Here is a 144179-nt window from a genome sequence, read left to right as displayed (position 1 = left end):
ATTCATGGAATAACTTGTCATGCTAGCATTATCAAATATTTGGCTCCAATTAGTTTGAAAGAGTGTGTCAAGTTTACCTGAATCAAATTACAATTTTGGGCTGAACTGTAACACAGGAAAATTACAAACATTTTTATAAGATCTGGAATACATGTAAGTGTGGTTCATTATGATTAGGGATTGTGGTCCATTTATTTCCAGACTCTGATCAGAAAACACTTTGTGCTCATCAGAGATCAGGGATCAGCCTTTATCATGCTGCAATTTGCAATATGTAAGTTGTTAAGACTTAAAAGAAAAATCTAGCCAGGCACCAGTTGCTCACACCTGAAATTCTAATTGCTCAGGAGGCTGAGATTTGAGGATTGTAGTTAGAAGCCAGACTGATCAGGAAAGTCCATGAGACTCTTCTCCCCAACTAACCAACAAAAAGCCAAAGTGTGGCTCTAATAGTAGAGCACCAGCCTGAAGCAAAAAAGCTAAGGGACAGCACCCAGGCCCTAAGTTCAAACCCTAATACTGTCATCCCCTTCCAAAAAGAAAAAAAAAATCAGACTACTTAACAAGCCAGCAAGTCTGTGTAGAGAAGGGGAAACTTTTTCAATTTGGGGGAGCTAGATAAAGAGTTCTTAGGAAAGGGTAGTGATTATTTTGTTCACTTCCTTGCATGATTTCCCTGAACTTTTCAGTTTCCCAAATCTTTGTAAATGTAGTATAGTAATGTAAGTATAGTTCATTCAGATCCTAACCCCTGTCCAACACTGAGCCTAAGTCAAGACCATTCTCTGCAGAACAGATCGTCTCTGACTCAAAGGTTCTTAATACTCAAGATGTGATGCTGGAGTAAATCTTAGCATGGGTTCTGGAACCCATGCCCCTACCATAATGATCCAATGGGATTCTAATAAGATGACTTGCCATAGAAGCGTGGCCCCTCACCCAGTATAAACAAAGGATCTCTGCAACAAAAAGTCCAGATCTCAGTGGATGAAGCCTCTTCTCCCCCAACTGGAATCAAAGGAATCAAAATCCACATCAATTAGCATATTAAAATCAAATGAAGGGGCTGGGAATATGGCCTAGTGGCAAGAGTGCTTGCCTCCTGCACATGAAGCTCTCGGTTTGATTCCCCAGCGCCACATATATGGAAAACGGCCAGAAGGGGCGCTGTGGCTCAGGTGGCAGAGTGCTAGCCTTGAGCAGGAAGAAGCCAGGGACAGTGCTCAGGCCCTGAGTCCAAGGCCTAGGACTGGCCAAAAAAAAAAAAAAAAAAAAAAAAAAAAAAAAATCAAATGAAAGGATTTTTGATAGAATGCAATGGAGCTAAATTTTGGAAAGGAGGCAGATGGTGCTTACTGGTCAGACAAGGGCTTTCTGTGTACATAAGAACCCAGGGTCAGTAAGAGTCTCACTAAAAAGTGAAGATGGACCATTAAAAATCTCTTTCAGGTCTGGAAATGTGGCCTTGTGGCAAGAGTTCTTGCCTTGCATACATGAAGCCGTAGGTCCGATTCCTCAGCACAACATATAGAGAGAGAAAAGCCCAGAAGTGGCACTGTGGCTCAAGTTGGCAGAGTGCTAGCCTGGAGCAAAAAGAAGCCAGGGACAGTGCTCAGGCCCTGAGTTCAAGCCCCAGGACTGACAAAAATAAAAAAAAATCTCTTTCACTTTCCATACTACAAGCATCTTAGTCATCAGGGGAACCTTGAAGCCTAGTGTCTGTCCTATTATTCAAATGAGTCTCCATGAATTGTTGGTGAGTTCTCCATTTTAGTGAGGCCATAGGGACAAGATGCAAGATTTACTTTTCTGTGTTCTCCATTAGTGAGTGAGCGTATTGGAACTGAATATCTGAATCAGGAGTCAACAGTCATATGTACTTCCAAGAAATCCCTAAGAGACTCTCACAAAGCCTGGACCATGGAGAGAAGACTCACACTTGACCTCTAGGCTCTAGAGAGTCAAAGGCCGGTGCTTAACACCCAGACTATCTGGATCTCTCTTGGAGTCCCTGTGTTTATGAAAAGATCTCAGAATAACTTGGTAGTTTCAGAAAGGGAAGAATGTGCCCACCCAGGTAGGAAAGACATACAGTAGAAATGCCACGCCACAGTATGTGTCATGAGAAGCTGTATTCCAGTGACTTTTCTGATGCGTCCCTAAGCTCACCAACAGCCAGAGGTAAAATGATCAATGTAACAATAAAAAGTAAAAACAATGAATTAGGTACTTGATATGTGCCAGACATTGTGCTAAACCATATTCATTGATATATGCAAATATCAACGAATCATCATCACAATAACTCATTAGGGTAAGTACACATTTTTATTGACTGATAAGAAACTGAAGCATAGAGAGAAGTTAAATAACTTACCCAAACCACATAACCAACCAACTACCGGAGCCAAGATTTGAACCCAGATTGTTTGGTCGCAAAACCAAAAATACTCATCATTATAGTGCACTCAGGATATGCTGCAGTCTATCAGAGACCCACACATACCCCTAGTGAAAGAAAAGGTAGGATTTAAAGAACATTTTAACATCTATCTGTACACATTGTACACAAATATATGCATCACAAAAATAGAACACTGTAGAGCACTTTCAGATGACATCTCAATTCCATTCTCAAAAAAACTGATGGGGTATCTAAGATAATGTGAGTATTCCCATTGTTCCGATAAAGTGGGGAGGTCACAAAGAAGCTAATTTATCTAAGATTGTAATACACTTGGTTGCTTAAACTGATGCAGTTTGATGCTGAAATCCACGACTCTTCCACTAAGGCAAAAATGAGCCATACTGAGTCAGCTATCATTTATTAATCACCCACCAGGGGTCAAACATGGTGTTAGACTCACTCATAAACAGTAAATAACAAGCCATTGATTACTCTTCCAGGCCACTAACTGGGCTGTCATTGCAACAGCCTCCAAGTCTTAGGAAAGGTTATATAAAAGAATAAACAAGAAGAATTCCTTTCTCTCTGCATTTCTAGGAACTCTCACTTAGACCAAACTGAAGACCATGCAAAGAAGGAAAGCAAGATTAAGTCTGAAGAGCACAACTCTCAGAGCCCCTGTAACCACGCTGAAGGGTTGATGGTGTCTTCGGTCTCTAGGTTAGCTGCATTTTTAAATGCTATCTTATTCTACTCTAGTCCACCTTGCATCTCGTTTTGCCTCTTAGAGGAAAAAAAGCAGGAAAGACAGGACTATCTTCCCCACTTGACCCTTTGGGTCTCAAGGCCCACTTCTTTGACGTCAACATTAACTGAATTTACGTATAAAATAATTCCTAAGAACTTGTCATCTGGGGCCAGGAGTGCCCCTGAACAGACTTTAGAGTACTGATGAGATAAACAACAAGCTCAAAAATAACTAGCAACCCCATTGTGAAGCAAATATGATTTTATTCATTTTCAGATGGGAAACCTAAGTACAAACCAGGCAGGGAATCTGGTTTATAGAACCAGGCATGCAAGTGCAAGCAGGGAGTGGAGTGAAGATTGCCTTTCCAAAGCCTGGCCTCAAATCCAGTGTATGAATGGTTTCTTCAAAGCTGTGACTTCATCTACAGGAAGTGGTGTGCTTTTGCAAGGGAGGACTTGGCTAGAGAAGAAGAATGACCCCATGGGTCAGAGATGGAGGATGCAGATGTTTACTGCACTAGGGTTCTCAGTCAGTCCTGAGATCCGAGTTACTTCTCACCTCTTTCTGAAGCCCAGGCTGGCTTCAAAAGCATGTGAGTCATCACACAAGAGTCCTAGGATCAGAAACATTGTGTGCCTGGTTGACGAATCTTAAGATTTGTTGCCTGGAAATCCTTAGTAATTTTTGTCTTTGAACGTGTGGAGATGGGTGGTATGGAATGCATGCACCCATTTCCTTGTGGACTCATGGTGTAGAACTGTAAGTCTATGATGGGGGACACTAGGGCAGTGCCACGAGGTCATGCTTTGAGTTGGAACTAGATAATTTGGATACACAAAGAAGGCGATGGGTCACTAACAATCGAGGAACCCTAGCACATCACTTCTTATTTATGGCCACCTGTAGGTGGGCAGAAAATGATGGCATAGAAATCATTGTCACTGCATGATATAAAGAAGATGGGGAAAAACAACTCAAATTAATTAAAGTTTTTTATTTAGCACAACACTAATCAGTAAATAAGAAACCCCATGACAAAGCTCTAGAGAAAGAGTATGGGAGAAAGGGGGGTGAGCTCTATTTATTTAGGCAGTACTGAGGTTTGCACTCAGGGGCCTGCATATACTAGGTAGGTACTCTACTATTTATAGCATGTCTCTAATCCTACTTTTTGTTGGCTATTTTAGAGATGGAGTCTAGTGAACTTTTTCAAACTCCTTGCCTCTGGATCTCAGCCTCCCAAATAGCTAGGATTACCAGTGTATGCCACTGGTGCCTGGCACCAGTATGGCAGAAGGGGCTCTACATTTTCATTTTTTACTGGGCTCCCATAAATTATGTAGCTGGCCCTGCTCTTCTCTGTTTCTGAGAGACAGATAGGAAGCACCAGGGCTCATTGAAGTCGATGAACAGAAAAGTTGGGCTTCGTTCTTCTCACAAACAAGTAGCACTCTGCTTGAAGTAAAGCTCTCCAACGTTGTGTGAAAGGGCAACTGACACTCCTGAATGAATATGAGGAAACCCAAGGCAAATTCAGGTTCACCACATACACTCAGGGACATCAGATCCACCCCTAGACCGGATGTGGTATTTTCCAACTGGCATCTTGACTTGAACTTGACCTGAGGAGGAGGAAGGTTGACTCCCTTGTGTGGGCACGAAGCTCACATGTGCGTGGAGGGAATCTTCAGTGCATACATGCATTTTCCTGTGGTCTGTGCACACACATGTGCACATACACTGAAGGTATGTGCTTGCATAGATGTGACATAAGCCTGGGTATGGTGGCATCTGAGAGAAAATCTGGCCTTTGGACATCAAACACTCTAGTGAAGGGGGAGGTAACAAGGAGGGGACATTGTTCTCAAAAGACCACAGCTGAGAGGAGAGAAACACTGATGAGCCTGGGAGACTGTGGAGGACATACTGCTGTATTTCCAGGATCAGATTTTATTATTGTTATTGTTAGTAGTAGTATTACTACTACTACTGTTGTTGTTTTGGAGTCACTTCCACTTGTTGACATAACAAATGGAAATTATCTTTACCCGACTTATAGAACTGTAATACTCTGTATGCCATATTTATAATAACAAAAAAAATTTTGGTACCAGTCCTGGGGCTTGAACTCTGGTCCTGGGTGCTGTCTCTGACCTTCTTTGGTTCAAGGCTAGAGCTCTACCACTTGAGCCACAGAGCCATTTCCAGAATTTTTTGAGTAGTTTATTGGAGATAAGTCTCGTGGACTGTCTTGCATGGGCTGGCTTTGAACCACAGCCCTTGGATCTTAGCCTCTCCCAAGTAGCTACGATTGCAGGTGTGAGACACCAGCACCACCTGACAACAACAATAATATATATATATATATATATATATATATATATATATAGTATATGCAACATATAAAGAAAGGAAATGGTTTCTTTTTGAGAACAGCAACCTAAATGGACTGGAATGCCTCCTAGGCTGTGAAAAAACTGCCTCATCTCCCCCCCCCAAAAAAAAACACCTTTCAGTTGTTTAACCAGTGATTAGAGAATTTTCTTAACCAGAGCCCTGGCCGTGTAGTGGGTGTCAGGTATGTTGATCTGGTTTTGTTCCACGATGTCCATAAGGTCAGAGTCCTCTTCCCCTCTACTTTAGCTAGACAAGGCTTCACAACACCAGCATATTGGGCTGCATCTCATCTCCACATCTGTCCTCCTTGCCTGTTGGTTATGCTTGCTCTGAAGGGGGCAGCTGTGGCATGCTAATGCTATTTCCCAAGTACCAGCTCTAAATTCCCAAACTCTACTGAAAGAAATTTGCTTCTCATGGGAACTTGGGGATGGAAGCATTGCCCCTCTCCCACTAGAGGGGGCAAAAATAACCATAGACTTACTCCACAATGACATCCCCAACCATCTCTCCATCCATCCCTAGTCCATGTATCCGTAGCTTTGTAGGGTTCCCATATTTACCTTCAGCTTAACCAGGTATCTAAATGGTACCCTCACATCTCTATTTAAAGATCATAGGGATACCCTCCCTCCCTCCCACCTCAAGAGAGCTGTGTTCCACCTCCCAGAAGTGGCCACTCCTCAGAGTAGAGGTGATTCAGCTTTCCTAGAAGATCATTTTCAGGGGGAAAAAATACAGTACTACAGATGAGAGTGCTGACTGCTTTCCTATTTTAAAAAAATCTGCTCTCAAACACATGGAATCCCCACTGACGAGGTCTGGCTGACATCAGACACTGGATCTTTCCCAGTAAACATACAAATCAGGATGAAAGAGGTAGGGGCAGAAGGAAAGGGTGCTGAGTGCCTTGTCAACCTTTCCATCCCTCCGGACGATTTGAACTCTGACCCCCAAGATCAGATGGCTGATGTTCAAAAGCCCCCTCCTCCATCACTCCATCGCTCTCCTCCACGCTCCTTCCTAACAAAGAATGACTCACAGCAACACACAATGAAGCCTGGTGGATTTACGTAGATTAGAAAAGCCCTTGAAGTCCCTGTCAAAACTAATCTTCTCAGGAGAGACCACTTGTTGATAACCACCTTGCTTTTGTGCAATTCTGCAATGGCAGACTGCAGACCAGGGTGGGCAAGAAAACCTGGTCTCTGAACTCTGTCTCTGCAAACAGCACCAGGTACAATAGGATCCAGACTTCATACATCCACCACCCCCCTTCCCTCCTACACACAGACAAGACCTCTCCCAGCGAGCTGCTCCTCAGACCTGCCTACCCATCTCAGCACCGGCTCTCCAAGCAAGGGTGTCATCGAAGCAGTTTCCCAGACTGTTCCATGCTGGCCATCTGGCTAGCCTCCAGCCTTCCCTTCCTTCCCCCTGCCGCCCCCCTGCTCCCCCACCCCTTCACCCTGCAGGGGCCAGCCTCTCTTGTATTCCTGTGGCAAAGTTTCCTCCATACAAGTGGCCCTAAGAAATCATGCATAAAGATTTCCCTCTACAGGTGGTTGTGAGCTGTAGCAGTTTTTGCTCTTGCAATAGAAACAGCTATTTTTTTAAATGCCATTTTACTCACTAATAAGGTTTTTACATATAAAAATTATCTTGCTTATACCCACTAAAGACTTACGATTTTCTCTGAATACTGGGAGGAGACTAAATTCTCCATGCAAGAGATATTGCCACAAGCATCACTAGCATGCCCGCTCTTTATCTCTCTAAACTCTGCCCGCCCGTCCCCCCCAGTTAGTCCTGACTTCATGAATCCTTTTTGGACTCAATTTTCATATGCAAAATAATGTTTAGAATGAGGATACTTAATAAATGAAAATCAATACGAAATGAAGAGCCACTTGCCCACTACACACACCCCCACTTTGTCACCACATACCACAAAAACATTGGGGTAGATAACACAGCATCATCCCAGAAGATTGTCTTCCAGCTGGCAAACATAACACACACACACACACACACACACACACACACACACACACACACACACACACACACGAGCGCGCGCGCACGACCCCAGAAAAAAAAAACCTGCCTAACAAGTCTAGGCAATTTGCACAAATATCATTGTTCAATGTAAAAGATCCACAATCGCGGCCAGTCACACAGATACACTCCTCCAAACATTCACCAACTGACATCATAAACTTTGCAAAAGCCAAACACAAGACAGTGCATGATATAACCTACCTTGGCGAGCTGCTTCACTTTTTGTGCAAATGTGTTTCCCCTCCGCATGCTTTACACAGATTTCTAGGGAAATTTGGAAGAACGGGTGAGGGGGTGGGAGAGGTGAGGAGATGAGGAGATTTTAAATAAGGAAGCATTTTAAATACACCACGCAAAGAAAAGAAAAAAAAAAGCAAGCTCGGGATTTCACATTATGTGTCTGCACTCTTCCTGGAGCAAAGCAAAACAGTTCTCTGTTCACTGCCAGACTTAGAGAGAGGGGGGGGGAGTGGGAGAGGGAGAGGGAGAGGGAGAAAGAAAGAGGGTCGGGGGATGCTGAGAGGGAGAAGAAAGGGGCGGAGGAGAGAGAGGAGAGGAGAGGAGAGGGGAGAGAGAGAGAGAGAGAGAGACGGCAGCCCCCCTCCCACGCTCCCACCCCGACAAATTCAGACACCTCCTGGGTAACTGATCAGAGCAAAGAACTCATCACCCACGTTCCCAAACCCCCAGATCAGGGACTAATTCTCAATGCACACACACTGAGCTCTATTTTTAGACATACCCTAATGATATGCATTGCATTCTAAGCGTGAACGTGTATGTGTATGAGTGGGTATGTACGTGTGTGTGCCAGAGATTACATATGGTCCCTTTGACAGGTATGGGTTTTTTGTTTTGTTTTGTTTTTTTGGTACTGCACTGCGACTGATTACATGTATTTGGACTCCCTTTTTTTCTTTTCTTTCTTTTTTTTTTTTTTTAGTCAGAAAAACGTGCATCGATTTTAAAGATATTTGGGGGGGGGGAATGGTGAGGGTCTTAATGCTAACAGAACGGTGGCTTTCTTCTTTTTCTCTCTCCAGCAAAGCCAGAATATTTGCAGAGTTGGGGCTGTTTGGAAAAGCTCCAGCCCTGGCTTGGTGTAGCACGCCCAGTTCCAGCAGTGTGTGCTATTGACCTGCATTGACGTCAGTGCGTCATTAGGTCTCCCTTAGAAACACTGACTTTCAAAAATAGTATCAAATTAATTCAGTTGGAGCCTGGTGAAGAAAGGCTACTAGCTAGAATCAGCCATAAAACTCCAGAATTTTCAGCCCTAGATCTCTTGTTTTTCTAGGAGCCAAATAGGAATCAGATTGTATGGAAAATGCCATTGATGGGATTTCTTTTTCCTTAAGAAAAGGGACCAAATTAGATTGCAAAGCCCAGAACTGCTTCTTCTTCTTCTTTTTTTTTCACCTCTTTTTTTTTCTGATCTAAAAATAACTCCCTGCTTGAGCTGACTGCAGTATCTTTTGTGTTGCAGCCCTCTGTTTTTAGCAGTCTGGCCCCAGTAAAGGGTAGAACACAAGAACAGACATTGATCTATTGATATTTGCAAAGCCAGACATTAATTTTCATAAACCAGGTGTGTCGCATGGTATGTGGTGGATATTGTGGTGGAGGGGCTCTGTGAGGGAGGTTTTTGCCATTCATACCTTCCCAGTTTCATTTTCCCAATTCATTTTTTGAAGACATAATTCCCACCCCCACGTGTCTCACGTGGCCTCTGACCAGCGCATGCAACCCCCATTCATACAAACACAAAGCTCTGTGCATTCACACTTAGCAGAGATGGTACATTCACAAGCAAGGGCTGGGGAGTGTCCTCCAATGGCTGCCGGGCAGAAAAGGCATAGCAGTCCTTCAGATAGTATAATCTGAGGAGTTTAAGTATGCAGTCTGATCATTAGATTGCATCATTAAAATTTATATTTGTTAAAAAAAATAAGTTTCTATTGAGGCAGTGGCCCCATTCACCTAGTTATCAAGGCAGTTTTAAGCAGTCTATTTTCCAGCCGTATGATTTCATATACACTTATGAGTTGTACACATGAATGTAAGTGTACCTTCCTCATGGGAGCACATAGGTAAGATGCTACTTTCAGATCTGGAGTGGGGGGTGGGTCCAAGATTTTTCTAGCTCCAGACAAGGAAGTTTATACCAGTTTTGTGATTTTCATTTACCAATTTTGTGTGTGTGTGTGTGTGTGTGTGTGTGTCTGTTTGTGTTGGGATAATTTGTTGTTTTTGACAGTGTCTTGTTCTATAGCTAAGGCTGGTGCCAAATTTAGGATTTTTTTTTCAGCCCCAGATTCCTGAGAGCTGGGATTACAGCCATGTACCACCATGCTCAGCTATTACCCACAAATCTACTTCTCTGACTCACCCTCCTCCAATGGGCTGCACTTGTGCCTTTGGATGAGAAAAGGATTGGGTTCCCTCACTCACTCTTTGGTCTCTCTCTGCTAGACTGTTAATGAGGGGACTAATTAGGGCCATTGTGGACAGGGGCCATCACAGAGGCTACTTGGCTGACAAGGGGTAGGGAGGAGGGCCTGAGTGGAAGAGGGGGTGGTTCAAGATACATTGAAATCACATTATGTTTTTTTTAAATGAGTGGACCTTAATTTTTTAAATAGACCCACAAGATCAGGGTTTCAATTCATAACCACTCAGCCATCTTTTGCTTATTATTATTTACCAAAACAACGAAGCCCTTTTATTCCCTGAAATCTGGGAGAGAGATGGGAATGGTGTGAGAGGACAGAATATGCATCTGTCTCCTGTACCAGTAATGGGTCAGGGGAGTGAAAGTCACTCAATGTCATATGCAGGCCAGGAGTACGATTTTGCCTTTGCTCAGCCCCAGGGAATATCAAGGGCTAGTCTAGGGGCTGAGAGTTTATCTCATGACAGTTTGTGGTGGCCAGAAGAGCCTTCAAGTGATGACAGACTGATCACATGCTTTCCTTCGTCTTCTCTTCTTTCTCTCCTTCCTTACCTAAGGCTTCATGGAGGACCAGGCAGTTGACAATAGTTCATGATGACACAGGCCCAGCAGCAGCAGCAAAAGGGAGGCGCTATGAGAAAACCAAGTGTTCCCCCTCCAGGCCTTTCAAACCAATTTCACAGACTTTGGGAAAGACACAGAACTACGGGTGCTTCTAGCAAGCCAAGCACCTGCAAACTACTAATCCAACTTGCAAGAGTTCCCATACCCCCTCCATCACAGATGCATTCATTCACAGAAACTACAGTCATTCAGGCACCTGCACACAACCACATTCATTCATATTTTAGCCTATAAGTATAGTCACACATTTGCTCGCAAAGGCTGTGAGTATACACAGCAGGAATATACCTCCACAAGGTACATTCTAGTCCCTCTTTTCATCTGCACACATGTGTGCATGTACACACACACACACACACACTTACTCCCCTCAATCCCCGCTTCTTTCCCTCGAGGGATTTCAGCTCTGAAGCATATGAAATCCTGGCAGGAATAAATTTCTGCCATCCAGACCGTCAAATCCCTGGCCTGTTTAAAAACCCACTGACCTCTTCCATGATTAGATCATGGACAAGAAGCCTGAGTGCGGGCAGAGCTGCAGATGCCTAGATGGATGGGGGTGTGGGCAGCTTTTTTTATGGTCTGTTTTTTTTTTTTTCTTTCTCTCTCTGTTGGCAGTTCAGGGAATAAAGTCAGGGCCAAGGGAGGGGCTCACCCTGTGGCCCAAGACTGCATGATGCCCCACTTGGCCAGTTGCAATCATGTCCTTTGGGGAAAGGTGAGAGCTGTGATGAGTGAGCTGTCAGATCTTTCAGGGAGCCAAAACCTGCATTCTAGGGTGTTGAGAATTCTTGTTTGTCTGTGTTGGGGCTGAGGATGTGCTGGGTTGAGGATTCTCTATTTGTCCCTTTTGGTCTATCCTGTGTTTTCTCCACTTGTTAGGGGAGACTGGCTTTAGGAACTGTACCCACATACTCTCTAGATCACCAATTCAGTTAATGGAGAATGCTGGGAGGGGGGGGAAGGGGATCTAAAGAGGTGAGTAGAATGTGATAGGATGTTTATTTCCTTACCTCCCTAACAAGCTAGAGGCTTGTTAGCAGCTGTGCCACTCCACTGAAGTCACAGCTCCTATCACATGGCTGTCTTGAGCAGCTACTATTATGGTTCTTCCCCATCCCTGCTGTGTGTGTGTGTGTGTGTGTGTGTGTGTGTGTGTGTGTGCATCCACATCTAGACCAGTGATTCTGTCTAGAACTCTGAAGTAGAATGGAAGTCCACACATCTCATTGACACCTACTTGCTACCTAAAATCATCTCCTCTCAGAAATGCTGGATAGGTAGTGTCTGTATTCTGACAAGAACCATGGGGAACGTTTAACTACAGAAAATCAGAATAGATGGGGCTGCTGGTAGTTAAGGAGAATGCTAAAAGTAGGCCATCTGCCTAGCTGTTTACCAGATTTGTGTTTGTGGGCAAGGTCCTTCATGTCTGTAAAGCCTCCATTGCTTTCTCTGAAAAAAGAAGAATATTTACAGCACCTTGCATTCTGACTTGTTAAGGGTACTAGATAGAGCAGGTAAAACTGTGTAACACAGTGCCTGGCACAGAGATAATCCACAGAATGCGCTAGAATATAAGCATGCATTCTACTAATGGCAATCTACAGGACATCTAAAGTGTTTAAAGTTTTTGGGCCACAAGTCAACCAAAAGTTATTTATTTTAAATCATGACTTAAGATACACACACACACACACACACGAGAATATAATACTTAGTTTTAAATCTGCAACATGCTCTGGTATTTCCTTGTTCATTCTATTTCATCAAAATATATGGGTCATAATCCATTAACAAGTTTGAGATCCACAGTTGGAGAAAGAGCAAACTGATAGACCCACCAGATATCACCATGATGAAGCCTGGGTCATCTTTAGGGTATCAGAGTAGGTAAAAACTATTTCCTGATGTCTTCTAAACATTTGTCCCCTTTGATTTGTAGTTCTGTGTTCCTTGGTTTCAATTAACCTTGATCTGAAATTATTGAACAAAAATTTCCAGAGTTCATTCATGTTTTAAACTGCAAGCCTTTCTGAACTGCAGGAGGAAACCATGGCTTTAATTGGCTCTAAGTCTGCATTACCCCTTGTCTAGTGCACCCACACTACAGATGTGACACACCACAGCCACATAGGTGCCACCTTGGTTGTCAGATCCAGTGTCACAGTACTTTTGGTCATTAGGCCACTTCACAAGGCCTACATCATTCACCTCACTTCATCCCATCATGTAAGCATGGTGTCATTTCACACAGGCACAAGAAAGGTGAGGACAGTACATCAGATCTCAAGAGAAAGACCATATTCACATATTTCTTATTATGCTATTCTATTTTATTATTATAAATCTCTTGCTTTGCCTGCTTATAAACTGAATTTTATTAGAGCCACATATGTATGTACACAGAGCTCAGTACTCTTATGGGGGATGATAGGCATCTTCGACCATATCCCCATGGATAAAGGTACTACCAAAATTGATTTAATGGGGTGAAATCATCTGGGAATGATCTCTTCATGATCTGAAATTCACTCAACAAATATATGAATGGACTTATAATAAGACACAAGTAAGGAGCTGGAGAGGAAGACCCAAATGTCTAAAACATGGTACTTGTCCTCAAAGAGTTCATAGCTTACTAACAATCAAAATCCGTTCACTTATTCATAGATTTAAAAAACTGAGCACTTAGGGTGTGTTAAGAAACTTTGTTCTAAGGCTGGGAATATGGCCTAGTGGCAAGAGTGTTTGCCTCATATACATGAAGCCCTAGGTTCGATTCCTCAGCACCACATATAAAGAAAAGGACAGAGTGGCACTGGCTCAAGAGGAAGATAAGAGTGCTAGCCTTGAGCAAAAAGAAGCCAGGGACAGTGCTCAGGCCCTGAGTCCAAGCCTCATGACTGGCAAAACAACAACAACAAAACTTTGTTCTACATCCATGAGCAATGAAGTTTCTGACTTCACAAAGGTTACCTTTTCATGATAATGAGAGATCATAAACAATACCTATTAAATAAACCCATTATGTTTAGTAATGGTTCTGAAGGAAGACAAGTAAGGGAGAGGACAGTCACAAGGAGAAAGCTGTATTCTAGGTAAGTTGCCATGAGGCAGTTCTGAGTAGAGACAGGAATGAAGTGTTGGAGTCACATAAATGCTAACAGACATGGACTCAATTAAGAGGGGCCAACAAATGCAAAGACTCTGGGACAGAAATAAGTGTGCAATATTTGACAAGAGAAGAAAGCCAGGCTGACCAAAACTTAGGTAAAATGGTAGGTGTCTGAAAAGTATCTGGAGCCAGAAATCTTAGGTCTTGACCACCACATTAAGGTCTTAAACAACACCTGCACGTGATGGGAGAACATTGCAGGGTTTTGAGTAGGAGAGTGGTCTGTGTTTAAAAAAAACAACAAACAAAACACAGTGCTTTGGGGAGAGGTAACAGAAGGGGACAAGCGGGAAGCAACAGAACTGTTCAGAAGGCTGTCTGTCACACAGAAGGATGGATGAGAGATGATGAGGCTTGCAATGAACCTATTGGCTCATGGATGGAGGTGGTGAGCAGTGGCCAGATCAACAGTACCGACTTTGAAGGATGATGTCTCTACATGCCAATAACACATTGTAGAATGTGAGGTGCCAAGGAGGAGTACACAGTGTTGTGGGAACTCAAATGAAAATTACATCTGGCTGGGGGATGAGCTGGCACTTGAGCTGTGTTTCTTTCTTTTTCTTTTTTTCCCAAGGATGAGTAGGCAGAAATGGTGAGGGGGAAGAGGACATTCCTAAGAAAGGAAAAAGTATGTGAGTAAAGACACAAAAAGAGATCACAGAAGGGAGTGGGTACGGATGGCTCACTCCTGTAATACTATTTGGGAGACAGATTGGGAGGATTAGGATTCAAGACCAATCCAGGCAGGAAAGTTTGCAAGACTCTGTCAACTGAGAGTTGTCACTTGTGTGTGCCCATTATCTCACCTACAATCAGAAGCCTAACATAAGGAGGTACATTCAGGCAAGTATCATATTTAAAAAAAAACACAGCAAAAAACGGGGATGGAGGCATGGTTTGGTGGTAGAGCACCTGCCTAGCAAGTGGGGGGGTCCTGATACAAACCCAAGTGACACTGAAAGAAAAAAAAAATGAGCTCCAAAACAGAGGGCACCCTTGTGGGATGGGGTCTAGAGGTAAATCTGTGGATAGCGAGGATGCTGAAGAAGCATATTTGGAATAAATCCATCTTTGCTGTTATAGGTCAATGGAGAGGAGTCCCACTGGCTTTCTAACAAAGGTGAGAATGCAGCTTTAGAGTATTAGGCACCCAGGAACTTCCAAAGAGCCCAGAAATCTCTCCTTTAGGCCTCAGTAGATTCATTCTTCAAGCAGATCTTCTTGCCTTTGCCCCATCCTGAATCCTGTGTTCCAGACAAATCTGTCTGACCATAATCATCCCGTCGTCTTTGGTTTTGCTTTGACACAGTACTCACAGCCAAATCTTCTGTCCATGTGTCCAAACCCGCCCCATTCTTGTCTGGCCCCTTGGCCTTGGTTGTGCTCTCCCTTCTATCAAAGTCCTATTCTGTACCAGTCAGGTTAGCTCTGCATCTCACATACTGGCATGTCCCTAAATGTGTGTTTTAAGAACCTATACCCCTTTGTGTATGATGTCATTAAATTATTGCATTACAAAAAAAAAAAGAACCTATACCTTTCCCTCAAAGTTATAAATTTCTTTGGGCTAGGGACCTTACTTGGCATTTCCTTTGTCTCCTCGTGATATCTAGCCATTCTGTTGCATGGACCATTCTTCTACGTATTTGATCATCCAGAGGCAAGGGGCCTCCTAGATGGCCTAGAGTAGAAAAGGCAGTTGTCTATACCCATTGATATTCAGCCAAAGAGGACTTATCTCCCTCCCTCCCTCAATCCATCCATCCAGCTGGTCTGTCCATCCACTCCCCGGTTTCCTGACCTTTCTAGAAATGAACACTCAGATCTGTGCTATGGCAATTACTCTTGCCTAGGAAATAAAATCTGCCTTCAAACACACCAGTCCAGTGATTTCCATCAGGCAATGTACCAGGTCAGATCAGACCACCCCATCCTACTGAGCTCAGCCCTGCCCTCTCCCAGAGCCTGGCATTCGGTTGACAGGTGGCCTCCCTGGCTCCTCAGCCCAAGGCTTGGTAGCCACCTTAAGAATGGCTCTGTGGAGACATTTTATTTGCTTTAGGAGGCTTGGCTTTGGAGTCATCATTCCAGGCAGCCCCACCCTCCTCTTCCACCAGCCACTAGACAGAGCAACCAGCGGAGGCACAAGTTTCAACACAGCAGCAAGGCAATGTTGGCACCTGACACCTTGCAGAGAATGGGTCACTTAAGGACATACTGCAAAAGCCCAGAAAATGGGGTTCCTTCTATTCTGTTGCTTGGGGATGGCTCAATTTGCCTGTCCTGTCCTTGGCCTGTACATTACTGGGAAAAGCCTGGGGGTTCTGGTGGCAGAGGTGGGGGGGGGGGTTCCCCAGGAGTCAGTGAAGTCCACGACCAGGGAAGGATGACAATGCTGGATTCTGGTTCATGCAGCAAGCTCGGTGCTGGGCCCCAATTCCAGTAAGTCAGGGTGCCTGGGCTACCCAGGCCTGGAGGGCCTGGCCTCTGGGGCAGCCAGGGAAGGTTGAAGAATTGGGCTGAGGGACCCTTGTCCCCAGCCTCCTTTTCCCAAGTTCTTCTCCCTCCCAGGTTCGCCTTTAAATGAGAGTCCTAGTCTTCCCTGGGGCGAAAGTCCCCTGACACTGCCTCTTCCCACCCTGAGTGGAAGGCAGGGCAGGTGCGAGAGAGCGAAGCCAGGCCTCTTCCCACCCAGTCCATCCCCCTCCTCTAAATCTGGGCCAGCATTAGGGCACAGGTGCCCCCTAGCCTCTCCAACTGCTAGGTAAAGAAGGGAGGTGGGAGATCTCCAGGTCGGGGTTGAAGGGGGTGGGGGGAGAGTGAAGGCGCTGGTGTAGATGGACCCATCCCCTCCCCTTCTCCCCTTCCACCCACGCGTGGAACCAGGTACGCGCGCGCGCGCGCGACGACGCAGGCGGCGGTCACGCGGGCGGCACGCGGCCCGGCGCCACGGGCACGTGATGAGGTGGAGCCTGCGCCCAGGATCCCCTCTCCCGGCTGCTGACGTAGCAGCGCGGAGCCCGCTCCCCTCCCCCTCTCCACCCCACCCCCACCCCCCGGCCGCTCTCGCTCTGGCCTGGCGCCTCCGCCCCCGCGCCGCTGCGCGCGCCGCCCCCGCCCCGAGAGCTCCCGCGCGGGGGCGGACGCGGTGCTCGGGAGCCGGGGGGAGAGGGAGCAGGGAGGAGGGAAGAAGGAGGGAAGAGAAACGGGAAAGGAGTGGGCGGAGTGCTCAACGCTCCCCCCCCACCTCCCAGGCAGGCCTCCTTTGACCCTCCAAAACCTCGCCGGACCCTCCGGGTTGTTTTTCTACCCCTCCCCCCCCCCAGTGTGTGAGGTGCGGGCAGGGGAGGTGTGCGGTGGGACGTGAGGCCCCTGCCCGGTGCGGCCCCACCGTCCGCCCCCGCGCGCGCGCGCGTGCTCCCGGGCGCCGACGCTGTCCTGCCCGCTCCACCGCCTCGGCTCGGCTCGTGACTCCGCTTCGTGCCGGCAGAATTCCGCAGCGTGTGCTCGCCGGGGAGACGGGGGTGGGGAGGCCGAAGCCCGGCCGGCTGGGGTGCCAGCAACCCCCCATTACCTGACCCGCCCCCAGCCGGGGTGCCAGCTACCCTCCCCCATTACCTGGCCCGCCTCCAGCCCGGGTGCCAGCTACTCCCCCCCCCCCATTACCTGACCCGCCCACAGCAGGGGACCCTGCTCCCCGCAGGGGTGCCAACTACCCCCTTCCCCATTACCTGCCCTCACTTCCAGCCAGGGTGCCAGCTACCCCCCCCCCCCCATTACCTGTCCCCTTCTCCATCCCACCTCCATTCCAACAGCAGGCCAGCCGTGCCACTTCCCCCACCCCAGTTCTGCTGTCCGGTCTCCATAGCACTGCATGTACTACTTAACACTGGGCATATTTTTGCAAATGCCCCTTGATTCTGGACAAACCCTTTCCTTCCACCCTCCTTCTCTCCAAGCCCCATTTCTGGGTGGCCTCTTGCAGCAATGGGGTGTGGTGGGATGGGACGATGGGGCTACACAGTGGATATCCGTGGAGCCGCTCCCCGTGGACGCACCCTGGACCTGGGCAGTGGGAAAACAAACAGGAACTGGCGTCCCAAACATTCATCTAACTTCCCCTCGCCTGCGTGGTTCTGTCCATGTTCCTCTAGGTAAAAACTGTAGCTTAGGTCTGTCCATGTCATCCGGGATAAATACTGTGTTTTGATTTTGTTCAGCACCTAGAAGTGCTTGCGATCCCTGCACTGGACAGCAAGGCATGGCCCCGGGGGCACTGTCCTCTGGGTTGCTATTGTCTCACCTAGGGTCCCAGATAAGGCAGTGGCAGTGCATGGGGACACACAATGGGATGAAAAATAAGACAACCAAGAGATTCTGTCCTCAGAAATTGAACCAGAGCATTCTCCCTATTGGCCACGCCTTGCCCTATTCTGTCATCTAGCTTGGGGCTCATTTTGGTTGTTGTCCAGAGACTGGGCTCTAAGTGGCTGTGGCTGGGGGCTGAAGTTTGGCAGGGAAAGAGTCAACAGGGCCAGGATTCCGAGCTGTGCTGAGAATTCCAGGTTCCAGCACTAGAAACCATCTGAACTTGTCTTGCAAACAAGCTTAGCTACTTCCCAAGGAGAAGCCGGAGTAGATGACTCCATTTCTCTGCCTTTTGCTTCTGCTACAGCCGAATGGATATGTCATTTTTCTGGATGTCATTTTTCTCCAGTATGTACCCTCAAGGTTGGCTCTCTACTACTTGAACCACATTTCCACTTCCAGTGTTTTTCCGGTTAATTGGCAACAGGAGTCCCTTATAATTTGTCTTCTTGGAGCTGGCTTTGAAATGAGATCCTCAGGTTTCAGCCTCCTGAGTTAGCTTGGATTATAGGCCTGAGCTACCAGCTCCCTACTTCTCCAGGGTTCTTGATTCTCAGAATAGCCTTTCCATACAAGTTAATATTAACTCCTTTCTTGGGTTTTGTCACTTCGAAGGCAAAGGGCCTCAAGAAGGGTGCACTCCTTGGAGAGGAAAGAATGCCCAGAGCTTTCAGATTCTTTGGCTATTAATTCATTCAAGTTGTTCTGTGTTGGCTGTGTTCCAAGCTTTGTGCAAGGCAATAAGGGAATAGTTAAAATGGTATGGTAGGTGGTGCAGAGGAGGGGGGAGGGATTTTTTGATCTGCTGGGAAGAAAAACTGTAAATGTTTATATTGCAGTGAGGTAATGGATAGAACTGAATTGTTGCATAAGTTGTAAGGAGAACATATGGGAAGAAGCTGTGGAAATCTGCTTCAGGGAATGTATTAGTCAACTTGGACTACATTATGCAGCGGAAACAAATGAACCCAATATCAGTGACTAAAAAAATTATATTTTTGATAGTCACATTTCCTGTGGTTCAGCTTCATGCTCTCTTCCTTCTAGAACTTAGAGTGATGGTGCTGTCCTTACATGGGGCCTTTAGGATCCTTTGTCATTCATTCATGTTCTTGTATGAGATTGGCTGGTCCTCTTGGCAGAGGAGGAGAAGTGGTAGAGCCATAGAATGGCTTGACTCTGTACTCACTCCCACACCCATTTCATTGGTCAAAACAGATCATGTGACACATCCACTGCAAATGGAGCAGGAAGAATTAACCTTCCACTGGGTTAGGCAGGTAGGGAGGGCTGCACCAAAAATACAGCCTCTCATGGCTTCCCAGAGTAGGTAAAGCTGAGACACATTGAATAAGTCCAGTTAGAACTGGAGCCAGAAGCCAAGCAGGCAGACAGACAAGAAATTTCTGTAGAGAAGCCTAGTTGACCACAGTTGTGTAGGCATAAAACTGCCTGATATAGGCAGGACAAATGAGTCATTACTCATTGAACTGCCTTTCCCTCTAATTTCATATAGTGTAAGGGGAACATTATTTGTCCATCCTCATCTACCGTGTTTGCATCTCTCTTTTCTGTTTCAGTTGTCACTGGGAAGGGAGGAGGAAAGGATGCTGATTGAGTGTTGTACATCTTCCCATGGAATTGGCCTCAGGTACTCAAAAAGATTTGGCTTCCATGAATGCTGGGATATCTCTGGCAGAGAGGTGTCCTTAAAAACGACTTGAAAATTCAACAGGTTCCCATGATATTGGGTTCTTGAAGCCTTGGAGACTATCCCGTGGTGGGTCAAGATTGCCAGGTGTGAATCACCTGCACGTGGCCTCCTGGAGCAGTGTGAGGGTTCTCACGCACTCCAGCCTCTTTCACCTTGTGAGCTCAGTCAAGAAAGGCCCCACTTTACCTCTCCTCCTTCCTTTCCTGTCCTGCTTCGGGTGTGAAGAGAGAAAAGTTGGTCAAGGTGACTTGGTAGTCATCTCTCTCAAATGCTATTAGACAAAATAAAAAATGTGTTGGAGCCTAACTATGATAAAAACTTCTTATTATGGCTTGGATTTTATTTACGGTCCTAGCTCTACTTCCCCTCTCTTAATCCCCTAATAATTTTCTGTGTACCAGAGTTGCCCCAGGAAGATTTGCTAATGGGGTGGCTAGTTGGAAGGCAACCATAGTGTAATGAAAAAAATCTAGCCTAGCTAATTTAAGTTAAAAATGAATTTTAAGTTCATAAAATAAAAACATCTATAGGGTTGATTTAACCTCAGGCATAGCTTCAGGTAGGGGCTTAAGGGAGACACTTGTTTTTTCATTTTTCCCTCCTTCTGTGTGTGTGTGTGTGTGTGTGTGTGTGTGTGTGTGTATCATGTGTGCATTAAAATATTCATAATTACTTTCTCACTCAGAGTCATGTGGCTGGGATGTTTCTACTTAAGGTTTTCCAGGTTGGAAAGCTTCATTTTGGGGTGGCTGTGTTCAGATCCGGACCATTGTCTGGCATCCTCCTTGGAACAGGAGCCATATGGGGCACGTTCTTCTCCTGGTGCATTCAGGAGTGTAGGTAGGGAGGGGTGGGGGCTGGGGGGCAGAAACACACCAAACCTCTCAAGGAGTTGGCCTGGAGTGGCCATGCAATTAGTTCTGTCCATATTCTTTTGGCAAAAAAAAAAAAAGAAGAAAAGAAAATCCTGGTAAAATCCACCATCACTGGGACAGAGAACTATATGGGAAAAAGATCCAGTTATCATAGTGACACACACAATGAGATCACCAGTAGGATTAGAAAAGGATGTTCCAAATTTTCCAAGCCTTACCTTCTGGTTGCTTTACTCATAATTTTTGCGTGACCACATGCAAGAGGTTTAGACTGCCCTGCTTTACCCATAACCTGACCCCAGTTTTAGTCTTCCTCCATATTTTCCCACACCAACTGTGATTCATTTTGCCTTTCTTGGAAGCCACAGGACTGGTCCAGGTGGGACTGTGATAGTGGGCGCTGATGACAAATGAGTGCTCACTGATCTGGAACATTGTGGAAGGCATTCTTGATGCATGTAGATTGGATACCATGAGATTGCTTTGTGAGCTCCTTTCCAGTATAAGGTCTACTAATTTTGAGTATCCTACCTCAATACCTTACCATCAAATCAGAATGATTGTGTGGATACAGTGTATGCCCTGGGCACAGATCCATACAGTAAATGGTCCCTGCACATCTGCTCCTTCCTGATTCAAGGTGTGTGTGTGATAATTCTACTTTTTTTCTGTCAGTCATGGGGCTTGAACTCAGGGAGTGCCTGGGTGCTGTCCCTAAGCTGTTTTGCTCAAGGCTAGTTTGCTATCACTTTGAGCCACAACTCCATGTCTGGGTTTTAGGTGGTGAAAAGTGTCTCATAGACTCTCCTGTCTGGCCTGGCTTTGAACTGCTATCCTCAGGTCTCAGCTTCCTGAATGGTTAGGATTATGGGAGTGAGCCACCAGAACCTGGCTCTACTTGCTTTTTCTATGAGCTTTGTCTATTCTAGAAATGGCATGTAAGAGCAACCTATAGTATTTGTCCTTTCCTGTCTGGTTTGGCATCTATGTTGTAGCACATGTCAGGATTCTATCCTTTTATCAGACTGAATAATATTTTATTGAATTCACCACATTTGTTTCTACATTCATCTGTGGATGGACAACTGGGTCATCTCCAATTTTGGCTATTGTACATATTGTATATATGTTAGTGTCCTACTTCCAACTCTTCAAGGGTGTTTATGTTTCTGTTATACTGTAACTTCATTAAATAACCAACCTCCACATATTTTGTTCATAAGAAAGTATTTCATAAGGCAATAAAGAGCACTTAGCACGTCCAGTTTACAGATATAGAAACTGAGCAATGGAACCAGAAGCCAGGTGCTTGGGATCTGGTCTCCCTCACTAGGCTGTTGCGTCTCTGAGCACAAGATTCAAGTCTGTCCCTGTTGCTGATGCATCTATAACACAACTGACCAGAATGTAGTCATATGTTTTGAAAGAATGAATTTATCATGTATGTGTGTTTATGTTTGCTTAACACTATAAAAAGCCTTTACAATTATCTCCTAAACTGCAATTCTTAGAATATACTTCTGTGTCTGTAATTCTTACTCTCCCTTTTTCCTCAATCCCCTTTCTCCATGAATTAGACAAACCCTTACCCTGACCCATGGGGGGATAAACTACTATGTTGCCTGTGTTCAGTAACAGCTTCAGCGTCCATCAGACCCTAGATTCCCCATATGCTCTGTCCACAGTCTCAGAAGCATACACTTGCCCAGCTGGTTTGGTGTTTCTTCTAAGCTCAGTGAAAATTCAGGGAACACCTGGCTCCTGGCCAGTGTGAGGAGCATACCTGGGGTGTCCATAGCATGGAATATGGGAAAATTTGACTACCTGTGAGCTAGATTTTGTCAGGAAAGGTGATATAGAGTGTATGTGGTGGGGGTGGGGGAAGTGGGAAGGTATCAGGAATCTCAAATTCTCTTTTGTTTAAAAATTGAGACAAATGTAGTCCTAATGGAGTGGTAAAAACAAAAATGACTTCTTGGTAACCGGAGCATTGACTTAGTATTTGGTTTTAAAAAATGGGGGATCTGAAAGGCTTGCCCATTCTCTTCTCAGAGGTGCCCCCCTCTGCACTCTCAGAGGAGGTGAGGGGTGTGGCTTAAATCATTGTAGTCTTTTGTCCACTGCTTGGTGCCCACACCACAATGAAAGCTGTCATTCCTGGAACAAAGAATGACGATGGCATCTAGACTATCTCCTGCTTCTGGTGGAAGGGTCTGGACAAGAGAAACCACCTAGAGCACCCATTTCCCTCTACCCACCTAGTCAGGTGGGCTTGTATTTCAGCTCTACCAGGATAATAGTGCAGTTAGAGATGCTGAAACAAAGGGTTTAGTGGTGTGGGAGGTGGGGGCAAGGTGAAGGACAGCAAAAACAGAGGATTTCATCCATCTGTGGATAGTTACTGGCCACCTGAAGGCAAATGGCACTTCCCTCTAAAGGCAAGGCAGATGCGGGAAGGGAGGCAAAGCCAAGGAGGTGGCTTCCCGGGGCAGCACAGGATTAACCCCTCAAGCACCTAAGGATGTCAGAGAGAGTTCTTGTCTATGGCTTGGATTGAGCGCTTTTATCCCTTGTTACTTTTCCTAATGTCTTTACTTTTTAAAAATTGTGTTTGGATTTATTGGAGTTTGGTTCTTTTTTTAATGTTTAAAATATTTAGGAGGGATTTAAAAAAAAACACTCCAATTCATCCCAGTGAAAGGATTGGAAACCAACTAGACCTAGAAGGTAGGGAATTAATTGAGCAACCTCTTGGGAGGTTAGCCCACAAGCAGGGCAGCCAACCTTCCCTGGCTACCTTCCATCTCTCCATGACTCTGAACTCTGAACATGGTCACCCAGGCAATGAGATTTCCTGTCCTCTTTTTCTGGGAGCACAGCTATCATTTCTGGAACCACTAACCCTCCAAGACACAGGCCCCTTCTGAACAGCAGCTTCCGTGCGGCTGGAGTAGGGAGCAGAACGATTACATACTCCAGCTCCCCCTCCCCTGCTTCAGTCCTTCCTCTACTGATCATCCCAGGAAAAATGGCTTGAAGGAGTGAACATATACTCTGAAAGCAAGAAAGGAAATGGGACTGCCACTGAGAAAGATGGAAGATATTAGGTTAAGAGAAATGAGAGTAAAAAAAATATCATCTTGAATACTCAATGACAATTTGGAGTTCCTCAGACAACTGTTTAGAAGACATTTTTGTAAGGAAATGTCATAATTTGGGGAAGGACTGCATGTTCAGCCCATGGCCATATGGGTCCAGATTTTCCCAAACCAACAGGTTCTATATTGAGTCATTAATCTGAAGCAAAAGGCACTGAGCATTAAGATCAGGTGAAAGGTAGGTGAGGTACTGCCTGAGTGTGAGAAGTTGGAGCTGAAATTTGAATGGAAATGAAGAGAGAACCACTGAAGACCACTGAAGGCCAGAGATGGAAGAGGCACCTGAGAGTGTCTAGGGGTACCTGATCAAGAGCATGAATCCTGTTGATGGATGGCCCTGAAATGGAATCCTCCATCTAACTTGCACACATTGGACCCCAAGGAATCATGAGAATGGGCAGTTTTTGCTTCTCAATGGAGTCTCATAACTTGAAAGCCTTGGAAAGTTGCATATGTTCCGAAGGCAAGACAAAATAGCGTTTGCACCATTCATTCAGAAAACGTGGTAACTAATACAGAGAATAAACCAGAACAAGTGGCCTGCTAATGTTGAAGATCAGAACTGAGTCTTCTTTTTTTTTTTTTTTTTTTTTTGCCAGTCCTGGGCCTTGGACTCAGGGCCTGAGCACTGTCCCTGGCTTCTTCCCACTCAAGGCTAGCACTCTGCCACTTGAGCCACAGCGCCGCTTCTGGCCGTTTTCTGTATATGTGGTGCTGGGGAATCGAACCTAGGGCCTCGGGTATCCGAGGCAGGCACTCTTGCCGCTAGGCTATATCCCCAGCCCAGAACTGAGTCTTCTGGATTAAGACTTATATTATACAAAAGAAACTTTCTGCCAGGCATAGTTCATTTGAAGGGGATCACAACAGTGGCTCTTGGACAGAAAATCTCTACCTGATCAATAGAATTTGGAGTTGAAAACTGGAAGGGCATTTTAAAAAGATGCCTAAATGCCCAGTGCCAGTGGCTCACACCTGTAATCCCTTCTACTCAGGACGCTGAGATGTGAGGATCTTGGTTCAAAGCCAGGCGAGGCAGGAAAGTCTGTGAGACTCATATCTCCAATTATCCACCAGAAAAAGGAAGTAAAGTGTAGCTCTGTGGTAGAGCGCTAGCCTTGAACTCAAAAAGCTCAAGACAGTGCCTAGGCCCTGAGTTCAAGCCCTATGATCACAACCACCACCACCACCACCACCAACAACAACAACAACAATCCCAATAGTAAAATATAAAATAGAAGAAATGAAAAGTTTTTAATTAAGTAAAAATGTTCTTGGAGGGTCCCATATTTGGTCTACATATCTTTGCCTTCTGCAGTTCCTCTTTCTATCTGTCTGTTCTGAGCCCTGGAGGCCTTCCAAAGCCTGCTCTCAGGCATGCTGGCTTCTACTGGTTCATCTAATTAGATTCAACTGGTGTGAAAGTAGAAGGTGAAAGAAAAGTTAGTATATTTATGTTTTGGCTCCATCTCAGTGAGGTCTCGATTGCTTTTCTCAAGTTCATAACTCTTGTTAAGTGTTGATTTCGCTAAATTCTAGTATCGATGCCTGTCCTAACTCCTTCAGGCCTTGGAATACTAACAGATCCCTATTGTTGGCAGCCCCACCCCTTGCTGGGTTCCATTAACCCTGCCCACACTATTTCACCAGTCTCTTTATTAAACTGTCCTCAATTATCCTATCTGAGAGTGCCATCTGCTTCCTACTAGGACCCTGACCAACACAATAATCTAATAAACCATATAAAGTTGCAATTGTAACATGAGGTTAATATGAGTGCAAAGTCATCAGTAAGATTTGGTTGAATGAGATGTATGACATGGATTGTCTGGGAGTGAGATTTCTCTTCATAGAAACAAATTAGTCTTATTGCAGTGGGCAAAGGAGCAGAACTTAGTTCATTTATTTATTTAAGGAAATACTGAGTACTTTGTGACGTGCACTATGTTAGGGGCTGGGGAGTCAAGAGGGAACAAAATAGACAAAACTTCATTCCTCATGGTGCTTTCAGTGTAGTATGGGTAATACAAATGTTAATCATAGCCACAGATATAAATTGTGTTAGTTTCCATTGCTGAGAAAGATAGCTAAAGGAAATAGTTTATGGGAGGAAGAGCCACAGCTTCAGAGGTTTCTGTCCATGATCACTGTACTCCCTTGCTGTGGGCCTGTAGTAAAGAAAGAAGATCCTGGTGAAGAGAATGTGAGGGAACAGAGATGCTTGTCTCATGACAGCCAGGAAACAGAGAGAGAGAGAGAGAGAGAGAGAGAGAGAGAGAGAGAGAGAGAGAGAGAGAGAGAGAGAGAGGAGAGAGGACGTATTTGCTACAAGACAGAACCCCAAGAACACACCTCAATGACCTGTTTCCTCCAGCTAGTACCTACCTTCTAATCACCCATTGACGAACTTAGTGCTCTCATTATCTACTCATGATCTATCAAAGATTGCTTCTACCAGCTAGGGAATCAAGCTTTCAATACATCTTTTCTGTGTGTGTAAGTGTAATGCTTCATGTCAAAAAGTATGATTCTCTGAGAATATCTAAGGAACATCCAATAAGGGTAGACCGTTAGAAAGTCTCCTTTAAGGAAGTCACATGGGCTTAGCCAGGCAAAGAATATAAGAGAGGTGGAAAAAATAGCACCCTATGCAGAGGGAAGAGAACAACCAAAGACCCTGAGGCAGAGGGTATTGCAGCTGAGCATGTTGTCTCTGAGGGACCTCTGTATGTAGAGATTTGCTTTGAAGTGTCATGGGGAAGTATTTCTGAGTTTGAGAAGGGGAGCAAGAAAATTGTTGGTGGTACCATAAGGAGCCCTTGTGACCATGAAAGGAATGGAACAAGTGGCATTACTATGAGTCTCACCTGGCTTACAGGGATGTATGGCTCTTCTTGTCCCAGGAAATCTGAATCAGGCTTGGAGGCTGGGTTCATAGGCACCACCATTAGGTGCCCTGTTCTATCATCCACATTACATGGATTAAATTCTTGACCTGACAGATTTGTTTTGTTTCAGAAACATGAGAAAGTAATGAGAGGAGTTGTTACTTGAGATTCCATTCTGACCAACCTATAAGAATTCGTTGGAAAAGTAGAGGAACCTAGAAGAAAGGGTTGGTAAAGAAGACGTGTATTCTCAGTATAAACAGGAATGTGATCTTATGGGGAGACAGAGACACATAGAGAGATATGCTGGAAAAGCACAGCTCACAGACTAGGAGTTACAAGCTCCCATTTAGAGATTCAAACGAAGAAACAAAGAATTGAACAAGCACAGTAAACACAACTGTATGCACTTGCTAGCAGTGCCAAAGCAAAGTACTACAAATGTTCTGTCTTAAACAAATCAAAATACAGTGTCTTGAAAATCTGGAGGCTGAAATCAAGTTGTCAGGACAGTAAAGGTAGGATTTGGTTTGTATGTGACTGTCTTCTCTGGGTGTCACTTCAGATTCTTTCCTGTGTCTCAATGTGTGCCTGTCTCTGTATCCCCCCTCCCCCCACTTAAAAAAAAACTCCAGTCATTTTGGACTAGTTCACTTTAACTTACTGCCTCTGTAAAGACCCCATCTCCAAATGAGGTCATATTCCAAGGATCTGGGGGCTAGGTCTCTAAAATATTTGTTTCTGAGGAATACAGTTTGACCCACAGTGAGTAAATGAAATTCAAGCAAAACATAGTGCCTATTCTGTCCTAGGCCCATTGGTGGTGGAGAGAGGAGACAGTGGAAGTGAGGGAAGTGTGGCAGACTCTTTTAGACAACCCAATGTGGGACTTTGTTTTCGTTTTTCACAAGAAAAGATTGATGATGTTTCTGTAATGAGCTAACATAGTAACAAGAGTCAGGGGCCTAAAATATAGTAGGAAAGGGGGGATATGTGTTATGAAAAAAAATGGCATCTAGAGAAAAAGTGAAAGTTATCCTTGTAGGCAAGATACAGTGGAGATGATGGTGGTGGTGAGTCCAAAGACATTACAATCGCAGGGAGCTGAGAAGTTCCTGAGTTATGTCATCTGTTTATCTGTTTATTTTTCTCCTGAAATGTAAGCAATGAGTTCATCTCTAGAGAGGAGGATGAGAGGTGACTGGAGAGCAAAGATGAAAATTGGTAAAGAGAAAAAAAGCTCAAAAGGGCGGCATATTAGTCAGAGTTCAGTTGCAGATAGCAAAATCAATGACAGCTACTGTAAGAGAAAATGCAATGCAGTGAGTTGGGTATTCGGATGGTTGGAAGGCCGAACTCTGGAAACTTCAAGAATAAATCCAGAGCATCTCATCTCTGACCTCCCAGAGGATTCACACACTACCTCTTCTACAGTGAAGAAATGCAGGAGTGTGGAAGCCACTCAGATTAATGCTGAATCCAGGAACCACCCCCCTTCTACCATGATAGGGGAATCAGAAAGTTAGGACGGCAACTTTTGAATACAGAACAAAGGTTTCAAATTCAATTCTCACCAAGTGTTTCTCATGGACAGAGCCTAAGTTATGATCTTAAACTCCAGCTGCAAAGGAGTCTGGAAGATTTCGGCTTTTCAATATCAGCAGTATAGAAATGTTCTCCTTTGTTCTCCAACTTAAATCGCAGTACAACAGGCTACGGCCTAAATGTAACTATCCTTTACAAAAATGACTCCATCCATCCACCTATTGTAACAGGTGTCAGAGGCTGTGGTGACTATGTTAAAGAGAGCAGGTACTGAACAGCTGCTACAAGTGAAGTCACAATCTGATTTCTCTCAAAATCTGCCCCTCATCTCCAAGCCCGAGATACAGCTCCACAAACCAAAAAGGTAAGTTAAATGAAAATGTGAGAAAGATCATCAGTCACTTAATAGTTTTAAAATAAAAGTCAAGAAAAACCCTACTGATTTGTAATGTTTGACAATTTCCTTGGTGGAACAATTCCCACAATAGCTAATTTCAAACAACCAAAGTGGCATCACTGAAGAAGAGGTCATGTTGAAGCGCTCATGATGACAATTCCCACAGACTCACGTTAAGAGTGACACCAGCCCTCCCGAGCCTGTCTCAGCTGATTCCAGCTCAAAACCCTATCACTGGCCTTGTATTTGCCCAAGTCTCTGGCTACACTAATCTCTATGATTTTCTTTAAAACGCGGCATTGGTTTTGGATTTACTACTGAAGTAGGGAGGGTTCACAAGGAGAATTTCCTGGGTCCTTCATATCATGACAGTCTCTAATCTATCAGTTAGGAAGCCAATGTGGAGATTCTGCCCATCTCTGAGTAGAATTGAGCCTTACATTCATGATCTAGAAGGACAAAACGCCAACAACACAAGATGACATGAATCCATTTGGCCCACTATGAAGTGGTCTGAGGCCCAACTCTATTTATTTCTAGATTCCTGCTAATTCCCAGTGAACCCATGACCAGGGATACACATTACTCAGAGCCAGAAAGAAGCCCTGAACAGTACTTGTCTTTGCAATGCATGGTCACTCTATTAAATGACAGTGATTCCTTTGGGGAAAAAATTGAGAGGAAGATTTACAATATGAACTTGCAATGTCATGTGCTATAGACTACATAGTTTTTCTCTTCACTTGACTTCAGTCTGGGACTTTAGTGAAAACGTATGTCCCTTTGATGTCCATGGGCTATTTTTCAGATCTATAGGTGTCTAGGATTTGTATTTTCCCAGATCAAGTAGGACCTTAATGCAATGCCCTGTATAGTTTAATTCTTAGCATTCCTGATCAATTACCTTCCACCAAAGGTTCTGTGTATCCATCTATTCTGTCACTCTGACCCTGCTGCCTTCAATTGACACTTTATATGTGATCACTAAGTGTCACTACACAGCCAATGCTAGGATCTCATTATCCTCATTAAAACCCAGGAACACTTTAATGACATTTTAATGGAAGTATCTTCCATCATCTCTAGCATGCTATTGTACTTTTTAAAAGGAGGTAATGCCCTTCCCTTCTCTTCCCTTCCTTTTCTTTCCCTCTCCCTCCTTTTCCTTCTTCTCCTGCCTGCTCTCCAAATTCCCATTAATATCTAAAGTTACACATTCTGGCATGAACTATCTCCTAGGTGAACTTCATAATTGGCTCCCTGGACATAGAAATTGGTTCTTAGCTGTGGGAGTGGAGGGCAGTTGAGGTGTCTGGGGGCAGAAAACAGCCACTGAATTTTCTAGCAAGGCAGGATAAGCTGCATTAGCCAGGGTGAAAGATGTTGTTTCTCCTGGCGACAGAGAGAAATCTTCAGATTTAACTGAATATTCCTAAATATCACCACTGCAAATGCCTAACCATCACCATAATGTTCATGTATAAATAGGGTGAGGCATGAATTCAATCTAAGCCATAAGCCAGCAACCCGTAGGATTAAAAATCTGGATCTGATTTTTCATTATATCAGCTCATTCACTCTAAGACAGAAGATACTAGTTTAGGGCAACAAACCATGGGGTGTTCTTTTAGGACAGGCACAAGAGTCTCTGATTCTCTGTTACCCTGAGCATTGAATTCAAAATTCTAAGCCTGTTTTTGTATTAGACATTCACAGACCATTAGAAGCAGCCAGCCCACTGCAGTCTATATATTCCTTAGGGATCTATGCTCCAAGTGGGCAGTTTGGAGGAAGATAGGGATGGATGGGTTCCTGCAGGCAGGTAGGAAATACCCAGGAGTTAGGGTAAACACATGATGATGTCAGTAGGTGACCTAGTTTCATAAGGAGGACATGCTAGCAGGAGGACCTGGGAGTAGAAGTGGGAAAAGCCAAGGTATACCCCAGCTCCTTCCTCTAAGCTCCTTCCTCTAATCTTCTGCCCTGGGGTAAAGGGTCATCTCTCTCAGTGAGCTTTGTGAACAACTAATCTCACCAAGTGATTAAATGAAGAACCTTTGCCAAACACATAGTCAGTGCTCAGTAAATATTGGCTCGGTTATTATGAAAATAAAGGATTGGTGGAAGAAGAAAAGAGGGGCTGGAGCTGGAGGGAGCAGGTCTGTTGGTGGTAATAAAGGGCCAGGAATGGGTGGCACTGACCACTGCCTATGGATTTTCCCATCCGAGGGTTGATGAAGGGCTCAGCCTCCTCTTCTTTTTCCTGTCTCAGCCTTTCTCTTCTCCCCTTCCTCTCCCTTACCTCATCTTCTCATAATAGCTAGACTAAGAAACAATTCACATCCCATATTACTCACCCATTTAAACTTCCCAATTCAGTGATTTTTCATGTATAGTCACATAATTGTGCAACCATCTGTACAATTATAGAACATTTTCATCACCTCAAAAACAAAACAAGGGCTGGGGGTGGTGGTAATAAGTCAGTGACAAAGTGCTTGCCTAGCAGGGGTGGAGCCCAGAGTTCAATCCCCAACACTGAAAAAAAACACCCCAAAAAGCAAAACACACCCTCTAACATCCTTCAGTCACTCTCCCCCAATTCATACTACCCTTGACCCAAAGGGTCCCATCGTAAATCAACTTTCTGTTTCTATATATTTGGTTTAGACATTACATGCAAAATGAAGCAGAATGCATAAGCCAATTCCTTTCTTAAATTACTTATTTGAGCGGTTACATTACTTCATTACAAAGGACTGAAGCACTAATCATAGTGGACTGTCAGTACTAGGGGTGTGTGTGCGTGTGTGTGTGTGTGTGTTTGATGGTGAGAGGAGAACGATTTGGAGATTCTGATCTTACCTCCTCTGTACATAACACTATCTTGCTTGTTTTCCTCTTCTAACTGCTTACAAAGGAAAATGTCCAAAACCAACTGACAGCTGAGTCCAGAATCAGCTACTGAGTCGTGGTGGTAGCTGAGACTCTACTGAGCATTGCACAAAGCAAGGCTGGGGGATCTCTGCCCTCGGGGTTCTTCTCTGGAGGGGAACCAACCAGTTTATTTGTGTAGAGACCCAGGAAAAAGATACCAAATAGTGTTGATCTGGAGGTGACCAGTAGTGTGAGCAGAGGGGATATGAGTAGATCCCATAGTTGACCATCATGGCTAAGGTCAGGGATCACTGAAATAGAGGATCACACAGAAGACTGCAGAGAAGTCCTGGAGGTTATAGAGTATCATTTAAGGGAAATACGAAAACATTTGCAAGGAAGGTCTAGGACTCCAGCAGTGTTTCTCAAAGTCTTGGAATCACAAAATGGTTGCAAGATAGAGTTAAGGCCCTGGCAGGCCAGCGGAGGGCACTTCCTACCTTCTTAATTTCCTTCCAAGTTGTGGCATGGGCTTTCAAACACCCTAGTAACACCTGCTAATTTCCCATTTCAATAGATATTGAGTCTTAGAATTGGGCTTCATGACAACAATATTAGCCCCTTTGAATTTCACAACACTTTTTACACGATTTTATAACATAAAATACATGGTAAAGGGTTGGACAATAGAGGGTTGGTTGACTCAAATGGTAGAGAACTTGCCTCGCCAACATAAAGTCCTAAGTGCAAACCCCAATTCTGCAAAACATAAAATAAATGAAGTAAAATAAAAATGCATGCTGGGGATGTAAAGTTCCCATTCTCCTACTCTTAAAAGCTTAGCAAGTGGGTCAGTGTAAAGAGAACTGTTAAATAACAGTGACATGGAGGCATGGCAGACTGTCGTGATGTAACAGGAAGTCGCACCCTACATAGGTAGAAAACAAACTGGAAGGATCTCATGAGCAGTTGAGCTCAGCTGGTTTGGAACTCAATGAGAAATGCCATTGCTGTTAGGCTCAGGGGACTTCTGACCTTCAGTCACAGATGCCACATGAAGAAATGGCTCCCAGCACCTACTCTGCCCACTGTCAAGCTCCCCCCTCTCCAATGGAATGAGCCATTTACTCATCTGCCTTTCTCACTAGACACAGAATGAACCAGGTATGTCATGTTCTCATCGTATCCCCAGCATCCAGCATAGCACCTAGCAGCAAAGTCTCATTGCTTATTGACTAAGTGAGGGAGAAGAGAGTGGGTGGGCGGGTGACAGTCTTCCATGTTAGTGTCCTGAGACACTGCGGAGTTACCCTGAACGTCAACATTGTTCTTCACTGCCATACTTACCAAGCAGCTGCCACGTGCAAGACGTCCTGACCTTTGCTTCCTTGAAATGGCTTTATTTTTAGTCAATAATCAATCTACTTATTGTGCACAGCAGTAGTCGAGATGTTGTCAGTGGCAGGGAGAATGTGATCTCATCACTGGAAAGCGGGGATAAAGGAGCCAGGCAGACCTGAATCTGAATCCTACTGGATACTATCCAGGGCACCTTGAACCAATTACCTTCAGAAGGGCTTTAATAAGATTCCACATGCACTTGGTCCTGAATCCCTCAGCAAATGTCGTTGAATGAGCGTCCAGTGAGGGAAGGGCGGAGTGAAGACTCACAGCCCCAACCCAGGAAATCAAAGCCTGTTTTTTTCTTTCATAGCCAGGGACCAGCCTGCTGGCTGAAAATTCAGGATGGTTATGAGGAGTCCTAAACCCCAAGCTTGTTCAGCCAAGCAAAAAAAAAAAAAAAAAAAAAAAAAAAAAAAAAAAAAAAAGGAGCAAATTGGGGCAAAGCCCAGAGCACAAGGAAAACTCTCTCCCACTGTAGATTCTAAGGCTTGTGGTCAGCAGCAGGGGCCCTGAGGCTGGTTACTCAAGAGACTTACCAACTGTTTTCCTAGACTGCAGAGTGTCCCCCTGCTTCCTCTTGTCCCCCTCCCCTGCAGGGATGTGGGCAGTGTGAGGTTGGCATGGTGACCAGCCAGCCTGTCTCCCTCTCCTCTGCATCTTGAGGTGACAAAGAGACCCTGAGGAGTAGAATGGGGGCCTGCTAGCTCTTCTGTCTAAGAATGGTAGGCAGAGTGGGGGTCCCAGCACTGAGGGGGCCTGGACCTAAACTCCCGAAATGCAACAATGGAGCTGTTGCCCTGGCAACCGAGTCCAGCCATTCCCTGGGCCTCAAGGCTGAATCTGGGAAGAGGTGTCCTAGGGAAAGGAGGTGGAAACTGAGGGTTCTGCCCTGTGCTCAGAGCTATGTATCTCTCCCCCGAGGAATGGCAGCAGGGACCCCTGCCTTACTGTCCTATTCTCCAGAACCAGTCATGGAGGCTCTGGGGTGGAGGCCAAGGCTGCTGCGTGAAATCCGAAACCTGGGGCTGACAGGACAGGAGCTGAAACCTCAGTTGTCCAAAGAACTCTGGGACTTGTGTGGGTGGTGTGGATACAGGTGGCAAGTGTGGAGCTGTGGTAGTCAAGGGAGTGGTTGCGTTTTCTTAGCCTGAGGGGCCTAGGGGTTTGTCAAGTTGCTAATGGGGCAGTCCGTTCTGACCTCAGACCTTGGCTCCCATCAGGTGGACTGCAAGACCCTAGAGCAAGCCATCTAGCTCTCCCAGTCCCGTCTCATCAGCCACATCCCAGGCATGGCCCTGATGTGTTTGTATTGAACAAAGACGCTCCCCCAAAGCCTTGGGGGCACACCAGGGGGCACTGCATATCCACTTCCTTTCTCATACTTGCTCAGCCCACTTGTTTCTCATTTGAGGAAACGGGCTTGCCACTCCTAAAGCTGTCTCCTTGCTCTACACAAACTGTCAGATGCCCCATCAACACAAATACCCCTCCTTCACCTGCTGTGTATTAACCTCATGAGGCAGAGTCTGTAGAAAGGACATCCTGGTGATGGGGTGGCTTTGAGAAAGGGGTAGTTACAGGTATCCTTTGCCTGTCTTGATTTCTTAATTTCCTCTCTGAACTCGAGTTGCCTTTTGCAACCTAATAAAAGCTGAAGAGGGCATGAAGCACTCCTTGAAAAGTCCCTATGAACGTGGAGGCATTGGGGAAAAAAGGGGAGGGGCACTTCTGGCCCCAAAGGTGTTCCCGAGCCTTCTGATTGTTGGATCTGATAGGTGATTGGGAAGAATCGGCCCAGCTGATTCTCAGCTTTGCATCCCCATGCTTTGCCCACCTCCATGATTTGCACCCAACACCATGGTTAGGGAGCCTGCGTAGGCGTTGAAGCAATGAAGGTGGGAGACATAGACACAGTCAGACTCTGTGCTTTCAGGACGCATGGCTCCCTCTGGTGGCTGCGAGGGCTCATGGCCGGCTGTTTCTCATCCTGTGCTGATGATGCTCAGAGCAAACAGGAAGGGGGGGACGGTGGGGTGGGGGGTGGGGGAGTCTGAAAGAAGAGACAGACACTCAGGAAGGACTCTGAGCTGGTCTGGCCTAGTCCTTATGTGCCCAGAGTAAACATCGCTCCTATCCTGGATCCCTGAGTCTGAGTGGGAACCCTGAGGCTCTTTCCTGTGAGAGGCTTGCTGTGGTAAAAACTGTGGCCATGCTGAAAGGACACTCTTCCTGCAGACCGTTGCTAAGTGTAAGGACCCAGAGGACCTGCCAATCCACAAATGTGATGTCAAAGTGAAGAACCATACATAAGAAGTTCACAGACTTTCTAGAAACCCATTGGTTCTTCGCCACTGGGTTATACTCATGGTGGTAGATGGGGGCAGAAACTAAGAAACAAAGGAAACCATTGTTTTTGTTCTCTAGTGCCTTAATTCTACCTCCATGGCCCACCCCTTGATAGGCAAGCAGTAAGCTCAGGAGCATTTCCCTCTAGAGACAGGCTCAGTGCTCCTGTCAGAGACTCAAAGGATTCAAAAGACTAAGAACCTCAGCGCAAGCAAATGAGACCGGAATGTTCAGTGGTTCAGTGGCCATTGATATGGTAGGTGTAGTGGATCACAAGACGTACTCGTGATTTCCTTCCATCTGGGCTCCTGTGGGGTCTTCTCAGGGATGGCTTTGGGATGACAAAGGACTCCCAAGCACATTTCTTCCTCACTACATTTCACAGCCGTCCTCTGGTGATGGATGAGGATGATCTATTGAAGACTGAACTATAAGGGCTCACACTTTACTCCTTGTGCCACACTCCCAATCCTTTTTTTTTTTTTTCATTTTCCAGATAGGATTTCAGGCTTTTTCTCAGGCAAGATCATGATGCTCCTGTCTCCACCTCTCAAGTAGCTGGGTGTGCAGGCATGTACCACCTTGCTTGGCCTAGGAGGAAACTCTTTTTGAGGTAACTACTTCATGGGCTCTGATAGGTCAGTAAAAGTCAGCCATTGTAGCTGGCACCTGTGGCTCACTCCTGTAACCCTAGCTACTCAGGAGGCTGAGATCTGAGGATCATGGTTTAAAGCCAGCCCCGGCAGGAAAGTCTGTGAGACTTTTATCATCAATAAACTACTCCGAAAAAGCTCACAGCAACACTGGGGCTCAAGTACTAGAGAGCTTGCCTTGAGCAAAAGAAGTTCAGGGACATTGCCCAAGCTCTGAGTTCAAGCCCCACAACTAGAAAAAAAATGCAAAGAGGAAGTCCTAAAACAGAGGAGTCCTGGTTGCCTGGTCTGTGCCATCCTACAGTACTTAAGACATATTGACACTTGCTCTCTGGGAGCTGGATGACTGTGACAGAATGTCCTGGGATAGTAGAGAGAGACACACAATTGTTGGAGTACCTGTGGTTTATGTTACCACAGAGAGAGGTAGAGGGTTTTGAGAAAATGACTCCCCAAAGTTCACCAAAAGTGACAGTTTACACAAAGGTGACATATCCTGCCAGAGCTGTGAGGTAGACAGCACATACAGCCAATCTCTTGCCTCCATTCACTGAAGGGGCAATTGGAAGATGGATGTGGTGGAGGGATCCAGCAGCCCCCAACTCCCCACTACCCCTATAGCTATGCCAGTTGCCACTGGTTTTGCAGTGTGCTCCCACTTGATGGCATGGCACAATTCTTTGTCTCCAGACCATGGGGATAATAGCAGACACAGGATGTAGCAAGGTCTTTTAAAAAAGCATCACCTGACTCAGCTTAGATGAGGCAAGGTGGCTCCAAACAAGGAGCCCAGCTGAACAGAGAAAAGAACCCACCAATGCCCAGAAGCAGAAGCCACTGAAGGTGAGATCAGCAGAACCTCCCCCTAGTTCAAGCCCAGCCTTGATCAGCCTGCTTGTCAATCCGGAAAGGTAGGTATCTGATAACAAATGGCTATCCTGTTAAGGCTGTTAGTTTTGTTTTTAATTGCTGTGATGAAACACGTGGGAAATAAAAGCTAGTGGTTTGATTTGTCTCCAGCCCAGGCTGCCTTGGCTCCATTGTGTCTGGGCCCATGATGACTCAGAATATCTTGGTGGGGAGCCTTTGGGTGGGGCAGAGCTGCTCACCTCATGGCATCCAGGGAGCAGCAAACATGTCAGGAAAGGGCTGAGGACAAGGCCTATCTTTTCAGGATACCACCCCCCACCACCACCACCACCACCTACATCTTCTATTTTAGGCCCATCTCCAAAAGTTTCTAGCACTTCCCAAATTAGCATCACCAGTTGAGGACCAAGGCCTCAATACAAACCATATTCAAACCCTATTCAACCATAACAATTTACCTTCTTGTAGAACCACCACCACCACTATCCATCTTCAGAACTCCTCCATCATCCCACACTGAAGCTTTGTCCCCATTAGATAACAAATCCCTGTTCCTTTTTCCTCCTACCAGGTAAGGTCTATTACACACCATGGATACCTCCTAGATATTAACTCATATAGTATCTGTTCTTTTTTCTGTCTGGCTTATTTCACTTAGCATCAAGTCTTCAAGACTCACCTGTGCTGTGGTGTGTGTTTATAATTTCATTCCTTTGGGAGATTGAAGATTGTTATATATGTTTGGCTTTTTCTTGTCTTTTGATCTATGTACAAATATCTATGTGAGACCCTGTTTTTTCAGTTCTTTTGGAAATTTAATTCTAGAGTGGAATTTCTGGTCTTATTTTTTAAGGACGTACCATACTGCTGTCTACAGAAGCTGCATGGTCTTATATTCCCACCAGCCATGCACAATTTCTCCCCATCATTGTTCACACTTGTTTTCTGGTTGTTGTTGCTACTGTTATTTTTAATAGCCACCCTAATGGGTGGGAAGTGGTATCCCATTGTGGTTTTGATTCACATTGCTCTAATGGGTGGTTGATTTGATACTGAACTTTTTTTTTTCCAATTTACCATTTGAAATCTTCTTTAGAGAAGTATCTATTCACTTTCTTTGTCAATTTATGAGTTAGGTTAACTTGTTTTTGTGGTTGAGTTTGAGAAGTTCTTTATTCTGGATAGTCTTTCTCAGATAAATGGTTTGCAGATATTTTCTCCTCTTCTGTAGGCTGCCTTTTTGCTCTGTTGATAGAACCTTTTTTATGCACAGAAGTTGTTACTTTTGATGAAGTCGGATTTATTTTTCTTTTACTGTGCTTCAATTATTCTCTCTCTCTCCCTCCCCCGTGTGTGTGTGTGTGTGTGTGTGTGTGTGTGTGTGTGTGTGTGTGTTATTGACGATTGAACTCAGGGCCTTACCCTTGCTAGGTAAGTGCTGTACAATTTAAGCCATGTCTCCAGTTATTTTGCTTTTAGATTGTTTTTCATATATGGTCTTGTGCCTTTGTCTCCTAAGTACCTGGGAGTATATGTATGTGTCTCCACACCTGGCCTTCAATTATTATTAATGCAATCCTCTTCCCTCTGTCCCATTGTCTCTATACTCTGAGTCCTCCATCTTAGTTCAGGGCCTCATCTCCACATTTTCAGGCTCAATCTTCTTTCATCAGTGAGCCACAGTGAAATGCAAATTTAATCACCTTCTGCCTTCATTCAGTTACTCACATTCAGTTCATTCAGTTACAACACATATGGAGCGCCTATTATGAACCAGACACATTTAGGCAAAGAAGATACAGGTTGAGAACAAGATGGGTCCCGGTCCTTGTAAGTTCCTGTTTTGTCGCTGGAGATAGCTCTTAAGTGGATAGATGGAGCCAGGAATGGGGGGTTAGAGTACTTTAGACACTTCCTGTCGGGAAGGCTGTGGAACACTGGGGCTTCAGGGGAGGTCCTGCAGTCACTGGGGGTTGGGGAGATAAGGAAGTTTCCATGGGGTGCTTTGAGTTCCTCCAAGAGGATTGTTATAAAAGAAGCAAGCCCAGGTCTACCTGCTCTCTTTCTTTCTAATTCGGTTGAGATATTACTTTGGCAACTGCACATGCTTGGGCTGTGGTGTTTTACCATCTGACCCACTTACCAGATCCCTGCCCAACGTTTCCCATCCCCACTCCTAGGGTTTTGTGTCTCCCAAATGGTGAACTAAATAAACTTTTCTTCTCTGAAAGATAGTAGCCTTGGGTACTTGGCTGTATGAATGCGAAGCTGACCAGTGTGTATTCTTTCTCAGCTCCCTTTCTCCATCGCCCTTCAGAAGTGTGAGAAGCAGGGAAGCTGGGAGGGTGACTGGGAGGTCGCTACAGGGAGGGAGCATGGTGATGACCTCGGTGACAGCTCCACATCCTCAAAGGATTCCTCCTGCTTCAAAATGAAGCTCATTTTCATCCATGACACTCCCTGCCTGGTGAGGGGGTCCATCACATGCAGCATACACCCCCCTTCAGCCAAGCTGTCACCATCTCCTCCAAGAGATTTCTCTGACCTTCTCAGATGCTTCCATGTTTTTTCCTCCTCCTCCCCCTCGTCATCATTGTCCTCCTTTTCTCCCTCCTCCTTCTGTGAACTATGACTATTTCCTCTGCTATGAATTGCTCTTTGATTTTTCTTCCTCAAGTGACTTGGAGTTCTTTGTGGGTGGGGACCAGTTCTCATTAATTTTTGTGCTTCTTGTGTTTACTCCATCAATGTTCATATCTGCACTGAGGTCTCTCCAACACCTCTGCTGCATCCCAATTCTTTGTTGAGCTTTAGATCTAAAGCTCCATGAATGTCCCTACCGATTCACTCAACTGGCCTAGAGCAGTGCTTACAGGGCCACCCGGACACACATCAGAGTCACCTGAAGCCAGTTCACATTGTCCTTGGGACACAGTTGTGTAGCGTCTCTGTCTAACTCTGGGTTGGAATGTTTTAGCAATGATCGGGCTGATAGACTGAAACAGACTCTGTGGGATTTTTACCCCACTGGAATCGGCAGACACCACAAGCCAGGACTGCCCTCCCACCTCTACAGGAGGTTGTACATTTGAGGATGTGTATTTCCAACAAGTTCCCAGCAGTTCTATCACTGAGATAACTGGTGACCTACACACATCCTGAGATCATGCTTAAAATGAAATCCATCGTCTTTCCTTCCCTACACTTACTTGTTTTCTGGTGTTTGTGTGCTGAGAATAGTAGCATCATCTACCCAGTTTCCTATGGCAGAACCTGGGGGGGGGGGGATTGGGGTCAGCTTGAAGCCCTTGTCTCCCTCATCCCTTGTGGCTAAGTAATCATCTGGTTCTGGCAACTGTTCATCCACCCCAACTCCACTTCCTCTGAGGAGCTGGCCTTTGTCCTCATCTTATCAGTCCATTCTCTATACCCAGCAAAGCGATCTATGGGAATTATCAGTCTAGTCATATGACCCTAAGACTGGAAGATGTCAGTGGCTCTCTGTTCATGGTCTGTAGGAGTGCTTTTGTCTGGAGCTCCCATCCCTCCGTAGCCTGTCAGTCTACTAGCTTCTTCCCTCAATCCTGGGTAATACTGGCATCTCTTCTGGGGGCTCCTATTATATACTTCCTTGCCCCCTGCTCCCAGTCTGCAAATCACCTCTTTCCCTGTCTACCCTACATATGCAGGAGGGAAGAATCTAGTTCATAGGTTTAAAAAACAATTAAATCGGGGCTGGGGATATAGCCTAGTGGCAAGAGTGCCTGCCTCGGATACACGAGGCCCTAGGTTTGATTCCCCAGCACCACATATACAGAAAACGGCCAGAAGCGGCGCTGTGGCTCAAGTGGCAGAGTGCTAGCCTTGAGCGGGAAGAAGCCAGGGACAGTGCTCAGGCCCTGAGTCCAAGGCCCAGGACTGGCCAAAAAAAACAAAAAAAAAACAATTAAATCTCTTCCCTCCCTGTCCCAGTCCTCCTCCTCCGTTCCCCCTCCCCCTTCTTTACGGTGTCTGGTGTATAAAAGGCCCTTGGCTTAGGTTAATGTGGAAGACTCTAAGAATTCTTGCAAGTCATTCATTTGAGAAACGTCTGATGAAGGGGGAATAGGGAAAGGGGAGAAAGTCAAGGACGGCAGGGAAAGCTTAGCTGGCCAAGTGGCCTCCAGAGTCCCACTCCCCCCCCAATAGCTCCATCCCTTGTGGGGTTTGGGGAACAAGAAGCATGCCTCAGAGTAATCTCAAGGGATATCTGTCTGTCAGCACTTCGCCCACCCTGTTAGTGGCTGAAGGCTGCTTCTGCGGTTCTTAGCTCTTCAGCCCTGCCCCTCTCTGCAAAGGCCAGCTGGCTCCCTGTTTGCTAAGTGGATGTGAAAGGAAGGCTATCTTCTGCAGAGATGGTAGCACAGTCGAAGGCCGATGAAGTCTCAGGGATCCCACGCTGGCAGGCCAACCTGCTTCTATCTCCACGTGGTTTCCTAGCAAAATAAAACGAAACAATAATAACAAAAACCCTCTGACCACCCCCCCCCCCCCAAAGCAAGGCCTATCTCATTTCACATTCAGTGTCTTCAGGATCCTCCAACCCTAAGTTCTGTCTACCCTGGAGAAGAAAGCCTCAAGAAGGAGCCAAGGAGAGGTTGGCTTTGAGGAGCCTGTGCTTGGGGGCTTCTCACTGGGTTTTCTTGAGCAATGAGTTTCTTTGCAGACTTCATTAAGTATCTGTAGGTAGTGCGTTTGGGGCCAGGGTAAAGGTCATTGTCTAGGATGATGCCATTCCATCATCATTCTGATTTAACACTTGAGATGTGGCCAGAGAAGCCAAGGAAGTGAATTGTAAACCATGTTCCACCTTCATGAATGTAATTTACATTTAAGTGTCCATGTCAGTAGGGTGATTGGTTAGTCCAGTTTTCTGCCTCTCCCTCTTCCCTGGTGAGAGGCTCTGACAATCACAAGGCCCAAGCAGGGAGTGGTGAACACCCCTAGCTGTGAGCGGGACTGGGCCTGTCCACACAGCCTGGAGTGCTATTCCCATTGCTGCCCAGCTCGGTGATCCTTAGTCTTGTGTCCAGCTGCCCCCTGCAGGATTTGGAGAGCAATGGGCAGAAGTGGTAGTAGACATTACCAGAGAAGCCATGCTTCTGAGGTAGGTGCCTGCAGAGACTTTTGGGGGCTGAAGGCAAGTCCTAACTCTGGAGGAAGTGACTTTGGCCAAGAGGCTTATTTCACTAAGCCAGTGCATTTGAGCACTTTTTGTTTTTGTTTTTCTTTTGTGTGACAGACCTGGGTACTGTCCCTGAGCTTTTGTGTTCAAGTCTAGTGCTGCAGCACTTTCCTACTTCAAGCTTATAGCTCCACTTTTGGTTTTTTGGTGGCTAATGGGAGGGAAGAGTCTCAGTTTCCTGCCTGGGTTGGCTTTGAACTGTGATGTTTATATCTCAGCCTCCTAAGTAGCTAGGATTCTAGGAATCAGTCACTGATACTGGGCCTAGAGTACCTTTTTCTATTTCAGTCCTTGTGATGGGTGTAGTTTTGTCTATCAGTGGTGACAGATTGCTACACAGGAGTTCATGCCCCACCCCCTTCCCCAGGAAAGTTCCAGATTTCAGAGGAAGGTCCAGTATTGTGGCCTCCACAAACTGGCCTGGGATATGGACCACACTGGCAATACTCCACCCTCAACTCAGTGTATACAAAGGCAAGACACTGTATTTCAAATATACAGAAGCAAGAAAATAATCAGGTGCCAGAGGTAGAATGGGAGCTGGAGCTACACAGTTCCTCACACCCATGCTTGGGCCCCTTGGGGTTCTTACAGGCTTTAGAGCTATGGTCTTAGGCACCACGAAGGGACTGCTGTTTAAAACTGGGTTCAATGTGAAACAAGGAGCCAGGGACCAGATAGAAGAGAAATCTCCAATCCACCAGGTGATAAAGATTTTTAGGATCCTGAGCCCCCTAGTGGTGGGAAGGGGAAATCCTAGTTCATAATCTCCTTATAGCGTGGAGTCCCTAAACTAATAGCAAAACACATTTGACCTTGGAGGGAATTCAGCAGTGACAATATCAAAAACTTGGCCGTAGAAGGTATCCTCATATAATTTGTGGACTTAGTTCATGCTTTAACTCCTGTGAAAAAAGAACAAAATTAGCTGGATACCATTGGCTCATGCCTGTAATCCTAGCTACTCAGGAGACTTAGATCTGAGGATCATGGTTCAAAGCCAGCCCAGGCAGGAAAGTCTGTGCTACTCTTACTGGCCAAAGAAGCTGGAAGTGGAGCTGTGGCTCAAGTAGTAGAGCATTATCCTTGAGCGAAAAAGCTCAGGGACAGTGCCCAGGCCCTAAGTTTAAGCCCCACAACTGGCACAAAAAATAGTATTCAAGGAGTCTCACAAAGAACATAGTAAGCAGTGAATCAAGTGGATACTTATGGGAAGAGTGTTTCAGGCAAAAGGAACAGCATGTGCAGATGCCTTGAAGAAGCAAGAATGGAAATTGTGCCGTATAATCAGGTACTGGGAGTACCTGGAGGGGAGGAGTCAGCAAGGAGAGCCACAGGAGGTTAAGTCAAATTGGCCAGCCAGTTTGGATACTTTTTTCTTTTGAGGGTTTTATGTGTTAGGAAATGCACACCCACCTGGCAGGAGAATTCATTCCCGATGAACAAGAAACAGTAAATCAATGTGAAAAGTTAAGAATGCTGGAACTGGAAACAAGCTTCCTATTTACCTCCCAGGCCTGGAATCATTGACTTAAACAGTCACACTTTTAAATCAGAGTTCAGATATGGAACAAAATTATTATTTTTTGGTAGCACAGGGGTTTGAATGCAGGGATTCAACTTGCTTGTTTTTGCTTGCTCAGTGGCACTCTCCCATTTGAACCATACCTCCAGTCCAGTTTTTTTGTTGCTGGTTATTTTGGAGCGTCTCAAAGTTTTTTCTGTCCAGGCTGGCTTCAAACTATGATCTTCCAGATCTCAGCCTCCTGGATAGCAAATTACAGATGTGAGCCACTAGTGCCTGACAACCATTTGCCTGGTAACTGATTTCTGTCATTGCCGTTTTGTTAACCAGGCAACTATTGTGTGCAGGCCTCTGTGTTGTAAGACAAAGAATGTAGATACGGAGTCAACACAGAGCTGAGCATTTGGCTGGAGACAAGATACACAATCAACTTATTTCTGTATAGTGTTCAGCATCCTATAAGCAACGCCTCAGAGAAATACCAGAATTAACAAAAACAAAAACAAAAAAAAACACCACAAGGATTGCAGGGAAATGCCTTCCAAATAGTGGGAACAGCATGATCACAGGTATTAAAAAGCAACGGTTTGGCAAACACTAAATTGTAGTTAAGTGTAAGATGGAGAGAGGCTTTGAGTTTCATTCAGGACCAAGTCTAAACTTCTTAGCTGTGCAGAGCTAACTTTCAGGATTGGATCCCAGCCACTTCCCTCAGCATCTGCCTTATCCACCCTCTATTCTCCCACCATTCCGAACCAACTTTCAGTGAGCAGCACAGTATCTAACCATGTTTGCCAAGTAAATAAGTGAATGGCAGAAGAAAAATCCAGAAAAAGCAAGTAAGGCATGGAAGAAGGTCTAAGTTGAGACATGTACACCTAGAAAGAGCGTCACTAACTCAGAGAACGAGAATCCATCAGAAGATTCAGTCCCTGGGTGTTCAACATTCGTGCTTCCAATGAAACTGGACTTGGTCTTCTAAGTCAGTGCGACTTCTAATTCAGCCTTATCTAGTCAACTAGATCCTGACACCCCGAGAGCAGAGCCTGTATCTGAGGTCTCACAGAGTGTTGAGCAGCACTGTACATATCTCAGAGCTGAGCCCTCTGTTTTGTAGGAGGGCAGCCGTTACCTGTTTGTATCTGCACAGATAGGAGAATGGGACTTGATTGGGGGCTGCCTGGCTGACCATTAGAAGAACTGCAATAGCTTGAGTTTAGAAGCTAACCTTGTCCACGGCTGCCTGGACCACTGCTTAGGACACAGTGTCTGATGATGTGCTGGAGGCCTAAGACAAAGACAGAGCCCCACAGTATCCTGTGTGCATGTGGGGTAGTGAAGGGAACAGACCTGTGAGCTTCGGAGGCAGATGGGTGCTTTCCTCTATTAGCCAGATTGAGAAGAGGGAGCCCGAAGCAGATGGAGGGACACATTATTTTTTTTTCAAGTTCTATGGCAGAGATGCAAGATATTTCAGATTGGCCTCCCCCCAAATTGTCAGATGTGGGTGGAAGTTCCCTAGAATGCCACCACAGGAAGCAAAGGAATGTATCAGTGTGTCAATTATTTACTTTTTTTTTTTTTTGCCAGTCCTGGGGCTTGAACTCAGGGCCTACGTACTTGTCCCTGGCTTCTTTTGCTCAAGGCTAGCACTCTACCACGTGAGCCTCAGCGCCACTTCCAGCCTTTTCGATTTATGTGGTATTGAAGAATTGAACCCAGGGCTTCATGCATTCGAGGCAAGCACTCTACCACCACTGGCACATTCCCAGCCCCTCAATTATTTACTATTTAATCAGCTTTAGAATTCGATTGCCTAGACTCAGGCTTTCTCCATCATTTCCTGCCTGTGGTCTTGATCAAGTTCATATCATGATGAACACTATTGGGTTGGCACAAGACTTCAATGAGCTTTATCTGGCATAAAGACAATTCTTATTTTTAGAATTCTTTCTTTGTAACCCTCAGACACCTTTGTTAGCAGGCAAATCTTAAGACCTCCTTGTGGTTTGAGTTTAATGATGTCCTTTATTTTCCTTTGGCCTACTGAGTTAGATAACTCTTGGTTACAGTGGTAACAGTTTTTATGACTCAGATTATTTATATGCATGTGTGCACACACACACGCACAAAGTTTTAAAATGTGTACAACTGAATTTATCTCACATCTCAAAGCTAGTGACCCAACATGCATAGAACCACATGGCCAGTGCTAGAAAAACAAAGACAAAAAGTTGTTCAACAACAAACAGAATCTCTACTCTCAACCATAGATCGCCAAGAATTGAACATCATCACAGCAACTGCCATAGAGCAAGGCCTCTCACTCCTACCTGCCTATCATGAATTGGAAACCCTTAAACACCTCAGGGGCACTCTAACAGGACTTTCTTAGTACTCAGGCCATATTTCCTGATTTTCTGGTAGAGTATTGGGGGCAAGTTCTACCATAAAAGTCAACGGCCCCCACAATCACTTTGACTGTAGGCTCCCCGGGGCCAGGAGTCAGGGAGCCCAGTCTCCCCTAATCTGAATCTGTGTGGCCAGGCCAGTGAAGTTTTCCTGCAGGGGCTCTGCTTGGCATTTCCTTCCCAGTGAGGTGCAGGTGCCTCTTTCTCAGGGTCTCCCTCATAAATGGTTTCTGAGTCCCAGATGGCTTTTTTTCCTCTGTTAGTCATGGGACTTGAGCTCATGGCCTGGGTGCTGTTCCTGACCACTTGTTCAAGGCTAGTGTGCTACCATTTTGAGCTGCAGTTCCACTTCCATTTTTCTGGTGGACCAGGATTCTCAGATCTCAGCCTCCTGGGTAGCTAGGATGACAGGCATGAGCCACCAGTGCCTGGCTCAGATGGTTTTCATGAGTGAATTTTCTGCACCCATGTCCCACCCTGCTTTGGTAGACAGACAAGGGAAGGTCACTTGTTTAGGACCCACCTGGACTCCATAAGCATTGGTCATGGAGCCACAAACTTGAACCTGAGGTGTAACCAAGTCAGGTTAGAACAGTTCCTCTCTGTTACAATCAAGATACTTAGCCTGTCTTGGGGTGTGTGTGGGGGGGGGGAGTCAAGCGCCCCCTTCTACCCACACAGGACAGGACCTGAACTAAGATCTGAGTCCTTTACCTTCTCCAGGGCTTACCTAGTCAGGATGCAGGGCCAGGTGAGTTGGTCCACTTCTTTCTGGGGTGGAGGCCCTGGAATACCATTGGCACAGCCTGGCTTCTGGCTGGTTGCTCTGGGGGCCAGCATGGTTGGAATTTCCCTGGGGCCTCCAAAAATGTTACAGGAAAACAGACTGACAGGAAGCCAAACATCATGAGCTTGTGCACGTCAGGGGGGGCCCACAGGAGTTTCCTACTCCAACTCTGAGCAGTGACTGACAGGTGCACAGTCCCTGCATCAGTTAAGAGCACAGGTGTTTTGAGTTTTGGTTTACAGTTTCTCAAAAATGACTTGCAAGCTGGTTCTAGCAATATCAAGTTGAGGTAGTTCTGATAATGGCAGGTTTGGGTTAGTTCTGACAGTTCAAGTTCTGAGTCTCTTCTGGAAACTTTCAGGCCTCTTTAGACATGAGACGTAAGGACACTAACTACTGTCCCCCATCCAACAGAGCTGGAGCCCAGGCTCCGCTTCCAGCATGTGGGAACCGGTGTTATGTCTAGTTTAGACTTTTGACCCATTTAGTGAATAAACACCCTGAAGAGTTCTGGGATGTGGGCAACGGGCCAGAAAGCTGCTGGGTGGGATGAGGAAGATCGTGGCTTGGCTGGTTGCTACCAGCTCCCACTGGCGTGCCCCCACCTTGCATCAGCAGTGGGCCCTGATGTTATGGGTCACTGTGCCGCTTCCCCTTGACCTTTGATCCCCCCTCACCCATGGAACAGCATTTGAAGTGCAACTGCATTTGAGGTGGAATAAAGCCATTGGAAGCAAGCTCTAGTCACTTCAAAGAAAAGCCAAGTTTCCCCCCTTCCTTTCACATAGGCAGACTCACATTTGCAGCCAAGCCCAAACTCCTTTTATATACATCCAACTAGAATCAACCGTGGGTGGCTCGTGCCTGTAATCCTAGTGGCTCCTGCCTTTAATGTTAGCTACTTGGGAGTCAGATCTGAGGATCATGGTTCAAAGCCAGCCTGAGCAGTAAAGTCCGTGAGACTCTTGCCTCCAATTCACCACCAAAAAGCCAGAAGTGGATCTGTGGCTAAAGTGGTGGAGCACCAGCCTTGAGCAAAAAAGACGCGAGTGCACTAAGGTCCCTGTGATCAAGCCCCAAGAACAGCCCAGAAAAAGAAAAGAGGCTTAGAGCTTCTCTTCCTTCAGTGTTGTGACTGCTCCTTTACCCAAGGTCTAAGGCAGGAAGACAGCGGCCCAAGTGCAGGCAGAAATCTCCATGCAAAAGTTTACATGTTAGTAACTGTTAAAGCTGGGCACACGCCAGTGTCCTCCAGCAAGGTGAGCCGATGCATGGAATACTAATGAGCCCTGGATGCCACAGCATGGGCGGATCCCGAGGGCAGTGTGGAAGGCACAAAGGCAGACTGAAAAGGGACATACACTGTGTCACTCTGCATGACACTACAGGAAAGGAATGATGGTAGGGACAGAGAACAGGCCGGTGGTGAAGTGCAGGGGGTGCTGACTACCAAGAGGCAGAATGAGGGAGTCTTGTCTTTTGTGGTGCTGGGGATGAAACCCTCGGCTTCACACATCAGGTGGGTGCTCTACCCTTGATCTACACTCCCCCTAGGCCCTGATGGAGTGGCGGTTATGACTCTATGTCCTTGTTAAAAACCATAGAACTCTACACCAAAGACTGAGTTTCATAGGTAAATTTTAAAAAAACAACAGCAACTTGAAAGTTTCCAGAAAAATGAAATTCCAAATGGCAAGGTATGAGGAGTGGACAGCTACATTAAGACACATAGGATCGGGCTCCTCCTGGTGCACAAAAGGGTTGCTATGTGCAATAACAAGTGAGCTTGCTGTTCTCCAAGTTCATCTAGGACTTGGAGGGAGGTGGCTGCAGAGTCTGGATGGAGTTTGCATGGCTGTCTAGTTGCCGAGCTGTGTGTGAGCCTGAACCAACCGTGCCCTGTGAGGGTGCCCTGTGCAGTCTGCAGGTTGCATCGGAATACTTCCCAAAGGGAAGGCCCGGCTCTCCCCCAGGGATCTGGCTTACTGGGATGGAAACTGGCATCAGTGCTCACCTGAGGAGGTGTGTGTTTGTGGCTCAGATTATCCTGCCTTTTCTAGAAGGCCAATTACGGACCAAACTCTAAAGATCCACTGAGGGTGCAGCTTCCTGTCACATGTGTCACGCCACGACGTTTACCTGCCCTGAAGCATGCTGATGGCTGTGGAAATGCAGATCAAGACCACTTGGGACTTGAGTAGATGAGGGTGGAATACAGTGAAGTTTCACAGCAATGCAGTCAGCCTGGCTCTAAGGAAAAGTCACACTCCAGGCCTGTCTTGCTCATAAACAATTTTTATTTTCATTTTCATTTTCAACATGTGCCCTTGAAGATTCCAAAATGCTGGAATTTCGATTCTACTGGGACCAAAGGTATAGGCATTGTATGCAGACACTCAACCCTGGCTCTGCACGCTCTCCTGAGGAGCTCGCTGCGGTGGCCTCAGAAAGGGAGCTGACAGTCGCACCTTATTTCAAGATGTGTAACACAGTGAACAGAGAATTAGTAAAACATAGACTCAGCCTGTAGAGGGTTTCAAATATACATATTCTATATATATAAAACCTGTTATATAGGATTTCAACGCATTGGGTTCCTTTGATCTGTAATTAAAGTACAAATGGTAGAGATGTTGCACACCGCTGACTCCCCCTGCTCAGCCCCCCTCCCTCCCCAACAAAAATAACTTACAAAGGTCAGGTGATCCTAAGAGTTTCTGTTGTTGTAAATGCTTGTTTTTAAAATCATTTCCCTTCCTCCCCTGCAAACTACCTGTAAGAGTGTAACATAGCAGCATGGGATGGACACATGAGGACAGCGCAGAGCTAGGGTAGAAGGCAGGCCCTGCCTCTCACGGACTGCCACGTGGTGTGGCGTGACAGAGCGTGGGACAGAAGCAGAGGAAGTGCAGTGTGGTTTGGCCCCCTTGGAGGAGGCTGCTTGCACCACTGAGAGGAGCCCTAACGGCTTTGGAGGTCTGGGAGACAGAGCAGAGCTCCAGAAGTGTCTTGGCTCAGTATTTACACAGTACCTTTAAGCTGCAGTTTCCTTTTAGGAAATTTGTGTTTCCAAAGATTCTTCTTCTTCGGTTGGCAGGGGAAAGAAACGTAAAATCAAGCCAAACCACATACGTGAAAGTCCTGTTGTACGTCTTACTTAGTTATTTGCACGCACTTCATTAGAGAGGATTCTGACAATGATTGGGTCCTGTCCTGATTGTTGCTGGGTGGGTGGGCGAGGGGACAGAGGAAGAAGGGGCACTAGGGAGTGCGCCGCCCCTTCTTCAGCATTAGGTGACACTGGATGGTCTGGATCCGGTTCTTGGCTGGGACAAACTCGGGCTGCAGCTTCAGGGTCGACTCATACCACACCAGTGCCTTTTCAAACTCTTCCTGTGGGGGACAGAGAGCAAACATGAGAGGGATGGCACCACCAGACTAAACGTATGCCGCTACCTCTTTGCTCTTGACAAACATCTTTGTACTGGTGATAATGCGCAGCAGTTTTCAATGGACCCAAGTCCACAGAGAGCACTCAGGCCACGCAAGAGACAACGGCTCCCCAGTCCCAAAACACAGCGACATAAAGAGGAAGATTGCCAAGGCCAGGGAGCAAATGGAAGCCAGCTAATGAGGGTTAAAGCCAGCCAGAGGAGTCACATGAATTGTCATCACTGAGCCCCGGCAACGTGCCAGAAGGGTGCTCAGCGCCTGTGAATATTTCTGCTCAGGCTTCCCAGAAACCTCTGAAATGCCTGGTAAATGTTCACTATGCATCTGCCTAGATTTTCTACTGCAGTTGGAAGGATGGAAGTAAAGCCACGCTACCTCAACCAGGCTTGTAAACTTGGAAGGTGTGTGTTTTTTTTTTCCTCCCTAACATTTAGGATTACCAATGTGGTTTGCCAGTGATCACCATGACACCAAAAGCATTCATGTTTTACTCAGACCAGCAATTGCAAAGAGCCCTAGCCAGTTGGTTAAGTGACTCTGTTTACCTTAGCAGGAGACAGAACTGCTCACTTACATCAGCAAATTGCCTATTTACTGGGGATAAAAAGTCTTCAATCTTAAGGTACAGAGGGGGAAATCTGTACACTTAGCAATATCAGTCTGATCAGGTTCTACTTCCTGCCTCAAAAGTCCAGGGCTAATAGCCCAGGGCCACTTAGTCTGTTAGCTTAGTGACAGTGGCTTAGTGAAAGCCTCAAGTATGACACCACACTTTAAATGCAAATGGATGGCAAAATTCTCATGTCAAATTTGGTTAGGACAGGTTTTAGGGGGACCTCTGATTTTAAGTTCTGAAATCAGAATAAGGATCTGGATGGCAGCTTTGCCATCTTCTCTGAAAATGGAATCCATGAAATTAGTGGGATTACATCATCACTAAGTATTTGATGAGCACCTGGTATGTGCCCAATACTGAGGTGCTAGAACAGGGAGAGAAAGAGGAGCTTGGTCTTTAAGGAGCTTGCGGTCTAGAGAGAGAAAGACAAATACTTAAAACCCACAGAACAATATGAAAATTCAGGAAGAGACGTATGCACAGGGCATCGTGAATGCAATGACAGACTAGCTTGATCCAACCTGGAAACACGGGAGCACATGAATGTGTGGCTACATGAAACGTCAAACGAGGGTCTCTGGAACTGGTGGTTAGGGTGGAGAAGTATGATTCTACTACCAGTGTGAAACTCATTCTGAGGAACCACAGATTTATAAATACTTAAGAACTTTATGTATTATGTAAAAAAAATAAATCTCTCAAACCCCTCATCTATAAAATTGTATCCTTGGTGGAGCTGGTGAGTTTGAGACATATAATTTAGGGGAATCTAGAGGACAATGACACATTCAAAGACATTTTGGAATCAACGATGTCCTGCTGTGTCACAGCACACCCCAATCTCACCATGGCCACGTAGACATTGCCCAGTGTGAAGTGGTTCACAGCAAAGTGCGGCGCAATCTCGACGGCCATCGTGGCCACGATGACGGCGTCGTGCCAAAGTTTTGCGTTGTGTAGGATGTTGGCCAGGCTAATCAAGGGCACATCCTGGGGGGAGGGGAGGAGAATGGAGAGAAGGAAGAGTGAACTTTCATCATGGATATTTCTGGACGGAAAGAATGTTGCCAGTGTTTCCTGGTAAATGACGGAGTAGTAAAAAGTCACAGTGCTAGTCTGCTGTTGGTTGCTGTTCTGTGACTGAAGACCACAATACAAATCAATTACTTCTCCCACTGTCAAAGTCTTGCCTCAAAGTACAAATGAAACAAATGCATCAAGGGAAATAAACATCTCAGAGTGATACAGCTGAGTTATTCTGGTGCAAGTTCTGTATCACCATGGGTTGGTTACATGAAGTCTACAAAGGGGACAGTGAGGGTCCATTGTGGCACAGCTGAAGTATTTCTGCAAAGATCACTGTACCACCTGGAACGGCTGGCAACATTCTGCCATAGGCCCAATCTAGCCTCATGCCTGGTCTTGTATTACTCTATGTGTTTCTTCACACTACCATGTAATTCATACTACAATGGAAGAAGCAAGTAGCTGCAACGGAGGTTATGCCTACATATCCTAAATGTCTAACTGGCCTTTTACAAAAAGTCTGCTGGGCCTGAAATAGTCTTGGCTTTCTCTATTGCCTCAGTGTCCGAAACACAAAGTGATGGATTGAACAAATAGCACTCTTGTCATCTTAAGTTATTTTTCCATTAAATATATGGCCTGATCAACTCCTAGCTATCTCACACATATGATGGGTCTATAGGAGAAAAAAGGGATCCACTTCTGCCCTTGCTGGGCACCCATATAGTGCATGTTCTTAGATGAGACCAGCCGGGGTGGCTCAGTAACTGGTCTAATGTCATACAGCTAGTAAGAAGAGCTGATTAGAAATCAGTTCCTCCCAGTGAAGCCTGTGTGCCTCTACTGCTTTCAGTATATACTTCTGACAAGACACATGCGTGCTTCTTAGGAAGTGTGAGGCCATCATTTGTATATACATGCACTTGTGTGTGTTTTATGTATATATGCATATATGTGTGTATATATGTATATACACATGTATACATACACAAATATAAGAACATATACAAATGTAAACTTGCTTCTGTCTTAGTGAACTCAAGCTCCAGTATAGGGCATAAAGAGGCCCCATGAGGCTAAGGTAACTCCCAGAGAGGCTTCCAGGTGGCTTAGCTGATGTCCTCTATGTACAATGGTAGCTGTGAATACAGTGGAAGAGGTCCTAAGTGATGTGATCCTAAGACCTTCATCACACTCCAACTCGCTGAGGTGAGGGGAGCATGCTACAGGAGATGGCTCCAGGCTTGCTGCGGCCCTCTGCCCCTCTTGTCCATGCTCCACCTCCAGACTGGCTGAGAGTGAGGAAGGCTAGCTGAAGCCTCATGATAAACGCCTGGGCAACACCTAGGCAACAGGAAGGACATGGATGCCAGCTGCTGCCTTTTTCTTCTGGCCAGTCCGGGGCCATGAACTCAGGGCCTGAGCACTGTCCCTGGCTTTTTTTTTTTTTTTTTTTTGCTCAAGGCTAGCACTCTGCCACTTGAGCCACAGTGCCACTTCGGGTCGTTTTCTATATATGTGGTGCTGAGGAATCAAATCCAGGGCTTCATGTATAGGAGGCAAGCATTCTTGCCACTAGGCCATATTCCCAGCCCCAGCTGCTGCCTTATAAGTCCCACGCACCTTCATTTGGTGTGGAGCGTAGTGGAGGGCTTGGCGGAGGCAGTCGATGGCTTTCTTTCCTTGGCCTTTCACTCTCCAGTAGAGGGCTGCCATGCTGGAAAGGACCCAGGATGTCTGGTTCTGAAAGGGAATGGTCAGCAAAGGCTGGTGTCTGTTCAGTAATACACTAATTGCCCAAATGAAGAACAGCAACACATAATTCACTACCATCTACCTCAGTGTTTACTAAATGTAAATGTTTATATACACTTTATGTCTGGGCTCTTGATAATGCTTTAAACAGTCTATGGCCTTGGCAGTACTATGTGCTCATTTTTATAAGCAAAACACTATGATTCAGTGAGGTTAAGTGCCATGCCCAAGGCCACTGAAGTAGTAAATAGCAGAACCATGTTTATGCCAATGTTCTATTTTATTTAAAGTTATTTAACTTTTACAGCAGCTAACACAGGTTTCAAAAATCTGGAAGTCTAAAGAGTTATATGAAGAAAAGCTCCCTCCCATCCTATTTTTTTTTTACTGTGTAGTAGACTACTGGTATCTATGGGTAAATGATTCCAAGGAGACCACTGTTTAGGAACAGCAATGCTAGATATTCAAGAGTCTGAAATCTGACAATCATGGTTTGAAGCCAGAGTATGTATAGGCGGGGTGGTGGTGGTGGTGGTGGTGGTGGTGGTGGTGGTGGTGTGTGTGTGTGTGTGTGTGTGTGTTTGTGCGCGCATGTGCATGTGGGAGGGGAAAGAACTGCTGGGGCTTGAATTTAGGGCCTTGCATTTACTCAGCTTTCTGCTCAAGGCTAGTGCTCTACCACTTGAATCACACCTCCACTTTGGGTTTTTTGCTGGTTAAATGAAGATTTAACTGAAGAATTAAAAGAGTTTTACAAACTTTCTTGCCTACAATCCTCAGATCTCAGTCTCCTGAGTAGCTTGGATTACAGGCATGAACCAGCAGCACCTAGCTTACAAAGAAATTCAACATTAACTTTTTCTTTGCCTTTCTCTTTCCCAGCTCTTCCCCTTTTATTCTCCCCTTCTCCCCTCCTCTCTTCCCTTCCCTTCTTCTTTCCTCTTTTCCTTTTGATGATAGTACTAGGGCTTGTACTCAGGGCCAGAGCACTCTCCCTTAGCTTTTGCTCAATGCTGACACTCTACTACTTAATTCACAGTTCCGCTTCTGTGAACAGCTTTTGCATATTAGTCATCATATTGTGCTTTGCCTTGGGCCCACAGCAATGAATTCAGCCAATCTTAGACTTAAATCACTGAAATTGTGGGCCTACTGCCTCCTCCTCCTGGACGGGGTCTTACTATGTAGCTGCAGGTAGCCCAAACTTTGTGCTCTTCCACCTCAGCCTCTTGAGTGATGAGATTATAGTAAGTACTACCATGTCTAGCCTTACCTCCCTTAAGATTTGTCTAAGGTATTTGTCATGGTAATGAAAAGCCTAACTAAAAGAATGGGATTTATATTTAGTCACTTCTATTATTACCTTTTATAGTGGTTTGGGGGCTTGAACTCAGGACCTGGCCAAGGTGGGCGGGAATGTGGTGTAGTGGTAGAGTGCTTACCTAGCATGCGTGAAGCCATGGGTTCGATTCCTCAGTATCACATAAACAAAAAAATAATTTAAAAAGCTCAAGGCTAGCATTCTACCACTTGAGCCACAGCTTCATTTTCAGCTTCTTTTTTGATTAATTGGAGATAAGTCTTACAGACTTTCTTGCCTGGGCTGGCTTCAAACCTCAATCCTCATAATTCAGCCTTCTGAATAGAATTTCAGGTGTGAGCCACAGGTGCCAAGCTAGACATTTGTTTTAACATTTACAAATTACTATTTCTCTCAGGCAATGCTTGCATACCTGTTTATCATTTTAATTGCTTAGCAAATCACGTGTCTCAGATAATCCTCCTATAGCTAGAAGAAAAGTTCTTTTGTGTTAGGATTTTTAGAAGTGAACCTTTTCCAGTTCTTTAAGTACCTCTATTCTTCCCTCCTTGGAGGTCACACAGTTATAGGGGTCTGGAATCCTTCCAAAATTATCCGCTGGTTTTGCCAGTGTTCAGGCTGTGATTTTAGCCATCATTCCGCTGTAGGTAATATGTCCTTCCTTTCTCTGTCCCTATGAGTTCACAAGCCTCCTTCAATTTTTCTTCTCTGATTTTTCCCACTTAAAAAGTAAATGGCAGAGTAAGCCTCTATGAAGTATCTCCTGAATAAATAAATGAATGAATGCCTATTGTGATTATTAGGCTATTCTCTCTCAAGTCCAAATTCACATTTTATAATCTGCACCGTGGTCTTGTGGCTGCAATGCAGAAAACCTTATTTTTTCTTTTTGTGCAGGCTTCTGTGAATAGGAGACTGGAAAGCAAGAGGGAAGGGATTTCTGTCTTTTTACACAACTTTTGTTGTTTCTGGGAGCCTCTTGGCTTTCCCAGACTTAGCAGATGCTATTTTCCAAATAATCCATTTCTTTTTAGTAAAAATGGTACTTAAAGGCCACATCATCATCCAGAGCTGTACTTCACAGATAATTAAGAACATGGGACAGTTGGCTTTCTGTGACTGGATTATCTTACTCAACATGATGATCTTCAGTTTCATCCAATTTCCTAAAAATGATATAATTTCATTTTTCTTTAGAGCTAAGCAGTATTCCATGGTGTATGTATATAATTTCTTCATTCATTGGTGTTTGGCATCTCAGCTGATCCTAGTCTGGCAATTAAACCACTCTTGCTGTAAGTATGGATATGCAGGTGTTAATACTGTGTATTTACTTACATTCCCTCAAATATATGCCCAATAATGGTATATCTAGGAGTCTTACAAACTTTTCTGACTAGATGGCCTCAAACCAGGATCTTCTACTTTATCAGATAATGGTACAGTTACGCTGCTTGCTTGTGGGGTCCATTTAGTTGGTAGATCCGTTTCACCCTTTCACTGTAAGATGTATTTGTCAATAAGATGAATTTCTAGTAGGCAACACATAGGCAGATCTCACTTTTTTAACTTACTATTATGTCTTTTGGAGAGCTGAGATGACTGACATTCAGTATTATTGAAAAATATGTAGTAATTCCTGCTTTACTGTTGTTTTTGAGACATTTTTGTTGTTTCTTTCCTGCGCTCATTTGCTTACCTGCTCCCTGGTAAGATTTGTTTTCTTATTTTCGTGATTACTTTCACTCTTTTGTGTGTAAAACTGAATTTTTTTTCTGTAGTACTACTTTAGTGGTCATAAATTATTTTAGTTTTTGTCATGTTTTTTTTTTTGTCCATCAGTTATGAATGATAGTTTTGCTGGGTAATCTATGTTGGCAGCTGTTTAATTTCAGCACTTAAAATACATGATTATGCCGGGTGCTGGTGGCTCATGCATGTAATCCTACTCAGGAGGCTGAGATCTGAGGATCACAGTTTGAAGCCAGCCAGACAGGAAAGTCTCTTTGTATTTCCAATTAACCTCCAGAAAAGCTAAAAGTAAAGCTTAGTTAGCTCAAGTGGAAGAGCACTAGCCTTGAGTAAGGCACAGGAACAATGCCCAGGCCCTGAGTTCAATGCCCAGGACTTGCATAAAAATAAACAAACATCATTCCAAAACTCTGTGTTTTAAGTTTCTAGTGAGAAATCTTTTAGTCAAATGGCTTTTCAACTTTATATGACTTTATATGTTTCTCTTGCAGTTTTCAATATTCTTTCCTTGTTCTGCACACGTTATTATTTGATCTGCTGGGTAACTCTGAAGCCTCCTGAATCTGAATGACTGCTTTTTTCTCAAGCTTTGGGAAATTCTGTCCTTTGGGCTATATTTTCATTCCTTTGGCCTGCATCTCTTCTCTTTCTGCTCATGATGCTTAGGTTTGGTCTCTTAAATGGTGTACCAGACATTTCATGCTCCACTCATACATGCTTTTTCCCTCCTTCTTCTAATTTCTTCATTTGACTATTGTAACACATCTACCCAGTCCTTAGTTCCTAATATTCTGTCTTTAATTTGACCCATGGTACTGGAAAGACTTTTCACAGCTTTTTATTTGATTTATTGAACTCTTCATTTCCTGAATTTGTTTGATTCTATTCCAGGATTTCAGACGGGACTGTGTAGTGGGACAGTTGCAGTATAGTTTCTCCCCACTGAATGAAGAGTTGGTTGGCCCAGTAGCCAAGCCACAGCTCCAGGCTTTCCCAGGTGTGATGTTTCTTGTCTCCTGCTGAAACCTGGATTCTAGTCCTTTTAGACTGTTAGAAAGTTGAGAATGGGCTGGGAATATGGCTAGTGGCAAGATGCTTGCCTCCTACACATGAAGCTCTAGGTTAGATTCCCCAGCACCACATATATGGAAAACGGCCAGAAGGGGCGCTGTGGCTCAGGTGGCAGAGTGCTAGCCTTGAGCAGGAAGAAGCCAGGGATGGTGCTCAGGCCCTGAGTCCAAGGCCCAGGACTGGCAAAAAAAAAAAAAAAGAAAGTTGAGACTTTAAGCCACAGTGTACCCCAAGTTGTCACTTGGGAGAGAAGAAAACAGCACCCAGGGACAGTTACCACACAGCTATGGGGCCTGTAGAGAAACATGGAAAGCCACATGGCTGACTCTCGTATGCTGTTCTCTGCCATCCTCCAGGAAAGGTAAGGACATAAGTGACCTACTGAGTTGTATGAGTGGGAATGACCTATGTAAGAATGTCTAGCACACTTCCAGTATTTTTAAGCTGCCTGCTGGTGCATGTGTATAAAACCACAAAAACCCCTGGAGGGTACTATTTTTCATTGGAGCAGGCTCTTCCTTTTTTCTAAGTAAATGCAGTGGTGGATAGATCTATTCACGTCTGTCAGATAAAGCATTGGGTTGAGTATGGCCTGAAGTTTAGGATGACTCAATCTGCTTCTGGGTGATCCTTGTTCTGTAAGTGGGGCTCTCCAGGGACTGTGATATTCAGCTTTAGAAGACCTTCCATTTCAGATGTTCGGCCACTGCTGTGTCTCATCCACTTTCAAGGGGAAAATCCTGAGAAAAGACCAGCTATGTGTTTATGGTGTGTTCTTCATTTGCCAAGTAGTATGAGAGAGAGAGATTTCAGTCTACCTTTTCTAAGTTTGTAGCCAAATCCCCCAGAATTCTGTGGGGGTAATAAACGCTCCTTGGAAAACAACTGGCCAGTGTTTGATTTCCAATCTATTAATCCCACCTTAATCAGTTACTACTAGCTTTAATTTCCTGGTACTGTAAAATAGTTTTGTAGATTTGTTTTGCTTTGGTTTCTTCTTCAGGACTCCTATTATATGGGTAGAGGGTCTTCTTTTCTTTCTTTCACATATATTGCTTTCATTCAGATCCTTTTACGTTTTCTTGATTTCTTTTGGATTTAGGATCATTTACTCATTTGTCTTTTTCTTCCTTGTGCATTTCTATTTTACTTGCTCTTGGGCGACTTCTTGTATTGTCTTCAGTTGGAAGTAACTTGCTTTTATTAATAATTCTAATATTTGGTAGACACGCTGTTCAAATTTTCCCATCAGCCAATTACCTCATGTTTTAGTTTTCATAATTCTAATTTATGTTGTTCTTGCATGATTTCCATCAGTGTAGGACTAAGACTCAGCTCCATTAGTCATTAGTTCAAGGCTCATAGTGCTTGACCATCTGTCCAGGATGGACTAGCTTCTCCATATTCTGGGCTCAGCTATCAGCTAGTTCTGACACATTTCTATTCACACTTCTCATTTCTGATTTCTTAATAAAGAGAAAGGCCTTTAGTGACCTACTTCTTGCAATAACAACAATAAGTGAAAAAAAATGCCCTACATAAAGTACAGTGGTTCCAAAGTAGAAAGATCTCTCTTGGAAACTAATTTGCCATGCTGTGCCAGATGTTAAGTGTCAAGTACTCTTTCTTTTTAAATTCAAATCATTTGCTTGAGTAACCATTGTGGCTGTTTTGGATTAGCTTGCTCTGGCAAATATATGCCCTCTTATCTAAATACATTTTATAGACATAAAACAGGAAAAGTCTTACTTAATTCTAGCTTTAATATATGACCCCTATTATGTTTTCTTCCATTCTATGTAACTCTCTGTTTTGTGGTGGTTGCTGTGTTCACTTCAGTTCCATGTGGCCCGGTCTGCATTTGGCATGTATTCTTCTTGCTGTTCCTTCTGACTGTGTCATTATTACTGTGATATTTTCCCCAAGCATTGTAGATAAGGGTTATTCAACCTGTATTTCTGTTTATATTTTTTTAACCAATCTCTTCTGTAATTTTCTATTTTTGCTTTGAAATCTTTATTCTTAAAGGCAATTATTTAATATGGTCGTAAAACGTCTAGACTGAACTATAACTTGTCCCACAACAATATTTGTCTCCAATTTTTTAGTAAGTTTTGCTACTCTTTCCTATGTTTTCTTATTATTTGTATCAATGCTATGTCTCTCTGTTTTTTTACTCAAGATTTTCCTGGCTAGGCTATTTGTAAAAAGTTCCTGTAGTGGATGTTCATTAACATATTAGTTCATTGTATATGGCTTTTGGGTTGATCTTAACCACTTTTGGCAACCCTTATTCTCGGTTTTTGAGTCTAGAGAGGAAATAGGTGTCCTAATTTCACTGTAAATGTGTTTTGTTGATTGTTTTTCCATGTGTGATACTAAAAAAAAAAGCTAGGAAATTGTTATCGTACTGTTATAGTCATACTGGAAGTTGAACTGCTTCTCTTAATTATTGTATATAACCTCTTCAATATTATATAGTAATAAAGGGGAGATACACTTAGTTATAAGATACTCAAATTAAACTTTAAAAACTTCCTTTATAAAAATATCACATGGAGTAGAGTGGCCTTAGAAAATTTTCAATTATATTTTCTATATAAAAATTCAGACTATGTAAATTCATAGTTTTATAAATATTTTAGGTTTCATGATTTGTTTTTTTGTGTTTTTTTTGCCAGTCCTGGAGCTTGGACTCAGGGCCTGAGCACTGTCCCTGGCTTCTTTTTGCTCAAGGCTAGCACTCTGCCACTTGAGCCATAGCACCACTTCTGGCCGTTTTCTATATATGTGGTGCTGGGGAATCAAACCCAGGGTTTCATGTATACAGGGCAAACACTCTTGCCACTAGGCCATATTCCCAGCCCTAGGTTTCATGATTTCAGGAGAAATTTTAAGTGATGTTCCCCATCTACCATCCACAACATCAAATCCTTCATCAGCAATGAACACTGGATTTAGGGTTTCCAACAAGACCTACTCTATATGTCAATGCTGGATAGATAAGCTTTACCACAGGAGATTAAACAAAGAAAAATACCCTAGTGATGAAAAAAGTACTCTGAATGAGGTCAATCACATTCTGCCTTTGGTCTCCAGTGTTAGTGAACAGAAGAGATGAGAATTATTAGGGACAAGTAATCTGGAAATGAAGACAGAAGGTGGGTAATGTGTTTCAGTTTTCCTGTGGGTGACTTACCTTTTCTAAAACTTTTGCAATTCTGGTGCCAATTTGTTCAAGTGACTGTTGTGGATATTGGTCTTTGCCAAGATTCTGCAATACCTGGAATAGAAGGAGATGGTAGGTGAGACAGGATCTCTATGATGCTAAGATGAGCACTGGAGCCCCAAAACACACTGCTTCTCTGAGACACAAGGTCTACTCCTATAGGTAGTGTGCCTGTGGAAGACAACTTTCAGGTTGGCTTGCCATCCCCTCAGTTCTTCTCCACTTTATAGTAAGCATGACAGACATGTAAACCACATCCACTACAGCATCTTTAGAAAATAAAGGAAATAGAAACTACTTGTATCCTGTCACTCAGACACAGGCACTGTTAATATCTACTTTTTCATATACTTTTTTCTATGTACTCATATATTATTTGTCACAAAATATAGGACTACAAATATACTATAATCTATAATATATTCTGGACATTATAACAACATTCTGAAGATTTCTTCATGCCAATAAATATGTTTACCATATATTTCCTAACAATCCCATTATAGATTCTTTTGTGTTGTGTCAAAATTTACTTAACCTGTTTTCTAGTGTGGAGATCTATGGTGCGCTCTCCAAATCTTCTTTCAGGCATATTCTTTGCTAGGCATTTGCTGGTTTTGCCCTCTGTCCCCTAGCTCAAGAATGTCAACAGAAGGTCAGATATATTGGTACATGTCTTAAATCTAGTTTCAGTGCTTAGGAGAATTGTTGAGACTAGCTCATGTTAAAATTAAGTGACACCCCATCACTACAAAATAAGCCTAGAGAGGTTGTATGGGCCTGGAATTCCCGCTACAAGGGAGGTCATAGGTAAGAAGATCACAGGCAAAAATGAAAGACCCTGTGTGAAAAATAATTAAAGCAAAATGGCTAAGACTTGGGGGATAGGGAACTCAAGTAGTAGAATGCCAGCCTAGCATGCATGAAGCCCTGAGCTCAAACCCCAGTAACACACACACACACACACACACACACACACACACACACACACCAGGAAAATTAACTGCATCAAATATTTGTCTCTGAAGGCAAGAAAAGATACTGTCCACTTTGATGAATAAAAAAAGCATAAGCTCATTCTTTCAGGACCTAACTAGTCTTTGCTTAAAGCTATGTAGGTGAGCGTCAAATAAAAAAATAGCAAAAAAAAAAAAAAAAGTAAGACCCAATTACGTGTGCTTTTTGCCTCCCGTTGCAGTTATGAGGTTGCAGGACTCAATTGGAGGAGCAGGGCTATACACCCACCTCTGTCAGCTGACTCTCGCCCATATAGTGCAGACTGGCTCGGTTGGACACCCCATGCAAATGGTCCAGTGTGTGCATGCTTGTGGGGAGATTGCCATTGCACAGTGGCTCCATTGCTGGCTGCTGTATGGGGGTAGCAAAATCAATGTGTTCCGTGATGCTGGAAAACAGAGGTTAGATTAGCCATGGAAAGTTGCAGTGAGTGGAAAGAGAAAACGGCATTAACCATTAGCTCATCAGAATTCATATCACTGGGAAAATCTTGAAACAAGTGAGTTTTCTTCTAGTATTTTTTTTTCATGGTACAGATATTGCTACTATCTACTCCTGATTCCAACCTTTGCTTTTTCTTTTTATGCACAGAAGCACACTTGTCTCAACAGAAAAAGCCATCTTCAGGTTAGATAGTACATTTTTTTTTTTTTTTTTTTTTTGGCCAGACCTGGGGCTTGGACTCAGGGCCTGAGCACTGTCCCTGGCTTCTTTTTGCTCAAGGCTAGCACTCTGCCACTTGAGCCACAGCGCCACTTCTGGCCGTTTTCTGTATATGTGGTGCTGGGGAATCGAACCCAGGGCCTCATGTATACGAGGCAAGCACTCTTGCCACTAGGCCATATCCCCAGCCCAGATAGTACATTTTAAACAGGCAGTGCACAGTAGTATGTATAGGATGTAAGTATTCCCCTTCAGGACCTCACGTGGTCATTTCTTACTATAAATAGGCTAAGTGGTATCAGCTATACCAACAAGCACTGACAGTACTGATAAAGCATGTTGGTACTACCAAATTATTTATTTAGACAGTACAGAGATTTGACTGAGGTTCTTGTGTTAGACAGCCAGATGCTCCACCACTTAAACCAAGCTCGCAGCCTTTCAAATTTATTTTAAAACTTAAATTAAAAAGTTTTTTAAAAGTTTAATTTGTTTGAGCATGGCAGCTCAAGCTATAATCCTAGCTACTTGGAAGATGGGGATGGAAGATTGTCAACGTCAGCCTGGACATAAAAATCCACTCACTAGACACCATCTCAAACAGTGGTTTAAGTGCAATGATGCACACCTGTCATCCAGCTACAGAAGCAGCAAATTAGCTGGACACAGAGGCACGTGTCTGCCATCCCCAGAGTTGTAAGTAGTAAGACTGCAGCACTGGCTAGCCTGGGCATAAAAAAAGACTTTATCTTGAAAATAGCCAGAAAAGAAAGGCATTGGAAGTGTAGTTTAAGTGATAGGACAAATGCCTTGCAAGTGAGAAGCCCTGAGTTCAATCTCCATTATCATTGAAAATAAAAACAAACCCAAATTTAACTTATATTAGGCAAATATTTATTTACTCATTATTATTTATTCATGTATATTTCCTATAAGAAGTTAGCAGGCTGTTTTCAGAATGGTTGACTTGCATTGCAAGAACTCACAGTACCATGGAGCAAGAGGACCAAATAGAGGCAAAAGTGAATGGAACAAAAGGTCCAGCTAGAAGACCATGCCCAGTCTAGGTAGAGATGGTGGTTTAAGGAAGCAGCAATGGTAATGCAGACAAAGGTAGTTTGGAAAAATACACAGAGGATAACAGTGATAAGAATTGTAGCAGTCTGGGTTTGAGGGACAAGGAAAAAGGGCTATTAATAATAACCAAGTTTAAGAACTGCTAGAGAAACTTACTAAGAATATGAAATAGGAAAAAGAAAAACAATGATCTTTTTAGATGGATAGTAAGTAAGAGAAGTATGTGTTTAATTTTCTTGAGCTTGGGGTGCTTGAGAGAAAGCACTGCTGGTAGAAAACTGGGTGAATGAGCTGAGTCAGGCTTTGAAGGATGGTCTGCTCTGAAGATTCAAATTTGGGAGTTGTCCATACACTGATGATGATGACCGAGCCTTTGGGGATTCAGTCTGACTAGGAATGTCTGTAAGATAAGAAGGCTGAGTAGTAAATCCTGGGGAACTTCAGCATCCACAGGGCAGAAAGAAGGCTAGAAAAAGAGATTATTATCACAGGAGCCTCCTAGCTTGGCTTGTATCTTGGCAAATGTGGGAAAATCTGGGTTGGCTCTGGTTCCTCTATAAGTGCAAGGAAATCAAAGACATGAAGGTTTTTGTTTCTACACAGAGGTGACTTAACCTCCAATTCAAACGAAACCTCATGTTACTTCTGATAGCTTGTAAAATGTGAGGGAGCCCCTGTCAAGAGAATACATTCACTGCTTCTCAACAGCAGGGAGAATCCATCTGTGCTGTGGGTAGCTATGGTCATTCTTTGCTGACTTGAGTTATTGCAAGGTGACTCCTCTGACAATTACAGACAGTAAATCCTGAAGTTGCCAGAGGCCAGTAGGCTCATTGGCACACAAGTGTCATGAAGGTAGGAGAATGAAGATACTCACTCAATGTTTTTTGAAGAAACTGCAAGCCAGGTACTCACGATAGCAGTTAGCTCTACCCAGCGGAGTTTGAGGCACTCATCTGGGCTGGGCCATCCCAGACTCTGGTAGTCACGTTTCTTTCCTGGAAAGAAAGCATGTCATGAATGGCCACAAGTGCAAAGGAAAAGAATCCAAGGTACTATTTGCCATGGTGATTACTTCACCAGGTTTGGTGTATGTGATGGTGTCAGACATTCTTCTAGTCTTTATAATTTCCACCATCAAGAGATGATTAAAATCTTGCCATTCATAGCAATGGGAATAAAAATCATCTTTGGATAAAAGCCTTATTCTCAAAGAAGACTGACAAAATACAAATAGAATCTTTTGTTGTATTTAAGGTTAAGGCATTCTAAAATGCTAACATTCTTACAGAATTTAATTTTTATCTTTCTACATGCCGATTTTGTAAAGATAACTCTTAGTAGAAACATGTATCTCTGAGTTATGTGATTCTTTGTCGTAGGCACTTGGTTTGGGCATTGAAGGGAGTTTTCCAGCATTCTTGGTATATACCCACTAGGGTGTCAGTAGCACATCCTTCCTCAGATCACAAATATCTCCAGATATTGCCAAAATATCCCGAGGTGCAAAATCACACATCAGGATGGGAAATTATGACAATGTAAGGTTACCATTTATTTTACAAGTACTTTCCATGTATTCAAGTCATCTGCTAAGTGTTTTAATTCATAATTGTATAAGGAAGGCTTTTAGTCCTTGTGTCTAAGAGGAGAAACTAGAGTTTCTAAGTCATTTGCCCAAAATCTGCTGGCTAGCAGGTGGCAGAGCTGGGATTTAGAGCAGGTTGTTTGACTCTAACACACATACTCCCTCCAATCACCATGCTTTTTAAAGCTAAGGCTTTACAGGTTTTACATTTTGTTTATCAATCTATCCCAGGTACTATCTTTTAGGTGCAGGCCTAAAGAGTGAAACCAAGTCTTCTGAGAAGGGAGCTGCTAAAGGAATTAAGAGTGGTGTGGCAGAAAGGAGAACTTTAGTTTTGTATAGCACTCTTTATACTGTAGAAATTTACCAGCAATAGAAAACCATGTTAAGCACAGGCAGGGGTTTAGATTTAGACTATTAACAAAACAGAATAGTTTGGAAGAGTTTTAATTAGCTGTTAAATTAATCACTTTAAAGAAACCATACATTTCACACACACACAAAAATCTTGTTTGCATTAAAGAAACTCATCCGAAAAGTATTTATTTAGCACATACTAAAGGGACTCAGAACTGTGTAAAACACTGGGGTTACAGACAAGAGTATTAAGGCAGCCTGCTCTTGAGCTCACAGTCTAGTGAGGAAGGTAGACATCAACAGACATAATATGATAGGGGAAGGGCTAGTGTGAAAAGCTGCAAGGGGAGGAACAGCAGCTAATGCTGTTTGCAGGTATCAAAGTAAGAAATGGCACTTGAGTTTCAAGTTTAAGGTTCAGTGATAATTTAGCACTACATAGGTGGCATATTAGCATTCCAGTCAGAGGGGAACAGCATATGCAAAGGCACAAATGCAAAATAAGAGCATGGGTAGTTCAAAGGATGGTGCTGAAGAGCAGAGAGAGGCAGGGTTGTAAAGGGTCTTGTACGCCACACTAAGAAGTTTGCACTTTATTCTGCAGGCAGTGGGAAACTTCGAGCCCACATCTCTCCATCTTGTTCACAAGGGTATCATAAAAGGTTCTGTTAAATGCCTTGCTGAATCCATTTACATTATGTCTATGGCACTTCCCTGGTCTTCCAGTCTAGTAACCCTAACCAAAAAAGGAAATGAGATTAGTTAAGGTTTATTATTAGCGTTTAGTAAATCTATATGGCTCTCAGTGATTGCCACCCTTCCATGCGATGGCTCACAATTTGTTATTTGCTTTAGAACTTTGACAGAATTTACTAGGAAGCTTACTCATTGGTAGTGCATGGAATGTGATTTATTTTAAAATTGGGATACTGAATCTTTCTAGTATATTTGTATCTTTCCCACATTGAGGACTTTTTACTTGAATGACAGTGAGCGGTTTCATGATCTCACTTGCAAGTATACTCAATGCTCTACTTGGGACCATCAATTTGTGCCCAATTAAATTGCTTAAATGTTCCTGGAGTGTAGCTCAATGATATGACACTTGCTTTTTATTAGCACGTGCAAGGCCCTAGGTTCAAATCCTAGCATTGCAAAACAAAACAGACAGAAAACAAACAAACAAACAAAAAGCTGCTCAAATACTCTGTCATCAGCTTAATTGCAGAGGAGTTCTATTTTCATAGGGGTGTCTATATATGTATATATGTATTTGATGAAATAGCCACACATATGTTATTCTCATGCTAGTTTTAGGTGTTCTTTAAATGACACTGATATCTTTTATTATGCATTCTAAACATGCATACAAATATTCTACAAAAATAGCTCTTAATCCGTTGTCTTTTTAATGTCAATTATTGCTTTTAGCTTTTTTTATCTCTGCCTTAGAAAGTCCTTCATATTAAGAGAACATGGATATTCATGTAAATTTTCTTCATTCATGATTTATTACACAGTACTTTATCCACTGGAATTTTCATTTTCATGTTTTATAGCCTGGATATCTTTTTTACTGACAAAGACACAGATAAGTGTTTTTCCTTCTGTAATTTAACCAATGCTACCTTACTATAATAGGAGGAATAACTGAAGCTCTTAATTTCAATCATGACGAAATAAACTTCTTGGTGTCCCTAGGTTTTCTTAGAAATTTATTCTGGGTCTAATCAAGCTGATCTAACTCCAAATTTTATTATGTATCTTTGCTTTCAAGCACTCTGGAAAGTGCTTATGCCAATACAATGAGCAATGAATTGAATTTTCAGTCAAAATTATCCAGTTTAACAGCCTGGTGCTGATGGTGCATGCCTAAAGTCCTAGCTACTCAAGAGGCCGAGATCTGGGCTAGGAATATGGCCTAGTGGCAAGAGTGCTCACCTCATATACATGAAGCCCTGGGTTCAATTCCCCAGCACCACATATATAGAAAACGGCCAGAAGTGGCGCTGTGGCTCAAGTGGCAGAGTGCTAGCCTTGAGCAAAAAAGAAGCCAGGGACAGTGCTCCAGCCCTGAGTACAAGGCCCAGGGACTGGCCAAAAAAAAAAAAAAGAGGCCGAGATCAGAATCTTGGTTCAAAGACAGTCCAAGGCAGACAAATGCACGATGCTCTTATCCTCAATTAACCATCAAAAAGCCAGAAGTGGGGGCATAGCTCTACTGGTAGAACACTAGTTGTGTGAAAAAGCTTAGTGAGAGCTGTGAGTGCAAAAGCTGAGTGAGAATGTGAGGCCCTGAGTTCAAGTCACGAATTCTTTGTTTTTTCAAAGGAATTCTATCAGTCTTTTGAGCTCTGCAAAAGACAGGTTAGGTGCCTGGAGCTTAGAGATGGGCTTCAAGACTACTAAGAACCCCAAAAAGTACATCAAACTTGACTTTTAGGTTCTTCCTTCTGAAAAGCAGTTCTAAAACATTTATTCAGTATTATTTTTGTCTGACATAAAAGGCATACTAGTTATTATTTATTGTGCTCTAGTAACTTTAAAATCCTTTAAATAAATAAAAGTTTCACAATTCTTCATAATTCTTAGAATTAAGAAACTAGTTGCTTTTTTTCTACCATATAAAGAAGAGGTGATTAGTCTCATTTTATAGATAAGAAAAATAAGGGACGAAAAGATAAAATAGTAGAACTGGTACTTGCACCTATGTGTTTTAAACCAATAACCTGTATGTATCACATTGGATTATAATGTAAAAATATCTGTAAGATAGTTAAGCTTCATGTGATTAAAAATATAAGCCAAATACTTAATGGTAAAAGTTAAGTAAATATCAAAATAAAATTTTCACACCAATGATGGACATTTGTTCTTTTATCTTCTTATCTGAACAACCCAGTCATACACACATGCCTTAGGAGAAATGCAGAAATGAAATATGAGGGAAGAAATTAGCATCCTAAGTACTCCAAGTTTACCTTGTGGCCCAGGAGATGCCACCTTTGGGCCAGTGATCTCTAGGTTTGCTTGGTAAGGATGCCCATTTTCTGCTTGATTAGTTTCTATCTTTCTCACAGGAGTTTTTTTATGATCTCCTTTGGGCTTCTTTACTCGTTTGACTTGGAATGTGATCTGGAGCAAAGAAACATACAGACAAATGAGACCAATGCAAATCTGTCACTCACTCTACTTTCCCTTCAGCTCTTGAGCCACACTTACCCGAGGTTAAGTTTTAAGAGGTCTAAACGAAAAATAGTCAGTGAAATGAACAAAACCAGTTAGTCTCAAAGAGTGTATAGAGAGCACAGAAAATAAAGACATTTGATCAGGGTACTTCCTTCAAGTTTGCAGGATTTGAGTGTGGCTTTATACCTATTCCATTCCTTTCATCTCCCAAAAGAGCTGGCAAAGCACACTGAAATGCTCCCTGGAAGACAATTCTAATGTGAAGGTGGTCCCAGAGTTTGGAGCTAAGTAGTGTCACCTAGCCAACAACCACTTTACCCTTGCACATCATGAATTGCAGATCTTGGCTACCATGTCCCAAGGACTGAATTGGCAAAATCTTACCCATTCTGTTGCTTCATCATCTTCACTTCTGCAGTCCCCATAGCAAGAGCTTTTGGCTACTCCATCCTGAGGATCCTTCTTCAGCACCCGTATTCCCTGCAAGTCTAGACGCCGCCCCTTCATATCTAGTGCTCCCCCGAAGCCTTCCAGGGGCCATGCCTGTTGAAACTCATCTACCAAAGCCAGTATCTCTTCTGACACCTTTGTTTCATCTGAATTCTCCATCTCATCAGAGCCATTGCTTTCTTCAAACACTGTACCTGAAAACCAAGAACCAGCATGTTATTAACAGATATACACCATGCACTCAAATACTTGTATGATGCCTATCTTGCTTTTAGTTTAATTTTAGCTCTGCTTAAAAGCACCCTATAGCCATCTTCTTACAATACCATTCAGCATCTTCAATTTTCACAACCAAGTATCATCTTTGTCACTGAGCTTTTGTCAAAAGCCTGCTGAAAACAATGGCAATAGCTAGATGACAGGCAGTCACAGGACCCTATCACCATTGAGCAAAGAGATAACTATAGCCTGCATTAAGTTTTTCTTAATGGCAGATGTAAGAAATAGCAGTATACTAGTGCAATTTCTTCCTAAAAGGGCTACTGAGGTATCATCGATGCTGCTGAAGTATACAAAGACTTTTATGAATTTCTCAAAGGACAATGTTCTAGCAAAAATTCTCTCCTAAAAAATTCAGTATGTTTGCCTTATTTCCCATGAAGGCTACATACCCCTTCAAGTGCCCCTCCGTGCTTAGATAACAGTAAGACTCAGAAGATTAGCCCAAGATTATTACCAGAATGTTTCCTTTTTTCTCCTTTCTTTTTTTTTTTTTTTTGCCAGTCCTGGGCCTTGGACTCAGGGCCTGAGCACTGTCCCTGGCTTCTTCCCGCTCAAGGCTAGCACTCTGCCACTTGAGCCACAGCGCTGCTTCTGGCCGTTTTCTGCATATGTGGTGCTGGGGAATCGAACCTAGGGCCTCGTGTATCCGAGGCAGGCACTCTTGCCACTAGGCTATATCCCCAGCCCCCTTTTTTCTCCTTTCTTGACTACATTAACTTTTGTTCTTTATTTTGAATTAATGGCTGCATTTTGTGTGATGTACTCCATGAAAGTCATCTCTAATCTTTTTGGAGTGGTGGAGTACAATGATAAATGATAAAATGCCTCCCTTTATAACATGCAGCCACCAGATAACCTTAGTGCTATGGGTTGACAACTCCCACAGTGCCAGTCTGCTATTCCATTTGGAATAGCAACTTCTATGGTTGGCAAGTCCAGCCTGCTCTGGCCAATGTCAGAACTCTCAAACACCTGAGAAATGCCAGTATTAGTCTCTGAGGAGGTCTAGGACATAAGCACACCTGACCATTGTAGCTGATAACATTGAAAACTCTGAGCCACTCCCAGCTTAGCAGTGACACTTCAACACTGGTGCCATCTCTGCTTTCTTTCCCTAAATGTCTAATGTTAAGTAGTGGGTATAATTACAAGTTGTTCTCTCTTAGGAAAAAAACTAACAAACTATTAAGCTCATCTGTTTATGACCAAGTAACTATAAAATGTACTGCTATCCTTTCAAGTAATTTCTTGTTAAATTTTTCAAACGTATTGTATGGTTTCTACTGCTTTTGTAATTATTATTACTCTTAAATTGAGTTTTGAAACAAGCACAATGGCTTGCCAATACTTTGTAAGATATTCAGACACAAGTGGTTGGTTACCTGCTTAAATATAATTTCTGTTTTTCACCTTGGATGCTACAATAGTGTATGTGTGTCCTTGGCACATAGCAGACACAGCTATGGAAGTAACCAATGGGAAATCATGAAGTTTGGTTTTTGAGGTTCTTGAGAGTTTGCTGCTCCTGCTTCAACCTTGTCCTGCTAACAAGACTAAAGTCTTAACAGTCTAACACATTTTGTCATGTGTTAATGTATAGTCAACCCACATGAATGGAAAACATCAAGTGAATCATCATACCTTTAGCACTGTGTCTGGCAAGCTATGTAATCTAAAAGTTCTTAACTGGTTGCCGATACCCCATACTCATAACCTTAGCTACTCAGAAGGCTAAAATCTGAAGGACTGAAGTTCAAGGCCAGCCTAGGGAAAAAGTCTGTGAGACTCTATCTCCAAAATAGCCAGTAAAAAGTTGAGCAAGGGGGTGTGGCTCAAGTGGTAGAGTGTCAAACTATGAGCAAGCAAGTCAAGTGAAATTTAAGGCCTTGAATTCAAGTCCTGGTAACACACACACACACCACACACACACACACACACACACACACACACACACACACACACACACTTTTCTACAGTTCATCTAGGAAAGCAGATGGACAGGGCTGCTACCAAGACTCCAAATAACAATATAAAAGAAGAGCTGCCCAGTGTCTGACTTGTAGTGATAGACAGTCTCTAAGTATCTGATTAACTTCATCTGATTCAGGTTCTTCTTGTATGGCCACCACAGGAGTCCGTAAATGCAGTCTGAAGGGCTTTTGTCCTTAGAATATCGTCTGAAGGGCTTCTGATAAATTTGGCTCCAGCAAAAAATACAGGCCTAAAGATGACTAAAGTCATAGAGAGACTGCAAAAGTAATACATTGAGGGTACACTCAGAGTTGCATATGGCCATTGTCTAGAAGCCTCATTTCCTTCTATAAGGACTACTTGCAAAACATTTATGTTGTTTTTCTGTAGACATTCAGCTAACCTAATTCTCAAAGGCTGCTGCTTCCTTGTACTCTGGCCTATGGTAAGTATATATTATTAAAATAAAATGCTCTGGATGCTATGTTGGAAATGAACTATATAACTTGGTAGTGAGGGAAGTTGGGAGGGGAAAAACTGGGAGAGAATGAGGGAGGGGATGATGTTATTCAAAAGAAAATGTACTCATTACTTGACTTATGTAACTGTAACCCCTCTGTATATCACCTTTACAAAAAATTAGAAAATATATAATAAATAAATAAATTAATAAAATGCTTAGGGAAGGGACCTTCATTAATGGAAATATTCAAATGAAGAAAAACTATGGAATCTACTGCAGGTTACTTCCCTTCCAAAGGATACTGGGGATAGGAAGACAGCAATTCCTAAAGAACCACACTAATTAGATAGACATTTTTATATTCATTCCTCAAAGGTGAGGAATGGGTAGATCATGAACATGCTATGAATTAGAGAATAAAACAAGTATTTATTTAGAGCCTATTAAAGGTTAATCTAAGTTACACAGATGGGAACAGAAGGAATATGAGTTTCTGACTTAGGTAAACTAAATATAACTGATTTATAATAAAGTTGGAGGCATAAAACTACATATATTGGAGAGGACAAGTAAATATGTTTTTTCTAGAGGAAAAATATTTGAATGGAATCACAAAATGCTTCCTGGTGGAAAGTCCACTAAGGAACCCAGATGAATAGTTAGCAACATCAAGTGAATTGTCATACAAGACTTAGATGGAACAGTGGTCAGGAGGGCACTTTCTAGAGTGGCACTTTTAAGAGCATGCATGCACAGGCTTATGAACCCACATATCTACACCCAGACATATAGGCAGAAGTAAGGAAGACATGTGAAGGCATTAATAAGTGCTCATTAGTCAATCCAAGGATGTGCATAGAGATAAAATTCTTAGGACAGTGGGTGACATGAAGAATGTCCAAGCAAGCCATCCAGGAAAAGGACCCCATGTAAAAGGACTGCCTTGTTTCTTAAGCAGAGTAACAGTAAAGCAACAAGAGAGTCCATAATTGTGATCAAGGCCAAAGTCCTAAACTAGCAAGGTAGTTTACGGTACGGGACGGGTCATGGTGGTAAGGGAAAAGCATAGGGAGGAGACAAAGAGAACAATTAGAAAGGTAGTGTGTGGTATCCTTTACCAGCCTTTTTCTTCAAAAGGATGGTAAAGAGTTATGTGAAGAAATTTTAGTACAGGTAAATAATGGGACAGACTTCAGGATTCCAAGTCTAATGTGAGACAGTGGTCTTCTTACGATGTGCATGTAGCTTCACAACTGAATATGGAGAGCAAAAGTTACTGACAGAGGCAATGCAATTAAGAGAGAGCAACAAGATAGGGCTGAGATTTCAAACACTGTCCATGAATTTGTTTCATTATCTGTTGCCACTTGTCTAGCACTGTGCTTGATATGTCACCACAACCCATGAAACAAGGAACATATCTGCAGATCTGTCCTGTGCAGAGCTTCCTGTGCAGACCGCTGCCCCGTGCAACTCTCTTCCACAGTGGGAAGTACAGACTCTGCTGTGGTGAGAAGTCTGGATTGTAGAGAAATCTCAGAATGTTCTAAGTTATGCCTGAAGCAAGAAGTAAATCCTAGGCTTCCTGCCTGTGGGACAGATGGTGTGATATAAACTAAAAATAGGGAGAGTAAGACCCACATGTCTATTTTTTATTTTCTTTACCAAGCACTATTTTCACACTGGGAAAAGAAGAATAAATATTGTGAAGTTGAACAGAACATGAGTACCCACAGTGAGGTTTATGTGAGTTCACAGTCTTTTCCTGGAGTGCTGGTAAAAGCAAGAGCTAAGTTTGAGTTGTGTTAGGTAATCTATCAAGAACCACAGGTAGGCTGGTTAGTGTGGCTCATGTACGTAATCCCAACTGCTCATAAATTAGTTATCTTAGAGTCTGGGGTTGGGGGAGTTAAGGAGAAGCTGTATCAATCAATAAGATGGGTACAGTGGTATGTACCTATGATCCTAGCTATGTGGGGCCATAGGTAAGAATTCCAGTGAGGCCAGCCCTGGACAAAATAAAGATGAGACTCTACCTGAAAGATAACTAAAAACAAACAAGACTGAAGGTAAAAATGGCATGATCTCAAAAGGGCTCAAGTGTGAGGCCCTGAATTTAATGCCCTCCCCCACAAGAAAAAGGATCACAGAGACTAGAAGTGCTGGAAGATGGATGTAAGCACAGGTACCTGTGATTAAAATAAAAGCAGCCTAGCATGACTTTGGAATATTCTAAACAAACCTGGAGATTCATGTTTCAATCTGGGCACTTAACTAAATATAATGCTATCTAAAAACCCCAAAATACAAAAAAAAAACTACCATGAAAAACAAAAATCTGGCTTCAAATATATTTTGCTAGAAAAAGATTTTGAAAAACTCCAGTGAAATTAGTTTGACAGTGGTAATGGGGCTAGAAACTGTAACAAAAGAGGAGTTACCGAAAGAAATGAGGATGTGTGAACAGTTGTCTAGATGAAAGAAAGTGAGGACATAAGGAAGGCTGGACATGAACAATAGCCATCTTCAGGCACCTAAGGAGATCTAGAATGAACGAGAAATAAGACTGACTGTAAGTCCCCTAAAGCAAATCTAGAAATGGGAAGTCATATTTTAGTTTAATGTTAGAAAAGGCTTGAGTGGCTGGGAATATGGCCTAGTGGCTAGAGTGCTTTCCTCATATACATGAAGCCCTGGGTACGATTCCCCAGCACCACATATATAGAAAACGGCCAGAAGTGGCGCTGTGGCTCAAGTGGCAGAGTGCTAGCCTTGAGCAAAAAGAAGCCAGGGACAGTGCTCAGGCCCTGAGTCCAAGCCCCAGGACTGGCAAAATAAATAATTTTTTTTAAGTGTTTTAGGAGAGAAAGATGGCGCCGAAAGAATAGGGAGGCACCCTTATCCTTGATCTCTTTAAATATAAATGGCTTAAACTCCCCGATTAAGAGGAGCAGACTGGCAGAATGGATTCGCAAACAAAAAGTTGACATCTGCTGTCTACAAGAGACCCACCTTACAGCAAGGGACAAAAACAGGCTTCGAATGAAAGGATGGAGCAAGATCTACCAAGCAAATGCACCCACCAAAACGGCAGGGGTAGCCATTCTGATCTCAGACAAGCTGGACTTCTCTTTAAAGTCCACTCAAAAAGACAAAGAAGGACACTACATATTAATACAAGGAAAAATCCAGAATCAAGACATCACGGTGATAAATGTATACTCACCGAACAAAAGAGGCCCGACATATGTCAAGCAAATTCTCACAGAATTACAGAGCAAGATAGACGCAAACACAATCATAGTGGGTGACTTTAATACTCCTCTCTCTCCAAGAGACAGATCCAACACTCAAAGGATTAGTAAGGGAGCTGAGGACCTAAATAACACCATTTCCCAAATGGATCTAACAGACCTATATAGAACCTTTCACCCTAGAGACCCAATACACCTTTTTTTCAGCAGCCCATGGATCATATTCCAAAATAGACCACGTCAGAGCCCACACAAAGAACCTCAGCAAATACAAAAGTATTGACATCATCCCATGTATTATATCTGATCACAGTGGATTAAAGGTAACCCTCAACAACAAAGGAAACCACAGACACTATACACACTCTTGGAGGCTAAACCCCATGCTGCTATCCAACACTTGGGCCACAGACCAAATTAAAGATGAAATCAACGAATTCATAAGCCACAATGACAAAGAAAACACATCACAAAGAAACCTATGGGACACAGCTAAGGCAGTACTGAGGGGCAAGATCATTGCACTCAGCACCCACATTAAAAGAATGGAAGCAGCGCAGGTGAATACCCTCACGATGAAACTAAAACAACTGGAGAAACAAGAAATGACAGAATCTAAAACGACTAGGAGGGGAGAGATCACAAAGATTAAAGAAGAGATAAATCTGATTGAAAATAGAAAGACCATTCAACAAATAAATAAGACTAAAAGCTGGTTCTTTGAGAAAATAAGCAAAATTGACAGACCCCTTGCAAGACTCACAAAAAAAAGAAGAGAAGAGACTCATATACGTAAAATCAGGGACTCCACTGGAAAAATTACAACAAGTACACACGATATTCAAACAATCATAAGGAGCTATTTCCAAAACCTCTACTCAGCAAAAAACAATAATTTTACAGAAATGGATCAATTCTTACAGAAGTACAAACTGCCCAAACTGAACCAAGAAGAAATAAATCAACTAAATAAACCAATAACTTACGGTGAGATACAGGAGATAATCAAGAACCTCCCTACTAAGAAAAGCCCAGGCCCAGATGGATTCACCAACGAATTCTACAAAACCTTTAGTGAGGAGCTAATACCAATACTCCTCAAACTCTTCCGCGAAATAGAAACAGAGGGAGAAATCCCAAACTCATTCTACGAAGCTAATATCATACTCATTCCCAAACCAGGCAAAGACCCAACAAAAAAAGAGAACTACAGACCAATATCACTAATGAACACAGACGCAAAGCTCCTCAATAAAATATTAGCTAACAGGATCCAGAAACTGATCAAGAAAATCATACATCATGACCAAGTAGGCTTCATCCCTCAGTCACAAGGATGGTTCAACATCCGTAAATCAATCAACGTAATTCACCACATAAACAGATCTAAAATTAAGAATTACATTGTTATCTCAGTCGATGCCCAAAAAGCCTTTGACAAAATACAACATCCATACCTATTAAAAGCTTTGGAGAGAACAGGAATAGATGGAACATTCCTTAAAACAATAAAAGCCATATACAACAGACCAACTGCTAATATATTAAATGGAGAGAAACTTAAATCATTCCCCCTAAACTCAGGAACAAGACAAGGATGCCCACTCTCCCCACTTCTGTTCAACATAGTGCTGGAATCCCTAGCCATAGCAATAAGGCAAGAGGAGGACATCAAAGGGATCCACATCGGCAAGGAAGAAATCAAGTTATCCCTATTCGCAGACGACATGATCTTATATCTGAAGGACCCAAAAAACTCAGTACCCAAACTCCTACACCTAATAAACCAATTTGGCAAAGTAGCAGGATACAAAATCAATCCACAAAAGTCAGCAGCTTTTCTGTACACCAGCAATAGACAAACAGAAAAGGAAATTATGGAAATAATTCCATTTACAGCCAAAAAAAGAATAAAGTACCTAGGGATCAACTTAACCAAGGACGTGACGGACCTATTCAATGAAAACTACAAAAATCTAATAAGGGAAATCAAAGAAGACACAAGGAGATGGAAAGACCTCCCATGCTCATGGGTAGGCAGAATCAATATAGTGAAAATGGCCATATTGCCCAAATTGTTATACAAATTCAATGCAATACCTATCAAAATCCCAGCCACATTCTTCACTGAAATAGAGAAACCAATCCATAAATTCATATGGAACAGCAAAAAACCTAGAATAGCCAAAGCAATTCTAGGCAAAAAAAAATAGTGCAGGAGACTTCAAGCTCTACTACAAGGCCATCATAACAAAAACAGCATGGTATTGGTATAAAAACAGATCGGAAGACCAGTGGATTAGAATTGAAGACCCAGAAATAAAACCGCACTCTTACAGCCAACTGATATTCGACAAAGGAGCTAAAGACATACAATGGAATAAACATAGCCTCTTCAACTACTGGTGCTGGGAGAACTGGGCAGCCATATGCAGAAAACTCAAAGTAGACCCAAGCCTATCACCATGCACCAAGATCAACTCAAAATGGATCAAGGACCTCAATATCAGACCTGAATCCTTGAAACTACTGAAGGACAGAGTAGGAAAGACACTAGAACTTATAGGCACAGGAAGGAACTTCCTGAATAGAGTCCCAGGGGCACAACAAATAGGGGAAAGACTCAACAAATGGGACTACTACAAATTAAAAAGTTTCTGCACAGCTAAGGTCATAGCCACCAAAATAGAAAGACAGCTAACGATATGGGAAAGGATATTTACCAGCACAGCAACAGACAAAGGCCTGATATCTGTCATCTACAGAGAACTCAAAAAACTAAGCCCCTCTAAGCCCAATAAACCTATTAGGAAATGGGCAAAAGAGCTAAAGAGAGACTTCACAAGAGAAGATATAAAAATGGCAAAGAAACATATGAGGAAATGTTCAACATCCCTGGTAGTAAAGGAAATGCAAATAAAAACAACCCTGAGATACCACCTCACTCCAGTTAGAATGGCCTATACTCTGAACTCAGGCAACAACAAATGCTGGAGGGGGTGCGGGGAAAGAGAAACCCTTCTCCATTGTTGGTGGGAGTGCAAATTAGTACAACCACTTTGGAGAACAGTATGGAGGTTTCTCAAAAAGCTCAATATAGACCTACCCTATGACCCAGCCATACCACTCCTAGGCATCTATCCTAAACAGCAAAACCCAAGATATCAAAAAGACATTTGTACTTCCATGTTTATCGTGGCACAATTCACAATAGCCAAAATATGGAAACAACCCAGATGCCCCTCCACAGACGAATGGATCCAAAAAATATGGTACTTATACACAATGGAATACTACATAGCGATTAGGAATGGTGAAATATTGTTATTCGCAGGGAAATGGTCAGAACTCGAACAAATAATGTTGAGTGAGACAAGCCTAGAACACAGAAAACAAAGGGGCATGATCTCCCTGATATATGACTGTTAACAAAGGGAGACGGAGAGACAGTAGAGACCAAGTCTGTGAACACTGTATATGTGCTTGATACATTGTATATTGCATATGGGTCTACCTGACCTAGACAAGGGATGGAAAAACAGGTCGTAAGATATCACAAGAAATGTACACACTGCCCTACTATGTAACTGCACCCTCTTTGCACAACACCTTGTAAAAAAATTTATGTTCAATTAATAATAAAAAAAATTAAAAAAGTGTTTTAAACAAAAGAAAAGGCTTGAGTCAATAAAAATAGAGTGGGTTATCCAGAGAGACTGAATCACGATGCCTGAGGCAGGCAGAGATGCTAGTCTCTGCTGTGGTCACTGTCGGTAAAGAAATGTAAGTAAAAGACGGTGACTGTATTTGATGTATTTGAAATACCATTAACAAAGGATAGGTAGATGCTAGTGCTAGGTTCACAATGAAAATGGGCAGGGAAACAGAGGGAACAGAGGCAAAGACCACATCCTCAAATTGATGGCTGGCAAACCAAAGTTCCTTTCTTTAAGGATGACTCAGACACTCCTCCAGAAAATCTTACTCCAGTCATTTCAACAGTTTTGAATACTAAATTGTTTCTGAAGGCTAGTAGGGTACATTTGCCTTTGATAATGATATTATAGAGGCAATATGTCTCTTTGTCTTGCAAGGACTTAAGACAAATTTTGTTCCAACCCTAAAATCTTGAATTCAATCCCCAGTACCACCAAAAAAATGCAGTTTCATAAAATAATGGTAGCAACAGATGCTAGTTCTACTAAAAAAATAAACTGTCTTACTGATCACAAACTAAAGTTCTAACCCATCAAATCCCTATTCCTGAGAACCACAGGTAAAAAAAAAACCTGTGTGCTAGAAGGTCTAAAGATAAACTTAGTTATTTCTCCTACTAAAGAGCTTGGCATATTGGGGCTGGGGATATAGCCTAGTGGCAAGAGTGCCTGCCTCGGATACACGAGGCCCTAGGTTCGATTCCCCAGCACCACATATACAGAAAACGGCCAGAAGCGGCGCTGTGGCTCAAGTGGCAGAGTGCTAGCCTTGAGCAGGAAGAAGCCAGGGACAGTGCTCAGGCCCTGAGTCCAAGGCCCAGGACTGGCCAAAAAACAAACAAACAAACAAGAGCTTGGCATAGCACCTAATTCTTCTTAATTTTCTTATCTTAATTTTCTCATCTATAAGGTGGACTTAATAGTATCTACTTCACAAGAGATATATAATTCATAATGCTTCATAAACTATAAAACACTGTAAAAATAAGACTTACTATAAGGGTTACTGGAAAGAACTACTTGTATTTTTCCCCCCTCCAAAACAAGAATTTTCAAAATGCTTTTAATGTTGTGTGAGTATCCTGATGCAAAAAAAAAAAAAAAAAAAAAAAAGACATACCACCAGCTGGGTGCTGGTGGCTCATACATGTAATCCTGGCTACTCAGGAGGAAGATCTGAGGGTAGCAGCAGTTCAAAGCCAGCTTGGGTAGAAAAGTCTTTGAGACTTCTCTCCAATTAACTACAAAAAAGCTGGAAGCAGAGCGGTGGCTCAAGTGGTAGAGCACTAGCCTTAAGCAAAAACCTTAGGGACATTGTCCAGGTCCTGAGTTTAAGCCCTAGGACTAGCACGAGAGAAAGAGAGAGAGAGAGAGAGAGAGAGAGAGAGAGAGAGAGAGAAAGACAGACAGACAGACAGACACAGAGATGGAGGGAGGGAGGGACAGACAGACACACACAGAGACAGAGACAGAGACAGAGAGAGAAAGAGAGAGACAGAGGGCCAACTAACCACCTAGACATAAGGGTGGAAGCCCATTGCAAATTAACAAACTAGCCAACCAGTTTAATCGCTGGAAACTTAATTTTCCTAAAGCACAATAGTTTCTGGTAAAAGATATTAAACTAGTTTCACATGTGGCTGCAAACATCAGTTTTCATTCACTCTAGCATTCTGGCACTCTCTTCCTTTAAGGTCTAACTGACTTCTTTTAGACATTATTTTTACAGATCATATTAGAGGGAAGAAAGACTTTATAATTGCTAAATATGCTAATCACACCCACATCAGAAGATAAATACAACATTGCATTAACAAATACTTACTGTACATAAGAATTTAAAGTTACAGGGGACATGGTACTATAAGAAGCACATAGCCTAATGGGAGACAAGCTACATGAGCAATTACAGGTACAAGAAATGTGCTTTGCTTCAGGAAGAAGGAACAAGATGGTAGACCTTCCCGGGGATCTTTGTGAATGCTCACAGAACAGGTGACACTTGAGCTGTATCTAGGAAATGTGAAAGCATTTTCTCTTTACAGAAAATCATATGTTAAAGGTCACTTGCAGATTGAGTAAGACACGGAGGATCAAAGCAGTATGGCATGAGAGAGGGAAGGTGAAAGGTTAATCTTCCTGCCATGTGTTCTTCCTGCTGGGTGATACAGTTGGCAGGGAACCGGGAAGGTGGAGTACAGGGAGAGATAACCTCATTTCCCACATTAATTTGGATTCTTCCTATAGGTAACAGAGAACCACTGAAAAATTCAAAACTAGGAAACTTACCTGTAGTTTAGGAATCACTCTTTGGACACAAAAGAAACTGGTAGGTAACAGTGTCTACAGCTGCTTTCAAAATTCTGTATCAATTATGTCTATCTTTTCTGTCTGATTCTATCTCTCCCCATATATAATATAAAAGACTACAATTAGGAAATCAAAAGGCTGTTTCAGGCCATAGCAGAAAGAATAAATGAAGATGTGATAGATTCAGATAAAATGGTGTCTGAGTGAGTTGATACATTAGGAGACCAGGAATGTAGGAATTAACAGCAGTTCAGAAAATATGGCAACAAATAAAATCAAGTTCAACTCTGGATATGTTATATTTAAAAAGTACATGTGGCACACAGAGATAAGAGCCCACTTAAAAAGAGGAAATGAGATCTGTAGTTGTAGAGAATGTCTTGGGTGAAAGTTGAAATTTTTTGAGTCATTGGTATATATAGATATCAAGTCATCAAGACATAATAGGAGAAGAAAAGATCAGCTTAGAATACTGGATAACCCAACAAATGAAAACAGAGTAAAGAATAAGTGAAGGAGACTAACAAAGATGGTTTCTGGACAGGCAAGAGTCAAAAGCAAATAATTCCAGAAGGCTAGAGGGAAGAAGACAAGAGCGTCAGGAAATGGGAAGTTGTATTAATTCCAAGGGCAGAAAACTGGTTAAGTAGGATGTACAACAAAAAAGTTGTTTGTTTTGGTACTTTTGAACTGAGATAATCATATTGAGAAGTATTCTGTTAAGATTAGCTCAAAATAGGGCCACAAAGTGGAATATTATACAATCTATTTATGCCTATTAAAATGCCTCAAATTTTTATTGGATTAAAATAAATACAATTGATGTTCCTTTTTTGTTGACAGGCTCAATAGAGTAATGATATTGCAAGGGAAGGCTGATACATTAACAAATAAGATTTGTTCGAGTTAAAGAGAGACTGGAGAGGAGGAAACAGGAAGCATGAAGAGCACTTTCACACCCTAGGTTATCTTCTGCCTCATCAGATGAGGGTCATCTTCATGATTCTTTAGCACTAGTGGCTGGTACAAGAGGGAAACATACTTTCAAAGAAGAGAAAAGCCTATGCTTAAAGCTTGAGAGTTGATTTTTCCCCAGAAGCACAGCTCAGGTCAAATCAACTTACTTTCAAGTCTAAGAGCACCTGAGTCCCTCCCTGAGTCCTCAACAGAGAGTACAGTGTCCTCCTCTGTTCCTCTCTCAGAGGGCTCTTCTTCAGCAGCATCCAGTGATTGGGAGTTGTCAAAATATTTCTGCTTGTCATGGCTGTTGTCCGGGGTTTTCTCATGACAATGACCTCAATGACAAGAGACACAGATAAAGCACATTAGAAACATCTCTCGTTATCCCATAATGCAAGGTCCCAAAACATCAAGAAGAGTAAAAAGGCAATGGTGGTAGTTTTTCTTCAGCCAAACACACGTCAGTGAACTGGAACACCTAAGGTCAGATCATTATAGTGATGTAAGATTTGGCACTTAAGTTCAAGTTTCAGTTGGTATGTACTGCAAGAATCAATGTTTAGCAGGCTGGAGATTAGCATCAAAAAACAACTTTCAAGATCTCATTCTATCTGTAATGTCTGTGAGATAGTTCTTTGACTTTAAAAATATCAAAGTTTTCATTTTCTTTTCAACACTGAGAAATAACAGATTAATACTAGAAGATGACTAACAGCAGAGAAATACACTATTCTTGCATCACAGTTTAAAATGATAGACCAAAAGGTTAGGGATTATGAAAAAATTCAAAACCAAGGAATTAAAGGAGGAGGATGGCAGAGATTTTTCATTTAAGACGGCAATATAATAAAGATCCTTATTCCCCGCTCCCCTAGAAAATACGCTCTGGTCATGTGGATAAAGATTTTTCTAAGCAAATGCCAAATCTTAAATGTAATCCTAGCACTCCTTGATACTTTCTGACACATCTCTCCTACAGTTTGCCAATGAGATGCCTGCTACTCAGGAGGCTGAGATGTGAGGATCATGGTTCAAAGCCAGCCCAGTCAGGAAAGTCCATGAAACTCTTCTCTCCAATTTACCACCAGAAAACCAGAAGTGGTGCTATAGCTCAAAGTGGTAGACCGCTAAACTTGAGCAAAAAGAGCTCAAGGACAGCACCCAGGCCCTGAGTTCAAGCACCTGCCTCCCCACCCCCCGCAATAGAATTCTGCTAATATGGACAAACTCCTGCTATTTAGCGCTACCTGATGGTCATGGGTAAGGAATACCAGGCTGCTGTGTCTGGTATGGCAGTACCTTGTCTATGACATGCTCTCCTTTGCCACTGGTTTATTCCAGCTGATCTGTGTAGCTGAATGGGAGTCTTTTTTCTCCTTATGTTCTCCCACTTACAATATTACTGAAGATGCATATTAGCCTGGAAGGTCTTAGATTTTCTATTAAAGGGTAATTATTTGGTTAAGAATGTATAAGTAATTCCTCTCCTCTACCAGTACATTTGACCATGTTCTAAAGGGCTATTTTTTTTAGAGGATGTTGTCTTAAGGAGACATTTTCTTCTCCTTCTTCATTGGCTCTCTGAACCAATGAAAAACAAGACAAGTTTTTTTCTGGATTTGATGGCTCCCTTTTAGGTTCTGTAATTTAACTATACCTCAGGCAATTTACTTTACTGTGCTAAGGCAATGAAGTCAACATCTTTGCTAACTGAATGAGTTCCAAGTACATGCTTAATTAATCACTTTTCGTTTTCCATATATACTCACATACATCAGAGAGTACCATAAGACAATAAAGCTATATCAGAAACTGAGGTTTATGATTCAAGAGTTTTACCTTTTGAGAAGCTTCTAAACCATTTGGGAAGACAGTAAATACAAACACACAGCACAAAGGAAATACGGCATTCCAAGTTAGTGTTTTGAGGAAAAGCTGTGAGCAGGCAAAAGTTCACTTTTGATGCAGATATAGTCTACAAAAGGAGGAACTACATGAAGAGAGTCAATACTTACTGAATGTTTTTGGTTCTTCCTTCTACTTAATCTTCATTAAAAAAACCTTGTGAAGTATTATTAATCCTTCCTTTATACACAAAGAAACTGATTCTCAGTGAAATTAAGTAACAGTAAGCAATAGATATGAATCAGGTCTATCTCACCATTAAATTTCTTGGCTTTCCATGAGTCAGTGTTGTGCTATCTCTAAGGGAAAGAATGCAGGCAGCAGTATTTTAGGCAAGGAACAATAAGGTGTTGGGCAAAGAAATAGGACCAGGACTTCTCTCTTGTGTTTGAGAGGCAAAGACAGGGGCAGAGGGTGTGGTATGTGTGTACAGGAAGAGCTAATGTGGTTGTGTTTTTCTTTCTCCAGATTGTCCTACAAGAGGACAGAGATCACTGATTTGTCTCCATTTCTGTTTTCACCATCTGGGATGAGGAGTTAAGTGCAGGGGAACTAAGCATAAGAACATTAAAAATAAAACAATATAATAAGGAACTCTGCACACCCAAATGACTGAAGATAATTCATTATGAAGAACAACACACTTCTCAAAGACAGCTCTTAATTAGGAAATAAACCTATTAAGAGCCAAAAGGAAATAATGATGACCAAGATGCTGAGTAAAACTTTTTTCCCTTACTTTAACAGAGGTTGTACAAAACTTTACTAAAACATTACTAAAGCAAGGATAAGCCTGTAACACCAAAACTTGGTACAATTCTGCTTTCTGAAGTTATCCCTACTTGCATATCTTGTTTCTCTATCCTCTTCCTACTACAAAAAATTAATTATGTTAATCTTTTTAAAAGTCTTCAACACAAACAACTGTCTTTAGGCAGGCAGTTCATAATACATGATGTGGGGTCTGGGGATATGGCCTAGTGGCAAGAGTGCTTGCCTCATATACATGAGGCCCTGGGTTCGATTCCCCAGCACCACATATACAGAAAACGGCCAGAAGTGGCGCTGTGGCTCAAGTGGCAGAGTGCTAGCCTTGAGCAAAAAGAAGTCAGGGACAGTGCTCAGGCCCTGAGTCCATGCCCCAGGACTGGCCAAAAAAAAAAAAAAAAAACAATAACAACAACAAAAAAAAAACCATGATGTGCACAGGACCATAGGTTAAAATTATTTCTCTTTCATGGCCTCAAATCTGGATGCTGCCTTGCCCTCCAGCTTCTGAAATGGGGCTAATATTTCTCTGAGGAGAGCCAGCAGTGGGACTATCAAGAACTGAGGAATGAAAGGAAGAACAAGTTTATATGACGATATTTCTTGGGAGCAGTCAGCATCAAAATGGTCAAATAGAAACTAAACACTTGAAAGATGAATAACTGTTCATACCAACTTTCACACATTAGTGCTTAGAAAAAGACTGCTTTAGAGTTCTAGTGTGATTCACATAAATAGTTGGGTGGCTATGACTAGCAAGTCAAAGCGCCTAGTTTTCAAATTAGTTCTCCCAGGTGGAAGAGAAATACTTTAGAAAGAACTATGGTCTCTATTCTCTGGACTGCAGTACAGGTCTACTCTAGCTCAAAGGCAAACTGAAAAATGTTAACTATGTAGAAAAATATTATTTGGAAGAAGATTATGTTCTCATTAAAGAAGCAGGAAAATGTTAGAGAAGAAAATGTAAAAAGACACCTAGAAAATAACAAGCCATTTCCCAATGCATAGGACTTCTATTTTGTTGATGCAAAAGCGAGGCAAATCTATGGCTTAGAATAACCTTGAGAGGTATGCTTTAATTCTATTAAAAATTTAATTCTATCTAAAAAAGAACTACATAATTTGAATGTGTTTCAGATAACAAGGTCCCGGGTGAAAACGGAAACATTTTTCTATGCACAATAGTCTGTTCTTGCTTAGAAAGCATTTAACATCAAATTCAAATCCTGACAGTTGGGCTTTTTCTTAGAGGTAACAGACAACAACGTAATACCAACTAAACATAAATCTTAAGTGACACTTCTGATTTGGAGCTATGAGATCTTAGATATTTCAAACTCTTTCTGTGCTTCAAGTATCTTCTACATAAATTGGTTTGTCAACAATGATCTATGGGGTGTTCTACCAAATAAACATATTTAATATACCTTGTCAAAAGCATGTCTCCTAAGGGCTTTTCAGAGTAAATTAAATTCTTAGAAATTCCTATCATTTCTAGGGCTAGGGAAATCTCTCTGCTTCTCCTATTCTGTCTAGAAAATTTCTTACTTTCTAACCAGAATTGAGTTAGCAAGTATATATCAAGAAGAATCTTAGGCAGGCTTAGAAAGTCAAGCCTATAATTCCAGTACTCAGAAGGCTAAGGCAGGAGGATCTTGAGTTTGAGACCAGCTTGACTATATAGTGAGGGTCTCAAAAATAACAAAAAGATCTCTTAGCTTCTGAAGGGTACACTAGGATCTTCTAGGGTTACAATAAAGAAACTATATGTAGGTAATTACCTATAATAAATTCGCTGCACCCTGGAGTCATGAATCAGCTCATAGGAACCCAACTGTTATCCTCAAGTATGACAGCAGTAGAAATTTCTCCATAACCCAGAAGTACTAGAGCTGAGATGATGGGCCATGCTTGTGATGGAGACTTTATATCTTTTGCTCACTGACCCATATTCTTCCCCTATTTAAACCCTAACACTCATGTCTGTACCCTGAAGATAGCAGAAGTGTCTTCTTCCTGTGGCATGTCTGTACTGTAATAAATCTTTTCCTGCCCTTCAAAAAAAGAAATTATAAATTATACAAATGAACTTGGTGGTGTACCAGTGGGTCAAGCTTGGAAGCCTAGCTATTTAGAAGGCTGAGACCTGGAGAAATATGGTTGGAAGCTGGCTGGAGACTCCACATTTGAAACTAGCTAGACAAAAATATTCAATGTATATCCTACAAAATTTAAGAAAAGTAAGATAGATAAGGGGCTGGGTGAGAATGTTGAAAGAGGTGATATTGGTCAAGATATATTGTATTCATAAACTGCTTTGTTTAATGGCAATTCCTCTGTACAACTAAAGATAATAAAATATTAAAAGAAAAAGCAGGGCTGGAGATCTGGTTCATGTGGTAGAGGGCCAGCTGAGCAAGCAAGCTGAACAAACACAAGGCCTTAAGTTCAAACTGTGGTACCAGAAGAAAAAAAAGTGGGTACAAAATGAAGTACATCAAAACTTAAAACAAAACAAAACCCCCAAAATAAAACAGTACATGCCTGTAATCCTATATACTCAGGAGACTGTCTGAGATCTGAGGATTGCAGTTCAGCATGTCAGGGCAGGAAACTCATGAGACTCTTATCTCCAATAAACTACACAAAAAAGCCTGGCGAGGCACTGTGGCTCAACTGGTAGAGTGCTAGCCTTGAGCAAAAGAAGCTCAGAGACAGTGCCTAGGCCCCAGTTCAGGAGCAGCAAAACAAACAAATAAGATCATGTGGTTCTTTTAGCATTATAACAAAGAAATGATTAAAAATACAGACCAAAGACAGATTTTGTACTTTAAATCCTGTTCCCACTACTTTTCAGTTCTGTCAAGCAAGATGAGTTATTTTTAATATCTTTGTGTACTATTTTCTTCTTCTGCAAATTGAGCTTAATGATGTGTCTTAGTTTAAACCTCAGTTCTGCCACAATTATAATATATAGTATACTCATATATATATGACTGTTACATATGTACACATACATAATACATAGGATTCTTTTTACCAACTTACAAGATTCAGAAGCATTCTTTTTGTTGTTATTGTTTTTGAGACTAGGTCTCACCATATAGTCTAAGCTGGTTTTGAATTCACAATCGTCCTGCCTTTGCCTTCTGAGTATTATACTCATATATAATGTGTATTATACTCATATATATAATATATATTGTACACATGTGTCTAGGTAACAGCACAACTTCATTAGGTTGTTGAGATTTAAATATGAAGAAGTGAACCAGTGCCACAGATGGTAAGCTGCTATTATTATTAGTGTTGCCTCCCTGAAAATCACCATGGAATAAGAAGTTATCCCACTGTAATCTTTTTCAACAAGGACTTTTAGCTATGGATGCCTCAGAATCTTTACACTATTAGATGGTATCAGGCTATCTGCCTAATTCCATTTTATGTGTGCAGAGGATGAAGGAGGCATTACAGAGTTCCATTCTACCAGTATTTTTAGAAGAAAATAGCAATTAATTCAGATTACTACTCAGCATTTTTAAGCCTGAAGATGTTCTGTATAATTAATTAGCTTCACAGACTGCTCTCTGCTTTTGAAGGACATTTTAATAGACAAGTGAGTATACTGCCTTGCAATATGACAATGGAGTACAGGTACTGTGTAGTTAAATCTACACTTAGCTTTGAGCAGTTCAACATCTTTTGGTTAGTTAAGTAAGCCTCAGGGCACCCTCTCCACCCAATCTCATTGCTGCTAACATACTTATTTTTCCACAATAAAGAATACTCCTCTGTTATCTATTATATATAAATTTCTAAGACATAATTAAACCAATTTAAATGACAGCTAGAATATGAATCTGAAAACAAAGCAGATAAAATCAGAAGAGTGGTTTGTTGTTTTTTAAGAGGGGGTGATTAATTGGAGATAAGAGTCTCATAGGCTTTCCTGCTCTGGCTGACTTTGAACCATGATCCTCAGATATCAGCCTCCTGATTAGCTAGGATTGCAGGCAAGAGCCACAGATGCGAGGCTAGAAGAGTGTTCTTTATAAACAGTAGAATATTCTATAAGCCTCCTACTATCATTGTTCCCATAGGCTTATATTGTACTCTACAGACTCCTTTCTTCTGCTTCTTACAAAAGTTACCTTCTAGGAAACATTCTGCTACATTTTACTCAATTTCATTCAAAATTATGCAACTTTAAAACTCAATTTTGTCTCCTCAATAGCTGAATAATTAGAAATACATTGGGAATGTTTCACTTTATTATGTTACCTTGCAAAATGATTTCAAAAACTTCTTTAGTGGTATGTAATATATTTTAGATGAATCCTGAATTTAACAGAAGTACATTCTTCAATTATAAAGCTGAAAGAAATGACTTTTAAAAACCACAAGAGGAATACTACAGTTTGAACTCTGCCTTAGCTTATGAATTTAGGAAAATCTATTCATTTGTGTCTAGGTTCTGTCTCTATGTGGAGAAATAAACTACCCTTTTGCAATGAAGGGATTCTTGGAAAATACTACTAATAAACCACCATTGAGGTGGGTGGACAGAACTCCTTTCATTGGGCTGAAAGCCCAGTTGCTAAGGACTGAACCTAAGACAGGGAAGATGCCTCATTTGCTTGGCCTGTGGCTACTGCTGTGCTCTACTTAGGGAAGACAAATGATTTCAATAGCAGGAAGAGCTCCTTAGATGGGTTCTTACTCAGCAATTACTGCCAGATAGTTTTTGCAGAAGACCTTAATAGAATGGTCATGCACTAGTTGACCCTAAAAGTACCATACACAGAAAAACAAAACATACATAACACTTGAAGTTGGCAGTCACAGGCTCATACTGGCCTTCCCTCCTGGTAAGGTAAATGAGTAAAATTTTTTAAAAGTTGGGGGAGTAAAAAAAGGAAATGAGAAAAGAATGTAACTTGTGTGTGTGTTATATGTGTTTCCTTTTCACCACATATTCTAGAACTGAATTCTATCTTAGTGGGACAGTAGAGGAATCTGCTTTGCCCAAGAACTTGGGACTGAATTGGTCTTTACAGACATACATACAACCCTATTCCCCCTCACCTCCTTCTAGAGCAGAAAAGGGAGAATGGGCTATAAATCTGGCCTCTAGATTCTGCCCAGTGGTCTTAAATGACTAACATACACAGGAAGTAAATCAGTGACATGTAGGCTGTTAGGAGTTGTTTTGTACAGAAATCCAAACTCTTGGCAGCTGTTATTTCCTGTAGAAATGTAAAAGATCAGATTACATTTTTAAGCAAGGAAATTCAAATGTCCACTAAAAGTTTATTATGACAGATGTTTACAGGCATGAGCCTGTAACCTCAGTCTTGAGGAGACTGAAGAAAGATGAAGTCTGAAGCCAGCTTAAAAACACACACACATGGGCTGGGGATATAGCCTAGCGGCAAGAGTGCCTGCCTCGGATACACGAGGCCCTAGGTTCGATTCCCCAGCACCACATATACAGAAAACGGCCAGAAGCGGCGCTGTGGCTCAAGTGGCAGAGTGCTAGCCTTGAGCGGGAAGAAGCCAGGGACAGTGCTCAGGCCCTGAGTCCAAGGCCCAGAACTGGCAAAACACACACACACACACACACACACACACACACACACCATTGTTTAAGCCAGGTACTTATGGCCTATGCCTGTAAATACCAACTACTCAGTGTTTCAAAGCCAGTCCAGACAGAAAAGTCCATAAGACTCTTGTTTGGTTTTGTTGCCAGTCCTGGGGCTTGAACTCAGGGCCTGAGCACTGTCCCTGGCTTCTTTTTGCTCAAGGCTAGCACTCTGCCACTTGAGCCATAGCGCCACTTGCGGCCTTTTCTATATATGTGGTGCTGAGCAATCGAACCCAGGGCTTCATGTATACGAGGCGAACACTTTACCACTAGGCCATATTCCCAGCCCCAAGTCCATAAGACTCTTATCTCCAATTAACCAGCAAAGAGCTACAAGTGGAGACATGATTCAAGTGGCAGAGCAAAAAGATCTTGAGGGCTGGGGATATGGCCTAGTGGCAAGAGTGCCTGCCTCGGATACACGAGGCCCTAGGTTCGATTCCCCAGCACCACATATACAGAAAACGGCCAGAAGCGGCGCTGTGGCTCAAGTGACAGAGTGCTAGCCTTGAGCGGGAAGAAGCCAGGGACAGTGCTCAGGCCCTGAGTCCAAGGCCCAGGACTGGCAAAAAAAAAAAAAAAGATCTTGAGGCCCAGATTCACGGCCCAGTACCAGCACAAAAGAATATTGTTTACTATGAAAATGTTCCAAGCAGAAGCTATATTGAAAAAGAAAAATAGCCATGGCTATTACTGTATTTAATTCAAGTCTCTGGCATGCATCATCTTACAGAAATTTTCTTCAAGCAAGAATTTGGGGGAGTCGCTGGGCACCAGAGGCTCACACATGTAATCCTGGCAACTCAGGAGGCTGAGATCTGAAATTTGCAGCTCAAAGCCAGCCAGGGCAGCAAAGTCGGTGAGACTCTTATCTTTTACTCCATTTAGCCAGAGCAAAAAGGGCTAGAGGTATGGCTGAATTGGTAAAGTACTTGCTTAGCAAGTTCAAGGCCTCAAAATCTAACCCTAGTACAACAAAAAATACATAAATATAAAGATAACATCCAGTTAATTCACCTAATTTACTACACATGTATGTATATAACTAGAAGCTAATTCCTTTCTATCCTTAGAGTAAAGTACAGCTACAGCAGAATTTTTTCTGAAGTATCTTGTTTGATGATTAACAGAAGCTAGAACAGTCTTAGTCTTGCAAACTAGATACAACACTTGTAAAGATCCGCACTTAAAAGGCAGCAGAAAACAAGTTCCAGGCCAGCCTGCATTCCACAATAAGAAATCATCTTTTATTTACAAACAAACAAACAACAATCATATGCTGGTACCTAGGCTTGAAATCAAGACATTGCTCTCTCACTTGGCTTTTCTGCTCACAGCCGACACTCTTAAGACTTGAGTCACAGTTCCATTTCTAGTTTTGTGTTGGTTTGGTGGAGGTAAGAATCCTTTGGATTTGTCTGCTGAGGCTGACATCAAACTATGATTCTCAGATCTCAGTTTCCTGAGTAGCTAGGATTATAGGAATGAACCACCAGCACTTGGCTTCCTCCTATATGTTTTTGAGGGTTAGCGTGTAGAAGCACTTTGCATCTACTAACTTCCCCAACTGATCAGTAAATATGTGACCATAAAATATGATTAGCAGTGACACTCAGTGGATGTGCCCCAAACCAGAAAGGATGGACTATGATTATAACTTAACTTAGTATTCCCAAACTATAAATGACTTCCTTACAGAGACTACAGAGACTTAAGTAGCCCTAACACTACCATGGACTGTTTGCACATTAATAGTAATAAGCTAGCAATGCAGGGAGACTATACAACTGTAACTTATTTTAAGTCACCACATATTAAGTATTCCACAAATGCCGTGCTACCTATTCCACAGGTGCCATGCTAGGGCATTTTGGCTAACATCTAGAAGTGCAACTGAAATGTCTACTGACAGCTTAGTTGCTACACTTAGTCTCAACCTCCTTGAAGTATCAGACACAAGTGTACAGTGAATCATCCCCATTTGCTTTGTGTCTATATATGCTAGGCTTAAAAAACCTTCCTAATAAAGTTCTCCTACTTCAATCACCTGTCAAGACCCCCTTCTATTTTGTTTCAAACCCACAGTTACCTTTTTGTGTTTCTAGAAAGAAAAAAAAATTAAGTGTTCGTTTGTATCCTAGTAACCTGTTTTCTGAAGAATGATTCTTGGTATCATTTTCTATTTACTTATCTTACTCATTCAGTGAGTAAGATAAAAAGGGTTATATTTTAGAAACAATGCTAAAAGCTGTAGGAGTAATTTATTTATACAAGAATTCACATTACTACTTCCATTATCTAAATTTAGGTGAAGTCTAGATATCTCCCCATTTAACAAAAAGTGCCACTGATGGAGCCACCATGCCTTTCTAAACTATTAAGTCCAGTTCTCATATTCTTGATTCATTTGTCAATTGTTATGAGTTCCCCACAAGACCAGTATCATTTTTATATAATTTTTCTCTAAATTAACTCACAGTTTACAGTGCAATCTGATAGCATTTACATTAAAAGAGAAAATTAGTACAGGCTGAGCATCCTTAATAGAAATTCCAAAATCTCAGCTGGGTGCTAGCGTCTCCTGCCTGTAATCCTAACTACTCAGGAGACTAAGATCTGAAATATGTGGTTTGAAACCAGTTCAGGCAGGAAAGTCTGTGACTTAGCTCCAATTAACCACCCAAAATGCCAACCTTGAAAAAAAAAGGCTCAGGAATATCACTGAGGCCCTGAGTTCAAGCCCCAGGACCAGCATACACACAAGCACACACGTACAAATCCCAAATCCTTACCTTTCTAAGCACATTTTTACTTAGAGCAAAAACTCATATGTACTACTTATGTAAGATTATCTAGCTATGTGATTTATATATAAAACATAAATTCACTTCATGTTTATAGACTTGTAGCCTATTTGAATCTCATTATATATATCCTAATATTCCAAAATCCAAAGAAATTAAAAAAAATATTCCTAAAGCTAAAACATTTCTGTTCCTAAGCATTTTGGACAAAAGATATTGAATTGTACAACGTTCTATAAATCATAAGTTTTTTTATTATTATTATTATTTTTGGCCAGTCCTGGGCCTTGGACTCAGGGCCTGAGCACTGTCCCTGGCTTCTTCCCGCTCAAGGCTAGTACTCTGCCACCTGAGCCACAGTGCCCCTTCTGACCGTTTTCCATATATGTGGTGCTGGGGAATCGAACCAAGAGCTTCATGTGTAGGAGGCAAGCACTCTTGCCACTAGGCCATATTCCCAGCCCTATAAATCATAAGTTTTGTGTGCTACTTGTATATTTTTTTCTTCCCAGGTTGGTTTCAAACTTTGATCCTCTGGTCTCAGCTCCTGAGTATCCAGGATTACAGGTGTGAGCTACTGATGCCCGGAACCCAATAAAGCAAAGGCCTTTACTGTAAGTGGTACACACTGGGTTGTCCACAAGAGGACAACAAAATGCAGCATTTCTTTTTCTTGAGAGCATGTAAAATTGTTTTAAGTTGAAAATCATAAATCTACAGATTTGATTGGTTGGCAACAGGTTTTGATATTAGTTTCATCAAGACAGATACACTTAGGTTACATGAAATCTACTCATAACAGTGAGAAAGTTATAGAAGGACCAGGGTATCACTCAGTGTTAGGAGACTATTTTAAAGGTTCAGTAAATGTCTAGATCACCTTCTTTGAAAACTGTGACTGTGTATGCAGAACTGTTTCAATTCTCACTGTATACTGAATAGTTAGTTCAACTTCATTGACAAAAATCCATCCTTTACTTCAAACATCAGTCATTATTAAATAGGTGTATCATCCCCAGATGAATACACTATCTACGCAAGTTAGCCTTTCTTTTTGGCCAGTCCTGGGCCTTGGACTCAGGGCCTGAGCACCGTCCCTGGCTTCTTCCCACTCAAGGCTAGCACTCTGCCACCTGAGCCACAGCGCCCCTTCTAGCCGTTTTCCATATATGTGGTGCTGGGGAACTGAACCGAGAGCTTCCTGTGTAGGAGGCAAGCACTCTTGCCACTAGGCCATATTCCCAGCCCGAGTTAGCCTTTCTTAATTAAGGTACTGCAAGATAATTAAGCTTTAATACCTTGAAGTATTAAATTAGCTTTTATATAGTAAGTAACAAATTAGCTCAGCGTAAGTAAAAAATTATCTTTTCCCCTACATATCTAGAATGACACCAACTATCTAAAATCCTTCTGAAGAAATTCAGAAAATGATTTCCCATGCTCTGTTTATCAGAACAGAAACTCCAGGTGAGTGCATGATTTTGTCAGCATTGAACAACTTCTTACCACTGCAAACAGAAGAGGTGATGTTGTATAGAAAAGGGTAAAACTGCATACACCGGATCAACTTCAGGCTGTTTTCACATTCTGGGCATTTGGTAGTTAATTTCAAAGCCTGTCTAAAGGCTTCAAGGGCCCCACTGATATTCTTTAGGGCAAGGTAAGCATTTCCCAGGCTCAAAAAGGTCAGGGGCTACAAAGAAAAAGAAAAGAAAATCAAAGATGTTAACAAATGAGCATTTACAAAACCATTTACAGTATATATATTTTGGCTTCTCTAAAGTTGTACATAAAGGTTTTTATCAACTATCTGTTTTACTCATACTAGCTAACTCTATAAACTGTAAACCATATGTAAATGTACATTTTACCCACATAAAAAACCTAATGTATATGATATATACTTATTAACTCAATAAATTTTCATGTATGAACATATGTCTGTAACTGGCATTCAACTCAAGACATAAAAGTTTCCAAAAAAGTGTGAGAGTTTCCTACATCCCTGGAAGTTCCTTGGACAAGCCAACTCTATCCCAAAAGAAATCACTTTTGTTATGCTATTACATCTATCTCCATAAATTAACTTAGCCTGTTTTCGAATTTCATAAAATGGAACCATAATGCATATTCTCTTCTATGTACATATACTGCATATTCTTCAGTAGCTTTATTTACTCCATCTACAGTTCATTCATGTGTTTTGCATATCAGTAGCTTTTCTTTTCTTTTTCTAGTTGATGTCTCAAAGTATTTCATGATAGCAACCTGCCACAGTTCTTTGTATGTATGGCACTTGGGTTTTTTCAGCTTCCAGGTATTCTGAATAAAGCTACATGAACATTTTTTCCTTCATATATAATACCCAGTAGTGGGACACAAGGCTGCAATAGGTTTAGTTTTAGTAGATACAACAAATATCAAGTCATGGAAAAAAATAGATTTTTTCCCCCAAATTTTTTGTGATGACACTTCAAGACTAACAACAGAAATAAAAACTGAGGACACTGACAAGTCTAATGGTAAGTTTTAGAAGTCAAATAAAAAGACAAAGAGAAAATAATGTTAACATAAGATATGGAGTCAAAAGACTGTTAAATGTATATACACAATTTAAAAACTAAATTCTAACAAAATCTGCAAAATGTACATGTAAAATTATATTTTGAGATACAACTACAGAACTAAAAATTTTAATATTTATGTTCTAAAAGTAGCATTTTAAATAAGTAAACTTGTTTTATAAGTCTTAATTCAAAGGCCACAAAACATCACTAAATAGTGTAAGCTCTGTGATCTACCTCACTGAGTTCAAATCCAAGCTCTGTGAGTTTTGGTAAACCTCATAATTTTTCTGTTCATTTAATTCCTAGTGTCTGCTCATCTACCAAAAGGAAAATTCTATCTGATAGGTTCATCTGTTAAGTGAGCTATTAAGGGTAAAATATTTAGTATAATGCCTGGCCCTAGTTTTTAAAAAGTGGGGTTATTTCATTTGTCTATACAGGTCAAGCTACAGGTTAAACAAATATTCTTAGATCTTGATCATCATAGGTATCTTATACTAGAGCTACCAAAGTACTCGTTCCTTTATTGGGTTATTAATTCCACTGAAAACAGTAGGCTAAAAAGAATACACTGAACACAGGAAAGGATTTATGTAAAAAAATCATTATTGATAATAATAGTTAAGCACTGTCAGTATCCCAGAGTAAGAGGTGCAGCGTATAAGGCTGACTTTTTAACCTTTTAAAATGACTTTAAAATTGCTACATATTTTTAATACAAGAAGCTTTAAGAGGGGGCTGGGGATATAGCCTAGTGGCAAGAGTGCCTGCCTCGGATACACGAGGCCCTAGGTTCGATTCCCCAGCACCACATATACAGAAAACGGCCAGAAGCGGCGCTGTGGCTCAAGTGGCAGAGTGCTAGCCTTGAGCGGGAAGAAGCCAGGGACAGTGCTCAGGCCCTGAGTCCAAGGCCCAGGACTGGCCAAAAAAAAAAAAAAAAAAAAAAAAGAAGCTTTAAGAGGGCTGGGGATATGGCCTAGTGGCAAGAGAGCTTGCCTCATATACATGAGGCCCTGGGTTCAATTCCCCAGCACCACATATACAGAAAAACGGCCAGAAGTGGCGCTGTGGCTCAAGTGGCAGAGTGCTAGCCTTGAGCAAAAGGAAGCCAGGGACAGTGCTCAGGCCCTGAGTTCAAGGCCCAGGACTGCCCCCCTCCAAAAAAAAGAAGCTTTAAGAATCACTTGTTCAGTTGACAATAGAATGAAGTATTTTCATAGAAGTCATGCTTAGAAGTCTGTATTCTCACACGTTGGTAGTTGGGGAAAGGGCACCAGTTAAAGTATTTTGGGGAAGGAGAATTATCTATTCTGATCCACCAATGACTTACTTTTTATTCTTAGTTCAGTACCACAGTATTTGACAAATAAAATTTTAATAAAACACAGAAAGGCAACTAATCTTCAGAGCTCTTTTTGACTGAGAAAAACACTGTGCCCTAGCTGGTAGCAGTAGAAAGTGAACCACAGGGGGCCAGGAATATGGCCCAGTGGCAAGAGTGCTTGCCTCATATACATGAAGCCCTAGGTTCGATTCCTCAGCACCACATATATAGAAAATGGCCAGAAGTGGTGCTGTGGCTCAAGTGGCAGAGTGCTAGCCTTGAGCAAAAGAAAGCCAGGGACAGTGCTCAGGCCCTGAGTTCAAGGCCCAGAATGGGCAAAAAAAAAAAAAAAAAGAAAAGAAAAGAAAACGTGAACCACAGGAAGTGTTGTGGAAATGCAGCTGTGTGAGCCTTCCATTGGATAAAGCCCACTTCTCCATGTCCCAAAGTACATATATTTCATCAGTTCTCACTATACCAGTACCTGGCACATAGTAAGCATTAGATAAATACTTCATCTATTTTCTGGCAACCTCCTCTGTTATACAGTATACAGATAATAAACTTTTGCTTAAAGTCCTGTTGTAACCATGTCCCATAATTTCAGAGATGCTAAAATGTGACAAAAAATAAGGGAAATGACATATCTCAAGTTAGGAAGTATGCAAAGTCACAAAGCACTGAGATAACTCTATGGGCTGACTGGATATGGGATGTCCAGGATATGAATATTTACCTGCCTACTTATTCTTATCAAAACAAGTTTTAAACTGTGCTTGGTTTGGATAGTATAAATAGATCTATAAAGCTGGAAACTGTACAATATTAAGCAGGATGTGTGCTGGAATGAATAGTATGAAGAACTCTAATTCTCCTTGGAGTACCAGAAGACGAAGTTAAAATTTAAGTATCAGAGCTGACCCTACGAGGCTTCCTATCAGAAGACTGGCTTTTCTAGAAAGGAATAATATTTTAGGTGAGATCAGGGTGAGTGAGTTCTCTGAATTCTTATGGCTTTAACCAAACTAATGACTGTTGTCTTTATTACCTGTTTGTTAACAAACAATGATAAATACACACTAGATTATTAATTAGTGAAGAATTAACTATTCATTGAAAAAACTGGGTGTTTCAGACTGATTTAAGAAAGTGGCAGTTGTCTTCTCATAGTCATAACTTTGTTATTTAAATGTAAGTTCTGAAAAAAGTTAACTGTAGGGGCTGGGGATATGGCCTAGTGGCAAGAGTGCTTGCCTTGTATACATGAGGCCCTGGGTTCGATTCCCCAGCACCACATATACAGAAAAAGGCCAGAAGTGGCGCTGTGGCTCAAGTGGCAGAGTGCTAGCCTTGAGCAAAAAGAAGCCAGGGACAGTGCTCAGGCCCTGAGTTCAAGGCCCAGGACTGGCCAAAAAAAAAAAAAAAGTTAACTGTATAATTCTAAATTTTACTCATTTAAAATTTTAAAAGGAAAAATAAAAATAAAAGTACATTTTACTCTCTTAAAATATAGGGAATTACAACTATAAAACTGATTACTCTATGTAACAATATGGAGCTATAAAAATAATTAAATAAATACATAAAATCCCTCACCTCAGAGCTATTGATGGCCAAAGCTTGAAGTAGTAGCTTCGTAGCATCAAGGTGAAGGCCATAGTGAATCAACAGGTTTGCCAAGTTGACAAGGGGAATGTCCTGGTATTGAAGTGGAGCTAAGTTCAAAGCCCTCTGAAGACAGGCAATAGCAAAAGTGCTATTTCCCACTGCTCTCCAGTAGAGTCCAGCTTCATTGAGTATAAGCCAGACAGGAGCATTTGGCTGAAAAAGCCCAAATACCTCAGTTAGTTAAAAAAAAAAAAATACAGTATTTGTTCAACTTGGATCATTAGTAAGTATATGTTAGCATTTTATTATAATTAGTAAGCATCTAAGTTTTAGATGTCCAAAGAAAATGACTCACCTTGTTAATAGCATGAAATAAGAAAGACCCGATTTCTTCCTCTGGGACAGTGTAGTTATTAATACGGGAAAGTAAAATCTGAAAACATCAAAAGAAAGACTGACTCAATTGAAAAGAACAGGAAAGATATTTCAAAAGAATTTCTATGGATAACAGCCTTAACTTAGCTCCTCAGGAACAACTTCTTTGAATAGCTATTCATAATCATATATAAAACACAAGATAATTAGCAGCTTCTGACCTGTTTGCACTGTCTCCTTTAACTAAAAAAGTTAAAAGATACACACATAGACACACACACATCACATGAATTTTCCATATTGCATGAAAGCAAATGTAAGAGTCATACAGTGAAAAATTATTCAAAGACAACAAGTGATATCCAATGTGTTTAGCATCTGCTATCTTCCCTAGCTGGAAAGCACCAGATCCCCAACGAACCTCCTTTATTTCCTTATAGTAGTATGTAACTGAGGAACTCTAAAACAAAGGCCATGGCCTAACCATTTGTCTTTTAATCTAAGTACCCAAAACAGTACCTGGAAGATAATTTCCTGCCTCAGTAAATGTGTGCTAAATGTAAGTAGTAACTTCTAGTTTTGAAGTTGTTTTAAAAAGGTGGTTGTCATGGTCTGTTTTTTCCAACAAAAAGGTAATTATTTCCTTTGAATATACAGGACAGTATCAAATATAGAAATACACATTCAATAATAACACATTCCTAGCCACATAAAATAACAAGTTAATGAAAACAGTATAAAAAAAAATCCACAATTTGGCAGAGTAGTTATCAAACTGATAAGATTTCTAAGGATCTAATGAAGGACAAAAGCAGGGTTGATAAAGCCAGGGAAACAGAACTTCCAAACTTCCACATTATATAAATTTGTAAGTGCCAGAGAATTCAAGGCTAAATTGAAAGGGTCAGAGCGGCCTCTGCCAGACATGCACAATTAGGTTAAGAGAAAGCTCTGTGTTACTCATCTTCAAAGCAGTGCTCAGGTGCGGTCTATGTGAATAAGCAGTGCTAATACTTCCTGGCACTACTGTAAAAGTACAACTGACTTTTCAATCACATCAGCTATTCTATAACTATCCTTCAGTTTTATAGATTTAAAGCTAACCAATTCCCTTCCTTCAAAGTTTTATTCTACCTAAGAGGCTCCTGAAGTCACCCAGAATGGACGGCAATAAACACCAGCCTAAGTGAGTCTTACTTTTCGTGCATGGTCATCTGGTATTTTGGCTTTCAGATCCATGCGGACCTCTAATTCTTTGACTAAGTAGGACAGAGTGTGGCTTTTTCTGAAGTCAGTAATGGAACAGTCAGGGGTTTGGGCCTCTTCTTCTGAAGAATAATCATCACTGCTGAGTTCGTGGATCCTGGCATAAGAAAAAGGAACAAGATTCATATTTTCAAAGTTTGGGTGAGTTCAAGATAAAAACTTAACCTTTTAAGTCCAAGGCTGGTGCTCTCAAAAAACCGCCAGATGACAATCATGCAGAATCAGGTGCTTTGCTAAATCCATCAGCACTTGCCTGAGTCCTTTGTTCTCTGGAGGCAGAAAATACGTTGGCAATTCCCCACCAACAGGGACTCGAGGGTAGCTTTCTGTACAATCTGCTCTTTTAGGCCACAGAACATGCTGTTTGTCCTGAAGAAGAAACAGAACTTCTCAGAGATTACTCTAGATTCACTATTTCAAAATGCCAAATGGACTACTGAAAAAAATTTAGTATACCATGATAATGGTGCTGAAATGTATTACTATGAGATAAACATAGATACTTTGGTATATACTATGTGATAAATGTAGACACTGTAGCATTCCTTCTACTGCGGACAATAAGTCTAAAGTGGTTGTTCCACCTGCTTTGCCAGATTGGTTAAGGCTTGGAAAGGCCTAAGCCATTTGAATCAATGAGATACAAGGGTAGGTTTCTAGAGAGAAAAACAAATGTTAAGTTTCTTATGCTGCTATCACTCCAATTGCTGCCAGATATCACTGTGTGACCATAAGGAAAACAAATGTTTATTATATGAAACCAATACTGATGACAGAATGAAGACAAGTAAAGAAATGAGTCATTGGTAACATTACAAAGCTGAGTCAACCAAACCTGAAGTTAGCCTATCTCCACACTTCCTGTAACAACAAGCAGATTTTCTTTTGTTTAAGTCAACTAGAGGTATAGTTTATGACTCATCTTGAAAGCATACATAAACTTATGTTCAACTGTTCAACAATTGTTTGATTTATAAAATTCTCATCTTCCTTCCTTCCTTTTTTTTTTTTTTTTTTTTGCCAGTCCTGGGGCTTGAACTTGGCCTGGGCATTGTCCCTGAGCTTCTGTTCAAGATTAGCACTCTACGACTTGAGCCACAGTGCCACTTTTGGCTTTTCTTGTGTATTTGGTACTAAGGAAGCAAACCCAGGGCTTCATGCATGCTAGGCAAGCAGTCTACCACTAAGCCACATTCCCAGTCCAAATTCTCATTTTTCTAAATATAGGAGGCCTACTCTCCAAGAGTCCTACTACATTTATACCCTGAAGCTATTATATAACTATTTATATAATAAATAGTTAAACAGAATTGCTGGCTGGGAGTATGGCCCTAGTGGCAAGAGTACTTGCCTCCTACACATGAAGCTCTCAGTTCGATTCACCAGCACCACATATATGGAAAACGGCCAGAGGGGGCGCTGTGGCTCAAGTGGCAGAGTGCTAGCCTTGAGCAAGAAGAGGCCAGGGACAGTGCTCAGGCCCTGAGTCCAAGGCCCAGGACTGGCCAAAATAAAAACAACAAAAAACAAAAAACAAAAAAAACAGAATTGCTAACTTAACTCTGTTAGGATAAACAAATTCTGAAATTAAATAGTGAATTAAAAAATATACTTCTCATCTTCACACTACAATACTGCCACCAGCTAACATGACACTTTTTCATAGCTGTCCTAGAAATGTGTACTTATCAATTTGTTTATGATACATATCTTCCACTAGAATGTAAGTTCTAAGAGGGAGGACACTTCACTACTCTATTCCTAGTATTATATTAACACACAGGTGTAAAATGCAGTTGTGAGATGATGAACATGAGTTCTTCAATGAAAGAATGACAAGTGATACATACACACACATACACATATATGTACATACTATTACATAAGGATTAAAAACTTGTTAAAGTTTTTATTTGCATTCAAGAGTACAAAGCTATGAATTGAAATCAGAATCTCTATCACCTCATTTGATGAAGAATTCAAGGTAGAGCCTGCATCTTTTCCATCACTAGCAGAATGTCTTCCATTTAATAAATGTAATATAGACCATAATAGTTACTGGGTTAGGGAACCACTGCTTAAAGAGATCTTGTCTATAGGAGAAAACTCATTCATCATCCTGAATATACTTACCCTGTATGCATCAGAGTCCTGGCCCCAGATCCAGAGAACAGAATGGGCTACAGGAGAAGACTTGATGGAATCATTGTTGTCACTCTGATTTGCTGGAACATCAAAGTTCACAGACATCATACTGGAGGTTGATGAATCCTCACCAAACTAGGAAATAAAAAGTTCAGTCCAATTTCAAATGAACAGGAGCTAAAAGTACCTAGAAGTATACATATGCTTATAAATTGGCATCGAAAACTAAGATTCTTCTATTTGAGTTAGAATTTAACTAAAAAATGCTATTAAATAGTCACAACTAGTAGAAAATCAGAAAGACAACAATTTAAAAATCAGACTTATACACCTAAGGGAGAGTAATCAATATTCCAGAAAAACACCTGCACAAACATGTTGAATGGAACACTGTTCAAAATAGCCAAATGATGGAACCGACTGAAGTGCCCAACAACAGATGAATGGATAAAGTAGTTGTGGTATACATATACATTATGAGATATTACATTAGGAAAAATGAAACCATGTAATTTGCAGGTGAATGGATGCAACTAGAGGCCATCATAGTGAGCAATACAGACCAAGCTCAAAAACAAAGTATCATATATTTTCACTTATATATGGAAGCTAGACCTATAAGAAATTCATTTATACTCATGGACATGCACATAAGTATAAATACACATATACACAATTAAATGATTAACCATAGAATGTCAATCAAATTAAAAGACTACAAAGGAGAAGGAGAAAGGAAAATGGAAAAAGAAAACAGACTAATTGTTTAACACATCACAAGTATACATGAGAACAATATGAAGAAGCTAAAAAAAAATCTGATGGTCAGTAGGGGATGGGCGGGAAGAGATACTGTGAATAGGTAGGGACTAGTAACAGGTGGGACTTTTGGGGAGAGAATAAAGAAGATTTAAAACTGAGGCTGGGGATATGGCCTAGTGGCAAGAGTGCCTGCCTCATATACATGAGGCCCTGTGTTCGATTCCCCAGCACCACATAAACAGAAAATGGCCAGAAGTGGCGCTGTGGCTCAAGTGGCAGAGTGCTAGCCTTGAGCAAAAAGAAGCCAGGGACAGTGCTCAGGCCCTGAGTCCAAGCCCCAGGACTGGCCAAAAAAAAAAAAAGATTTAAAACTGTCAAAAATGCATCAATTAAAATGGAACAAAAACTTTTGGGGGAATGCTATTTCTTAGAGGGAAGGGGGCAGGAAATGTTATAGAGGGAGTAAAATTGGTTGGAATGCAGTATAAACATGCGGAGGTTTAACAATGAAATCCCCCCTGTATTACTGATACATGCCAATAAAAAATTACATGTGCTATATAAAATTTTAAAAAGAACTGGGCCTGAACAGTAGTTTCCTATGGATAGGCAAAAAACAATGCCATTGAACTCTAGCTGAAGAGGTAGAATGATAGCCTTGAGCTGAAGAGCTCAGGGAGAGCACCGAGGCCCAGAGTTCAAGCCCTACAACCAAGCAAAGAAAAGAATAAATTCATTATGTGTAGAAAATGAGAGGACACAAAGAAAATAATGAAAGTGAAACCTATTATTTGCAAACTTTGATTCAATAAATAAGCCCCTATCTTCACAAAAAAAACAACAAAAAAAAAACAATGCCATTGAAAAGAACATGTACTGCCCTCCTGGCCCTTTACTTCCTTTTTATGATTTAGTTTGTTTTAGGCTTAATGATTAAATAATTGAGAAATTTATTATTTCCCTCCCTAGTCTACACTAAAAGGAGTATAATGCTATAAAAATTTGTGTGCTGTTGGTAGAAGCCAGGAAGATTTAAGAAAGCATCCTTAATGGCTTAAAATAGCTGTAATTTAGAGATTCCTATCAACCAAATACATGCATGTGCCACAAGTAGAAGGAGAAACTAAAACATGAAGGAACTTATTTGCAGACTGCCTCCAAACCAAGATAAAATAATGTTTGGCATACTTATAAGATACCACAGTTCTTGTGTATCTCTGAAACCTTACTTGATAAGAGGAAGCTAGAACCAGCAATGGGACGGCAGAGCAAAGACTTCAAAAAAAAGGAATGAACCTGATAAATTTATAGCTCTACATTTTATGAAAACAAATATTCTTTTACTATACAGTGATGATACAATTTTGTAAATAAGAGATTGCAGGGCAGTCCTGAGACCACTAAGATATCTAAAAGTAACACTGGCCTCCAATCTTTTTCTTTTCTAAATATTCCACTCTTCCTCCTTATGGTGCTAGAATCCCAAAGAGTATGAATCTAGCCTTCATTTACTTTTCTTGAAAATCAAATGTGGAATACTGAGGAACTGGTTTACAAAAGCCATAGGAAGATTGTAGTCCAGATTATGACTTCCCCTCTTAAATGGCTTGTTAGGTTTTGCCCACTGTAGTCTGTCTTGTCAAATTTAAGGGTTCTAATTTTTTTGTGGTTTATCCTTCTAAAGATGCTTTTCTGTTTGTGTGTGTGTGTGTGTGTGTGTGTGTGTGTGTGTGTGTCTTTTCTTTTTTGGTACTGGGGATTGAACCCAGGACCTTGCACTTGCTAGGCAAGTGCTTTGCCACTGAGCTACATCTCAGCCCTGCTTTTCTGATTTCTTACTTAGCTGTTTATCTTTAGAATTTCTAAGTCAGTGACAGGGCAAAATAGGCCATATTAAAGAGGATAGAATAAATAGTGAATATTTCTAATTTTTTATGATACTTAGAATTCTGGTTGAACATACTCCCTATATCACTTATCCACCAACAGTTATTACCTTTGGTGGCATTACATGTATGGATTACTACTTCCTTAGATTGTGTGTGTATATGTGTGTGTATGTGTATACTGTATGTGTATACAAAGAATAGTGAGAGAAAGCATATATCTAGCAGTGATGTCTAATAAACATTTTTTGTCCGTTAAGATCATTCTGCTGGTGTTTTTGGTTAGGTAACCTAATTGGACTGATGACTCCAAGACAGAGATAGCTCTCACATTTTATAAGTAGGTCTTACAGCTTAAGAGAGGAGGTAAAAAGATTTGAGGTAATAGTTTTAACAGCCCAATTCTAGCTCCCAGGGTAAAGGAAAAAAGAAACAAATGCATGCTTATACATACATAGAAAGTACTTTGGGAAACAGAAGGTCATGCATGGAACAACCAAGTACTCAAAACAAAATCTGACTTTACTAAAGAAACTCAAAATCTTAAAAACTTTAAACGACAGCCACAAATTTCAGTGAACTAATACACAGTTACCAAAGCAGTATGATGTGTTATTATTCTCAAATATGCAAAAGTTAATAAGAATTAGGGAAAAAACAAAACAAAACAAGAAAAAGACCTGAACATAGTCCACATTTTCAAAAATATCTCCTCGATGGTAGCGCACAGGTTGGTCCCATTGGCAATGTAAACTGTGCTGCTGATTGACCAGACGGCAAATCTGATGATTTCCTGGTGTAAAAAAGAAGTTACACAAATGATAGGCAAGGTCAGCAATAGCCTATGTTTTCCATAGTTTAAGTCATTCAGCTCTATATCCCTCAGAATCTAGCAGAGTACTTGTTCAGAAGTACCTGCACAGAAAAATATTAATTAAATGAAATCACTCCAGAAAAGTCCCAGTTTTTCCAACTATAAAACAAGTAGGCTAGGAATACGGCCTAGTGATAGAATTCTTGCCTTGCATACATGAAGCCTTGGGTTTGATTTCTCAGTATCACCACATACACAGAAAAAGCCAGACATGGCAATGTGGCTCAAGAATAGGAGTGCTAGCCTTGAGCAAAAAGAAGCCAGGGACAGTGCTCAGGCCCTGAGTCCAAGCCCCAGGACTCGCAAAACAAACAAGCAAACAAACAAGCAAGCAAGCAAGCAAGCAAGCAAGAAAGCAGCTAGGGGTTCGTGGCTCCCATCGTAATGCTAGCTACCCAGGAGGCTGAGATCTGAGGGTCCCAGTCCAAAGCCAGACTGGACAGGAAAGTTCATGTGACTCTTATATCACATTAATTAGCAAAAAGCTGAAAGTGCAGCTGTGGCTCAAGTGGTAGAGCTCCATCTTTGAGCAAAAAAGCCAAGTGAGAACAAAAGTCCAAGTTCAGAAAAAGAGCAAAACAAAACAAAACAAAATGCCCAAGGATGCTCTACTATGTGATCACTGAAGTATCTGACTGTACAAACTATTGAACACACAGTTTTGAAAACTTTGGGCATTTCCCTGGAGCCTCACTTCCAGCTTTTTGGTAGTTAACTGGAAACAAGGGTCTCACAGACCTTCTTGCCCAGGTGGGCTTTGAATGGCAAGCTGAAGACCTCAGTCTCCTGAGTGTATTATAGGTGTGAGTCACGGGCACGAGGCTTGTACATACTCTTTTGTTGTTGTTGTTGTTGTTGTATTCCTCTGTCAGTCCTGTGGCTTGAATTCAGAGCCTGGGTGTTGTTTCATGATCTTTGTTGCTCAAGGCTAGTGTTCTACCACTACAGCCACTAGAGCCACAGCTCCACTTGCTGCTTTTCTTGGTATTTATTTGGAGGTATGAGTCTCATGGGCTTTCCTGTCTGAGTTGACATTGAACTGTGATTCTCAGATCTCAGTCTACTGATAGCTAGAATTACAGGTGTGAGCCACCAGCACCCAGCATCTAAGAGTTTTAATAAAAGCTATATTCATTTTTTCCCAGAAAAAATTGTGTACATAAATGAACAATTCTATATAGATATTTTGCAACTAATCCATTGATCCATTAAGAATCCTGCCTGAGACAAATTATGGTCTTAAAGCTTACTTGTGAAATAGTTCTTATTTTTGGGGGAACAAGAAATAAGCAAGTAAAGGAAGTTTATTTTGCTAATGTTAACCAGAGTATATACAGGTTTGTTTCTATGGCATGTCTGGCTTGTGTTTGCTTTCTGTGAGGCCTTGCAGTATGTAGACAGGAAGCAACATTTATCACCTGGGAGCTTGTTAGAAAGGCAGAATATCAGATCCCACTCCAGATTTCCTGAATCAAAATTTGCATTTTTTAAATGCTAGTACTGGGACTTGAACTCAGGTCCTTGTGTTCTCTCTTGGCTTTGTTGGTCAAGGCTGGGACTATACCACTTGAGTCATGTCTCCAGTTCTGAATTTTTGCTGGTTAACTGGAAATAAGAGTCTTTTGGATTTGTGTGCTTAGGCTGTCTTTGAACTATGATCCTCAGATCTCAGCCGCCTGAATTGTTAGGATTACAGGCCTGAGCCAACAGAGACAGTCTAACTTGTATTTTAACATGATCTTCAAGAGGCTGCTGTGAATATTAAAACTGGAGACATACAGAACCTCTAGAATGGAAGACTTGCTTTTTATTTCAAAATGTGTATAGAAAGAGCCAAATCAGATCCCCAGGCCTCTTGCAGTACTTAGCATGATGAATCCTAATTTTAAGATTTAGGAAAGTCATAAACACAACTTTATACTGCTGCATCAAAGTTATTCAACTTTAAGGCTGCATCAAAGTTATTCAAGTAGTTGAATTTGCTGAGATGCCTTCAATTAGTTGAGGTCTGTACTTACCTAACTGTGCCTCTTTTGCCATCTGAGTCTCATGGATGATATTTCTTAAGATTTGCTCTTCCTGAATCAGCTTATGTTTTTCTAGGATCTCCTGTTGTCTCAGGTAGTGGTCATGCTGCTTCTGGTACTCTTTCAATTCATTCAGTGTTCGCTGAAGAGATCTGAAAAGTTTTTAATAACAAGAAAAAGACTTTAAGATCCACAATTTAAAAAATTTCTTTAAAAAGAACAAGTTTCTGTTTTTCAGTAATAACTATCTTTAGTGTACAGCCTATATTGTAAGTGCAAGAGTAAGCGTTAAATAAGTATTACTTTTTAGAAGAAAAACATAGATTCAAGTCTTTTCTTGGTTATAGTGTGTGGTGGTACAGTTAGGAGGAAGATTAGTCAAGGCAAAGCATGAGTCCCTATCTGAAAATAAAAACTAAACCCCAAAGGGCTGGGGGCAAGGTTCAAGTGGTAGAGCACCTGACTAACAAGCATGAGTCCCTCAGTTTAATCCCCTGTTCCACCACAAAAATGCAAACAATAGGATTACTGTGTGTTCAACAGCCTCACACCTTCATCTAGCTTCATGAGAGTAATCGATGGTCAAAATGGTGATGATCTAGACTGACAACACTGCTGCAAATGTTCTCACAGGACTGTGTAAGACCCCCTCTATGTAGAGAAAAGGAACAGTAAGGAGTTTTCTCTCTTAATTCTCATGACAATGTTAACAGTGATGTCATCCTACACAGATCTAACTTAATGGTCCATAGTGCAGGTGCTTCAGTGAAACAGTTTTCTTTCAATTACCTATGTTGAGCCTCCAATTTTTGCTCAAGTTTTTGTTGACAGAGGACAGCATGCTTTCTTTTTATAGCTTGTTCAAACCCAGGTTTCGCCTGTAAAGCGTGGTCATAACAGAGCACTGAGTGGTTGTACTCCCCAAGCATCTGAAGAGACAAAAACAAATACATATAAGTGTACACAGAAGAAGCAAACATTAGTCATGGCTGGCTGCATCCGTACAAAATCCCTAGTGATTTGTAAAATCACATCTGTATCTCATTCTGCCATGAAACTTATTTTGACCAGTGACTGAGTCTCCATTATAGGGTTAGGGTTACACAGTACAATGCTATAGAAAGAAGGCACTGCTATCCTCAAGAGTATACTACAATTTAAAATTTGTATCAATTAAGATTTTTTTGTTGTTGTTAAGAGTCTAGGATCTTGTGCTAAGGTATTTTTTTTTCTCATCCCCTAATTTCATTTCCATTGTCCAGAACAAAAAAAGGGAAAAAAAAACAAAAATCCTTCTATAGACAGAAAATAAAAAAGAGGTTCAAAGTAGAAGTACTCATGAAACAGCAAGTAGTATTTACTGCATAAATATTGCCCAATGTATAGTAGCTGGTGAAGAAGTCGCTGTCATCCAGGGCTGCATGGATCACAACAGCAGCATCAGCAGAGAAGTGTGCTCTGTGCAAGATGTTTGCCAGATTGACCAGGGCAACGTCTTTATTGTGCCTGAAAGGGAGAAAATGCAAGCAGATGTTAGGAAAGAGCCACTTGTTCCATAGTTAGGTACTACTTTTATCACCTGTTGAGGAAAAATGACATTTATTGCGCTCAGCAGCATGAGAAAATAAGATGTGCATGCTTCATTAAAAATTATTAATTATTAATGGTGCCTACCCTAACTTTATTAAGACTAGTAAATAAGGCTAAAGTTCTTTCGCTCACATCACAAGGGAATCACAGGTATCTATATTACATGTATCCTTTCCTTAATGGAAATGAAAAGTATTGTTATACAACTGTCACTTTTAACTTCTGAGGTTTTTTTTTTTTTTTGTAATGGGACTAATTTCTTTGAATAAGGGATAACAGAAAGTATTACACAAGGCTGTTTCTTCTGTATTGGTCCTTGACAGTCCTGGGGACTATGGAAAATCTGAGGTGCAGAGAAGAATCTTACCTGGAAGAGAAGTGAAGTGCTCGCATGGCACATTCCACTACCTGATATGGTTCATTTTTTATTCTCCAGTAAAATGAAGCCATGTTATAAAGGACCCAGGAGGAAGAGTTCTAGAGATTAAATAAAGAAAACAACAATAAAATACAATTCAAGATAGTTTCCTTAACTGAGAATATTCAGAATGATCAATAATAATATCATGTCTCTTCTGAAATTCAAGATGAAGATCAGCAAGACTAGTTCTGGTAATAAGAAAGCAGAGGACAAAATACAAATACAGTACACCTGTTCAAAAAGACTGAAAATCCTTGCAATAAGTAAACAGAGGTACAACTTCACATAGCTTGTCTAATTCCAGAAACAGAGCTGAAATCCTCATCAAGTGGCTATATCCTATCAGGTCCAACTTCACGACTTATTTTATTTTATTTTACTTGTAGGGAGGGCAATATTAAGAGTTTGAAATTGGGGCCTTACACTTGTCAGACATGTTTTAGCATGTGAGCTACATGCCAGCTCCTTTTTCTTTTTATGTTATTTTTCAGATTGGGTTTCATGCTTTCTGATCAGAATGGCCATGAACTATGATCCTCCTATCTATGCCTCCTGCACAGCTATGATTAAGGTTGTGTTGTGATTAGAATTGTTTACAACTATGCCCAGATTATTTGTTAAGATGAAATCCTCCCTAACTTATATCCAGGCTGACCTGAAACTACAATCTTCTGATGTCTATTTTCCAAGGAATTAGAACTGTAGGCAAAAGCTACCAAGCCTAACTACCTCAGGGCTTTAGAAGTTAAGACTTAAGCTACTTGGAAATAGCAGTTGCTTTAACATGAGGTTCCTATAATGAACATTTGACAATGTTTTGTTCTTTACATAATAGCTAAGTGAAGGTACAAACCTCAGCAAACAGGCTTTTATGAAACATATGTTTTTATTTGTTATTTTAACAGTTGTCTTCAAATTCTAATTCAAATGTTCAAGCTGTGAAAATGAAATCTTTAGTAAATTTATTTAGTCATGTTAAGCCAAAGTTTTGACAGGTTTCTTTTACAGCTACAACTTTTCATTTTCTAAGATTTTGAATTTCAACTATATAAAGGTCAAAACACTAAACTGGACCATGTCAAAAACTCAACTGCAAAGGAATTTAACCCCAGCTGGGTCTGGTGGCTCATGCCTGTAATTCTAACTACTCAGGAAGTAAGATATGAGGGTTTCGATTAAAAGCCAGACCAGGCAGGAAAAGTCTGTGAGACTCTTATCTCCAATAAACTGCTCAAAAAAGCCACAAGTGGTGCTGTGGTTCAAGTGGTAGAATGCTAGCCTTGAGCAAAAGCTCAGGGACAGAGTTCAAGCTCCAGGACTGGGGAAAAAAAAAAAAAAAAGAAAGTAAGTTTAAACCCAAGTAAAGTTTTAGAGACTTGATGACAGAAAAAAAAAATCATGTGAGACATAGGACTTTTGCTAAGTTGCCTTCACAGAGCCGTTTGTGTTAACCTTCATTCTTCTGCAAGATCTGGAACTTGTACTCTGCCACAGTTAGAGATTTCCCTATGATTTGCTATATGTCTTTGAACTTCTAGCAGTAGCTTCTACCAGCTTCGGTAAGGGAAATCTCTCTCATGTAACCAAAGGCTCAGTTCTGCTTTGTCTAAAGCACTGGAAACCAAATAAGGACCAATCCACTACGTCTTTAATGTATGAGCCATGTCTGGTTTCTGAAGAACTTACAGAACTATTTTACCTGAGGGTAAGATAGACAGTATTGTGAAAATCAATGCAGTGAAGCAGAGTCAGATCAAAGTGATGGCATTTTGTTTAGATAGCCTGAAAAAAACCTAATAAACCACCCAAACTCATTTAGGACCTTTGTTTGCCTCGGCCTGGAATGCTTTTCCTGATTTTAAAATTTTCTTGTTCTTTTTTATATTTCAGATGTAAGCTTAAAGTTGACATTTCCAAAAGGATCAATCTAGGGCTAGGAATATGGCCTAGTGGTAAAAGTGCTCGCCTCGTATACATGAAGCCCTGGGTTCGATTCCTCAGCACCACATATATCGAAAAAAGCGGGAAGTGGAGCTGTGGCTCAAGAGGTAGAGTGCTAGCCTTGAGCAAAAAGAAGCCAGGGACAGTGCTCAGGCCTTGAGTCCAAGCCCCAGGACTGGCAACAAAAAACAAACAAAAAACAAAAGGATCAATCTAAAGTAGCCATGCAGTTACCCTCTATTTTAATTTCCAATAAAAAACTTACCACTACGGTCTACTCTCAACTAATCAGCCTCCAAAGGATACTGTAAAATCCTGAACCAGTTTTTCCCTGATTCTCTTAAGTTCTGGAATGCAAATGTTTTACATTATTTTCAGGAACACAAGATGAAGATGGTAACTTAGCTACAAAAATAATCAGAATGCATTTGAAAGTCAAACTATTTTCTTACTCATATCCAAAAACCTCTCTCTGATATACAGGGCTCTGTAGTTGAGTAATTTATATATTTTATTTTTATTTATAGCCTTAATTATATATATTTTATTTAGTATAATACTGTTTAGAAATTAACTTGTATTTTCTGATATTCTTTAGACATTAAGGAGTAAAAACTATTCAAAATTACCACATTATCCTGAATGATTACATTTAAACTCTTGGCTCACGGTACATAGTATTCTATTTCTTTGTTCCTCTTCTTTTTCCTTTTGATAAAGTATTTCCATATACTGGTAAGGCTATTCTCAAATTGTAGGTTCAGGTGATCTTCTTGCCTCATTCTTCTGTGTGCAGGTATATGCCATCACATCTAGCTCCCTGTTTCAGTTTTAAAAGTGTATGATCCCAGCTGGGTGCTGGTGATTTACATCTGTAACCATAGCCACCAGGATTCTGAGATATGAGGATCACAGCTTGAACACAACCCAGGCAACAAAGTCCATGAGACATTAACCACCAAAGAGCTGGTAGCAGAGCTGTGACTCAAGTGGTACAGTGCTTAGCCTTGATCAAAGAAGCTAAGAGACAGCTCCTAGGCACTGAGATCAAGCTCTAATACCTACATAAAAACAACAACAACAACAACAACAACAACAACACAAAAAGCCCATCTATTGAGGGCTGGGAATGTGGCTTAGTGGTAGAGTGCTTGCCTAGTATGCATGAAGCCCTGGGTTCAATTTCTCAGTACTACATAAAAGAAAAGGCCAGAAGTAGCGCTGTGAATCAAGTGATAGAGTCCTAGCCTTGAGGAAAAAAGCTTAGGGACAGTGCTTAGGCCCTGAGTTCAAGCCCTAGGATTGGCAAAAATAAAAATGAAAAATAAAACATGAATATCTTTGGGCTGGGAATGTGGCTTAGCAGCAGGGTGCTTGCCTAGCATGCACAAAGCCCTGGGTTCGATTTCTCAGCACCACATAAATAGAAAAGGCCAGAAGTGGTGCTGTAGTTCAAGAGGTAGAGTGCTAGCCTTGAGCAAAAAGAAGCCAGGGACAGTGCTCAGGCCATGAGTCCAAGCCCCAGGACTGGAAAAAAAAAAAAGCAAGCACATCTACGATCCTCTAAAAGAAAATTTTATTGCTTGTGGTGAGTCTTTTCCAATTCAAGTAACAGCAAATATCTATGTAGATCTATCAATGTAAAACTTTCTTACAAACTTAATGTACATAATCTAGCTTATAAACACTATTGCTTATTAATTTTTTTAGTGAATCAGTTTAAAAGTTTTCAGTATCTTACTGGTAAGGAATACTAGTCTCTCCATGTTATCCTACTGTTAAATATAAAGTTTATATCAATGTAATCATAATTTTAGCAGGAAGTGTGGCTCAAGCAAATGCCAGGCCAAGTTCAAATTCCAGCATTGCCAGCCAACAAGCAAGCAAGCAAACAAACAATGCAGCAACAACAAAACCAAACCAAAATAAATTGTTAGATCATCCTCTACATAAAAACAAGCGACCTGGGTATTTTCTGAGAGGAAAGTATCTCTTCAAAGTATCATAGAGAAAATATTAATTAAAGTTTTTTAAAAAAGAAAAGAAAGTATCAGAGAGCCTTTGGCTCCTTAGGTCATGATGACTCACCTTCTGCAGGCCTTCATGAATGAGGTGACCTATGTCATCTATACTCCTTCCTAAGCGTTTAGATAAATAGGTGAAGATAGGATCTTCCTTAGGTAATAAAGGAGCAGAAAGATTAACTCTCTCTTGTACACCCTAAAGAAGAAAAATAATTTCAAAAACATAGTAAAGGGAAATTATAGGACATAAGATCAAACTAATTCAGATCAATGAAAGAAAAAGCTTTTATAAACAAAATACCAAATGAAAGGAGAAAACAAAAAAACCCCAGAAAACCCCTGATATTCTCTACTTACCCGCAAGTGCTGAAAAGCATGTATACTATATGGAAGTTCTAAAATTTTGGTACAATCAGGTTGCTCAGGATCTGGAGGGACAGGAGATTCTGTGTCTATATAGTCTTCTGGGCTAAAATCAAGAAGCAAGGAATAAATGAGGTATGATACACCATACTTCAAGAAATGTCAATTTGTCCCATATTCTCATGGCTACTCTACTCAATCAACATTCATACCTTTTCATAGAGCTACCATAAGAAGCCAAATATTTTTAGAATTCAGATTAAAGGGGTAAATAAAGAATTGGGAAATTGTAGTAAATCAAAGAATGTCAAAGAATGTTAATGTTATGAATTTTCAAAAACAAATACAGCACAGGTAATTCTTTTTTTTTTTTTTTTTTTTTTTGCCAGTACTGGGCTTTGGACTCAGGGCCTGAGCACTGTCCCTGGCTTCTTTTTGCTCAAGGCTAGCACTCTGCCACTTGGGCCACAGCGCCACTTCTGGCCGTCTTCTATATATATGGTGCTGAGGAATCGAACCCAGGGCTTCATGTATACGAGGCAAGCACTCTGGCCACTAGGCCATATTCCCAGCCAGCACAGGTAATTCTTAGTACAAAGGCTACACCTATTTATACTTTAATTAAAAGCCTCTCTACAGCTTTACTAGTTACTGATTTAAAAATACTTTTTTCTAATATGGCAGCCAAAAATCAAATGTTGTAACATGTACTTATTAGATTATTTCTGAGAAGTATTTCCTACATGTCTACTGGCCATTTGTATCTTATTTTTCACTATCAATTGTTTAATTTTCTAGTCATATTAAACACTTTTGATATGTTAGAATTCTACATGTATTTTGAACTTTTGATTTTTAATGAATACATCAGTGACTGAATGCATCTGTGATTGATTTCTCTTGCTACAGAATGTCACATTGATGTAAGAAAGGTCTACTTGGCAAAACAATTTTATTTTTGGAAAGAGATTCTCTTTACCTGATGTCTTTGCTTTCCAAAGTAATATATGTGCCATCATACAAATCTAGGTCCCCTAAGGGCACCTTGGCTTTGATGCAGTCTGGGTCTTCTTTATTATGCCTCTGTTCCAGTCCTGTGTCTCTGTCCTCATTCTCCTCTATGTGGATTTTTTGAGCAACTAATTGCTTCTGTTGACAAAGAAATAATAACAGAATGAATTCTTCTAGTAAGTCATGCTTGGTACCACTGAAGAGAAAGAACAATTTTATGAGAATTCTCAATGAAGATAAATATGCATCAATACAGAAAAATATGCCCTTAATTAACTTAGTGAACATACACAGCCTTTTTCTAAAGAGCTATCAAAAAGTTCTGCAAGAATTCATTGTGTTCTATTATTACTCCTTTTAAATAAACTGAATCAATATTTTAAGTAAACTATCAGTAAAAAAAAGCAAAATTTTTCAAACAAGAGTTAGAAAACTGAGCTGGGAATGTGGCTTGGTGGTAGTGTGCTTGCCTAGCATGCATGAAACCTTGGGTTACATTCCTCAGTACCACATGAACAGAAAAGGCCAGAAGTAGCATTGTGGCTCGCCTTGAGCAAAAGAAGCTCAGGGGCAGTATTTAGACTCTGAGTTCAAGACCAAGGACTGGCCAAAAAAAAAAAAAAAAAAAAAAAAAGAAAGAAAGAAAGAAAAAGTTAGAAAACTATGAAATACACAGATGCAATATACTCCTGTATATTTTGAGTAAAATCAAATGGCTTTAGGGCTAGAAAGAATCCTAAGATCCTTTTGCAAGCTAGGAAACAATTAGACTTAAAGCCAGGAGCTATTTAAATATGTAAATATTAATTGGAGATAGAGTCTCCAGTTCTTTCCTGTCCTCCATAGCTTTGAACTGTGATTCTTAGATCTCACCTCCTGAGTAACTAGGATTACAGCCATGAGCCACTGGCACCAGGCAAAAGCATAATGTAAAGGTGACATACTGCTATAAAGTTGCAAGAAGTGGGATTAAGAAATAATGTGCTTGAGATCTTCTTTGAGCCTAGTATTAACTCCTGAACTATATACTTAGTAAGTTTCAGCTGCATTTTACATCCTCAGTTGCCTTACCTCCAATTCTTTGAGGTAGTTAACCGTGGTTTCTTGTCTCATTAATATGACTAAGTCATGGGGATGCTTCAAGTTCATTGGTGAATCCACCTGAAAGCAAGTGATAAATAAGTAAATAAGACATTTTACCAATGTCTGTTTGGATTAGTAAAGTCTTACATGAAACAATTTTTCTAAAAAAGAAATCTCTTACATGACTAAAATTACTATTCAATTATCATTATAATGAGTTTTAGTTGCTCAGTAAAACTCAAATTCAAGGAGTATTTCAAAAGTGATCACATGCAGGACTGGTGAGGTGAAGTACAGTGGTAGAGCATGTACTTACATGATTTGACAGTCACACAGAAATACTTAAGTAGGTAGGCGCTAGTGGTTCATGCCTGTAATCCTAGTTACTCAGAATGATCTGAGTGTCGTGGTTCAAAGCTAGCTTGGGCAGGCAAGTCCATGAGACTCTTATCTCCAATTAACCACCAGAAAACTGGAAGTAGAGCTGTGGCACAAAGTGGTAGAGCACTAGCCTTGAGTGTACAAGCTCAGGAACAGTGCCCAGGCCCTGACTTCAAGCCCCAGAACTGGCAAAAAAAAGAAAAAAAAAATACAAGCCTAGAAACAGAGACCCACTGACCAACAGAATGGAACTCAGGAGAAAATGGAAAGATTGGCTAGTGCGATATGAGTATACTAAAGAACTTTATGTATGTAGGAAACTGATGTATGCTCCCTCTGCATCTATATCCAGACTTCAAGAGGTAGTTACTTGGTTGATGAAAATTTTAGTTTAGAAAAACACTGGGTAAGAGAAACAAATGAAAACAAATACTTTTGGTTCAAACTATCATGCTATGAGAAAATGCCAGGAAGTCAAAAGAATAAGACACAGGAAAATTTAGAGAAGTACTCAATTAAAACACGTTTTAATCACATTCAGATAACATGTGGTTAACATTCAATCAAGGAAATACTTTCCATTTCTTTGAATTTTTGAGTTCAGCAGGGAATCAGCAGCTAGAGAAGATATCAAGATACAATTATTAGCAGAAAGGAAGGGAGTCCACTGACAGCTGTTTCTCTTTTTGAAGTGACAACAAATGGCATGGATTCCTGCCAGATAAAGGTTTAGCAATGGGAAGATTTATACCCTGGTATGTTCTTACTGAAGTACCTCCAAGTTCTTTAATTTTAAGATGCTCTAACAATTATCTTTTGCAAATTTTAGCTTCAATTTCTCTTTTTGTATTCTCTTTTCTCCTCAGAACATAAGAGAGTATGTTGGGCAACTTTTTAAATATCATAACACCCACTCAATCATCAATAAATGCTTGTTAAGTCTCTAAGCCAGGTCCAGGAGTCAATAGTTGAAATCCATCCACTCCTATGTTACAGACAAATTGTGAAAGGATAGTAACATGCTCCAAAATATTTGGCATTTAGAAGCGGTTACTTACTACAAGCCCAGGAGCAAAATGTGACAGGTATTAGAGAGCGGTAGATTAGGAACAGCGTAGTACAAACATAAAATCTGAAAGCACATCCTGGCTCTTGCAGAAGGGACAAACAACCTTACAAGTTTCTACTATCATATGGTGGGATGAATGGATACTCACAACAACATACCTAGATCTTAAAGAAAAAGAATTATTTTCATTTACTCAATTTAAGAAGATAAAGAAACATGAAGTACATTTAAAATGAAATTGCAGGAAAAATCTGACCAAGCTTTTAGAAATTTGGCCATGTGGACTTCCATTTTCTACAACAATTCATTTTCCAAGAGTTCCAGATAAACAGTTTCACTATGAGTACAGTGATTTATTTTAGTAAAGAAAATGACAAACTACTCCATGCAAAATTTTCATTTAAAAACATTAGAAAAGCACATGTATTCAATTAGATATAATAGTAGTAAATATTTTACTCATATCAACTTTATATTCATATATTTCATTTATGTTATATCTAATTAACTAGGACATTCTTTTTTTTTGCCAGTCCTGGGCCTTGGACTCAGGGCCTGAGCACTGTCCCTGGCTTCTTTTTGCTCAAGGCTAGCACTCTGCCACTTGAGCCGCAGCGCCACTTCTGGCCATTTTCTGTATATGTGGTGCTGGGGAATCGAACCCAGGGCTTCATGTATACGAGGCAAGCGCCCTTGCCACTAGGCCACATCCCCAGCCCAACTAGGACATTCTTATTAGCTACTTCTCCAATCCAGAGCCCTTTGATAGTAAATTCAGAAAATCCACATTAAACTAGGTCATTCAACTGGATTTCACACAATATTCCAACCAATATTTCATAATTCAGAAAGTGTTGATGCTATTTCTAAATCCCCCGCCCCTTTTTTTTGGACTGAGCACTCTCTGAGCCTCTTCGTGCTCAAGGCTAGCACTCTACCACTAGAGCCACTGTGTCACTTCCGTTTTTTGCTGAGTAGTTTATTGGAGATAAGTCTCATGGACTTTTCTGCCTGGGCTGGCTTCACACAATAATCCTCAGAATTCATTAATCCTCCTGAGTAGCTAGGATCACAGGCCTGAGCCACTGGTGCCTAGCTGCCTAACTTTAAAAGGCTGCGTCTTACCCTTGGGGTTTGAACTCAGAGCAAGCACTCTACCACTTGATTTATGCCCTCCTTGTGACTCTTTTCAGTCTCCTTTGCCTTTGTACATGTTGCTTATTCCTTTTACTACTTGGAAAGAAGCAACTATTTCTATGCTTTTGGTAAAGGCCAAATGACTTGACTCAAATTACATAACTTCACAGCACTTCATACATACTTCCACAACAGCATTTATACATTCTTTAAGTTTTAATGGTATTCTTCTGAGTATTTATCAAGAAACATGGGAGGGCTGGGAATATGGCCTAGTGGCAAGAGCGCTTGCCTCCTACACATGAAGCTCTCGGTTCGATTCCCCAGCACCACATATATGGAAAACGGCCAGAAGGGGCGCTGTGGCTCAGGTGGCAGAGTGCTAGCCTTGAGCAAAAAGAAGCCAGGGACAGTGCTCACCAAGCCCCAGGACTGGCCAAAAAAAAAAAAAAAAAAAAAAAAAAAAGAAACATGGGAAATGCACTCTTTTCTCAACAGCAGTTTGATATTACTTACTATATGTCTGACTCTAATGAAACTTTTATCCTATGGTCAGTGTAGTGGGCTTTGAGTAAATGTTAGGCACTTCCTATGCTGATTGTTTGGTGACTGTGTTTGATCAGTTTTTGTTAGCTACCTCATCTCCATCTCCTAAGGCATTAGCATTATCATTACTGATTTCTGCTTAGAAAGGGAGTAAAGCCACTAAGTGACTAAGCCACCAGGGATCAGAAGCTAAATATGAACTGAAGCAAATTACTTTCTCTAACTGGGCTTCTGTTTCTTTGTTTACAGTCAAATAACTTATAAAGTTCTTTTCATTTCTAAATCCGAACCCTATAAGAGTTTTAATACTACCATAAAAAGTATCAAGTTCTTATGAGTCTGATCTACACCCCTGAAAGTGATGTGAAATTTAAGTGAAGGAAATGATCATGCTTTCAGTTCACCATGCAAATTCTTATTTGCTCTGGAGAAGGAAGATGTTCAAAGTTAAGAGTTCAAAGTTTCTTTTAAATTTTTACTTTGTCAAATTAAACCAGGGATCCAAGTAACTGGTTATTTCTGAGCAGGTAAGTCTTGTATCATAGGCAAAGTGAGATTTCAGTTCTTATGATTCTTAATTCCAGCAAAGATTAATTTTTTTTTTTTTTTTTTTTTTTTTTTGGCCAGTCCTGGGGCTTGGACTCAGGGCCTGAGCACAGTCCCTGGCTTCTTTTTGCTCAAGGCTAGCACTCTGCCACTTGAGCCACAGCGCCACTTCTGGCCATTTTCTGTATATGTGGTGCTGGGGAATCGAACCCAGGGCCTCATGTATATGAGGCAGGCACTCTTGCCACTAGGCCATATCCCCAGCCCAAGATTAATATTTTTTCTGATTATAAGCTAAGTGTTGCTATAAACACAAACATACACTACACAGTGTTTATTGTTATATACTATACAGTATTTATAGTATATATTGTTTATAGTAACACATTGGAAGAAAACAAAAAGCACTTAAAATCTCATTCTCAGAGGTATCTGGTGCTAGACATGTAATTATGTCAGGCAGAATACTTTCTATATACACATAGCTATGTAAAATGTTTTTACAAAAAAGCAACGTATCTACTATAAAATATCCTTCCCTTCCCTACTTGTCCCCAAACACCATCAGATAAAAACCAGTAAATATGAACGTATGATACTGTAACCTCTCTGTACATCAGTTTGATAATAAAAATTTGAGAAAAAAAAAACAGTAAATATGGAATTGCATCATTGTTTATAGTGGTCAATGTTCTGTTCTGTCTTGTCTGTGTAGCTCAGACTAACCTGGAACTTACGATCTTCTGACCTCAGTTTACAGAGTGCAAGGATTACAACCAGCATCACCACACCCAGTTAGTGGTTAATATTTTATTAACCTCACTTACCCAGATTCTTGCTAAATAAAGTTTAGGTTTTTAGTTATTTTAAAAAAAAAATTGTGTTTTAAATGTAAGTTTGTTTTAGCAACTCTTTGGTTATTTCTTTCCTTTTTAGAGGGAATTTACAGTCAAAGGGAATGTACTTTTAGACTCTGTGATTATTCTCTTCTTGTCTGTGTTTTTTGTTCAACAGTAGACATGTATTACTTTTTTAAAAGTTCTATTTACCGGTCAGGTTCTAAACATGAAGCATGTTTTACTTTAACAAGCTATAATGCCAAGGATAAGCTCAAGTATGAAGAAGAAACTTAATCTTCCCTTATATATTCATGAAGATGAAGGCCCAGGAAGAATCTCTTAAAAATGTAACCTCTTGGGCTGGGGATATAGCCTAGTGGCAAGAGTGCCTGCCTCGGATACACGAGGCCCTAGGTTCGATTCCCCAGCACCACATATACAGAAAATGGCCAGAAGTGGCGCTGTGGCTCAAGTGGCAGAGTGCTAGCCTTGAGCGGGAAGAAGCCAGGGACAGTGCTCAGGCCCTGAGTCCAAGGCCCAGGACTGGCCAAAAAAAAAAAAAAAAAAAAATGTAACCTCTTCTGTATTTTTTTCTGTTTCATACCTTTCCTTTTTTCATACTCAAATTGAGTTCACTGCTATGTCAAACCAATACCCAAGGACTCTTTCCACCACAAGGACTCTTTTCCTCTGTAGTAGCAGTGGCGAGCAAGGTGAGTTTTAAAGGGAAGGGATAAGGAAGGCAGAAAAGTCTGTTGTTAACACTCTGCGTGAAACTCTCTTAAGATTAACCACAACCAAACTTCATCTTCTTCCTGGTTTAGAAGGGCAAGTTGAAAATACCAGTCTAACTTTGACTTTTGAATAGGCCTTCATAGGCTCCTGGCTACAGAAAAAGTGTCAAAATGTACTATAACACACATTTACTAGGAACATTTAACTGTATGAGTGCAATAAATACTATTATTGCAGACAGTCAGGAAGGGGAAATTAAAAAAAAATATTACAGATAGCTTTAGCTACAACATTTTGTTGCTTGTATAGTTAAGGGAGAAATTTAAAACCAGCCTCTGTCTTGTAGAATATCAAGTTGTCAAAATTAAAACAAATTTTGCCACGTGCAGGTGGCTTATGCTTGTAATCCTAGCTACCCAGAAGGCTGAGATCTGAGGATTCAGGTTGAAAGCCAGGGCCAGCAGGAAAATTCTATGAGACTCTAAGCCAGAAGTGGGGGGTGGGCTAAGTGGCAGAGTGATAGCTCCCTAAGTTGTTCTTATAGCATACAAGCCCTGATTTCAAGTCCCAGGACTGGTACACACACATATAAATTAAGAACAATTTTTTTTTTTTTTTTTTTTTTGGCCAGTCCTGGGCCTTGGACTCAGGGCCTGAGCACTGTCCCTGGCTTCTTCCTGCTCAAGGCTACCACTCCGCCACTTGAGCCACAGCGCCGCTTCTGGCCGTTTTCTGTATATGTGGTGCTGGGGAATCGAACCTAGGGCCTCGTGTATCCGAGGCAGGCACTCTTGCCACTAGGCTATCTCCCCAGCCCCAAGAACAAACTTTTAATAAACAAGAAAATACTGGATCTTGACCATCACATGAATTTTGTGGCTTTATAATCTGTTTTCTAAAGTTTACTCTCAGCTACATTTTTGCCTTCAGGTTTCTAAAACACACCTTTGCAAATTCTTAAATTTCATGTAACATAGTTATGTGAAGCAGACTGTATAGCTATTTTCCAGATTTGAACATCTATATGTCAACAAAATTTATGAGAATATTCATGTCAAACAATCACCATTTTCCTAATTGATGAGTGAGATAATCACCATTTTCTACACAAACATTTGTCTAATTTGTATATCCAAGAAGTATACGAATAACATACAAAATAAAGAAAAGAAAAAAAAGTAAAATGTTGGGCAATATCACAAGAATTATGGGTTCTTTCCCTCTCCTTCCTGGCAGTATTGGCTTTTGAACTTATGGCCTTCCACTTGCCAGGCATGTGCTCAATCACTTAAGCCACACTCCCAGTCCAGTGCAGCCTTTCTTGTTTGTGTATTTTATGACATTCTTGTAAACAACGTGTTTCAGAAGTAATGTAGCTGTTTTATATGTAACTCAGAAATTACTCTAATTCAAGTAGCAAATACTTACTGAGCACAGCCATAGGCAGAATAAAGGCCCAACAAAGAATTCATGATTTAATCCCTAAATCTCTGAATACAATATGTTATATAAGAAAAAGGAATTAAGATATCAACCAGATTAAGACTGTTAATCAGCCTGCTTTAATTAAGAGAACACAATTTGGGATTATCAGATGGGCAAAGTAAATCAGAGTCCTTACCTGTCGAATAGGAAAGTCAAACAGAGATATGACTAAGAAAGAATGGTCAGATGAATGTACTACTTATTGCTGGTTTTGAAGACTCAATCACACAGGCTCAAGAGCCAGACAAATTCTACTTCTAAGAATTCATCTTACATATATATTTATAGATGCATTCAAAGATACACACATGCACATGTTAACTTGCTGTAGCATTACGACAGTAAAAAACTTAGAAATAGGGGCTGGGGATATGGTCTAGTGGCAAGAGTGCTTGCCTCCTATACATGAGGCCCTGGGTTCAATTCCCCAGAACCACGTATACAGAAAACGGCCAGAAGTGGCGCTGTGGCTCAAGTGGCGGAGTGCTAGCCTTGAGCAAAAAGAAGCCAGGGACAGTGCTCAGGCCCTGAGTCCAAGCCCCAGGACTGGCCAAAAAACAAAACAAAACAAAACAAAAAACAAAACTTAGAGATAATCTAAATATCTGCCACTAGAAACGGATTAAATACATTACAGAATATCCACTATACAACGGAATACTATCAGTCTTGAGAAAGAAGGTGGTAGCTTTTTATTTCTAACATGGACAGATGTCTAAGCCTCATCTTTAAGTTACTAAAAGCTAGTTGTCAGACAAAATGTCCCCAGTTGTGTTGGAAAAAGAAATCTGTAAAAGTGTTTGCAAATTTGTAGAATTATTTAGGAAGAATACAAAACTAACATTTCACTGTGATCATGGCTATGAACTATTTTACAACTCTTGTACAGGGACACTATTTTTTTGTTTTTGTTTTGCCAGTCCCAGGGCTTGAACTCGAGGCCTGAGCACTGTCCCTGGCTTCTTTTTGCTCAAGGTTAGCACTCTACCTCTTGAGCTACAGTGCCACTCTGGCTTTCTCCATATATGTGGTGCTGAGGAATTGAACCCAGGGCTTCATGTATACAAGGCGAGCACTCTGCCACTAGGCCATTTTCTCAGCCTAACATTATGTTCTTAATTGGCCTTGACTCTTGTTTGTTACAGGGTGAATCAACAAATTGGCTTCTCATCGTTAAACACTGTCTCTGTTCCAAACCACTCAGCATGCTGACATATCTAAAAGATATTACAGGTGTAAATAATTATCTATGTGCACATACAATTCTCTCTCACTTGTCCAACATTGTCTGAGTAACATACTGTTTTAGGTACTAAGTTACTTCACTGAAGAAATCAAAATTACTACCTTCTTGAAAAATAAGGCCATAAAAATATTTAATATAATGCAGTGACAAATGAAAGTGCTATGAAGAAAACTAAAGCAGAGGAAGAATACAGAGTGATGGGAAGAAATGATGCTTTAGATAGAACAGGTGCAGATACACCGTGAACAGAGGCCTAAGTTCAAGACCCAGGACTGGCAAAAAAAAAAAAAAAAAAAGAATATTCCAAGCAAGGCACTGGTGGTTCACTCCTGTAATCCTAGCTACTCAGGAAGCTGAGATCTGAGAATCTCAGTTCAAAGCCAGCCCAGGAAGGAAAGCCCGTGAAACGCTTACCTCCAATTAACCACCAGAAAAGCAGAGGTGGTGTTGTGGTGGCTCCAGTAGTAGAGTGCTAACCTTAAGCTAAAGAGCTCAGGGACAGCACCTAGGCCCGGAGTTCAAGCCCCATGACTGACCAAAAACAAAAGAAGAAGAAAATTCCAAACGCTGCTATTGCTGAAATGTAGCACATCATCTATGGAGGAAAGTGGTATCTGAAACTGGGGAAGTTGCTATGTCACAGGTTTTTTCGGGACCTTGTAGGGCATACCAGGTCTTAATTGTCATGTGCAATGGGAAGCCATTAAAGGTGTTCTGATACTTTGTTTTGCTCCCATCTCAAAGTGAATCACATGACCAGATTGAATAGCTGTTTCTGAGGAGAACAGAAGCTATGTTGCCAAAGAAGCAAGGAGTCAATTAAGGATAGCATAGGATAGGATCAGGAGGAAGAGATATATGGACCCAGGATTGTAAAAGTGAAGTGGAAAGACATGGCTGGATTCCAATGCGTTTGAAAGTAAAGGTGACAGATTACTGTTTAGTTGGGTATGAAATGGCAAGAGAAACAGGAGTCAAGGAAGAAAATAATGTTTTAGACCTGAGCAATTTGATGAACGGGAGAACAGGTTTGGTGGATGGAAAACTTAAGAGTTTGGGATAGGATGTATTTGTGAAGTCTATGAGATAGCTAAGAAGAGATGTCTAGAAAGCAGTTGGATGTAAGAGTTTGAAGCTCAGGGGAGTTCAAGAATGCAGATAAGATTTGGGTCTTCAGACTATACAAGATCTGCTGGTATACACATGTAAAGAGAGAGAGATGGGCATATCAACACTTAATGCTCATCAGAGGAATTCAGAGGAAGAGAACAAAGAGCCCTGGTCAGAGATTTGGAAGAAAAGTCATGTCCTGGCAGCCAGATATAAAAATAAATCAGTAAAACAGAAGGGCAAATGCTAAGTTGCTAAGAGGTAAGGTGAGATTATTGAGAATTAAATTTGATAATGGGGAAAGCCCTGAGTATTTTGACAAGAGCTGTATAGGTGAAGGATTGGAGTGGCTTTAAAAAAAGAACAGGAGGGCTGGAAATATGGCCTAGTGGCAAGTATGGCCAAGTGCTTTGTATATGTGAAGCCCTGGGTTCGAATCCCCAGCACCACATATATACAGAAAATGGCCAGAAGTGGCGCTGTGGCTCAAGTGGCAGAGTGCTAGCCTTGAGCAAAAAGAAGCCAGGGACAGTGCTCAGGCCCTGAGTTCAAGGCCCAGGACTGGCAAAAAAAAAAAAAAAGAAAAAAAAGAAAAAAAACAGGAGGAGGAGTCTGTCTATACAACATCTCTTTGGACATGTCTGCTATAAATGCACAGACGTTTCCCTTGGTTTTGCTTTTGCCTTAAAGGAATTTAGCTGAGAGATAGACTGCTTATACTCTGCTCCGTATCTTTTGGAGTGTAAAGCAGAGCTAATTTTGTCTTGACTGGCTGGCAAGTCCTTTTATTCTTCACTGCCAGTGCCTTCTGTTCACTTTCACAGAGCAGCTTCTAGAACCGCACAGCTGATTCTAATCCTTCCTCAACAGTGCAGCTGCCATTTCTCATCTGTGTCAACTCTACCCTTTCTGATTGTTTTCTTGTTCATCATTTTCCTTTTCTTGTTGCTTCTCATACGTTTTCATGTCAGTGCAATAAAGATGACCTTTTAGATATGACATCAACAACAAAGAGGGTGATTTCCCTTGCAGAGCATAACCTATCCACAGTAGCTAGTTAAGAGTTGGAACTCTGAAATTATGGCCCCTTCTTTCCCCCTGTTGTGGAGGTGGTAAGGACCCATTAGATGGGTTACTCAGAGCTTTAAGGGTCTTCAGGAAGTCTGAAGCTCCCTTTATGCTCAGTATCCAGTTGATGATTGCACTAGTGAGTACTGTGAGGTTTTATTCAGGCAATAAGGCAAAAACCACTTTTCAAATTTGCTTGTCGTTCAGTCAATGGTAGGTATTGCAGCTTTGGCAACATGAGAGATGCTAGAGCTGTAGAGATGGATGCAGGTACTCCCTTCATGGGCCATGCGTGATTCGTGTAGGACATTTAGATGAGTATGTGGATACCTCATGGTGCAGTGAATGCTTTCAAAAGAAAATTCAAACCAGCCACCAATGGCTCAAGCTTATAATAGTTCATGAGGCTAAGATCTGAGACAGAGGTTCAAAGGTACCCTGGGCAGACATATGCCTTATTACTCCAATTAATCAGTAACAAGCCAGGAGAGGTGTGGCTCAAGAATTAAGAGTGCCAGCCAAGCAGTGAGTGAGAAAGTTGAGTGAAAGCATGAAGCCTGGACTTCAAGGCCCAATACCCACAAAATAAATAAACACCCAGGCACTGCTGGCTCATACCAGTAATCCTAGCTACTCAGCCTCCTGAGATCTGACCATCACAGTTCAAAGCCAGCCAAGAGAGAAAAATTCGTGAGACTTTTATCTCCAATAAACTACTTAGAAAAAGACAGAAGTTGCACTGTAGCTCAGGGACAGCACCAGACCCTGAGTTCAAGCCAAACGACCGATAATAAATAAATTATAATGCTATGAAAGAACACAGAATAGATGGTTCAAATTTGGACATCATAGAAGCTTCACTGGGAAAGAGATAGAGTCTAAGTTATGAAGACTGAGTTAACCAGATTGTCTCCATGTTAGAGACAACATGTAAAGGACCAGAAGCACAGCATATTTGGGGAATGTCACAAAAAACAAGCAAAGCTTAATGTGTATGTGCTATACTGGACTGAGGCACTCAAGAAATGATCAGATATAAGGATGGGGAGAAAAGCAGATAAAGTCATAAGACATGACAAAGGATTAGGGCTATCTCCTGAGAAATGCATCAAAAAGATAAGAGTAGTTTTGCCTGGGGAGTGAGCACGGTGTAGAGTTGAGGGTACTTCATTTTATTACTTTACTCTCATAATGTTAAGACGTTTATTTTCCCAATGCTACAAATTATTGTTGTGATTCAAAGTTTTATACCGCAACAGTTTTAAAAAGAACAAATATTATTTTGCTGGCATTGTACTTGTTCAGCTCACTTGCTTGGTGGGTACTCTACCACTTGAGGGATCAAAGCACAGTAGGTTGGTGAGCAGTCAATAATATTTGCTCAATACATAATTAGCAGCCTTAAAGTAGTAGTTTACATCTGTATTATTCTAAGCTCCTTATTGGTTTACATCATAAACAAAGTTAGTATGTAGATAACTTACACAAATGGACAATATCTGGAAACAAATGGAATGAACCAGAATCACTCTGTTGACAAGGTCCAGAGCAATGGCAAATATTTAATAGGGTTTACCAAGTTAGTATGTAGTCTCCAAGATATCTCTGGTCTTTATAGACAGTGCTGGATAACAGAAAGATGGTTTCTTTTTGAAAAGTGTTCAAATAGAGCTGTCTACTTCACAGTGCCACTTGGATGCTCTCTCAGATTAACCAAATTACTTAACATCAGACCCAGATTAAACCATTCATTCACTTGTAACCTATTAAGAACCAGCAGGTAAGGGATTCAGCCCCTTTGTTAACTAAATCTGATAGTTCTTCTTTGGATCCCAGATGCTGAAACACTTACCAAACATTCCTTTACTAAGGGCTTCAGAGCATTAGTGCTGTTAGAAATCCCTTCTGTAGGGGCTGGGGATATGGCCTAGTGGCAAGAGTGATTGCCTTGTACACATGACACCCTAGGTTCAATTCCCCAGCACCACATATACAGAAAATGGCCAGAAGTGGCGCCTTGAGCCTTGAGCGAGAAAAGAAGCCAGGGACAGTGCTCAAGCCCTGAGTCTAAGCCCCAGGACTGGCAAAAAAAAAAAAAAAAGAAATCCCTTTTGTTGCCAATGATTAAAAGGCTCTGTACTCCCAAGACATTTGCCTAATTGAAGGCAAAATGTTTAAGTAACTGCCAAAGGAATTTATACTTATTTAGTGCTCTCTCACTCTTGCCTACTCCTAATCTTGGCTTATTACAAAATATTTCACAAAGAAAAAGCAATTGAGAGAAGGTATTTACTTCATTATTTCCACTTTTGCTTTCATACTTCTTCTCATGCCTAATTGGTATTATGAGAAGGAAAACAGTAATTTCACACTTAGTACAAAGTGCTCACTTTGCAGGTTACTGTTGACCAATACATTATTTACCTACCTGTCACTCATTAGTTGTGTGACTTTGGGCCATTTTCTGGAAAACTGTACCACATATTTTATCCACATCTAAAACTCCATGGTTCTAACATGAGAGGAGAGGGAAAATAAATGTTACCTTATGAGAGTGTGGATAACAATGACACCTTAAATTTTTAGACCTCAATTTCTAAAGAAAAATAATCGGTCAAAGGCAATGAATCCTGTGCTAGAAGTACAGCTTCTTGCTTTAATAAGCTTGAAACTAACAAACTGATAACATTTTGAGTTCATTTTTCAGTTGGTACACAAAGTGTGGAACATAAAATTTCTACAGAAATTAGATGATATGCCAGATCATGCCTGAAATCCTAGCTACTCAGGAGGCTGAGATCTGACAACAGTGGTTCAAAGACAGTCTGGACAGGAAAGTCCACTGGACTCTTTATCTTCACAATTAACTACCAAAATGCTGAAAATGGCACTGCAGCTCAAAGTGTTAGAGCACTAGCTTTGAGCACAAAATCTCAAGGACAATGTCTAGGCCCTGAGTTCAAGCCCCATGCCCCTGATATGTGTGCACACATACACACACAGGTGCACACACAGAAGGAAATGAGATGAAACACAGTGATTAGGCTCTTAAACTAATTTTCAAAGCTTACTTAATATTTGATGCAAGTGAGTTTTAAAATGCAAGGTATTAAAAAAAATAGGCCAAGTGCCAGAGGCTCACACCTATAATCCTAGCTACTCAGGAGTATGAGACCTGAGGATGGTGGGTTGAAGACAGCCTAGGCAGACAAATCCATGAGTCTCTGATCTCCAGTTAACCAATAAAAACTCACAAGTGGAAATCTGGCTCAAGTGGTAGAGTGCCAGCTTTGAGCAGAGAAAACCAAGTAAGAGTACAAGGCCCTGAGTTCAAGCCCCAGTATCAACACACACACACACACATTGCCACATAAATGCTTACGCAAAAAGAACATCAAAATTAAACAACAAAAATATTTATCTTGAAACTTATTCTTCACAGTCAGCCAAAAGTCCATTGGCCTGATGATACTGTTGATCCTTCTAATGCGTTTATAATAGCGTACTCTTCAAGCCCATGGTCTGCAAGTTAAGAACCAGTGTTCATAAAACAAAGTGAGACTGTCTTCCTACTTGCTAGGTATAGGTAACAGTGGGGAATCAGAGATAGGCCAAAGCTCAAAGCTAAGAGCAAAGCACATAATTGGAGGAGACCTTTCCTTAGCCTTCCTCAGCTCACAGTGGGAGAATTTAGCAACTGGAGTATTCTTTTCACATCCCAGCTCTAGGATTCCCTGCACCACATTCCTAGGAATTAAGTGGTAGTTCAGGAACATCCAGCCTTCAAACTAGGAAGTGTGTAGGTCCTGGTTGAAGTAGGAATTATGGAGGAAACAATTCCCTGACTTGTTGTAAGTACTTACTTGCTGTTCCTTGCAGCCCCAGCTTTGACTGGAAAGAGACTGAACCCAACTATGGACAGTGGAGTTTCAAATATATATGCATATGCACAAGATGGATGCTTATATGCAGGGTCTACTAAGGTTTGATATTTGAAAATTAAATCAATAGTATTCTCGGTAATGACTTGTTGCTAAACTTTTGACTTTAACCATAAGGATGGAAAGTGTCCCTATTCAAATTTAAACTTTGAGCCGTTTACATTTTTATTTCTTAGGTACTTCTCAATATTCACTGTTGAAATAATGACCTATTACACTTAATTTGGACAGGTTTAACTATCACAGTTTCAATCAGAGAGGCATCGGCCACTCTAATTTTCTAAGATTTGCAACTTCAGTTTGCCCTTAGCCCTTTTTATGGCATGAGATCATTTTAAAATTGAAATGGTACTTCTGCTCTCAATCAGATAGTAAAACCAAGAACAAGTAGCAGGCGTTTGCTAAGTCAACACACATACTAAGCTTTTGGTTACATTTCTGAGGTACAAACAGGTCTACAGTATGCTTAAATCCACATACAAATGGTATATCTCACTTGCTAGTGTAGATTTCAATACGAAAAATTACTGAGTCTAGATTATATGTGCACTTAAATTGCAAGGAAAGGATGAATGAGTAATGCATAGCTTATCAAAACACTTAAAAGCTGCTCATATTACTTAACTTTTATTTATATGTGCTGCTTTTCCCTCATGAAATCCAACTTGCAACCTCTTTTTAAGACTGTAGACAGCAACTTTATTTCTTCTGGTATACAGTTTCATGACTGCCTGAAATTTTTCATGACTGCATGCACTTAAGGTAAATTTAATGTAAATGTTAACTATATAGCAAGGTACTGAAAAATTCAATGAAAAGGATCATTAAAAAAAGAAAAGATATGAGGGCTCCAGGTGCTAATGTCTTATCCTTGTAATCCTAGTTACTCAAGAGACTGAGACCTGAAAGATCAAGGCTCTATGCTTGTCTGGGCAGGAAAGTTGTTGACACTCTGACTCCAATTAAATAGCAAAAATTTGGGCTGAAGGTGTGGGTCAAGTGGCAGAATGCCAGCAGTGAGCAAGAAAGCGGAGAGCACAAAGCCTTGAGTTCAAACCCTAGTACTGGCACTTATGCCAGTGTAACACACACAGACACACACACAGAGAAATCTTGCTTTTGTAACTTTGTTAACTACTCACTACAGTCTATGTTGTAGAGATCTAAATTACTAACAACCGCTATCTTTCCCTACTAAGCGTATCCATCAAGATGAGATTTGTTAAAGTTCAAAACCAAATCAGGTTTCACTTTCTCACTGCAACAATCAGCACATAAATAATACATTTCTACCAGTTTCACTCTTCAGATGGGCTTTATCATCTGAGTGGCAGGACACCAAAATGGGAAAGGAGAAGTCAATGTCATAGAATATAAATAGCTGTGGCCAAAAAACAATATAGCACAAGAGCCAATAGGAGAAGGGCTCCCCAAATTGAGCAAAAGTGACTTCTTCCATGTCTCCATGAGCACCTGAGGGAGAACCACCATTAGAAATTAAAATGTGGAAGCAACCAGGGCTGGTACAAGATTTCCAATAATACATCAAAAAGACAAACGTCCAGCGTTTCCTAGGTTTCCTGGGACACACATATACATCTTAAGCCTCAGTACATTCATGAAAAGGAAACCTTTTCTAATGTAAGTTGTATATAGATATAACACTGTAGAAGGTATGATGGAAGCACAATCTGTTTAACCCACAAGATAAAACTTGCCATCACAAGACAAACATAAGTCTACGTCTCACTTTAAACACAAGTAAACCTTGCATTGTGTTCCTTTTACGGTTCACTACACAGGCCCAACAATTCCCGTTCACATTGGTTAAAACGTCAAAGGTTAAGACGTCTGAAATCAGTTTGCTTAAATCGCAGGGGCACACACTTCACTTTCTAAATGTTTGTGGGGCATTCATTACTTGATCGTTCTCACGTGCTAGGAATCATTAAGTTCACCAAGATTCTGTGACAACACACACACACACACACACACACACACACCTTCAAGCACCAGCAGCATAAACCAAATGCAGGCATCATAAAGTTATATAAGAAAAGCAGTCTCTCCTCTGAGGAATCAGTTCAGGCATCCAAGAATCCAGGAAACCGCATATCCTGCACACTCGGGCTGCATCACAGGAACTAGGTAACGAGAGAGAAACAATGCAAAGTACAGTACACCGGGAAATGAGAGCAAGTAATTGCGGGGGGGGGGGGTGAGGAGGGAAGATGCAGGCGATGCCACCAGAGGCATCTACAAGCATTCCTTCGCTAGGAGGAAGGGAGGGAGAGAGGGAGGGAGAGGGAGAGTGTCAAGAGAGAGTCTGCGGTCTTTAAAGAGTGCCTGGCTGACCTGGGTAACGGGTCCAAGCCAAAACATACAACAAACCACGACAGCTTGCAACAAATTCCACCAGGGCGGGTGGGAGAAGAGAAGAGAGGGAGTACCATGAAACGATCCACACGGACGGGGCTGGGGGCGGTGGTGCCACCGCTGTCACGGCCCTGCCACCTGCTTTCCGCTTCCTCGGGGAGGGGTGGCTGCGCGTCGGCCCGGAGGCACGGGACGCGGGGCGGAGGTGAAATAGGTGATGCCTCAACCCTCAAGCACCAGATAATGGTCCGCGGGCTCCGCATGGGGAGGAAGGCGGAGAATTTCCAAGAGATGGCCGCGGGCGGGCCGGGAGGCAAGCGAGGAGGAGCGGCGGGGGTCGCAGGTGTGAGGACCCGAGAGGTCGGGGCGGCCCCAGCCGCAGCTAGAGAAGGGAAGGGAAGAGAGCGGAGGCGAGAGCGGGTCCGCGTGGAGCCCCACCGCGCCGGGCCGGAGGGAGCGAGAGAGCGTGCGGGCCGGGGAGGCGCCCCCGGGGCGGGCGAGGCGAGGAGGGGGCGCCCCGGCCGCTAACCTGCTGTTGGATCTTCCCGTCTTCGGTGACGACCCAATGCGTGGTGGCGAAGGACCCTCGTGCCGCCACACTCAGCAAGGCAGAAAGGCTGAGAAGCCAGCCTGGGCCGAAGCAAGGCGGCAGCTCAGACCGGCCACGGACCCCTACTGCTGCCGCCATCTTGGCCCCCCCCACCCGGCCCGGCTGGTCACACCGGAAGCGGAAGTGGCCTGTCGCCGCCCGCCATTTTGGGGAGGTCAGCGCCCAAGGAGTACGTGGAGGAGGAGGCTGAGAATGTGGAGGAGGAGGAGCCGGGAGGCGCTTGAACGCCAGGCGTAGGCGCTGTCCCTGAGCTTTTGTGCTCAAGGCCGGTGCTCCACCACTTTGAGCCACAGCTCCACTTCCGGCTTTTTGGTAGTTCATTGGAAATAAGAGCCTCACAGACTTGCCAGTGACCTCAAACCATGATTCTCAGATCTTAGCCTTCCAAGTAGAGTAGCTAGATGTGAAATGCTGGTGCTTGACAGGTTCCAGCTTTGTTTTTGTTTTTTTGTGTGCCAGTCTTAGGGCTTGAATTCGAGGCCTTGAATGCTTTCCCTGAACTTTTTTGTTCAATGCTGCCACTTTAACCCTTGAGCCCCACTTCCACGTCTAGCTTTTTGGTGGTAAATTGGAGAAGAGAGTCTCCTGGACTTTCCTGTCCTAGTTGGCTTTGGACCACAATTCTCAGATCTCAGCCTCCTGAGGAGTTAGGATTACAGGCGTGAGCCACCAGAGCCACTTTTGGGCTATTATCTCTTTAGGACTGTGAAGCCGTCTCCAAGGGTGGGCACTGGAGAATGCTGAGAGCAATAGGTGAGGTGGACCTAAGCTGAAGTGAAAAGGATCAGGATTTTTTTTTAAATTTTCTTTTCTTAAATGTTTCTTAAATGTTTAAATGTTTCTTAAATGTTTAATTTATTTCTAACAAAGTATTTTACAAAATGTAAACTTTTTTTTTTCCTCTAAAGCCAGTCCTGGGCCTTGAACTCAGGGCCTGAGCACTGTCCATGGCTTCTTTTTGCTCAAGACTAGCACTCTACCACTTGAGCCACAGCGCCACCTCTGGCCATTTTCTATATATGGGGTGCTGAGGAATTGAACCCAGGGCTTCATGTATATGAGGCAAGCACTCTTGCCACTAGGCCACATTCACATCCCCAGCCCCAAAAGGTAAACTTTTGAACTGCCTATGACTTGGAAAGTTTCTGATGGGCAGTGTTAAATCAGGGCAGTCTGGTAGCACTCTGCTGCAGGCCATGTCTGGAATTTTTAGAATACAGTGCACTAATTTGTAAACATAACCCATTGTATACCAAACATTGCCTGTTCAAGATGAAGTCTGTACACAAGATTCTCCCCCTGCAAGTCTTGGAAATTTGGTATGCGTTTAGTTGAAGGTAGGTAGATTTCTGGTGCTTAGTAAAGCTGCATGTGTCCAATGGCACCCCAAGTGGGCACCAGAGATAGTAAGTTCTGCCTGTGGAGAAGGCGTGACAGTCATGTGCGAGCTTATTGTACAAATTCAGTCTTGCCTTCTGTCCCTCTTCCACCAACCTGCTGAGTCAGGTTGCTTTTAACCAGAGCCTCAGGTGATTGGTACTGTACATTGAACTTTGAAAGAACTACTTCCTTCTAGTGAACTGCAGACAAGCAACTAGCTTGGAGTCTGGCTTTCTAGGTAGATGGATTGTTTTTAGGTATTTCACTACTAGCTTTCTGTGTCATTTTGTATTTAGGTTTGTCATGCTTTTGGTTTTCTTTTGGGAAAGATAATGAGAATACTGCATGACCTTTTCCCTACAGTATGTGACAAAAAAGTTAAAGTGGGCTGGGAATATGGCCTAGTGGCAAAAGTGCTTGCCTCATATACATGAATCCCTGGGTTCAATTCCCCAGCATCACATATATAGAAAATGGCCAGAAGTGGTGCTGTGGCTCAAGTGGCAGAGTGCTAGCCTTGAGCCAAAAAAAGAAGCCAAGGACAGTGCTTGGGCCCTGAGTCCAAGGCCCAGGACTGGCCAAAAAAAAAAAAAAAAAAAAAAAAAGTGCTTAAGCATGTGATTCCATTGCATGCTGTGTTTTCTTTTGTTTTTTAAAGAGTGTGTTTTGAGAGAGTTTTTATTAAAAGTCTGATATGATGAACACTCATTTCATTAAAAATAAATGACTTATTTTACCTGACAGTTGGAGAATATTTGGGTATGGAAATCTGCCCACTGAGCAGTATGCAGTATAATGGGATATTGGCCTTAATAATTAAAATATAGGATTATGGAAAGGGCATATGGGTGTGTATTTAGAGGACAACCTGCCACCTGAAGAAAGGTTTGGTCCAAAGGTCATGGGTTCAGGCAAAATAAACAGTTAAGTGTATAAAGGTGAAGTTGGTTGGTTTCAGGCTATAAGAACTTGGAGTATTTCATGCTGAGTTTAAAAGGAATAAAGAGTATTCTGAAGTCAACATTCTGAAGTGGCAAATGATGGCGTCCCTTTGTTTTATTTTACTTTCAGGTGTAGAGGCCTACTGTTACTTGTGTCTAAGATAAAAATTGTATATTTTTATAATAGGATATACATATATGTATACTTATTTGTACATATATGCATGTGTACATACATATGTGTATATGAAAGATTTTTTATGGAGCAAGATCAGTGGAGTTATAGAGTTCTGCCTGCGATGCACAGATAGTGACTTCCAAATAACCATTCCTCTAGTCTTCTACTGAACTGTTTTAATTATCACACACAAACACTTAGGATTGCTTTTACCTACCCTGTTCCCGGCCTTTCCTTATGCTTCTGCTCAAATCTGTTACTTAAAGTACAACTTAAGTTCTGGCCTATAACATGTTGACAAGTTTACCTCCTTTGAATTTTGTGACTGGTAATGGTGTTACCTTGTGATATGACTTTATAAAATTTGAAGAGTTAAACTCAATTCTTGCAAAGGTTCTTAGATCTAGTCAGATAGAACATTCACACAGTAATTTAGGAAAAGAAAATTTCTTACAGATAGGTAGTAATTCCATTCAGGCATGACTTGCCAAACTAAAGTCTGAAGCATGAGGACTACTGTGGATGTGACCAAATGTCAAATCAGTTCAGAATTCACTTGGTGACACTAGGGTTGTTTATGGCATGACAGTCATCCCCCAGTTTTCTTGCCATATTGACCACCTTCTTTTATCCAAATGCTTGCAGCTGGTCACTTGAGGACAGTCTTGCTGGTCAATAGTACTTTGACTGTTCAACCTGAGTAGCATTAAATACTTGCCCTAAGCCACTAGTTTTATCTCCCTTGTATATATTCAAGCAATAGACTACTTTTGTGATTAAATTCAAACCCATGAAGACATGAGTTTGGGTTATTGTTGTTTGATAAGAACAACTTGATAGGATACAAACTAGTTTTTCCTTGGAAGAGTATCATTTCCTCATGTTTTGAGAAATATATGTTGGAACTGTATGTATTCTATGTTTTCTCTTATTATTTTTATCATCAGCTGTCTGATAACCAGTTTTGGATCTTGTTTGTGGTTTTTGGGAGCAAATCTACAACTTCTAGAAGTAAATCTATCATTTCATTAAATTTGTTTCTAGTTTCCATAATGTTTAAGTCCTGGAGATCCTCTTCTACTTTTATTTATTTATTTATTTATTTTGGTCTTGGGGCTTGGATTAGGGCCTGGCCACTGTCCCTGGGCTTTTTCAGCTCAGGGCTAGTGCTCTATCACTTGGAGCAGCAGGACCACTTCCAGCTTCCTAGTGGTTAACTGGAGGTAAGTCTTAAGGACTTTCTTGCCCCAGAAGGCTTTGAACCACAATCTTCAGTCTCCTGAGTATCTATGATTATAGGCATGAGCCACCGATGCCTATCCTCTTGTAGTTTCTAAGATGGGGAAAAGAGCTGAAAGCTAAGGGAGTATACAGGTGCTATGGCCAATAAAAGGCAGGCTTTACATTGAAATCTGACTGGATGACTGGGCAGAATGAAGGGATACTGGGGCTGGGGATATGGCCTAGTGGCAAGAGTGCTTGCCTCGTATACATGAGGCCCCGGGTTCAATTCCCCAGCACCACATATACAGAAAATGGCCAGAAGTGGCGCTGTGGCTCAAGTGGCAGAGTGCTAGCCTTGAGCAAAAAGAAGCCAGGGACAGTGCTCAGGCCCAGAGTCCAAGCCCCAGGAATGGCCAAAAAAAAACCAAAAAAAAAAAAAAAAAAAAACCAAACCAAGAATGAAGGGATATTTCTAGAGAAATATTCTCCAATAATAAAATGAGAAGCTCTGGGAATTTAGGTTGTTTTTTTTGGCCAGTCCTAGGCCGTGAACTCAGGGCCTGAGCACTGTCCCTGGCTTCTTTTTTGCTCAAGGCTAGCACTCTGCCACTTGAGCCACAGCGCCACTTCTGGCCATTTTATGTATATGTGGTGCTGAGGAATCGAACCCAGGGCCTCCTGTATACAAGGCAAGCACTCTTGCCACTAGGCCATATCCACAGCCCCTGGGAATTTAGTTTAAAAACTAGGAACCAGAGAGCTTTGAGAAAACCCATTCTCTTGGCCATTCTTCCTATACTTGCTTTCATTAAACATTGGAATGCTGTCTTCATAGCCCATACTATTCTGATATTAAATGTACTAGCTCAGCATAATAAAAATATAAACTCCCTGGATTGGCCTGTCTTGTTCATTACTGTATCTTCAAGGTTTACTCAAGGTTTTCTCTTCTTGAGCTATAGCGTTACTTCTGGCTTTTTGTTTTGTTTTTGTTTTTGTTGCCAGTCCTGGGGCATGGACTCAGGGCCTGAGCACTCTCCCTGGCTTCTTTTTGCTCAAGGCTAGCACTTTACCTCTTGAGCCACAGCGCCACTTCTGGCTTTTTTCTGTATGTGGTGCTGAGGAATAGAACCCAGGGCTTCATGTATATGAGGTGAGCACTTTACCACTAGGCCATATTCCCAGCACTTTTTTATTTTTTATTTTTTATTTTTTTGGCCAGTGCTAGGCGTGAACTCAGGGCCTGAGCACTGTCCCTGGCTTCTTTTTGCTCAAGGCTAGCACTCTGCCACTTGAGCCACAGCGCCACTTCTGGCCATTTTATGTATATGTGGTGCTGAGGAATCGAACCCAGGGCCTCATGCATACGAGGCAAGCACTCTTGCCACTAGGCCATACTCCAAGCCCCTCTGTTTGTTTTTTTAATATGGTGCTGAGGAATTGAACCCAGGGCTTCATGCATGCTAGGCAAGCACTCTACCACTAAGCCATATTCCCAGCCCTTTGTTTTTTAAAGAGATGAATGTATCAGGAACTCATGAACCTTCCATCTTAGACTCTCAAGTGCTGGGGTTACAAGTGTGATGTTTTGATGAGAACCAAATTCTTTTTTTTTTGTTTTGAGGAGATTGTATTAGCTCATAAAAAAAGAAATCTAGATCAGATGATTTTCAAGAAATACTATCCTCCTTGAGGGGCTTGCCTGTCTCTTCATTTTCAAGGTCTTAGCATACTGCTAGGCACCGGAGGAACAATCAGTGTTAATATGCAAAAATTAGAAAATTATAACACCAGACACAAAACAAAAATTACAAAAGGAAATTTATTTAAAAAGCATACGGGAACATTTACATTTAAACAAGTTGGTAAACAGGTGTCTTGCAAAAGAAAGAACATCCATGGCATGAAGGTTTCCATTCAAAAAACGGAAGCAAAAAACCCTAAGTTGTGCACTATTGCCTTAGGAAAGGGAAGGCAAACTACGAAGTAGTAAGGGAAGAAATGTCAACTCAGAATCAAATTTGAGAATGTCAAGTCACTCCTGCGAGTCTGAGTTTACAAATATGCTTTATGGAAAAAAGAAAATAGGAAAAAATTACCCTTAAATGTTCAAATTTACATAGCTGTAATCTCAATATATTTCCTATACTAGAAATGGCTTCAAGGCCATTGGCCCATCTATCTGAGGTCCAGACTAGCTAGCTGGTCACAGTTTTTCAAGTGGTAATTCCATGTTCCTATGTCTGTTCAGATACCAAGTGAGCTTAGGTTCAGCTCAGTCTTTTGGAATGTTTAAGGATTATTGCCACCATTCCATAGTTAAGCTGGCCAACTTCTTGTGCTCACTTGTATCACTTTAGCCTTTTAGAAATGTTTGCCCTATAAACATGTGCAGTAATTCTAACAAAGGGGTTTTGCTTTTTTTTTTTCCCAGTGTAGAAGTAATGGTAACAAAGACACCTGTGTTGGAATCACAAACTATTCCTTATAAAATACATGAAACTACTAGAAATGTCATTGGGCATTTGATTTGAATAGCAAACATGGGAAGGAAAGATTTTAACTATAAAACAAAAATATAAGGAACATTCAAATGCAGAGTAAAGGGTCTATGCTACTAAAAATGCCCATGACATCAGACACTCCACAAACCTCCCATCTGTTGTTTTAACCTAGTCTCTAATGGCTAACTTATACAATAATTGATTAATAACCTGAGAAGTTAAAACTCTTGAAAGTGGCAAAAGCAAATGGAGAGAGCATCCCTTATTCATAGGTACTATGTTATCAAGTCACTTTTCCTGGGTAGCCCTGGTTATTAAGTCTCCAAAATCCTAAATTATACTATCTCTTCCTGTAGAAACCTGTATGTACATCAGATCTGGCTGTATTTCACCAACAAGGAGTTCCCAAGTTTATCTCTGGAAATACAACCTTTGTTTTAGCCTTAAATAACAATTATCATGTAAGTGCATCTGACCCAAAGTTCTTCTCTACTAAGAGAAAAAAACCTAAGGTTTCCATTCAATAATGGATTCAGCCTTAAAAGTATAATTACCATGTCAAAGACTTAGCCCAATCCTGGAATTTAAAATATTGATTTGCTGTATACTCAAATTTCACAGCATGCACATACACACACACACATGCTTATGTGTGTATGCATACTATACATACGCATTGCTATTCAAATACAAGATCACATATTCCAAAGGTGTATTCCAATCAATGGAGAAGAGTGGGTGAGCAGCACTGTACTACTTCCTGAAGATGTACTGTCACCCCTGCATATTAAGAAAGTTGATATTTTCATGACACTGGGTGGGTGCTGCACCATGGCCTAGCAGCTTTATTAAAGACAAATGAAGATAATATCTTAAGACTGACCATTACTCTTCTCCAAATTCTGGGCAGAAAACTATAGGGCAAAGTTAATAACCTTTCAAAACTGATCATCGTTTATCAGATTACAGAACTAGACCAATATGTTATACTTTAGACTTAAACAGCTTTCAACAACAAATTATCAGATGTTTAAAAGTATAAGATTCACAATATGAAATCTGAGTAATGAAGATACTGCAAAAACAAGTCAAGACTGCAGACAAAGCATCCAAAAATATTATTGTGGTTTTTACCTTGGACATAACCATGGTCTGTTACAAAAGTAGAGCATACATACAAAGGTATAAAGAACATTTAAGTTTTTAGCTGAAGGCAGCAGTCTTTTTTTAAGGGATATCCCCGGCAATCCAATGAGTAGTAGAATTTAAGTGTATTAAGCTCATGACAATGCTGAAGAACGTGATGTCTTGTTCAGTAGAGTCTTCCTCGACTGCGATTTCCTCGTGTCCCCCAACCTCGGCCACCTCTACTTCCCCTGAAGGCTCCTCTCTGCTCTACGAAAAAGCGAACAAGGGTTTAGGACTTGCTTGGGATTTCATGGTACAAGGAGAAGAAATGCAGCTTTAGCTTTTATAACAGGTTTTATAAATGTGAAATGGGTATATGCTACTTTTTGTTGTTGTTGTTGGTTTTGAGACTTGAACTCAGGGTCTGGGTGCTGACCCTGAGCTCTTTTGCTCTACTTTGAGCCACATTCCACTTCTGGTTTTCCAGTGGCTAACTGAAGATAAGAGTCTCATATAGGCTTTCCTGCCCAGGTTGGCTTTGAACCTTAATCCTCAGATCTCAGCCTCCTGAGCTGCTAGCATTATAGGCATGAGCCACCAGTGCCTGGCAAATGCTACAGCTTCTACAAATTCATCCTGACTATAAAACTGGAGCACAGGTTTATATTGAAGCACAGATGACCAGGTATAGGACAAGATTCAAAATATATTCCCAGTATAGTCAAATATATCCTTTAACACAAATAGTTTAAAGTGACATTATTATGGTAACTATTCTTCCTTCTTATTTTGGTATCTTTATCACTACCAAGGAATAAAGTTTAAAACTGTATATACTTAATGTAGAATTAATTGTAATTGCTCAATTTCAAAAAAGTGTATCAGTGAAAGATGTGCTTTTCATTACTTTTGATCACATTATTCAAAGCACTTAGATTCACATTGATGTAGGAAACAAATGTATATTAGCTTTTTATATATTGCTTGCTCTTCCAAAATGCTAGCAAAAAGATACGTGTTCATGTTTGTGTTTACATTCACACACTTTATCATTTATAAGTTATTGATAGTTTAACTGAAAAGTCAAGTCACTTGTGTCCACCAGTGAGTCACATTTTTGGAGACAGTCTGATTTTGTAGTCCAAAGTGGCCTCAGCCTTCTTAGTGCTGGGACTACAGGCATGAGCCACCATGCCTGTTTTTGGTCAGTCACTTTTATAGTCCTAGAGAAATATTCTTCAAAGAAGTCCTTTCATTGAAGACATTCAAATTATGGGATAAATCCTTCACTAAACTTTAAAACTTCCTCATTGCAGAAATCTTGTTATCAGCAATAAAGGCTGAATTTTGCTTGTTTGGTTTACTATCTTGGCAACTTGAAAATATCCTGAAAGTTAATTTTCTAACTTTTGTTTGCTTCTTGTGCCATTATTACTTATTAGGGTTAGTAAAATGATAAAACTGGGTACTGAGGAAGGTTAGATAACGAAGTTAAGAAAAAAACTCCTCAAATTATGAAAGCACTTGTAATCTGATGATGTTAAAAACCCTGGTAGAATATCTTCAATTTCTCAAAAGAAGAATCTAGGTTTCAGGCTAATTCAGAAAATTTGGTAGAACAACACTATCTGTAACTAAAAACTAGAATCAAGTACAACCTATTCTCTGAATACTCCTTTCACATTGCTTGTACCCAAACGGAAACGCTCACCATAATTAAAGTTGCCCAAATTGCTGCTATATTTTCCACTGGGAGGATTATAAATCTGTCTGGCATCCCTTTTTGGCCCAGCTGAAGATTTCTTGGGTGGTGAACTTGAAGTTGTATCTTCACTGGCTCTCTTTTGCCTGTAACAGTAGGAATAACCCTACAATTAAAAATGCTCTATTGTGCCAGAAGCTATCAACAAGATAAAAAAGATATTCTGAAGAGGACAATACATCAGAAAAAAGGACCATGTCAAATTAAACATGACTTAAATATTGTCAGAAGGCATTTATAAGGCTTTAAAATGACCTGAAACTTGTAGCTTCAGAGATTTACATGTAAGCGATTCATTTTATGGAACTGTCAGAAAAAGCTTGTGCTGATGACTCATACAAGTAATCCTAGCTACTCAGGTGGCTGAGATGAAGATTGCATTTCAAAGCCAGCCTGAATAGTGAGTTAATTGGAGTGACTCAGACTCTGAACTCCAATATACTGTGAGAGAAGCTATAATCTAATGACAGAATATGTTCAGTTTCCCAAAAGAAGAGCCTAGTTTCCAAGCTAATTCAGAAAAGTCATTCGAGACTGTGAGACTAAAGATTCTGAACTCCAACTAACCAGGAAAACAATCCAGAAGTGGAGTTCTGGCTCAAGTGGTAGAGCACTAGCCTTGAGTGAAAAAGCTCAGCAACAGGTCCCAGACCCAAAGTTCAAGCCCCGAGTCTGGCATAGATACAACCCCCCCATCCCCTGTGGGGGAAAAAAAAAAGAACAACAAAAAAACCCATCAGAGAAGTCTAGTTATGCTACAGAAATACAAAGAAGCTTGAGAGATCCAGAGCTGTATTCTATCAGTTTAACAAATACTAGAATTGGATTTTCTATTTTAAGCTGTGCTTCTAACATTTTCTCAAATCATTTAACAATGTACCCTCTTGTATAGTAAATCGACAACAGAACTGAGGTGTTTTTTTTTTTGTCCATCATGGGGTTTGAACTCTGGGCCTGGGGGCTGTCCCTAACTAAGCTTTAAAGCTCAAGGCTAGCATTGTACCACTTGAGCCCCAGTGCCATTTCCAGTCTTCTGGTGGTTAATTGGAGATAAGAGTCTCATGGACTTTCCTGCCCAGGCTGGCTTTGAACCATGATACTCAGATCTCAGCCTACAGAGTAGCTAGGATTACAGGTATGAGCC

At 41.4% G+C, this 144179-nt stretch overlaps 2 protein-coding genes across 7 annotated transcripts in view; both read right to left on the bottom strand.

The window, feature by feature from the left end:
• Positions 1-50094: 50094 nt before the first annotated feature.
• On the bottom strand, positions 50095-134007 carry Ttc17 (tetratricopeptide repeat domain 17). 5 transcript variants are annotated; one of them, XM_048361708.1, is made up of 25 exons: positions 133838-134007; positions 116818-116907; positions 115715-115884; positions 114730-114841; positions 114437-114568; positions 110354-110463; positions 109758-109902; positions 109186-109325; positions 108388-108548; positions 106176-106288; positions 102836-102982; positions 100956-101071; positions 100634-100799; positions 99417-99494; positions 99050-99274; positions 95066-95252; positions 82600-82770; positions 69414-69673; positions 68822-68975; positions 64773-64893; positions 62384-62543; positions 61109-61192; positions 53634-53753; positions 51831-51974; positions 50095-50308 (listed from the first exon to the last, which is right to left on the bottom strand). In XM_048361708.1, exons 1-25 carry the CDS (start codon positions 133994-133996, stop codon positions 50177-50179), a joined length of 3597 nt encoding a protein of 1198 aa, XP_048217665.1. In that variant the 5' UTR covers positions 133997-134007; the 3' UTR covers positions 50095-50176. The 5 variants fall into 5 exon arrangements, with proteins under 5 accessions (XP_048217665.1, XP_048217666.1, XP_048217667.1 ...); XM_048361709.1 differs by lacking the exon at positions 82600-82770; XM_048361710.1 differs by lacking the exons at positions 50095-50308; positions 51831-51974 and adding an exon at positions 53023-53390 and having other exon boundaries at positions 53616-53753.
• A 5438-nt stretch (positions 134008-139445) lies between these two features.
• Positions 139446-144179, bottom strand: part of Api5 (apoptosis inhibitor 5) — a 19437-nt gene continuing 14703 nt past the window's right edge. Inside the window, exons 13-14 of one of the 2 annotated variants that reach the window (XM_048360059.1) lie at positions 142985-143121; positions 139446-141540 (exon numbers count right to left, since the gene is read on the bottom strand). In XM_048360059.1, the coding sequence (XP_048216016.1) occupies positions 141458-141540; positions 142985-143121 (220 nt within the window). In that variant the 3' untranslated portion in view covers positions 139446-141457. The remainder of the gene's footprint in view (positions 141541-142984; positions 143122-144179) is intronic. The other variant, XM_048360060.1, reaches the window with a different exon arrangement.

This window comes from Perognathus longimembris, chromosome 13, assembly GCF_023159225.1.
Source record: "Perognathus longimembris pacificus isolate PPM17 chromosome 13, ASM2315922v1, whole genome shotgun sequence".
NCBI lineage: Eukaryota > Metazoa > Chordata > Mammalia > Rodentia > Heteromyidae > Perognathus > Perognathus longimembris.
Note: the sequence above shows the minus strand (reverse complement) of the source record. Positions and strands in the feature narration are given on the sequence as shown.

What these genes read in the sequence shown, in the direction of transcription:
- Ttc17 (XM_048361708.1), bottom strand. Translation starts at nt 133,996, where the DNA reads ATGGCGGCAGCAGTAGGGGTCCGTGGCCGGTCTGAGCTGCCGCCTTGC. An exon ending in CCAGAGAACAAAGGACTCAG is followed by an intron (nt 100,800 to 100,955) that starts GCAAGTGCTGAT and finishes TTCTTATGCCAG; the next exon opens with GATCCACGAACTCAGCAGTG. An exon ending in TTGCAAAAGTTTTAGAAAAG is followed by an intron (nt 53,754 to 61,108) that starts GTAAGTCACCCA and finishes ATTCCCTTTCAG; the next exon opens with AACCAGACATCCTGGGTCCT.